The sequence below is a fragment of the Trifolium pratense genome, linkage group LG4, assembly GCF_020283565.1.
Source record: "Trifolium pratense cultivar HEN17-A07 linkage group LG4, ARS_RC_1.1, whole genome shotgun sequence".
NCBI lineage: Eukaryota > Viridiplantae > Streptophyta > Magnoliopsida > Fabales > Fabaceae > Trifolium > Trifolium pratense.
The window spans coordinates 34,136,130-34,279,894 of record NC_060062.1 but is presented as its reverse complement, the minus strand read 5'-3'; the positions used below and the strand labels follow the sequence as shown (position 1 = coordinate 34,279,894).

The 143,765-nt window shown below is 34.1% G+C and overlaps 13 protein-coding genes, 1 long non-coding RNA gene and 1 pseudogene across 24 annotated transcripts; 10 read left to right on the top strand and 5 right to left on the bottom strand.

Moving 5' to 3' along the window:
- Window positions 1-787: 787 nt before the first annotated feature.
- Window positions 788-3,979, bottom strand: LOC123881991. Of its 4 annotated transcripts, none has more exons than XR_006799658.1 (6): window positions 3,680-3,978; window positions 3,189-3,265; window positions 2,950-3,053; window positions 2,722-2,792; window positions 1,744-1,945; window positions 788-1,039 (listed from the first exon to the last, which is right to left on the bottom strand). It is a non-coding gene; the product is annotated as an uncharacterized LOC123881991 (long non-coding RNA). The 4 variants fall into 4 exon arrangements; XR_006799660.1 differs by having other exon boundaries at window positions 1,744-1,888; XR_006799657.1 differs by having other exon boundaries at window positions 2,722-3,053; window positions 3,680-3,979.
- Window positions 3,980-26,789: 22,810 nt separating this feature from the next.
- On the top strand, window positions 26,790-30,592 carry LOC123924336 (KH domain-containing protein At3g08620-like). 4 transcript variants are annotated; one of them, XM_045977197.1, is made up of 8 exons: window positions 26,790-26,917; window positions 27,151-27,221; window positions 27,558-27,646; window positions 28,301-28,452; window positions 28,748-28,888; window positions 29,249-29,365; window positions 29,682-29,825; window positions 30,264-30,592. In XM_045977197.1, exons 2-8 carry the CDS (start codon window positions 27,196-27,198, stop codon window positions 30,411-30,413), a joined length of 819 nt encoding a protein of 272 aa, XP_045833153.1. In that variant the 5' UTR covers window positions 26,790-26,917; window positions 27,151-27,195; the 3' UTR covers window positions 30,414-30,592. The 4 variants fall into 4 exon arrangements, with proteins under 4 accessions (XP_045833153.1, XP_045833154.1, XP_045833150.1 ...); XM_045977198.1 differs by having other exon boundaries at window positions 26,792-26,917; window positions 28,772-28,888; XM_045977194.1 differs by having other exon boundaries at window positions 26,822-27,221.
- Window positions 30,593-34,311: 3,719 nt separating this feature from the next.
- Window positions 34,312-36,317, top strand: LOC123882336 (cytochrome b-c1 complex subunit 8-2, mitochondrial-like). Its single transcript, XM_045931183.1, has 2 exons — window positions 34,312-34,590; window positions 36,024-36,317. Exons 1-2 carry the CDS (start codon window positions 34,421-34,423, stop codon window positions 36,070-36,072), a joined length of 219 nt encoding a protein of 72 aa, XP_045787139.1. The 5' UTR covers window positions 34,312-34,420; the 3' UTR covers window positions 36,073-36,317.
- A 1,498-nt stretch (window positions 36,318-37,815) lies between these two features.
- Window positions 37,816-41,889, top strand: LOC123923287 (metal tolerance protein 4-like). The gene is made up of 7 exons (XM_045975976.1): window positions 37,816-38,030; window positions 38,381-38,550; window positions 38,822-39,020; window positions 39,216-39,394; window positions 39,748-39,898; window positions 40,180-40,310; window positions 40,767-41,889. The coding sequence occupies exons 1-7, from the start codon at window positions 37,844-37,846 to the stop codon at window positions 40,944-40,946; spliced, it is 1,197 nt and encodes a 398-aa protein (XP_045831932.1). The 5' UTR covers window positions 37,816-37,843; the 3' UTR covers window positions 40,947-41,889.
- Window positions 41,890-43,264: 1,375 nt separating this feature from the next.
- LOC123924775 (probable LRR receptor-like serine/threonine-protein kinase At1g06840) lies at window positions 43,265-52,842 on the top strand. 2 transcript variants are annotated; one of them, XM_045977746.1, is made up of 21 exons: window positions 43,265-43,445; window positions 44,031-44,192; window positions 44,813-44,954; window positions 45,395-45,466; window positions 45,568-45,639; window positions 45,954-46,097; window positions 46,247-46,318; window positions 46,631-46,702; window positions 47,535-47,609; window positions 47,887-47,955; window positions 48,191-48,259; window positions 48,358-48,429; window positions 48,633-48,719; window positions 49,089-49,160; window positions 49,252-49,736; window positions 49,910-50,074; window positions 50,197-50,480; window positions 50,975-51,026; window positions 51,162-51,412; window positions 51,627-51,761; window positions 52,256-52,799. In XM_045977746.1, the coding sequence occupies exons 2-21, from the start codon at window positions 44,105-44,107 to the stop codon at window positions 52,601-52,603; spliced, it is 2,826 nt and encodes a 941-aa protein (XP_045833702.1). In that variant the 5' UTR covers window positions 43,265-43,445; window positions 44,031-44,104; the 3' UTR covers window positions 52,604-52,799. The 2 variants fall into 2 exon arrangements, with proteins under 2 accessions (XP_045833702.1, XP_045833703.1); XM_045977747.1 differs by having other exon boundaries at window positions 43,405-43,505; window positions 52,256-52,842.
- A 7,920-nt stretch (window positions 52,843-60,762) lies between these two features.
- On the top strand, window positions 60,763-67,565 carry LOC123920348 (root phototropism protein 2-like). Its single transcript, XM_045972620.1, has 5 exons — window positions 60,763-61,062; window positions 61,169-61,238; window positions 61,513-62,282; window positions 66,242-66,614; window positions 66,719-67,565. The coding sequence occupies exons 1-5, from the start codon at window positions 61,007-61,009 to the stop codon at window positions 67,199-67,201; spliced, it is 1,752 nt and encodes a 583-aa protein (XP_045828576.1). The 5' UTR covers window positions 60,763-61,006; the 3' UTR covers window positions 67,202-67,565.
- Window positions 67,566-76,299: 8,734 nt separating this feature from the next.
- Window positions 76,300-80,421, top strand: LOC123881724 (probable inactive receptor kinase At5g58300). The gene is made up of 3 exons (XM_045930454.1): window positions 76,300-76,816; window positions 78,000-79,347; window positions 79,546-80,421. The coding sequence occupies exons 2-3, from the start codon at window positions 78,012-78,014 to the stop codon at window positions 80,172-80,174; spliced, it is 1,965 nt and encodes a 654-aa protein (XP_045786410.1). The 5' UTR covers window positions 76,300-76,816; window positions 78,000-78,011; the 3' UTR covers window positions 80,175-80,421.
- A 1,340-nt stretch (window positions 80,422-81,761) lies between these two features.
- On the bottom strand, window positions 81,762-82,289 carry LOC123922540. Its single transcript, XM_045975248.1, has one exon. The coding sequence runs from the start codon at window positions 82,287-82,289 to the stop codon at window positions 81,762-81,764; it is 528 nt and encodes a 175-aa protein (XP_045831204.1).
- A 4,124-nt stretch (window positions 82,290-86,413) lies between these two features.
- LOC123922539 lies at window positions 86,414-88,762 on the bottom strand (annotated as a pseudogene).
- A 2,315-nt stretch (window positions 88,763-91,077) lies between these two features.
- Window positions 91,078-94,031, top strand: LOC123881723 (protein FAR1-RELATED SEQUENCE 5-like). The gene is made up of 2 exons (XM_045930453.1): window positions 91,078-91,983; window positions 92,430-94,031. Exons 1-2 carry the CDS (start codon window positions 91,098-91,100, stop codon window positions 94,001-94,003), a joined length of 2,460 nt encoding a protein of 819 aa, XP_045786409.1. The 5' UTR covers window positions 91,078-91,097; the 3' UTR covers window positions 94,004-94,031.
- Window positions 94,032-94,939: 908 nt separating this feature from the next.
- Window positions 94,940-102,133, bottom strand: LOC123881722. Its single transcript, XM_045930452.1, has 11 exons — window positions 101,738-102,133; window positions 99,451-100,425; window positions 98,840-99,067; window positions 98,201-98,430; window positions 97,805-98,098; window positions 97,562-97,666; window positions 97,258-97,383; window positions 96,940-97,176; window positions 96,438-96,618; window positions 96,237-96,356; window positions 94,940-95,718 (listed from the first exon to the last, which is right to left on the bottom strand). The coding sequence occupies exons 1-11, from the start codon at window positions 101,753-101,755 to the stop codon at window positions 95,230-95,232; spliced, it is 3,003 nt and encodes a 1,000-aa protein (XP_045786408.1). The 5' UTR covers window positions 101,756-102,133; the 3' UTR covers window positions 94,940-95,229.
- A 5,018-nt stretch (window positions 102,134-107,151) lies between these two features.
- On the top strand, window positions 107,152-107,850 carry LOC123922537 (uncharacterized mitochondrial protein AtMg00810-like). The gene has a single exon (XM_045975247.1). It carries the CDS (start codon window positions 107,152-107,154, stop codon window positions 107,848-107,850), a length of 699 nt encoding a protein of 232 aa, XP_045831203.1.
- A 5,477-nt stretch (window positions 107,851-113,327) lies between these two features.
- LOC123881727 lies at window positions 113,328-115,223 on the top strand. The gene is made up of 4 exons (XM_045930456.1): window positions 113,328-113,519; window positions 113,659-113,834; window positions 114,714-114,909; window positions 115,012-115,223. The coding sequence occupies exons 1-4, from the start codon at window positions 113,459-113,461 to the stop codon at window positions 115,221-115,223; spliced, it is 645 nt and encodes a 214-aa protein (XP_045786412.1). The 5' UTR covers window positions 113,328-113,458.
- A 6-nt stretch (window positions 115,224-115,229) lies between these two features.
- LOC123881728 lies at window positions 115,230-118,460 on the bottom strand. 4 transcript variants are annotated; one of them, XR_006799574.1, is made up of 6 exons: window positions 118,058-118,458; window positions 117,318-117,396; window positions 117,137-117,224; window positions 116,439-116,552; window positions 115,585-115,874; window positions 115,230-115,436 (listed from the first exon to the last, which is right to left on the bottom strand). XR_006799574.1 is itself a non-coding variant. In XM_045930457.1 (5 exons), the coding sequence occupies exons 1-4, from the start codon at window positions 118,310-118,312 to the stop codon at window positions 116,462-116,464; spliced, it is 513 nt and encodes a 170-aa protein (XP_045786413.1). In that variant the 5' UTR covers window positions 118,313-118,458; the 3' UTR covers window positions 115,449-115,874; window positions 116,439-116,461. The 4 variants fall into 4 exon arrangements, 2 of the variants coding, with proteins under 2 accessions (XP_045786413.1, XP_045786415.1); XR_006799575.1 differs by having other exon boundaries at window positions 115,326-115,443; XM_045930457.1 differs by lacking the exon at window positions 115,230-115,436 and having other exon boundaries at window positions 115,449-115,874.
- A 6,159-nt stretch (window positions 118,461-124,619) lies between these two features.
- On the top strand, window positions 124,620-131,310 carry LOC123881729 (ubiquitin-conjugating enzyme E2-17 kDa). Its single transcript, XM_045930460.1, has 5 exons — window positions 124,620-124,790; window positions 124,888-124,968; window positions 126,277-126,404; window positions 130,636-130,740; window positions 130,947-131,310. The coding sequence occupies exons 2-5, from the start codon at window positions 124,899-124,901 to the stop codon at window positions 131,088-131,090; spliced, it is 447 nt and encodes a 148-aa protein (XP_045786416.1). The 5' UTR covers window positions 124,620-124,790; window positions 124,888-124,898; the 3' UTR covers window positions 131,091-131,310.
- The last annotated feature ends 12,455 nt before the right edge of the window (window positions 131,311-143,765 follow it).

Genomic DNA, 143,765 nt, shown 5'->3' with positions numbered 1-143,765 from the left:
TTGGTCGTCTTGACTGAGAAGCAGGCAGGGAAGCGTCCCCAATCCGAGCAGGGCAAATCAGCAGAGACCGACTTGTCCGCTGCTTTAGTTACCAATGCTGAACTAGCAACACTCATAGCTGCCCTGAAACAAACCACCGAAGCTCTCCAAAGCCAGAATCGCCGAATGGACGAGCAGAATCTGAGACTCGATCGCTTGGAAAGGAATCAGCGACTCTCAAGGAACAACTCTCCCCCGAGGAGAACTCCTACTTCTCAATCCCCTCCTCGTCAAGAAACTGTCAGTCAACGACGACCTGCCCTTGAGAGGATTGAGCAACCTGGCAAGAAAAGAGACCATGTCTCCCCTCCCCGCGAGGGTATATCTTCTCCAAATGTGAAAAAAGGAAAAATTGTGGACCGAACACCTCCTCGCACTACAAGAAAATAAGTACTTTGCGACGGTCAAAATTGCAGTTTGCGACGGTTGAAACCGTTGCAATTGTACATCTGCGACGGTTTTCAAACCGTTGATGATTTGTGTGTCGCAACAACACTTTGCAACGGTTCTTAAAACCGTCGTTACAACTGTCGCAGTTGATGTTGCAACGGTTTCAAACCGTCTCTATATGTTTTATCAAGCACAAAGCTGGAATTAGTAGTAGCAGATGTTGCGACAGTTTCAAAACCGTTGCAAACATGTTTTTTTTTTAAAAAAAAAATATATTAATTTAAAACATTTTGATGCTTTATTAAATAACAATTAAAAAAATTATATAAGTGTAAAAAAATTAAAATACACAAATATATAAATATAAATGACTTATTCTCATTCATATAATTTATTCAATAGTAACATCCATACATCAAAACTTAACTAAAACAATAATTAAAGTAATACAAAATTACATTAGTAAAGTGACTAAACATACAAAACAATTACATCAAAATTAGAAGTTCACAAAAATATCTAAATATTTCCTAGTCATGTTGCTTCATGATCCTCAGTGCTTGCTTGACTCAAAACACCTACTATTTAGTGACTCTTCTAATGCAGATACCTAAAAAATACAAGTATAGATTACAATACTTTAAAAAAATAAGAACAATTATCTAGCCATAAACAAGTGAAGTTCTGACAATCATTCATAAAGAAGACAGTTTGTCTTTTGCATCTCTTTTCTATAAGCACTACAAATAAATTGCAAGTTACAAGAGCTAAACACAATGGCATCTCAAAAAGCATATTAAAACAATCTTTATTGGTATGAACAATTAACTAGAAAAGTAATGCAATATATGATCTCTTTCGATGCTCATCTAATTTTTGTGTTATTGAATCCAGCCATTGGAATTTACTTCCGAAACAATGGGTGCTGGAAAATTATTGCAACCCATGAAGTAGAACTAGCACTAAGATTTAGTTTGGTCCTACATATATATAGAGTATATACAGTTCAGTTATGTCATTGTAAAATTGGTTTACTCCAGAAATAGAGAACCTAGTGCACTGAGCTGAATAACAGTTTGGTTAAGTTTCTTCTTTCCCAACCAATAAGTAGCAGCCCCTGGTTGGGCTTGTTTTGTGATTACATTGAATAAATACTAAAAAAAAAATAAGGCAATCCTAAACACCATGCTAAAAAGTGCCTATAATGCATTTAATACCTAATTAAAATTTTATCTACTGATCTTACTATCATACACACACTCACATTTAACACAAGTCAATATTTTTAGTCAAAAACAATCACAAACAATTTACCTGATTTTCGCTAGAGTTTTGCATTTGCAATAAAAATGCAACTTGCTCCTTCAATATATCAACTTATGAAGTGTTGTCCTTGAGCGAATTGATTTCAGCTTGCATTTTCTTCATCTTCTCATTAGCCTTGGAGGAAGATGTCAAACTTGCAGAGTGAGAAATAGTTGTGAGTTAAGATGGTATTTTCAGCTTGCAATTTATCCTGCACATGTAAACAGTCCTGCATATGTAAATAAATTTTATTTCTAAGTTTGTTCCTAAGTGGACCAAACTCATAATAGTTCAGTGAACCGGTTCATTTTTTCGGACCCGAACTAAACCAAAACTGGAAAACTGGACATCAACATTAACATATAATTGCATACCAGCATCCAAACACTACCAGCACTAATTACACCATACTAGAAAGTCCCTATAACACAACTCAATATTTATCTACTAGTCTTATTATCGTACACATTTCACATTTAACACAACTCAATATTTTTCAGTCAACAACAGTAGAGAAGTTCCTATAAAGTCATTTGATATCCCTTATGGAACATCATTGATAGTATTATGCCACAAAAGTAGTAATTATAGTTAATAATAATAATCAAGTGACCCCTTAAATCTAGGAGTAATAATGGGAAGCACAAAAGAGAAATGAAAGTCCAACATTGTCCATTTAAAAGTTCAACATTGGACACATTGCTACATTAAAGAGTACAATATTCAAATAAAGAAACAAAATGATATAGTCTATGACATAAAGAGTGTCAAGGTTCCACCTATAAACCAGCTGCAGTGTACATTATGAGCTGCAAAATCAGCAGTAGATACTTACAATCTTCCTCAAAAAGCCGTTAAGAAGATACAATCACAGTGGGGTTTTTTTTGTCAATACTAAAATGTCTCGACATCAAAATATGGTCAATCTGGAAGAGATCTTAAGCTAGCAGCATGAGAAAGACTTTCTAAAAACGATAAGTTACTCACATGCTCTTATTTCCACTTAGATGGGGAGAGTGGATCCTGCCAAATGTTCACCCTTGGAGGTCCATGATGATCTGCAGCATCTCAACATTGTCAAGTTAATAATAGGCAATTAATTCTTCATGAAAGTAGGGGAAATATTTCACTTTATGAATCACTCCATTAGCTTCACCACTAGTTCAATATTCAATTTTAACAAAAATGATAAGTTTGTAAGTATGAGATATATACTACTATTATCCTTATCTCAGTTGTAATTTGCATTAACAAGTTGTAGAGTGAGATAAAGAGTGTCAATGTTCCACCTATAAACCAGCTGCAGTGTACATTATGAGCTGCAAAATCAGATGGTGACAATCTAAAATCAGCAGTGTACATTATGAGCTGCAACATACTTTCAAACTTAATAAACACTGATACATGTTAAGAATAGTGAAAATTGGGAGAACAAGAGTTACATGATGTGATACCTGAACCTTAGCTCCACAATATGTGCTCAAACTTGGGATTCATCATTCATGCTAAGTAAGTAACCTCAAGAAGCAACCTACAAATGAAAAAAGTGCTAGAGTTAAATTCATACTTCATAGCTCTCACTTTGTCTCCAGAAGAATTAGTTAACCACAACACCTAATACCACACTAATAATCAAAATCACAACAAAATATTATAAAAGCACTACTAATAATCAAAATCTAGCACCAAATGCACAGATTGAGGAGAGGAACAACAACTAACGATGATTTTGAAGAGAATCATTGCAACAAACAATGATAAAATCTCCAATTTTAAGAAGTATCACAAAATCCCCAATTTTGTACATAAAAAAAACCCTAACTATGATTTCATAACACAAATATATTTCTTACAGTCACTACAACACAAACGCAGCACCAATACAAATACATCAACGATAACATCACAACACGGTAGACAGAGAAGGAGGAAGGGGAAAACAAACATGAACGTGTAACGAGTTAGGTGACGACAACTATTTCTCGAAGGCAGCGTCGATTCGAAGTTGATGAAATTGAAGAGAATGGTAACGATTGGAGAGAACGACAAAGTGATTAGAGAGAATGATTTAGGGATTGAAGGAATTGGAGAGATGGGATTGACGGCCACATTCAAGAGTTAGGGTTCTTGCGTGAGTTTTTCCATTTCAGCGAGTAAGGTTTTTTTTTGGAATAAAGTGAGTGAGTATTTCTTTTATTTGAGTGACTGAATATTAGAGCCAAATATTTCATCAGCGGTAAGGGAAATGGTGCTAGCGCCATTTACAATTAAAACATTGCGACGGTTGGAAAAACTGTCGCATAAACCGTTGCAGTTATCATAAAAAATGCACATTGTGACGGTTATTTTCAAATGTCACAATGTAAGTGTCGCAAAGTGACAATTTTCTTGTAGTGTCGTCATCATTCTCCCCAGGGACTCAGCTTGATGACCAAACAAGGGCAGCCAGTAAGCCGCAGCCATCACACTGACCAATTCTCCAGGAGCCCTACTCCTAATCGTGAGGGCTCACCTCCCCTAAACTCACAAGAGAGCGACGAGGAGGATCCCCGCTGCCCTTTATCTCACGACATCCTTCAAGCACCCGTTCCAAAGGGATGTGAGCGACCACCTCCTCTCCCAGCTTATGATGGACTTACCGACCCAGATGAACACATCGCATCAGTCAATGCTACCCTGAACTTCTTAAGGGTCAGCGGAGCAATTAGATGCAGAATCTTCCCAACTACACTAAGAAAGGGAGCTATGGCCTGGTACCACAGCCTAGCTCCTCGCTCCGTTATCTCATGGATGGATCTGACCGACCAATTCTGCAGGCACTTCACTGCTTCCCGCAAGCAACCAAAGACTGAGGCAGTCCTGGACGCCATCTTCCAAGCTGATAATGAATCTCTCCGCAGTTTCATAGAGAGGTTCAACAAAGAAGCCGTCCAGGTAGAAACAACTGATGACATGAAGAAGTACCTGCTACAAAGGGGCCTTAGGCCAAACAGTGACTTTGCAAGAGCCGTGGGAATTGAAAAACCGCGCACCTTTAGCGACCTCCTCCTTAAATCTCAAGCCTACATCCAATATGAGGAACAACAAGCTGCAGATGCTGCCCGTTATGGGCGAGCAGGAAACAACCAGCCTACTCCTCATTCAAATGCTGAACAGTCCAGCCGAGGAGGAGGAAGACGAAGAGGCGAAAGGCCTAGAGAGCCCCGTGGACCTCCCAGCACTTTCAGCAACTATACTCCCCTTAGTAAAACTCGGGAAGAAATTTGGAAAGAGTGCAACTCAGCTGAGTTCACTAAAGCAGGAATTAAATTTCCAAGACAACAACCCACAAAGCCTGGCCAAGACAAGAGCAAATACTGCAAGTACCACAAAGGCTACGGCCATCTGACTGACGACTGCATCCAATTGAAGGACGCTATTGAAATATTGATTAGAAATGGGCAAATCAAACAATACGTGAAGAGGGGCAACGCTCCCCGGGCAGAAGCTGCTGAGACCAGCAACACTGAAGAAGCTGCACCAGAAAGATCCGGGCACAAGCCAGTTGCCCTTGCCATCTCCAGACCTGAAGACTTCTTTGTCCCTGACTACTTGGACAACACCTATGTTGCTCCCACACTGAACAAATGGGACGCACTTGCCCAAGCTATGGTTATCTCTGGTGGAGGTTTTGACAAACAAACTGTGGGATCCATCAAGAGAAAATTTGAAGAATTGATAGAAGGCTCCTCCAACCTGAATGCAACTTTGGATAAACCGAAAGGGCAATCAAAACCCTTAGCCTTCTATATGGAAGAGCTGCCCGGTGGAACTGCAAACTCCCAGATACCCCTGCTCATCAGAGTGGACATGGCAAATATGGACGTCCGCAGGGTACTGGTCGACCAAGGAAGCTCCTGTGATATCATGTATTCCCAACTTTTCAAGACTCTGCAACTAGATGAGACCTACCTCACTCCTTACTTTGGATCTGATCTCTCCGAATTTAATGGAGCAACAACTAAGCCATGGGGCTATGTAGACCTGCTAGTCACCGTTGGCTCTGAAGAAACTTCAAAAACCATCAAAGTGAAATTCCTGGTAGTAGACTGCCCTTCTCTCTACCAGTGCATCCTGGGCCGGACAGCTATTGCTGACTTAATGGCTGTCCCTTCAACTGCCCACCTCAAGATGAAGTATTATACTCATAAAGGCCAAGTTGCGACACTGCATGGAGACATTGAAGCTGCAAGGAGAGTCTTCAATGCGTCCTCCAAAGGAAATGAATATATCGGGCAGCTCCTCGAGTCCAAGAAGTCCAAGGCAACAACTTCCCTGCCCTTGCCAGAAATCAGCTCCATCGACCTCGACAGCCGCTTTTCCAAACAGGAAAACAAGGATGAGAAGAAGCTCCGCAAAGAGAAGAAGGAAGACGACGAGGCAAGCCAAGAGCACCGTCGTCCAGTTCCAGATGAGGAGTTCGAGCTGATGCCCTTCGGAGAAGACCCGAGCAGGGCAGTGAAGATTGGGACTGGGCTCCCCGAACTTGCTAGGAAGCAGCTTAAAGCCTGCTTGAAGGAAAATGCTGATCTGTTCGCCTGGCACGCTTCCGAGATGCCCGGCTTGGACCCCAACGTAGCATGTCACCAGCTGACTATTGATCCTACTGCACTTCCCATTGTACAACGTAGGCGTAGGCAGTCTTCTGAGAAATCGGAGGCTGCAGAAAAATGTGTAAAAGACCTCTTAGAGGCAAATTTCATTTCGGAGGCCAGGTATACAACCTGGCTGTCCAACGTTGTACTCGTCAAAAAATCTAATGGAAAGTGGAGGATGTGTTGCGACTATACCGATCTTAACAGGGCTTGCCCTAAAGACTCTTATCCCTTACCTTGCATTGATAGACTTGTTGATAATTCTTCTGGCTTTAAATTATTGTCTTTTATGGATGCTTATTCAGGTTATAACCAAATTCCAATGGCAGTGGCAGATAGAGAAAAAACAGCTTTCATGACTGAGTCGGGCAACTATTACTACAACGTAATGCCCTTCGGTCTCAAAAATGCAGGAGCCACATACCAGCGAATGATGAACAAAGTCTTCCGAGGACAAATAGGAGACATGCTCGAGGTATACATGGACGACATGATCGTAAAATCCCCCGAGGAACTCGACCATGTCGTGCACCTTCGAAAGGTGTTCGAGCAGGCCAGGAAATACAACATGAGATTCAATCCAGAGAAGTGCACCTTCGGGGTCCGAGCAGGAAAATTCCTGGGGTTTTACCTAACCGAGCGAGGAATTGAAGCCAACCCTGACAAGTGCAGAGCTTTTGCCGAGCTCCCCACTCCGAGCGATAAGAAGTCCATACAAACTCTTAATGGAATGCTGACATCGCTTTCCAGATTTGTATCCAAATCAGCACAACATGCACTTCCCTTTTTCAAATTACTAAAGAAAGAAGCAGTCTTCGAATGGACAGACGAGTGCGAGCAAGCTCTCCAACATTTGAAAAAGGCCTTATCAGAGCCACCTGTCCTCTCACGACCAAATGACGAGGAGGTTTTATACCTGTACCTTTCCGTCGCCTCAGAGGCTGTAAGTGCAGCTCTTATTCGTGAGACAAACGAAGGGCAGAAACCAGTATACTTTACGAGCAAAGCCTTGCAAGGTCCTGAACTAAGATACCAACAAATTGAAAAAATAGCCCTTGCACTAGTTTATGCTGCGAGGAGACTAAGACATTATTTCTTGGCTCATACAATTGTGGTCCGAACAGACCAACCAATCAAATCTTTGCTTGGCCGACCAGATATGGCGGGCAGGATGCTCAAATGGTCCCTCGAACTCTCAGAATTCGACATTCGTTACGAAAGCAGAAAAGCTCTAAAAGCCCAAGTCCTAGCTGACTTCGTCGCAGAGATGACGAGCTCCTCCCCTACAGTGGACGGAGCAGATAAATGGACAATCTTTGTGGATGGAGCATCAAGCGCCACAGGAGCAGGTGCAGGTATCATTCTTGAAAATGAGAATGGCTTACTAATCGAGGTGTCCCTAGCACTATCCTTCCCAACTTCAAACAACCAAGCAGAATATGAAGCATTCCTCGCTGGACTACGTTTGGCCGAGGACCTGCAGGCCAAGGAGATAAAAATCTACACAGATTCGCAACTGGTCGGCTCACAGGTGCTAGGAGAGTATCAGACCAAGAATGATAACCTCTCTGAATACCTAGTGCTAGTAAAGGAAAAGATCACCAAGTTCAACTCTGTTGAAATATTACATGTTCCCCGCGAGCATAACAAAAGGGCAGATATCCTGTCCAAGCTGGCAAGCACAAAAAGGAAGGGCGGAAACAAATCTGTCATCCAAGAGATACTCCCTCGTCCAAGCATAGAAAAACCAAGCAAGGTTGTGGACATAAACGTCATTGGCGACAAAGACTGTTGGATGACTCCAGTATACAACTTCCTCGAGCACGGAACTCTCCCTGACGACCAGAAACAAGCAGCTATAGTCAGACGAAGAGCCTGCACCTATGTCATCCTCGATGGAAAATTATACAGGAGAGGATTTTCCATTCCTCTCCTAAAATGTGTGGACGAGGACACAGCAGATTACATCCTGCGCGAAGTCCACGAGGGCATTAACGCCCAACACCTAGGAGGAAGGTCACTTGCCAGGAAAGCTCTACGAGCAGGGTACTATTGGCCTACTATGCAATAGGACGCCAAAGACCACGTAAAAAAATGTGACAAATGCCAAAGGCATGGGGATATGCACTTAGCTCCCCCTCGAGAACTAAAATCTTTGTCTTCCCCCTGGCCCTTCGCCTGGTGGGGCATGGACTTACTTGGTCCTTTTACCAAAGGACTTTATCAAAATCGCTACCTAATAGTAGCAGTGGACTACTTCACAAAGTGGGTGGAAGCCGAACCCCTCTCCGACATCACATCACTCAGAATCCTGCGCTTCTTCAAAAGAAATGTGCTAGCTAGATTCGGAATACCACAGGTGGTAGTCACAGACAACGGAACACAGTTTACAGACAAAGATTTTCAAGCATTCCTTGTTGCCCTGGGCACCAAGCAGCACTTCACATCGGTCGAGCACCCCCAAACCAACGGGCAAGCTGAAGCAGCCAACAGAGTAATCCTGAGAGGGTTACGAAGAAGACTCGACCAAAACAAAAAGAAATGGGTCGAAGAGCTTGACAATGTACTCTGGGCCTATCGAACAACCCCACACTCCACAACCGGAGAGACCCCCTTCCGAATGGTATACGGAACGGAGGCAGTTATTCCCGTAGAGATTGGGGAACCATCTCGTCGGACTGAGCAACCTCTAGACGAGGAGCAAAATGACGAAGCACTTCGAGAGAAGCTTGACCTCGTCGAAGAAATTCGAACGGGAGCTTCCTTAAAAGAGGCCACCCTGAAGCAGAAAATAGCTGCCCGTCATGACACCAAAGTCATCAAAAGAGAATTCGAGGTGGGCAGCCTCGTCCTAAGACGCAATGCAGACTCCCAGGATGGCAAACTTGCACCCAATTGGGAAGGACCATACCGCGTCATTGACAAAACAGAAAATGGTGCATACTATCTCGAGGACCTTCGAGGAAAGAAACTTCCACGACCTTGGAACGCCCAGAAATTGAAACAATATTACAGCTAAGTTATTGCCACACCAAAAAAAAAAAAGGCTGCTCGCACTTCAGAACACAACGAATCGAGCACCTTAAACAACGGAGGGCACCATGGCACACGTGCTCATCTAAAACCATAGCAGGGGAACTAATTCACCATAAGGGAAATAGAACTCCTGCTAGACGAGGATAACTCTCGAAACGAGCCCATCGTCCCCGTGCCACGACCTAGCACCCAGCTCGCGATGGGAGGTTCAGGTTGCGAAGAAAGGTACACTAGCGTGCTCGTATTCGCGTAACTTAGAAACAACTCTAAGTGCTTATACAGTTCCCTAAACTGTTTAAGTCAAAACAGAGGAGACTACCCTCAATAAAACATGCTCAGTATCAAGCAGGGGAAACCTCCCCGGCAAAATAACAACGAGCGCAGCATCCATACATGCAAAAATATGATAAGTATACAAAACAGGCATAAAAATAAACAGGCAAAACTTAGCACACCAACTTGCTCGAATAAGCATACCAGCATGCCCAGACGAGCACCTCAATAACGGGGAGGTAAACTCCCCGGCACGAAAGTTTTAACAGCAAAATTTCGTTAAGTTTAAAATAGGGACAAGCTCCCCGGCTCAGATTTTGAGCAAGAAATTAGCATAAAATTTGGCTAAGTTAAAAGTAGGGACCAGACCTCCCCGGTTGAAGTTTTAAACAACAAAATTTCATCAAAAATTTTCTAAGTTATTAGACGGGGAGGCTCCCCGGTTGAAATTTTAAAACAACAAAATTTCGTAAAATTTTCTAAGTTAAAAAATGAGGAAACATACACGCGAGCAGAAAATGTAAACATACATGCGAGCAGGTATAGACGAGCAGTTATAAACAAGCATAGATAAATAAAACGGGCACCTGCCCGGAATTGTCATAAAAATCAAACGGGGACAAAAGCCCACTTGTTCCAGAGTTACAAATCATGGCTCAAAGGCCCCAGAAATTCAAAGAGACAAAATAAATTACAATAAGAAGGATGGGGACATCTACTCCTCGTTTCTATCTTCCTGCTCGTGCCCGTCACCCTGTTCGTCTTCATGACCCTCCTCGAACACCACCTCAGCATCTTCCTCCTCTTCATCAGAGTCGGCCAGGCCAGCCGGGATAACAATCTGGCCATCCTTGACCTGCCCGTTCACATGCATTCCCCGGGTCACCAACTCCACGTCAGGATTAAGGCACTTGATTTGCTGCACGGCATTCTCAAAGGCGTACTCAGTGCCCTCTACAAAGTCATGGGACAGCTGAGCAATTACCTTGACCAAGTCTGCTCGGGTGGTCAACCCCTCGGCAGCCTTGTGCTCGTTCTCGCCCGGCGCCATAGCAGCAGTGAGCCTTTCAATCTCAGCCCGAGCAGCTTCCAACTCCTCTCTCCTTTTACGGTGCTCATCCAGCTGGTCACCCCAGCGTTTTTGCTTCTCCTTAAGGTCATCCACATCAATTTTGAGCTGGTTGATCCGACTTTTGGCCCGCTCGTGCCTGGCCTGGGCATTGTTCAGCTGCCCGAGTAATGATTCCCGCTCGTCACCAAGGACAAGGGAGCTCGAGACCATTCGCACCATAGCAGCCATGTCACGAGCATGCTGCTGCCTACGGACCTCTGGTTCCTGGTCAAGAATTGCTGACCGCTCGGCATCAAAGACTTCAGGAGGATATTTTTCAAAAAATCTGTCCACGGTAAAGCACCGAGGAACAGGAAACTTGCTGCATGCACCCATGCCCGCCTCCTCAACCAGGGGATCTTCTTCTCTTGTCCTCTTCGCTGGAGGAGGCCGGGGAGCTGAGGTAGGGGTGCCCGAACCACCAATCGAGGTCCCAATAACCTGCACGGAAGGGGTCCCCGGCCTCACTTCCTGGGAAGCTCTGGCAACAATCTTCTTTTTTCCTCGGCCAGACCTGCTCGCCTTCTCATCCTGCTTGGCCTTCAACATGCGCTCGGCAATAGTTTCCATTTCGTCTGCAAATAAATGACGAGCACGTTAGTAAAGGACGAGGAATACATACAACAATAACAGAAATTTTTCTAAGTTAAAAAGAAAGGAAGCAATACCCAAGCACAGTTTAACCTCCCCGGCATTTTTGCACTTGAGGAGGGTCCTAGTATTAATAAAACGAGGAGAGGCCTTAGCCTCCCCGTGTTCATCTCTTATTGTAACTCCCTTACGAGTCGTCCAGACCCCGGGAGTAAAACCGGCCACAAAGGCCTTCAAACTCTCGAAGGCAGCCATGTCCTCGGGAGACAAATCTACGTCCTCGGTTGTATATTCCTTAGGCTCCTTCTGGAAGTGGGCGTACGACCAGCTTAACGGGAACTTAGGAACTGCCCGAACCATAACTTGCCCGCTGGCATCCTTACGAGCAACACCTTGCTCGTCCCTATCTTCCGCCAGCTCCATTAAACTCTCCCGGGCAGATGGAGACTCTGGCCGGACGACATAGTACCTCTCCTTGAAATCCTTAACGGAATCCACAAACATCTTAAAGAGTTTAACATCCTCGTGATGCTTCAACGAAACCCAATTTTGACGAGGTGCTCGTCCTACTTCCTTCGTCGGCTTGCGCTGAATTTTAAAGATCCTAAAGAAGAGGGGAAGGCTGGGACGAACACCTTTGTACACGCAGAGACGCTCGAACCCCATGATAAATGACCAGGAGTTAGGGTGCAGCTGCGACGGAGCCACCTGCAAGGCTTTGAGTACACTGGCCGCAAAAGGGCTGAACGGCAGTCTAAGCCCCATCTCCTTAAAAACGAACTCGTACATAGCAAAATCGTGGCCGTCAAAAGACGAACACACCCGTTCATCCTCCCTGGGTAGACGAGTCGACCACTGTTGGGGCTCGTTTGCCCTCCGCTGCTCGACAGTGGTATATAACCTAGGATCCTTGGGAGTAAGCGCCGAAGCTATTCCCCGGGGTTCTGGAGCAACCCAATCCAGTGCAGGATCGGTTATACAGTCGACCAACATATACTTCTCTGCACCCTGCGCTTCCACAACCTCCTCGGATTCTGACATTTTAAAACCTGAAATGCAGTAAAAACAAAGTGAATTCGATGACCAAATCCACCCTTTCACCGCAATTCAAGTGAAAGGGCGCAAGATAGGACGAGGACGCTGTCCTCGACCAAAGCCCTTTTCAAATGGCAATCAAAATCAAACCGAGGAGGGTAAGCCAGGCAAAAACGGGGAGGTAGGCTCCCCGGCACTAAGGCTGTATAACAAAATTTCCTCAAAACTTCTAAGTTAAAGACGGGGAGGTAAGCTCCCCGGCATGAAATTTAAACAACAAATTTCATGAGAATTCTTAAATTAAGGACGGGGAGGTAAGCTCCCCGGCATGAAATTTAAGCAATAAATTTTCATCAAAAAATGTTCTAAGTTAAAAAAGGGGAGACAAGCTCTCCGGCATATTCAAACTATCTAAAGTTTGAAACAGGGAGATAGGCTCCCCGTCACTTAAATAAACTATCTAAAGTTTGAAACAGGGAGATAGGCTCCCCGTCACTAGTTATCTAACCTAGAGTTTCAAAGGGGAGGAAAGCTCCCCGGTACCAAGTTCAGAAGGTGCCCGGCATATTCATCCTAATGTTCATAAATTCATACATTCTTCATGTAAAAACACCCAAAGCTGGGCAGGAACAACAAAAAATAGATCTAAATAACGAAATTTAGAAGAATTACCTTGAATATGAAGAAAATCTGAAGAACGATTTGACTAGTAAGTTGAAACTTCAGAGAGATTCACAATTGAAGAGAGAAAGTGAAAAGTAAAAATGAAATTCACTCTCCTCTATTATATAGATCAAGCCAGGAAAGTGAAGAGACGCTTTGATCCAATGGTCCTTACACTCCCTCGTAAAAATCAAAGCAGTAAATGCGCCCTTTCGCATTCCCAGCAATAAAGCCTCCTCGTTACTAACCTCCTCGTCACAGTAACGAGCAATAAAACCCCCTCGTTGCTAACTTCCTCGTCATAGCAACGAGCAATATACCAACAAGTAAAGATTATTTCTTGAAAATCATCTCCTCGTCATCGATGCGTGCAACAGTACATCTCGTTATGATAACAACGAGCAACTATTCCATCTTGTGCAATATCTCCTCGCAGGAGATACGAGCAACACATACTTCCTCGTAACACATACTTACGAGCAAGATATTAAACATCCTCGAAAAATCGATTCGAGCAAAACATTGCAGATGCTTGCTACGAGCAAGGCTTTGACGAGCAACTTCCTCGTCCACTTTTGTTCAAGAGAGGTTGCAAGGAGATTTCCTTCTGCACTTGGGCACACATCTAAAGTCATCACTCCTATGCCTAGGAGCAACGACTTGGGGGGCTCCTGTTCTGGACTAGACTAATGCTAGTCCACCTAGACCCTCACAAAGTCCACATGGCTTGCCCAACCACCTCCATGTCAGCATGGCACAACCTCTCCACCAAGATAAGGTAAAATTACTACTCTACCCACTATCTAAGGGTAATATCTTGGCAGTCCCTCTTAATGGGCCTTGGCTAGTCCAGCCCACTAAGAGGACCTTTGGCCCAGAGCTGGGGGTTATAAATACTCTCCCTCTTGGGAGAGCAAGGTAGACACTATTCATTATTGCAATTACTCTCTCTCTCTCTCTAACTTCTCTCTAGTATCTCTTTTGCTCTCTACCCTTACTGACTTAGGCATCGGAGCACCTGCAGGTACAACCCCCCCCTCCGTGGATCATCTGCTCGGACCTGCTGCCTACCACCTGCTCAACGGACTTCCAGCTGGCCTTCTACCTGTTCTGATCAACAGTTAAGATCATGTTTTGTTATTGTTTTGTAACATTTTCTTATGGTGAGTATGATTCAATGTGGATAAGGAAGCTGACCCTTACAACCAACATTTTAGGTACCGAAGAAAGTTGAATGATGCTTGCTTGATGCGCTACGTGCGGGGGAAAAATTGGGTTTTGCAAATTTAGCATTTTACGAAACAAATAAGCCGTTGCGGCAATACTATTTCTATTTCAGTTCGTTTTGACATTTAAATTTGTTTAGAAATGCGGATATGGATTTTCTTCCGCTAGGATTTTTAAACTGTTGTCCATTTTTAATTAAATTTTATTTCCAAGAATTCTATTTGGAATATTTTTTTTATAAATATTTTAATCGAACAAAAAAAATATAGCCGCACATTTTCTAACTAAGTAAATTTTTAAGAATGTCTTGGATAAAAATCCGGGACGTTACAATACTTTACTCAATATTATTTGTATATAATTAATAAATGTCGATGATATAAAATATTTATATATCCCTCGTTTTATAAAAGTCTCATTGTGTATAGAGACTCATTCATATAAAATATTTATTGATCCCTATTTTTATAGAATATAATTCTCATCATGTATAGATAATCACTTATATATATATATATATACACCCATTTGCTAATTTATACAAAAACAATTATAAATATATACAACCATAATAAACACAAGACAACTTAAGAAATCAAAAAAAGACAACCTGAGAAAACATATACAATACAAATTCATCTTTTATTCAAGTTCAAAAAAAAAAAAACCTGAATATTCAAGTTGATGGATTAATTAAAGTCATTGATTTATGTGAAGTACACTTAATTTATTTTTTCATGCTCCAGATTTTTTTTTAATTCACGTAAAGTGACTAGATTTTCAATATATATGATCCAGATTTTCACTATAACATGAATTCCATTTTTTCACTATACATGCTTCAGCTCCGTAAAAAAATGCTCCATTTTTTTTTTAATTCACCAAATGCTGCGTCGATGCTTTTTTTATACTATAATTAAACAAGTTTGACTATTATAAAAAAAATAGTTTGACTATTGGTAAAAAACAAAAATGTTTTGTTTGTCATTTTTTATGTCTAAATGAATTGTGTTTGGATTGTTTGATTTCCTAGGTTGTTTACTTAGGTTGCTTATATTTATAATTGTTTGGGTGTAAATTAGCAAATGGGTGTACAACATTTAATAAAAGTTATCTAACTAACCCTCAATTTTCTAGTGTAAAATAACTAAATGTCAATGGTTTTTTGTCCAAAGTGAAAATGTGCGCATTGCTAATTTACACCAACATGTTTTTAGTTGGTTGTAAATTAACAACCCCTTATATATTATATATATATATATATATATGGGGAGGGATCAAATTACACCAGTGTAACATTTGAGTAATGTTACACCGTTCAATAACGCTTCAACGAATACAAATTTTACAAAATCCACCGTTGAATTGAAAGTTTATATCATATAGATCATTCATGTTAAATTTTATAAAAATCTAAAATCGTTTGATATGTTATTGAGATTGGTCAAGCTTAACGGTATTCAATAAACACATAAAGCGTTAATCTTGATCGGTCTCAATAACATATCAAACGATTTTTGATTTTTGTAAAATTGGATATGGATGATCTATATGATATAAACTTTCAATCCAACGGTGGATTTTGTAAAATTTGTATTCGTTGAAGCGTTATTGAGCGGTGTAACATTACTCAAATGTTACACCGATGTAATTTGATCCATCCTATATATATATATATATATATATATATATATATATATAGGGGTTTGCTAACTTAGACCCACCTAAAAACATGAAGGTCTAAGTTAGCAAGGTGCACCTTTTCACTTTGGACAAAAAAACCTTGACATTTAGTTATTTTACACTAGAAAATTGAGGGTTAGTTAGGTAAATTTTATTAAATGTTGGTGCACTCATTTGCTAATTTACACCCACTTAATTATAAATATATGCAATCTAAATAAACAACATAGGAAATCAAAAAATGACAACTTAAGAAAACATGTTACCCAACTTTGAAAATGTGCACCTTGCTAACTTAGACCTTCATGTTAAAACATCAAATCAGTTTTATTAAACTACCCTTGACTTGAAACTATATTAAAATGGTAAAAAAGAGTATTTTAGTCTAAAGTGAAAATGTGCACCTTGCTAACTGAGCTTCATGTTTTTAAGTTGGTCTAAGTTAGCAAACTTCATACATATATATATATATATATATATATATATATATATATATTAAGGAAAAGAAAGGTTAAAAAAATAAAACAAATTCAAATTAAAGTTATATTAATTTCTACATAAGTTGTGTTCTTCTTCTTTCCGATGAATCACTTTCTTGGTCTTATTCTTGAGAGGAGGAGCTTTGTTTTCATCCATTGATTTGCCGTTGTTATTTGTTTTTTCGTTCATATGTTATGAATTCACGGTTTATATCTAATGTTTTCGTTTTTTAATGTACTTTATTTATATTTATAGACCACACCGGCCCCATCCATTATATTTGCATTCTATTATTATCTAGTTATCATTTTTTAATTAGGAAAATTCCATGGTGCAGCCCTTTATTTGAACTGTTTTGGTGCAGTCTTAATTTGATCAATGAGGATGAAATATTGACTAACTTTAAATTATATGGTACAAACCACTTATATGGTACCTACCATGTATCTTTATATCAAATAATATTTCAACTAAGTCCCTATCATATTAAAAGTTATAAAACTACCCCAATATTTAAATTGTTTTTTATTTTAATTGTGATTGTAAAAAAAAAAAAAAAGTTAGTTTCTTCTTTTGAAGTTTCATGGCTTTCAACATTACTATCTCCGGTACTTTGGTTTGTCTCTAAATCCAGATTTTTCTTGATTTCTTCCTCCTTAGTCTCACTGAAACTCTCGTCTTGCTGTGTGACTTCACTGACACTATCTTATGTCCCTAATTTGCTATCATCTAAGCTCTTGTCAGATTACTTTCATCTAAAGTTTTTGTCGATCCTCTAAGTTGATTATCATCAATTTGACCATTCGGTGCTTCGGCTCCTACAGATTCTGAATGACTCTTGCTAATTGAAACTTTTCTACGATATCAAAAAAAAGGAAAAGAAATTGAAACTTCTCTGTTCATCATCATCTGCTTTCATCTCTAAGTCTCAAAATCACTGATATTGAAACTTCTCTGTTCATCACCTGCGTTCATCATCTGCGCTCATCATCACTAAAATTGAAACTTCTTTGTTAAAATAGAATACCCGAATACTATGACGTGCATCAAAATCACCAAACCTTGATATGTCATATAGACCAAATAGAATTCATGATTCAAGAGTAAAAATTGCAAACACTATAACAGTATACACGAAACTTGTACCCAAAATAATTTGTGCAAGTCTAAAATTAACATGATTTAATGATCGATCAAACTGAAGAGCAACCATCGTATAGATATAATCATATGCTTGACCGTGAGTTTTAGTTTTAATAAAAACGGGTTGATGTTGTTGTGATATATTTGATGATGCTTAAGCCTGATAATTTGTGATCAGTAATAATGGGCTTGAACACTAATTTTGATTTGTGTAGAAACAAAATGCAGGCCCAACTAACCTCTAGTGTACATGATGGGTGATATGACTAGGGTTGTGTTATCCCATATTTTAGCTTGAGCTAAAATATGTTTTCATCTCTAATTCCAAAGACATTCATTACTAAAAAGCTTGTTAAATGGCTTTAATAGTGCCAGGTTTTAAATGTCTTCAAAAACAAGAGAGTTTAACTCTCTTATCTTATCATTTAATGAAGGTGAAGGGTAATGTCTTTAAGAATAAGAGAGTTCTGATGGAAAGTATTCCTTAAATAGCTTCATATGAGTCTGCAAGTTATGAAGAGATGCTGCTTTTCGAGTAGAAGGTGAATTCGATTGAGATTAATAAATCGAAACACTCAAGATTGTGGACTTAGAGTATTTTCCATCCTTCCAATATGATTCGACTTCGACAGTTACAACGGTTCAAGGCCTTGGTTCATTTCAAATGCAAGGGGACGCGTGGCCGAAGTTTAGTAGTTTAACGTTAAGGTAGACGTTATGTAGTTTTCTATAAATAGGAGTCTGTATAGTCGAAGTAGGGGTCACAATTCATTTACACAAATTCTCAAACACTCAAAGTACCCATGTTAAAGCGAGAAACGAGTTACTCGAGAAAGATGTATGAATCAGTGAACCATTCTATTTACTTTGTAACTTTTACATTCTAAATGCAAATTTACTTTTCATAAGTCTTTATTTTCTAAGCATTTACAAATTCTGCATTTAATTGGTTCTCTCGTTCGAGTGAACTTACTTTTGTTCGCATCTAATTTATGTTTCAGAAACCAAACATATTGTTCTTTTGCAAAATAAGGATGTCTTTAATGATGAACATTCGAACTTCTTTTTCCATGCATGAACAATTGTCCCGAGATTTACTAGTTGATCTCTCAAGTAATTAATTTAAACTAGCGGTTGTTTACCAAAAATCAGTGTAAACAGGTTGTTATATGATAAATAGATAGGCTAGGTCCCCTCTGACGTCACGTGAACAATAAGTCGCTCCTTTGTGGTTTGCCCCATTGATAACCTCAAATCCCGGAGTATGTGATTAGGTAAAGGAAGACCTTGTCTAACATATCGGTGGTTCCGATATCGATCATTCCGGTAATCATGGTTGTTGATTCACACCGGTACACTTTCTTTGAATAGGGTAGAAAATGAATTTTTTTTTTTTTTTTTACAGTTTTACATTATATATGAGGGTATATTTGTCATTTCAATTTCAATTGTTGGGTAGAGTGATAATTGTCGGGTAGAAAGAAAAAAAATTCTATGTGGCCTTATGAAATGAAGATTCTGATGATATACCCACAATATACATAACTAACATATATGATGATATGCCCACACATTTCATTATTTATCTTTTCCATTTCTATTTTTTTTAAGAGTTTAAAAGTGAAACTCACACACAAGTAACTATTGCGTGAGATTTTAACTTTTTCTATTTCATCTAATATTCGTCGTGGTGCACAAATTTTTTAATATTCACAATGTTCATGATTTAGAGTCTTCTCTTTTCAAGACTTCATCACAAAAGCATTCACCATGAAATTTTTAATTAAAGTAATTTGTTCAAAAAATTTATAAAACTGTATATATACTAATATAGCTATATATGCTAGCTAATATTTTTTGGACTATAAGCTACAAAGTATTTAAAATATCAGAATTGTGTAGAATATTTGATGATTCTCATAATTGTGACCTATCCTATGGCTTTTATTTGCTTCAGATGTTGGCCCAACGTGCACATATTGTCATTCATTTTTCTGCAGGTAGGACACTTCATATATTTAGCCTTAGTGCTAGGAATCCTATGCCTCCTTCTGTCTTCTAATTGATATTTAAACATGACATATGCATGTTCGTAAATTGCTAACATTTCTCCTTATTTTGTCGGGGATCTGGATCAGCCATTTCATAAGTTTTTTTAGCCTATGCTGATTTCAACTGTTCATTATCAATTAATATAATTTTATGCATTTAGTTAGAGCTGTCAAAAAGCGGTCAGGTTGATGGACGATCCATTAGCCCACGATCTTGGAAGGGCCGTGCCTCAAAAACATAGCCCAAAATGCAATTAGACTTTTTTGGGTCAAGCCCACTTAGCCCATATAGACATAGTATGGGCTGGGCTAGCATATCGGACTTGAAAATTTCTCATCCCACCTACCACTTTCTCACCCACCCCCTGGAAATTTCATTTTTGCCCTTGGTCAAAAAATTCGGAACGCGTTTTCCGAATTTTTTTTACCTTTAAAAACAACTTCGGAATGTGTTTTCCGAATTTTTTCCAAATTTGAACTAAAAAAATTCGGAAAACGCGTTCCGAATTTTTTGACCAAGGGCAAAAATGGAATTTCCAGAGGGTGGGTGAGAAAATGGGTAGGTGGGATGAGAAATTTTCTCGGACTTTGGGGTGGTCCATTATCCCATCATTTAATTGATAAAAACACATTTATGTCATTTTTGTAAAAATAATATCAATAAAAAAATCATCATTTAATTGATAAATTATTATAAAAAATATATTTAAATGTGTAAGCTTAATAAAAGGGGGTATATTTACTTAAAATTAGAGTTTAATTGATATTTAGTGTTGATGTAAAAATTATTTACACTTGCATCAAATAATATCTCTATAAAATTGATAATTATGAAGAACTAATACATAAAATTATATAAAATAATGAATTAAAAAAAATGAAATGGGTCGAGCTGACCCAATAGCCCACAAGGGTCAGACCGAACTTGATAATTGCTAGCCCAATAATATTCGGGTGGGGTCAGTCTAGCCCAATTATTTTGTCTGGCCCACCGGGGTGGGACCAGGCTGGGTTGGGCCAACCCATTGACAGCTCTACATGTAGTAGAATAAAAGGAGTGGTTGAGATTGTTGCAACACCATTCTATTACCGGAAACTCACACATGTAAACAACCATGAAATTTCAAGTTTAAATCAACCGAAAGTGTTCAGCCTAACAATCCTAACAATATAGGAATTCAAAATTGATGAAAGTTTTTGTTAGGAGTCTCACATCGAGTATTTCGAAATGTTCAATGTGGTATTTAAATCATGAGACTCTCCCACCTATTAGACTAGTTTTTTGAGTTGGGCTCTCTTCATGTGCTTAAATCCTAACAATTTGTGCTCTCATTGAGAGCTGGGCCACAGAAAGGGCTATCTATAGGCTGGATTAAGGTGCACCACCGAATACTGATAGGTGTGTGAAGCTGCCGAAAAGGAAAGGGCTACCATCGGGTCAATGCCGATAGAGTGAAAGTCGTTTTGGACGTCAGCTCTTAAAGGACGTGACAATGTTAGGAGTCACACATCGAGTATTTCAAAGTGCTCAATGTGGTATTTAAATCATGAGGCTCTTCCACCTATTAAACAACTTTTTGGGTTGAGCTCTCTTTATGTACTTAAATCCTAACGGTGTTCAAGCTAACAATATAGAAATTCAAAATTGATGAAAGAGTTCAGCCTTAAAAAAAATATAAAATGAAAATAAATGGCTTAAAAAATGATATAAAAAGAAAAGAGTTTCTCTACAAATTGCTTTTTCGGTATTAATTTTAAGTCATTACGGATTACAACAAATTTAGGAATAATGCTTAGGATTTAACATGAGTTGCTCACACAGACACATCCACATAGATGGCTTCGTTTAAGATATATCTCTCTTTACATTTATGTGTAAAAAAAAAAGAGAATTTCTCTTTATATTTATTGGAGAATGTTAACTTGTGCCCTTAAGACATATGTTAAGGAAACAAAAATAAAAATTATTAAATGTTAATTTGTGCATTTTGACTTTTGAAACATTAAATTTCTTGTATCATTAAATGTTGAATTTCTATTTTGGTATATCTTAACATGTGCCCTTAGGGCACATGTTAACAAGACCCATATTTATTTATCACCAACATTCAACAATGCTTCTAAAAGTTGAAGCCATCCAGGAAAACACAAAATGATTTTCCATAAACTAACTCTAACGTGTGTCTAAGGGGAAATTACCCTTCACCAAAAAAATAAAACCTATATTCTTTTATATTTATATATATAAAAAAACTACATACATATCACTTTATTTTATTTTTTTTGGTAAAAAAAAAAAACTAAATATTTTTTTTGGTCACATATGACTTAAGGGTTAATTGTGAGCTATTTGCTTCCGTAATCAGTATTTTCACATGGTCAGTTATACGTTATTGTGTCAAGAGTCACATCAAAAAATGATTTGAAGATTTTAGTCGTTGATGATGATGATAACCTTATAAATACTACTTCAAATGTAGTTTATAAATAAATTTTCCGAAATTTGTAGGATTGTTTGTACTTTCATGTTTACATAAGTTGGTGGAAATACATTAGACAATACCAATAATATAATTGACTAAGTATTTTGGTTTCTATGCGTATAAATTACTTTATTTATTAGTCTACTGAAATACAATATAATCGATGTATAATTATTGATCGTGCGATCGCACGGACATGGTGACTAGTTTTTGTCCAGTTTTCTTAACAAATTTTTGCACGAGACAATTATGCAGGTCATCAACATAGCAAATTACACCCTCCATGCTTGGAATCATGCCAATACAAAAATGATCAATTGTTGTATAAAAACATGATGTCATTGCAAAAGTGATCAATTGTTGCTCATTAAAACATTGCAATATATTAGTGAAAAATACTTTGAAGCTATCAGCCTCTAGCATTTGTTGCTCTATATGCTGCCACTTATTTTGTTCCTTCCAACAAGAAATACTCTCATTGCAGTATATAGGTTTGACAAACCACACAATTCTCTTGGCACTCAACACCAAAATCAAACAATTGTAAAAATCAATGGGCCAAAATTGCATTTAGCCTATTTAAATCCTAGGAGAATTACTTTTGTTGCCCGACCATTTCCTCGTGTACTCTACGCGTTTTCTGTTTTACCATTCTGTTATTTAGTTAGCGGACTTTATAAAAATGAGAATTTTTGAAAAATGTCGCCTGCTACTTAAGTAGCGGACGTTATAAAGGTATGGTGTTTTTGGGTTGTCCGCTACCTAAGTAGTGGTAGCAAGCGGAGATATTTTGATAAATTCGTAGGACGCGCCATAAAATGGGTATGGTAACAAAAGTAAATCTCAAATCCTAAAGTATTCTATGAGGCCCCAATCTCTATCTACACTCTGCAACAAAATGGATGTGACGAAATAAAAATAAAAACAAAATGTTCATGTGAGTTTAGTTCAGTTGATAGAGACATTGCATTATATATGCAGAGGTCGGAGTTCAAACCCAGGATATCCCACTTATTTACTTTAATGGTGAAATTTCTAATAGATAAACTATTTGACAAAAAAAATAAAAAATAAAAACAAATGATCTCTCTCCCAAGGATTTTCTTTTTTTACACAACTCTCTCCCAAGTTATGTGTGTGTTTTTATATATGATAGTATGATACTGATAATCATAATCATAATAATTATTATTTTCTGATGTATCAAAAAATAATCATAATTATTATAATTACTTGGTTAAAAACAAATTATAATTATAGGCAAATGCTAAATAGTGTCTCCGGGGCACTCTTTAAGCCCTTAAATAGTAAGTTTTTATAGAATTTTTATGAAATGCGTAAAGTCAACGCATTGGAAATTAGAATGTTTAATTTTTTGAATAAAAAATTTCTTTTAATGGAATGCTTAAAGAGTGCCCCGGGGGCACTCGTTAGCAAGACCCATAATTATAATAATTTATGGTGATACTCTCTCAAAAAAAAAAATTATGGTGATACTAGTAAGATAAATTGTTTTGGTGGGTCAGTGGTAGGGTTGTTCGAGCAAGACAAGAATGGGGGAGTGACAGGTTGTTTTGTAAACAAATGGGATGCCATTAATTAACAGCCATGACATTTCAAACTAATTTTAGCAAGTTGGTTTCAATAATCAATAATAGCGCCCACTAAGCTGTCAAAGATAAATGCTAGAATTTTGTTACATACAAAAAAGTTGATTAATTACTAATAAGTGATAACTTCATTTTCATTACCTCTATTTGATTTTATTTTTTTGGCTTAAATGCAGTTTTGCCCTCCTGTTTTGATTAAATCGGAATTTTACCCCTATTGTTTTATAATTTTTTGGATTTTGCCCCCCCTAAAATTCTGCTTTCAAGTCACAACTTCAAAGCTTCGCACACAACTCAATTTGAATCAATAATTCACCAAACAGATATCGAAATGACCGTAATCGAGTTATCTTTCCACAGAATCAAACCCCACTAAATTTGGAGTTACAAAGAGAGATTAATTATCGTTTTAGTGAAGGTATGTCCCCCAAATATTTTGCACAAAATCTGCTTTCGAGTCACAAATTCAAAACTTCGCACAGAATTCCATTTGGATCCATAATTCACCAAACTGATACCGAAATGACCGAAATCGAGTTAGTTTTCCACATAATCAAACTCCACAAAATTTGGAGTTACAGAGAGAGATTAATTATCATTTTAGTGAAGGTATGTCCAAATCAATTAATGTATGGAACTACTACTGGTATTTTTGTCATGTCTCTCACCCTGTATACGTAGCTCATTTTTCAATAGTATTTACATTTACGGAAAGCTAACGAAATTACCCTTGTTATCATTTAAATTTCGTCAAATTTGGAGTTACGAAGTGTTTGGTAGACGATGTTGAATTTAAAGGTCATAAGTAGATTTCTGCAAAATTAGTAATTGGACAGACCTTCACTAAAACTGTAATTAATCTCTCTTTGTAACCCCAAATTTAGTGGGGTTTAATCCTGTAGAAATCTAACTCGATTATGGTCATTTCGGTATCCATTTGGTGAATTATTGATCCAAATTGAGTTGTGTGCGAAGCTTTGAAGTTCTGACTCGAAAGCAGATTTTGTGCAGAATTTTGGGGGACATACCTTCACTAAAACGGTAATTAATCTCTCATTGTAACTCCAAATTTAGTGGGGTTTGATTCTGTGGAAATATAACTCGATTACGGTCATTTCGATATCCGTTTGGTGAATTATTGATCCAAATTGGGTTGTGTGCGAAGCTTTGAAGTTGTGACTTGAAAGCAGAATTTTAGGGGGGGCAAAATCCAAAAAATTATAAAACAGGGGGATAAAAGTCCGCGTTTTAAAACAGGAGGGTAAAATTCCGATTTAATCAAAATAGGGGGGACAAAACTGCATTTAAGCCTTATTTTTTTTACCCATGTATCCAATAGTACATTGACACATCCTATATGTTTATAATATGTTGTATCATATTCATTAAATGATATATCAACATATTATTGAATTTATGTGTAAAATAATTTTTTTTTTTGGTTACAATGTGTAAAATAATTTTACACCAACAATATGTAGAAATAATTTTACACCAACAATATGTAGAAATTAAATTCATACTTAAAACGTATCGAATATTAAATATAAATATAGATATTTCTTTTTTTTTATAAGATATTTCTTCTTTCGATCATCATAATTCAAACTTTATTAAATGATAAAATACCTCTATAAGTTTATAGACATATGTAAGAAAGAAAAAAAGAATTCAAGCTTTACTCTCTTATATTTTTGCTTTGTTAAACACTTAAGTTTAATATTTGTTTTCTTTGTTAAAAAAGAGAGAGACGAGGTCCAACAAAAAACTATTTATAATCATAGTGTAAATTAATTCTGATAAATAAATCAATGTAAAATAGTTTTATATTGGTATAATTTGATCCCTATTTATATAAATTACAATTAAATTTTATGTAATATTTATTAAAAAAATGGTCAGCTCCCCGTTTGGTTAGTTTCTGGATCCGTCCCTGATCATGAGGATGTTTGGTTTCAAATGATAGGATTTGAATTCTCTGTTGTTACAGGACGTTATAATAGATCGAAACCGTCCAATTTTAAATTGACGGCTGAAAATATTTTACTTAATTTTTTTGCATACAATTTAAACCGTTCGATTTTAGATCAAATCTGTTACTGTGACAAATTGTGTATTGGTGCTATTGCAGGCAACTCAGATCCCAAATAATGTATGTGATCATGATATGGAGAGTGGAGACAGTGAGTAAGTGACCCACATTGATCCTTAGGGGTGGCCTCTATGCTTGTTCTTTGTAAGTTACATCATAAATCCAAATCCATCTACACACACCCTTATTGGAACGTGCATGATCAATTGCTTTATCATTTCAATTACCATCATTTCAATTGAGGCTTCTTTGCCTTTTACTCTCTACTCTTTAATTGAATTTTGAAGGAGATTTGAAGAGCTTTCTTTTCTATATTTGATTTGTTTAGACTATAGATATATTAATTTCTTTGAGTTTATCTAATGATATAAGTATTTGTTACATTGTTTGAAAGAGTTTATAAAAACAATTTATCATATTTTCATAAGCTAGTTTATTTCAATAAAATCTTCATAATAGCTTATATGAAAACAACATAAAGTTATTTTAATTATAAAAATACCTTATATATAAATGTGTAGTTTTTAAAAAAGGTTTGTTACCACAAAAACGGCCACGACAAAACCTGTATAGGAAGTCTCTTTTATCGTTTTTTACCATTTTTATAGAGTGAAAAAAAAAATCCCACCAAAATACCGATACTGTCGCAACGAAATGCTACTACAATAGACAGAGCCTTCCGTTTTTTTTTTGTTTTGACGGCAACAGAGCATTAAGTTATTTTCGATTGAAATGGTTAAAAATCGTAAAAATATTAACATACAATTTTAGCACTCAAAAGTTAATTTTCATAAACATACATAGGAGTAAGTGCTTAATTAAGTACTAGTTAAGTAAATAATTTCTTGAAGAAAGAAACTACTCATAGAGGCATCAATTTGCTAAGCTGTAAAACAGAAAACATACATACAATGAGTGATATATACAATACTGCACACACACACATGCAACAGAAGTCAACAAAACAACAATTAAAACAAATCTTGAGAGAGATAGATAAACAAATAGAGAGAGAGAGAGAGATATATACTTTAAGGCTTTCTTTTACTACTAATCAATCTACTACATAAGGTGGCCCTCTATCTATATTTCTAGTTTTGTGACCTTTCTTTTCATCCACTACCTTCTCTTTTTATTTTCTCTATCAAACTCAAACACAGTTGTGTTTGTTTGATGATGTTGTTCTTTCTTTCTTAACAGGATTTTCAGGCCACACATACCCTCTTTTCTTCTTTCTTACTACCTTTGAATTTCTTATATACTCTTTCAGTTGTGTTGAATTGATGTCTGGTTTGTATAATCAGATTTCCTCACCAGGAATATCAGGGGCCAATTCACCAAATATAAACATGAGAAGCAATTTTGATGTTGATAGGTATATTATGTACATGTAGGAACTCATTATAATTCTTCTTAATTATGATATTTATTATTGAAATTTTGTTACTTATATATATGTATGTTACATATTGGTTGAGTTTATATGGTTAATGAGTTTCGGTTAAGGTTGAATCGGTCAGGAGCATCCGAGTTTAATTCTTGACTGAGACAATTTTTTGTCAGACTTTATTTATCTCTGAACAAATTCTAGCATACTAGGGCCGTTTTCCTGAAAACTAAAGGGTTAATACAAAAAATACCTATATGTATATGATGCGAGGAGTTTAATTAACTTTTGAGTGCTTATTATTTTTATGTATGTTTTGTATAGCCAATACTTAACTGAGTTGGTAGCAGAATACCAGAAGCTTGGACCTTTCATGCAAGTCTTACCCTTATGTACTAGACTCTTAAACCAAGGTTGGTTATCCTAAATCTATATATTGAAGTTTTTTATTTTGGAGAATTTCTAATTTTGTTGTTATGTAAACTATGAAGCACGGACATCCTTCGGATTAGATGTGTCTGATACCGACACGACACCGACACTTATGATTACATTAAATTATGTCATTTTCTCAAATTATTATCATTGTCGACGTGTTAGTGTTTGTGTCTTGTCCCAGTGTCCGACACTGACACGACACCGACACTTATAATTACATTGAGTCATGTCATTTTCTCAAATTATTATTAGTGACGACGTGTTAGTGTCTGTGTCGTGTCCGGTGTCCGTGTTTGTGTCCGTGCTTCGTAGGTTATGTTTGTTTTAACTCATTTCACTTGAATCAGACTTAATTGCTCATAAGCTCAACTTTCTGGTTAATTACTTGGATTAGTATCTCATTTCTCTTTTGTCTTGAGGATTATTATCTCCTTTAAAATGCAGTAAATTGTAGTTGTCACTATGAAAATTATTAGTCTCTTATATATTTTTCTTATGCCTATTGATAAATTCATGTGCTTGTTAGTACTTACTACCTAGTACCATTCAATTCATATTTAACAACTTTTAGTTGAAAAATCTCTTACTTTATTTATATTCTTATATTCAATATTACCTTTTTTTATCAGAGATTTTAAGGGCTTCTGGAAAGAATGGATTGATGCAGAACCAAGGGCTTAGTGACTATGACAGAGTTCAATTTGGAAGTGTCAAGACTAGTTTCATGCCTTCTTTGGATACAACACAAAATTTCACTGGCTGGAACAGTTTGTCACATGAAGTAAGTTTTTTAATTCTGTTCTACACTTCTATGCAATGATGACCATTGTTCTTCATTGCTCTTCAATCTGACACAAACACCGGACTTAACACTGACAAATAGATTCATACATATACCACATTGATAATAATTTTGAGAAAATATGCTAAAAGTGTTCTGCTAAATAAAAAAAGTGTCTAGATAGAACACTTTCAATAAAAAGTTCTACTCTTTTTTTCTTGAAACGGAGAAGCTATAACATGTCTTCTTTCTATGATGTACTAATATTTCCATTCCATTTCTTTTATATTCTAAGAGGTTAAGTCCAATCTTACATCAGGGGTTATCTGGAGTACAAGGACTAAATGTGGATTGGCAAAGAGCACCAGCAGTCTCAAATTCTCACATTGTGAAGAAAATGCTGCGTTTGGATATTCCTCATGATAGCCATCCAAATGTAAGATATGTAAAACATTATTTTAATGCACTTTCAATATGATTGTTAAGAGTCCCAAATCGGTTGCGAGATGGTCTGGTGAGGGAAATCCTCACCTTACAATTTTGTAGGGTTGAGTTAGGCCCAACTAGCCAATTCCCAATTCTAAGAATGATCGTATCAATTTTGCTGTGTTAGAAATTGTGAGATCATATTCATTTGTCTTAAGTGTGAGAGTAGAAGAAGAATGCTAAGAACTGCACATAGTTTCCATGAAAATTCTTGGTTTCGTTCTTCAACTCTCACACTTAATTTATAATCATTTGGGAATTCTCATGTGACATTTTTATGATGAGCTATTAATGCTAGCTTAAATTTCAGTTCAACTTTGTTGGGAGGCTTCTTGGCCCAAGGGGTAATTCGCTTAAGCGAGTGGAGGCTACTACAGGTTGCCGCGTATTTATCAGAGGGAAAGGTTCAATAAAAGACTTTGATAAGGTAACTTCTCTTCCTTAAAAGATTGTTTTGCATCTCCACAAAACCTAATTTGCGATCACACTATTAGGCTTTTATATTGAGTTGCTCAACAATATTGAACTCGGTGCATAGATAATATGATGAATGACCTGAATTGATAGGCTCTGATATCATATTAACTTTTTTTATTTGACATAACTCATTCTTACAAAACGAATTTGTAAGGTGAAAGTGCCACTCTTTATAAGCTGTTTTCAATTTTCGTATCTTATCTTTTTTCTTCTTCTACAAACAATATATTATTTGTAACTGTGACTTTACTTTTGTTAATATAAAGGAAGAGTTGTTGAGGGGAAGGCCAGGATTTGAGCACTTGAATGAACCATTGCACATTTTGATTGAAGCTGAACTACCTGTCAATGTTGTTGAATTAAGGTTGAGGCAAGCACAGGAAATCATAGAAGAGCTACTCAAACCTGTGGTATCTTTTTCATTCAACTCTCTTGCTAAATTTTGCATTAAGGGATAGTGTGTACTCACACAGTCAAATGATCTCGCTTATTGGATGAAGATCGGATTAGCAATAATTTTATCTTTATCTGATAGTCGAGATCTGCAACTACATGATCATGTGTCCATTTGAAAATCCAATTTTAAAAAATGGAAGGGTATGAAGTCCAATTACTTCAAAAATGGAAGGTTACACGTATTCAATATTAGACCATATCACATTGACCTGGCATCGGCCAAGTCAATGTGTTATGGTCTAATATCCAATACCAATACGTGTCTGATATTTCTGAATGCATAACTCAAAAAGTATCTAATGATAAATAAAATTGTTTATGAAATTACTTTCACTGATACCGCTTAGATACATTTTCGACACTTAATCTTCAACATTTCTTACCATGTGCAGGATGAGTCACAGGACATCTACAAGAGACAACAACTTAGAGAACTTGCAATGCTGAATTCAAGTTTTAGGGAAGAGAGTCCTCAACTGAGTGGTAGTCTCTCTCCATTCACTTCTAATGAAATGATAAAAAGAGCCAAAACTGACCAATAGTCTTTTCTACATTGTGAAATTGTTGCATTTGAAATTACTTCATGTATGTAAATGTTGTGTAGCTGCAATGAGAAAACCTTGATGAAATGATCATGCAAATTTGGAGAACAAAATGATGAGAAGAAAAGAGAAGGGGTTGATAATTGATTGATATTAATATACATATATCTATTGTTACATTTGTTGCATTCAACTTCATTATTAGTAGACTTGTAAAATTAACACAATTATTATTTTTATTATATCTTGACATGTTGATGCTGTATATTTCTTAATGTGTATAAATATAAATACTGATCTTATCGATCAGAAAAGTGTGGCCGGTGTCGAGCACGTCACCTTCTATACAACATGCTGCAAACACTCCATATTAGTGTTAGACACCTTTTTCAAAAGAATTTCCAAGTCTTCATACACGTTGGCCAACTCATGTTGCTTCAGCTGCCGTTCCATCACGAGCATCTACATCTGCTCTGGTTTTTCGTGTTGTTTGCTTCGTGCTTGTATCATTCAACCTATGTAAACCACTGACACTCCGACTTTACTTTGATATTGGACTTGCAAAAGATAATGTTTTACCTTAATTTAAAATATAAGATTCGTTCTTTATCTTTTTATTTTTTTTATTGGTCATTAAGTATTAAGACATTTTAATACTTAAATGATCATCTTAAAAGAAAATAAAATAAAATAAAAGACGAATAAAAAACGTCAATTTTATTTTCTTTAGTAGAAAATCATCGTAGTTAGTCTTTCACGTCCTTCTGAGTCTCTAGAATATCTTCACACATTTCAATCTTTTAAATCAACTACATAACTAATATAATATTTTCTCTGCAAAGTTGTGATCCTCAAACTTTAAATTAAGATTATGGTACACTTCAATAATGTTGCATATAAAAAGACTGTTTATTTTTCATGATTGATGAAATGAATAGTTTAGAAAAGAAATGTTTGATATGAGATGTGTACTTTACTGAGCAAAATCACACCATGGTTTATTATTTGACCATATAATAAGGGTAGTGTCTAATGGTAGGGTCTTTGAGATTAATGTGTATACGTGGAAGTTGTTGTCCGTGACTATTACCGATCCAAACTAATTATCTTTTTGGCTTTGACTTATTAATGATTGTCTTTGTAAAGTGATGCTATTGTAGATCTCTTTTCTTCATTGTAGGGTCATTATGTCCCCAGTTTCTCCATTCTTCTGCCTAACCCCATTTACTAATTACACCATAAAGATGAGATTAAAGTCTTTTTCATCATACTTCTTAGTGTTACTCATATCAGCAAAAGTAATACTTATATTTTATCTACATGCTGATTAGTAGGGTTGGGAATAGGCCAGACGGTTTACGGGCGCCTTCGACTTGGCCTGTTTAAGTCTGATCTGGCCTGTTTATTAAAAATGTTAAGCCCAGGCTTTGAAAAAAGCCTATTTACATAAATAGGTTAGGCTCAGACTTTTAAAAAAGCCTACAAAGCCTGATAGGCCGACTTGTTTATATTTAATAATTATTATTTATATAATAATTTTATTATGGCATACTTAACTTTGTCGTAATCGTATTTTTTATTTTATTAGCTTTTAATTCTTGTGCTAATCATTTTATAGTTTTTTCTTAATGTTGTAGAAATTATAAAAATTTAAATGTGAAATAGGCTTTAATGCATGTTTAACCTATTTAAAAAGACTATATAGAGTGATTAAAAAAAACCATATAGAGATATTTATGTAACACGGGCTTTTAAACATGATACAAGGTCAGGCCAGACTTTAAAAATACTCAGGCCAGGTAAAAAAAATTGCATTTGATAGGCCGTAGGCCATGCTTAGGCCTGAAGAAAAATCGTAGGTCAGACTCAGACCTGTCAAAGCCTGGCCTGACCTGACCTATTCCCAACCCTACTGATAAGCTTAATTATTTGGTTTAAGGTTTAATTGCTGACTAATACATATAAATAGGATTAATCCAACATATTTTTGAGACTCGGGACAAATTAAAAAGTGATGTATTTGAAACTAAAAAAGTTAGTAACATTAATATATCTTTTTATTTAAGTTAAAAATATTTATATTTATTTGTGTACTCAATAGTGAAGTGACTAAAAACAATAGCTTGAATAATTAAAATATCAGATAATGAAGTAAAATTTTACTTAAAAGTTATTTGGTTTCTCTGTCATTTTCACAATTAATTAATACTAAAACATTCTCGAGCGGACCCTCTATTTTTGAGGGCTAGAGCCACTCAGGACGGACCCTGCATATATTTAGTTACTTCGAGAGATAGAGCATCCTTCACTATAGGAATCTATGCTTCGGGCTGAAATGAATAAAGCTTACCTACAACACTTTGCTTTCTTTGACGCAATCAATACTCTAAAGGCCAACAATTTGAATATCAAGAATTTCATCTACTTGTTCCTTTCTCTGTATCATGTCAACTTAGTTGACAATATATATAATTTAAAAATAAGTCAATCCAAACGGATCATTATTCTAATTTACTAAAAAAACACAAATTTCTTGAGGGGCACAAAAGCCCTAAAAAACAACCAAAAGCCCTCAAGAAAGTGATAACTTGTTGGCAACCAGTTGACGGCCAAAATCCGTCAAGAAAGGCCGCCAACAAATGAGAACTAGAATTGACTTCAACATCTTAGAGGCTAAAGCTGCTAACAACTTGCTCACACAATTTTGAACTTGGTGTAAAAAGCCGCCAACAAATGCACGTGAAAGTTCCTGGCGGATGAAACCACCAACAAATGCGACGGGTTTGAGAACTTCTTGGCGGCTCAGTCAACAAGTCATTCAATTATTTATTATTTAAAAATTAGATTTTATTTTTGATTTAATCATTTAAAAATCAATTAATAAATTATTTATTATTTAAATATAATTAAAACAGAATTTTTAAAAAATGAATTTAAATATAAGTTATTCATTTCAAAAAAAATTAATTAAAATGCAAACACTTACAAGTTTATAGATATGATACATGAAATCAAAATGGAGAAATGAAATTTTTTTTAGAGAAGTATGAGAAAAGTTTTAAGAGATTTAGAGAGTTTGAGAAAATTTTGAGAGAAAATTATTGTGTAGAAATGAATTGAAGGTGATGAATATATAGAAGGAGGAGAAATGCACGCACTAAATGTAAAGAAGTACTGTGGGTATAATCTGCGCTCTAGAGTAATAAATGTCCTCATATTAAATTTGTAAAATGGATATAAGTCGGTTTTATGTGACAAACTTACTATATAATTTTTTGCGAAACAAAATAATAATTTCAGAAAAACAATAGACTACATCAATGCACTTTTATAAAAATAAAATTATTTCGAAATACAAAATAATACACTTTAACTTATAATATTTCTTTACTAAAATCAAACTATTTATTTATTCAAATTAATAAGTTACATTGAAAATAAAAAAAATTCCGTATCGCTATAATTGAAAAGATGATACACCAAAAATATAAATCTTTTAAAAGTTTTTTGATAAATAAATTGTTTGAAATTTAGAAAACAAACTAAAATAAAAAAATAAAATAAAGAAATTGAAATGAAACATGAACAACTAGAAATTTTCTCATCTCACCCACTCACTTTTTCCCCTACGCCCCTAGCAATTTGAAAAACGTTTTTTGAATTTTTTATAGTGTAAATTTTACACTAAAAAAATAGTTCGGAACGTATTTTCCAAATTTTTTTGCGAACTGAAAAAGTAGATGAAAAGTGAGTGGGTGGAATGAGAAAATTTCGTAGAACTAACTCCTAGCCCATGCGCCGTCGTATTGGACTGGACTCACTCAGAATAGCGTAGAAGAAAAAAAAAACCAAACCCGGTCCAATAAAAAATCGAAAATAAATTAACAAACAAAAAGTTAGGGTATTGTTTCCATTCCATTCCATTTCGCATTCTCATTCTCTTTCTCGTTCATTCATTCATTCGTTAGCGTCGTTTGTTGAATCCAATCCAATCGAAGAAGAAGAAAATGGGGAAAAACATTGTTCCAGTGAAATCTGTTGTGTATGCTCTTTCTCCTTTCCAGCAGAAAATCATGTCCGGTTTATGGAAGGATTTACCTACCAAAATTCATCACAAGGTTTCTGAAAATTGGATCAGCGCTCTTCTTTTGATTACTCCCGTCGTCGGAACCTACTCGTAATTTTCTTCACCTTTTTCTCTTTTTGATTTATTGCATCGATCAAATTATTGTTATTATTGTTGTTGCAAATTAGATTTGATTTTGCGGTTAGGATGATTTGGATCTTAATTATCTCCTAGGGATGTAGCCAGATCCTGATTTATTTTTATTTTTATTTTTATTATTGTTAGTTTTTGTGGATTGAATATGCTTGAATTTATTTTTGGATCTTAGGATTGAATTGTTAGGAGAAAGGGAAAAATAAATTTGCATGAATACTGAATATGAATAGATAGTGACCTGATTTGCTTTTTGTTATTCTATTTGGTGTATGTTGTGATGAACGTTTGTTGATTTCAAATGAAATTTATTTTGTAAGATTGATTTGGTTAAAATTGAGTTTGAATCTATGTAGCACTGACACTTTAGATTGAAGTCGTGTGTTTGGTGTCTGGCACATGCAGGCGTATGTATGACATCTATTTGACACTGACACATGTGGTTAGATTCGGTCACTTCCGTTTTCTTCAACTGTGTGTCTACGTGTTAGGGTTGTGTCCTAGGTCTGTGTTGGTGATTCATGGGGTTTAAATTAAGTTGTTCATAACTTTTTTTTTTTAAAGCAAGTTTGTGGTAAAACTTGGATTAGGAAGCAAAGTCAATTATGGTACATAGTAATCGAACCTACAGAAATCACGATTGCCTGGTACTTGTAATCAATTATGGTAAAACTTGGATCACTTCAGAGTTTCCACCGTGCATCCAGACATGAACACTTAGTTTTGTTTGTTTTTCAATGGAGCGGTACCCTCTTTAGGTTTTAGCTGCAATTTTAATTTCCATCTGTTTTAGTATCAAAAACTGATATGATTAAAATATCCTTCATCTTGAAGCTGTGAAGTAGGAAGTAGACTTCTGATAATATTCTTAATAATAGACTTCATAATAACTATTTGAGCATGTCATCCATGTCTCTCTGTGTTTGTGTATTGTGTCTCTAAGAATACGGTAGGACTTTTTTCTGAATGTCCCTATGGTTTGCAGATACTTGGTTTTTGTTTTTTTACTCCCTTTTTTGGTTGTGTCATTTTTTTTCTTTCACAAAACATGATTGAAGACGATAACAATTGTGTGGAGTCAACGCTTATTTTGTATCAGACTAAATGATGCCCTTTGTGGCATCTTGAAGTTGATTGAATGAAATGTTAATCTATCTATGTACAGGGGAAATCTATGTATTTATGCTTTTTTATTCTGCTTATGTGTATTTATTTTGTGAACATTATGTGTGCGACATGTATCTTCAGTGACTTATTTTTAACAAAATTCATGTTTCCCTATTAGCACTGTATTATGTATCTAGGCCTCGTAGCCGAATATATCAATCTCTTGAAGTTGGTGGTTAACTAGTATGTCTTTGTATGTTTAATGTATCTCACTATGAATGCAGGTATGCTATGCACTATGTGGAACAGGAGAAGCTGCACCACAGGTACTGAGCTCATACGAGGATCGATTGGATAATCTACAAGTTTCCTGTCCTTAATTTTGTTCAGCTAGTCAATAATGTGACATTGGTCAAACTAGCTCTTGCTCTTTGGTTGAGATATGAGTCTTAGCTGTTTCTATACTATGATGGTTTGAATTGGTAGTTTTCTTCATTTTATATGTTATAAAAGATAATATTTGTCCTGTCAATAATGTTGTGATGAGTGTCAAAATGAAAATGAATTGTTATGTTTAACTCTGGAGTGGTCTGTGATTTTATTTAATGCAACAATCACTTTCAAATTACAAAACTAAATTTTACAAGCGAATACAAATAAACACTTCCCCAATTGGAAATGCCATCGACCTGTTGCAAGTCTGTATATCGGAAAAGTAAAGAAATTTGAGTTGCATGTTAATGCTTCACCATCATCTCATCATGGTCACATTCCCCCTGTCTATGCCTGTGAGGATCAGATCACCCAGCCTTTTACAAGAATGGTTTCTTTTATATAGCTTTTAGTGCTACGATTTATTTGTTTGTTCGACAGTCTTTTCTGGCGTGCGAATTTTCTGAAGCTCCACCGCAACTTCATATGTCTGCATTATAAAGCAGAGGCTTAATATGTTCAAAGCTATACACAGACTAAAGTTGAGTTTTTAATGATCACTTGTTCAACAACGTATAAATTATTATGCTAGTTCAAGCCATATTTCAAAAAGATTAGTTCTCTAAACAGTCATAAAAAGAGTTCGATATCAGTTAGATTATAGGTTCAATCAGTCCGAACAATCTAGTTTTCAAATGATTGTTCGATTGTTAATTAATAGTAAAATAAGATTGCATGTCTTTAAAAAATTTGATAGCTTGCTACCACGGCTTTTTTTTAGAGTGATGCTATATCCAGCGAATGGATAGCTCACGAAATTCCACGAAGCATGTGTTGGGGTTGTAGGCAAAACAATTTTGTTGACACTTTAATTCCGTATTTAATGGAATACATGTAGGTAGTGGTACTATATAGGCAAATTGCACTTGTCGTGATGTATTCGTGGAAAATCTTTCGCTATACATAGCAATTTCCTTTTTTTTAATACTGATTTTCAGTGCTGCAATGCGGCAATTAGCATGCTTGTTCCTTTTTTAGAATCAATATCTTAAAATTTCTGTGTGTCACGTTAATTATCAAATTCTATATTATAAAATAGGTTAATGATTACAGTAATTTATATGGAAGAAAGTATAAATATTTGATTGTGTTTATCCTTTGCCTATTAAAAAATCTAATTTTCTTGATTAACGTTTAACTTCCTCTATCCGTACATAATTTCAAATATTTTTCATCTAAAAATATTCTGAAAAGCTCATATCTATCTTCTATAAACTTGCGATTTTTGTGTAAATAAATAACCAAACACTTCTATTTTTTTTAATTAAAAAACCAAATACTTAATTTTTTTTTAATTAAAAAACCATTTCTAAATTAAAAGGTAATTCAAAGGAACTTGTCTACTTCAGTTGGATAATCTATGATCATATTATATTTCATTCTTGTCTCCGGTTGCGGCATGATTCTGTGCGTATTGCCTAATGAGTAATGACATACTGTTTGACCAAACTTCCTCCTTCAGAATAAATTATAGGCAGAAATGACTTTGAGAAATATAAAAATGTTTAATGTATAGTTATTTATTATTATTGGGTTGCAACCACAGATATACATATATGTGGTGACCAGGCATCAGAGTATACTATACTATACTATACCATAACAGTGATCAATGGAGGGAAATTCAAGTTCCAAGCCATTATTGGGGAATCAGAACCATGATATGAACTCTTTTAACTCACTTACAACAGCTTTCTTGTCCAAGTTGCCTGATAAAGTCCATTCTTTGATCCTCCACACTGACTCTTCCTTTGACTTTGATCCTCATCATGTCTCAAAATCCACTAACTTAAGCCAAGGTTTCATTCTTTCTTTCTTTTAATCATGTACTAAACACACCTTTTATTAGATTCAATGTTGTATTACTCTCTAGACATACTTAGATTTTTATCTCTTGTTCATAAAGTTTCCTTGAATATAAATTTGATCTATTAAGTTTAAATTCGTAGTCGCGATCCCTATATTGCGGCCGGAGTTGCAGTACCAGAGACATTCAAAACCTTGATATATATATGTTGTGGCCTATATCGCAGTTGCAAATTTTATTCAATTAAGCCCCTCATCTTAGTTGCAAAAGAAATCATATAATATGACTCCCAAGTCTCTATAACTTAAAAATTTTATACTATCGGTTTTTCCTATTTTATAGGAGAGAAAGAATACTATGACAGACAATTTGCTACTCTAAAATCATTTGAGGAAGTTGACTCCATAGTAACATCGGACTCCATTGATGTAGAAGACATAGAAAAACAGGCTCAACATGAACGGGCGATGAAGATTTCTAACTACGCAAATGCAGTTTTATTGGCATTGAAGGTGATATTCCATTAGATGTTTATGTTAAATTCGAAATTAAGTTAAAAATAATAAAATATCAGGAATGCATTTGATAACAGGTCCAGATAGAGGGACAAACCTGATTAACATTTTTCAATTCTATTAGTCATTTTAGAATATCAATAATATGGAGGATTAAATTAATATTGTCCTGAAAGTTCAGCATAAGGTTCCATAATTTTTATTGAGATATGCAACATAATTGCTTATCTTGCAAGAGAAAAATAACATTATGCATATACATGTCTAGATATATGTGACAATTAGGACTGGATCTATGGCTATTGCTGCTTCAACATTGGATTCTTTGCTTGACTTCATGGCTGGTGGCATACTTTGGTTCACTCACCTTTCAATGAAGAACATAAATAAGTACAAATACCCTATTGGAAAGTTGAGAATGCAGCCGGTGGGAATAATCATCTTTGCAGCTGTCATGGCAACACTTGGTGTGTCCAAACTACTTTATCTATATTATTAGTCGCAATCAAACTATTCGTTTAATCATAACCGTCATATCATTAAAAACGTGTAACTTCAATCTTAACTTACTTCTAAAGTCACAGATATGATTGGTTGTGATTTGTTGACAGTGTAACACTTATTTTTTTACATTGTCGTTATATCTAAACCATTTGCTATAGGCTTTCAGGTATTGGTGACTGCTGTAGAACAACTGATAGAAAACAATCCTTCTGAAAAAATGTCTTATGAACAACTAGTATGGTTGTACTGTATTATGATATTTGCAACCGTGGTGAAGCTTGCGCTTTGGTTTTACTGTAGAAGCTCAGGAAACAAGATTGTGCTTGCCTATGCAGATGTATGGTAGCTTTCTCTTTTCATGAATTGCTTTATAAATTGAGTCTTGTTTGATTGGCTTATTTAAGGTTATCTACCGTTATTTTGAGACTGTTAGGGAGAGCGCATGAAAACATAGTGTAAGCTGTTTTCAGCTTATTTCCATAAGTTCTGCAGGATAGCTAGTGAAAATAGGTCATAGCTTATATAAAAAGAATTTGACTTTATTTTATTCTCTGTTATAGAAATAGGCATAGCTTATACATAAGCACTTATATGATAAGTATCTATACTTTAAGTGCTTAATTAAGCTGTTTATTCAAAACAAGGCTAAAATAAGTTGTGCTGACATATCTCACAAATACTAACTTGCAGGATCATCACTTTGATGTTGTAACAAATGTGGTTGGATTAGTTGCAGCTGTTCTTGGTGATAAATTTTACTGGTGGATTGACCCTATTGGTGCTATTTTACTTGCAATTTACACTATTTCAAATTGGTCTGGTACTGTTATGGAAAATGCAGGTAAAATTCATTTAATACTATCCTTAACAAAATCCAAACCAAATGGTTGGACTCGAGTAGTTATGAGCTTCAAAATTAGAGAGTTAAGACCGAATAAATCAGAGAGTTAAGACCAAATAAATCTTATCAAAATTCCTAATAGTGAAATTATGAAAGAAGGGTGTCTTTGAAAAACAAAAAAACTTTGTTGTATTGATCAAAGATATGAAAGAAAATTATAACTTTGATATATGTAAACAACGTAGTGTATAAATATTGATGCTACATACTTTCTCTTGAAGTTTCACTTGTGGGACAATCTGCACCTCCTGAAGTTCTGCAGAAGCTGACATATCTTGTCATAATGCATTCACAAATTAAGCGAATTGATACTGTTCGCGCTTACTCGTTTGGAGTTCTATACTTTGTAGAGGTATGTATCCAAAATTAATTTAAATTCTAGTATTTCTAATTATAAAATTGTAAGTTTATAACCTTAATTTATGTATATTATAACTTCGCTCAATCACATAACAGTCTTGCTCATTTTCATGCCATGCCTCAGATGGTTTTTATTTTTATTTTCTTTTTGAACTTATAGGACTAATGTTAAGGCATAGATATTATATAATGTTTAGTAACCAAATGCACTAAATAAACATTTCCTTTTAATCAATTAATTCAATCTTGGCGATTGACTAATGAAATCTGTGCTATGGTGAAATTAATAAACACGCTGCACTTAGGAAGCAGTGCTAGAGCTTCACAATTCGAGTTTGAGTTACAACATGACATCCTATCCTAATTGAATTCAATTCCGTATTTCTATGGCATGCCATGGCAAAGATAACATGTTTTACCGCATAATTTTGGTTCGATTGACAAACAGGTTGACATTGAACTGCCAGAGGATTTGCCCTTAAAAGAAGCACATATCATTGGCGAGAGTTTGCAGATAAAGCTTGAGAAACTTCCAGAAGTTGAGCGAGCATTTGTTCATCTAGATTTCGAATGCGAGCACAAACCAGAACACCCAGTTCTTAGTAAACTACCAGACAGTCAGCCTTAAGTGCATTATTTGATTCGAGTTTGAAGTCTATGTATGACGAGTGTGAATTTCTATACCTTAACCTTAATTTATGATTTTTTTCCATAAAAAAAAGATCAGTTTGAAGTATTAAAGTTGTATTCATATACTGAAATGTCAGTCTATTTATATCTATACGTGAAATTCACATAAGATCAAATACATATCTATATCTCAAACTCACACATGATCCTTAAATTATGTTACTGAAATTTAACAAGTTGGCGTCATTTAAGAAACAAAACTATCGATATACTAGACAAGAAAACGAAAACTTTTTCTATTGAAGAGACATAATTTGTATCCCTCTTTTGTTGTGTCTGTTAAGGATTTGGATTATGTGCAGTCACTAACTGCATGCATTCACGGCTTCCTGGCCGTGATCAAGATTCCAGATCAGACTGAAACGTCACGTTGTAAGGACTTCGTCACAAGTTGTGGTGATTGGGATGTGGTTAATCTAAGACAGCAGCTGTCTCAACCAGTGATTGATATTTGATACTATCCTTTCAATTTCTCCTTCTCGCAGTCCTGATGAGCAAAGACTTAATCGCTTGACGCTTGGAAAGGTGAAAATGATGGAAATTTTTCTACTGCTTAAGCCTATAGGTCTCCATTACCAGTGACTAGTTTGACATCTAATTAAGTTATCATTCTGACTTAGCGTTGAAGGAACCCGAAAGGATCAAGTTACTGTTGTGTAAGATTGGGCGTGGAATTCTAATGATGAATGTTAACAGAAATGTCGAGCAACAACTGATAATGACTAATCACTTATGCCCTGTCCGCAATTTGGAACCCGAGACTATGTTTCATGCTTTTAGAGATTGCGAACGGAATATGCATGTTTGGAGTTTCTAATCACTGACTGTAATCTAATAATCTTATAATACAATTCCAGTATCTTGTGGAAGACATCAAAGGGTGATACAAAGCTGGATTGGGGGCTATGTAATGCATTGTTCTTCTCTTATATATGAGGGTTAATAATAATATATATTCCTAGGCTCTCCCTCTTACTATTCACAATCACAAAAAAGGAAAACAATAATAAAAGTAGAATTATTATTTTATTTTTTTTAGCTTCTATTTATGCTTAGTAAAAACCATAATTTTTATTTTTTGGTAGATAGACGAAATGACAAGTTATTGAAAACTGACACGCACACATAGTGGAGGGACCGGGGGTCGAACCTCAGTCATGACGTCCAACACTAGCAATTGCTGGTTATGAATATTGAGAAAGTTATTTAACCGTTTACTAGTTATGAATGAGAAGGTTAGAAAAGTAATGAGAAAAGTTGTGTTTTCTTATTGTTCAATCTCTAAGTACACAACACCTTTATATAGGCTTATACAATGATTAACTAACTTGTAACAATCAAGCATAACTAACTTGCTAGCATATATAATGAGCGCAAATTTGCGCCTAAATAACTAATACAGCCATATTAATCATACACTAAACAAGTTTATAATACCACAACATTAAACCTATAACAGCGTGCATGGGATACTTATATCGTTGGTGTATATAGAGAAGTCAATCATGCACCGATTTTCTGGCGAACAAGAGTCATGCTTCATCTTTTGAGAGGACCTCTCAATTGATTTAGCATGACTTTTACTTCAATTTATTTTGTATGATGGTGCTTTTCTTTGTCTCGTTTGATTAGTTAATTTTATTTCCTTTTTATTTTACTTATCCCATTTTTCACATAAAAAAGAAAAAATCTCCGGATACACCTCGAGTAGAAAAAGACATACAAGTTTAACAAATACTCACCTACTTTGAAACTTGATTTTTGTTCCTTTGAATTGACCAATTATTTTTAACGAAAAAACGTAAATAGACCATCTTTCAAACTTAACTATTAATTGATTAATTAATTTTTTTTGAAAAAGATTAATTAATTGATATGTCTTGATAGGGTGAGACAATTTCATCAATAAAATAAAAGTAATTTATAAAATTCAAAATCATTAATCATATATTCATATTCATATTAGACACTTGAATAGTTTATATACTGTATTATTTTATTTTTTTCTTCCAATGGACCAGTCTAATTAACTTTCTTTTTATTTAATTTCAGATTTCAATTATAGAGATTAAATTGATACTAATTCACACATTGACTAATTAAATGAAGCTCTTGTCTTGTTAATTACCTGATTCCAGAAAGTCAAAATGACAAAAAACATTATTAAATAATATATGCTTCTTCTGTCAATGTTTAATTTGCTATGTGACTATGCCACATTTTTCAATATCATACTGAGTGACACATGCACATAGCACATTTCATGAACCAAACGTAAGTGATAGAACCATTCTCCCGCTACATTGGAGACCAAGTCAGAACTCATAACTTGTCATTAGCTAAGAACTTTTCAATGCTAATCTAGTAATCTTTTCTACTATCAATAAATATTAGTGTCATCTTTTATATTTTTCCTTTTGTTGTAGTCTTCAACCAGGTGAGGTTCTTTTCAAAACAGTGTTATGTTTTTTTACCCTTCAAGAGTTTATACACTAAGGTATATGCATACATACATAACATATTCTGATTTTTACAAAAGAGTGTTCTTTTTTTTTTTTTTTTAATACAGTAAGGTTTTAAATTGCGGTTGAAGTAACTGTTGTGATCTTTGATATCATGTATGTCTGAAATCACAGTGAATTTGATGAAATCACAGATAGTGACACCGCGAATTTGATTTTGTGAAGCTTTAGTGTAGTTTTTGCTTCATCATCTGAATTTGATCATGATTTCCGCATGTTTGTATTGACGGTAAATTTGGTAGAATTATCAAATTTACCGTTTGTCTATCAAATTTACAGTCAATACAAACATGTATAGTATGGGAAATCATGGTCAAATACAGATGATGAACTTTTATTGCAGCCGCATTTCCGTGGCCGACATAAAATATATATAACTATGATTTCGCAACCGAAATCATGGTCATGTGTCTATTTTAAGAAGCATGTACCAAACAGCTGTTTTTAATAGCATATAGCTATATATATGAATGTTTTCTAACTATTTTTGTTGTTATTAGGAGAAGAAATTAAAGTACCTTGCTATTGAAGTTTAGATATTTAACAGGTGTGGTGATTTCTGCTTTTCTGTGGGATGAAGTATTTTTCAAAGGGTTTTCTTTGCTTTCTGTTCTGCTGCTGTTTTCTATTGGCTTCTAGTCAGAGAACTGATCCTACTGAAGGTATTTTTTTCTTCTTTTTTCTCATTTTAATTTCATTGATATATTATGTTTTGAACTATTTTTATGATTATTGATAAGTTTTATGGTGAAATTGTGTCTGTTAGATCTCTCATCACATATATATTTCTAAATAAATGGATTTTAATTGTTTCCTTTGAGGAGAGGATATCAATGAGAAGTGCTAACAAAAGATTAATCAATATAACATATGTTAAATAATTTTATTGATTCATTGAAAATATTCATTTCATAAAAAAAGGTACTGCTATATAAGTTATCATCAACTATTTTGTGCATATGTCTGTACTGCTTGGTAGGTCCGAATCTGCGTAGAATAGGTTTTTGCATTACTTTTTCACACACAAAATTCAATGAACATGCGAAAAATCACTTAATAGAGTCGATTTTGAGACCTGCAATATACAAAACACAACCAGCCATTAGGCTATTAATCAATTTTGGGGGAGTCACCAGCCATGAGTCCGATGACTCCCCCCAGTCACCTAGAAGCTCCGCCACTTCTTATAGGATTGAATGTATGATGTATCATATATTCCATTGTTTTCTTCGACGCTGTATTCTATTGTTGATATGATGATTTCATTTTCACTGACTTGCAGTTGACACATTGAGAATCATATGGAACCATTTGGTAGATATTAATGGAAATTTGAGCAACTGGAATCGCGGAGACCCTTGTAGTTCCAAGTGGACAGGGGTTATGTGCTCTACAGTTGATGGCTATCTACATGTTCAACGATTGTACAATACACTTCTTTTTCTTCTATTGAAATAGTCCTAATTGCCTAATTAGATGTAGTTTTTTATGCTTTTCGTTCGTTTCTCTCTTATCACATTTCAAATTTTTCCGTTGTAACTGGATTGAAGTATCTCTTGTACTCTGATAGTAACATGATTCCAGTTTCTTTGTCCATAATTTTTTATGTTTTACTACATCACAATAGTTTTTGTGAGTCCAAAATTTCTTAATCAAAAGTTATTAGAGAATTGAGTTCATTGGACTAATAACAGTCATAAGTGTATAATTTTGTGTGATGAATATTTTAAGTTCATTTTAATGATTTCAATCTTTTGTTTTGACAAATCATTAATCTTATTTATGAATTATATTCTACTTTTAGAATCAATAATTATGCATAACATAACATAATAATCCATTTGTTTTTGCTATATATATTTAGGCATCTAATGAATATGAGCTTGGCTGGAAGCTTGGTACCTGAGATTGGAAACTTATCTCATCTGGAAATATTGTAAGCTATGAATGCATTCATAGATTTGAATATTTGAATTATGTAGCAGATTTCAATTACTTTCTTCCTCTAATATGTGTTTTTATTTGTATTTTTCAAAGGGACTTTATGTGGAACAACATAAGTGGACCTATTCCAAAAGAAATTGGCAATATCAAAACTTTGAGACTCTTGTAAGTTGAGATCCTCCTTTGTGATTTTCAGTCATAAAAAATATCGAATTGTCGATGGAAATTACAGACGTAAAATTTTGTCGCTAAACATTAGAATCGCTCAAATAGGAAATGAATTTCATTTTTTTCCGTCTCTAATTTTTAGTAGATTTACTGATATTTAGTACATAATAAATTCGTCACCGTAACAAATCATACAATATTTCGTAGTTTCTGTAGTTCAACTGGTTGCTTAAACAATTTACTAGCGTTTTTTAAATGACGAGTCACGCCATTTTTTCTACTATTATCCTTATTAAATGAACTTTTTGTAGGCTCTTGAATGGAAATCAATTAACAGGTCATTTGCCAGAAGAGCTTGGATATCTCCCAGTCTTGAAAAGAATACAAATTGATCAAAACAATATTACAGGACCAATACCTTTATCCTTTGCAAACCTGACAAATGCAAAACACTTGTAATGTTCTTTACATTGATTCATACTGTTTTAACAATTTCTACTCTTGTTACTTTATTTATTTTTATTTTTTTTCTTTATAGCTTTTTCATTTTTCTTTAAAGAATGATGAAAATAATGCTTTAATTTTTTCTCTTAATGGAGAGCAGTCACATGAACAACAATTCACTTAGTGGACAAATTCCATCACAGCTTTCTGGCTTAAGAAACCTTCTTCACCTGTAAGTGATATCAATGTCAAGCCATTAAAATGTTTCCTTTTTGTTTTCTTAGGGTTAAATATGTTTTCGGTCTTTATAAAATTTTTGTTTTGCATTTTTAGTCCTTATAAAATTTTCATATTTTGTTTCTAGTTCCTATAAAAGAAAAGAATGTAGTTTTGCAATTTGTAGGATGGAAAAGTGGATATAGGGACTAAAAACATAACTCGAGATAATTATAAGGACTAAAAAATATATATATTTAACTTTTTTTTCGAATACTTGATTGTCATGTCAATATCTTGTTGACAAAATGTATCTTTGGACCTGCAGTCTTCTTGACAACAACAATTTATCAGGACACCTCCCAGATGAACTTGCTGAGATGCCAAGCCTAAATATACTGTATGTTTATTAATGTTATGCATGTGTGTATGTGTGCTTGTAATCTCATTTGGTTTTTATTTTGTTATAGATTAGTATAACATTATATTCTTTATGAAATCATTGACATTTCACTTCTAGGTTTTAATACTCCCTCCGGTCCTGAGACAGTTCACCTTTCAAGATTCATTGAATAAATTATATATGTATTTGGTCTGTAATATACACTATTTATTAAATGAATCTGGAAAGGTGAAATGTCACTTATAAAAAGGACCGGAGGGAGTATGTAAATTGGCAGTTCATTCTCTTTGCATAGTATGTATGATTTAACATATCATGTGAATTTTCATATGTCTGAAGCAATGTTTTAAAACAGTTGAACCAGGAACTAGTCGGTTCACCATTTGGTTTGATTCCAATTATCATGCAATTTGGTTTGAACCAGTTTTGAACTTGTTTGAACCGCGGTTTAACCATGGTTCGTTAAACAGGTTCATATGTTTTGCATTTATTTATTTGTCATTCACTTCGATTGTGGTTGAACTGATTGAACCAATACATCATTATGCCCCGAAGACCTCACTGTTTTGGTCTCCGTTCCAACTTTTAAAACATTAGTCCGAAGAGATAGACAAAACGACATGTGGCTGTTGAGTATCAAACTAAGAGACTCTAGTACAATTGGACTTGAGAGAGTGTGTAGGAGTATGAGAATAAGAGGTCTCACATTGAACCACATAATACTAGATAGAACTGTTTGTTGTTTTTTACATTATTAACTGATTTCATAAATATATTTTGTTTGCAAATAGATTTTTGAAGTATTTCTTGTATTTTCTTGTTCTATCAGTCAACTTGATAACAATAACTTTGGTGGAAATAGCATTCCAGATTCTTATAGCAACATGTCAAAGTTGTTGAAATTGTAAGTACATTCTACGATCATAATTAATGTAGGGAGCATAAACATTATGATAATTTTTTTGTGTAAAACAAAAACAATATTAAATATTGTGTCCTCGAGATGATATTTGACAGTTGATCACTCATTAGAACACAATAAACTGAATTTTTTTGCCATATAGTTATTTGACTCAATTAGTGTAACAAGGTCTTATCATATTTCTTTCATCAAAAGAATATATTCAAAGAGATGTAAGGTTTAACATTGATATGTTGTTGTCGGTTACTTGGTTAATCAGGAGCCTTAGGAACTGCAACTTGACAGGACCGATTCCTGATTTAAGCAGGATACCGCACCTTGGTTATCTGTAAGTCCGGTTATCTCATCTCAATTCAACTCAATTTATCTAGTTATGTTTGTACTTTACTTTTTGGACGAATCGAAGTGACAAGAGATGAATCTCATTGCATCATAGCAACAAGGAAAAACTCAGTTTATGTAGCGATTTATAGGATTCTGAATATTTAGATTTATATGTTGGAGAAACAATCTAAGACTGATTGTAAATGTTTCTGTTTGACAATTGCTTGCTCTCATTGCAGTGATCTCAGTTTCAATCAATTGAGTGAATCTATACCTAGTAATAAGCTATCTGAAAATATCACAACCATGTAAGAACTTCTATTACTTTAATAGTATGTTAATCTTTTCAGAATATGATAACATGAACTTTTATGATCTTATTTTCTAACCTTTGAAATGTATGCAGTGATTTATCAAATAATAGGCTTAATGGAACTATTCCTTCTAGCTTTTCTGATCTTCCTCGTCTTCAGAAATTGTAAGTTATCTTTTGTCTCATCCTTTTGTTCTTCTGCACGAAATGTTTTCCTGTACTATAGACCAAATAACATTAACTAGAGATCATCTTATCTTACTTATAAACCATTTTCTGTTGAATTTCTTAGTCACTTAATTTAAAGTTTTACTAATCATACTATAAACTAAATGACTTTTTAAGACATATATCTTGCCGTATGACAGGTCAATTTCAAACAATGAACTGAGCGGCGATGTTCCCTCTTCCATTTGGCAGAACAAGACTTTAAATGGAACAAAAAAGCTTTTCTTGTAAGATGTTGAATGATAATTGCAAAATTTTTCACTTATAAATTTGTACCTATGAAGCATTGTTTGACACAGACACCAAACATGACACTAACACGTAGAATACCAGTAATAATTTGAGAAAGTGAAAGTGATTGAATATAACCACATGTGTCAGTATCTTGTCGAACACTAACACGTGTTTAAGGGTACATTAGCCGATAGTAGTTTCAACATAAAGATGCTGCATGTACTTGTACATTCTCTTAGTCTTGGGAATCTTGTATTCTTATTCTGTTAATCTGTTTTGTTTCTCTTTTGTAGTTTTTTCTATATTGATGCTACTTAATTTTATTGTATTGATTTACTCATCATGAAATTGTGATCCTGCAGGGACATGAAAAATAACCGACTTACGAGCATATCAGGCAGCATATCAAATCTTCCTTCAAATATCACAATCCAGTATGTGTTACCTAAAATTAATATCATAATAATTCCATTTTTTTATCGATAACATGTCGCATTATGCTTTGAAAAATTACCATTTTTTCAGGCTTGAGGGGAATCCTATATGCTCAAATAACAACAATACCGTAGTTCAATTCTGTGGAACTGAAACTGAAAATGATATGAATGGTAACTCCATTATTATCTGTCCAACTCAACCATGCCCTCCTCCATATGAATACTCTTTGGAGTGTGTCTGTGTAGTGCCGTTGCTCGTTAATTATCGGTTAAAAAGTCCCGGATTTTCAGATTTCAATGCATATGTAGAAGACTTTGAAAGCTTCTTAACAAGTGTTCTTAACATAGATAGTAATCAGCTATTCATTAATAGTTTTGTGTGGGAAGACGGTCGATTGAGAATGTACTTGAAGCTTTTTCCAGTTTCCGTTGATAATACAACCCGTCATACTTTCAATCAAAGCGAGGTTATTCGGTTAAGAGACATGTTCAGAGAATGGGATATTCATGAGAGTGATTTGTTTGGACCTTATGAACTTCTTGACTTTGTTCTCCTCGATCCTTATAAAGACAGTAAGTCGCAGAAACTTCCCATAATATCGTTAAAAAAGATAAAGAAACTTATAATGTTTTAGGAAGAATTTGAACATTACTAACATCAAATTCAATTTTCTTTCGGTTAAACAATATTGTTTTGTCGAGTACTACTAAGCCGTTGTTTCTCATACTACTTATTATTTCTGCAGTAACTGTCTCCTCTTCAAGTTCAGGAATAAGCAAAGGTGCATTGGTTGGAATTGTCTTAGGTGCAATTGCATGTTCAGTTACATTATCTGTAATTGTTGCTATTCTTATATTTAGAATACGTTTGAATGATTACCGTACACTTTCCACACGGCGTAAAAGTAAAAGTGAGTAAATTTCAATGACTATGAATTTTTTTATGCTAACCATATAATATCTTATGGTATGAAATATGAATTATGAATTGCTGATTGAAATGTATCTTAAAACAAACTTGTATTTTTCACAGCTTCTAAGAGCTCAATAAAAATTGATGGTGTAAGAACATTCAATTATGAAGAAATGGCTTTGGCTACGAACAATTTTAGCCAATCTGCTCAGGTTGGACAAGGCGGGTATGGGAAGGTTTATAAAGGAAATCTACCTGATGGAACTGTTGTTGCCATTAAACGTGCGCAAGAAGGATCACTACAAGGTGAGAAGGAGTTTCTTACAGAAATACAACTGTTATCGAGGTTACATCATCGCAACCTTGTGTCTCTGATTGGTTATTGTGATGAAGATGGTGAACAGGTATCTCTCGTTTTAAAAACTCATTAAGTTTTTGTTTTTAGTAAAATTTAAGTTATTTTTCATTCTTGATTTTTGTTGGACCTTTGGATTTCCACTTGTTTCATGTTGTCATTGAAAAGAGGATGTGAATGCATAGAACAAGTTGGCCTGAATTATAGTTCTAAATTGCAGTCTGCTGCAATTGCGGTCGCAATATTAAGGTTTTAGAGATTTCCGAAACGACATTGCAATTGCGGCCTCATTTGTCTGCATTTTGCCACAATTTCAAAATTTGCAGTGTAACCACAACTACAATTTAGAACTATGGCCTGAATGACTCTATACTTTATACAAAGAAATAATTTATAATTCCATAATAAGATATACTAGAACTTAGGGTATGCAACTATAAATTCATTTTGTTCTTATCCCTTCAAAACATTTTATGTTCTAATTCACAATGAAATCTATTCTTCTATAATTTTTCCATCTGGTTTATTGCGTTATGGTTGCAGATGCTGGTTTATGAATATATGCCAAATGGAACACTAAGGGATCACCTTTCTGGTACATTTATTGCTCTTATCATTTATTGCGCGCGAACGTCTCTTAACAGACATTCAGAGGCTTCTTAGAAATTTACTATAGGAAATCTTGAATTTCTATGTTATATCTAACTTTGTAGATAATGTTTTATGACAGCTCATTCTAAAGAACCTCTTAGTTTTCCCATGAGATTGAAGATTGCTCTAGGATCAGCCAAAGGTCTTGTATACCTACACACAGAGGCTGATCCTCCAATATTCCACAGAGATGTCAAAGCTAGCAACATATTATTAGACTCGAAATTCATAGCAAAAGTTGCTGATTTTGGACTTTCAAGACTAGCTCCAGTTCCAGATATTGAAGGCAATTTGCCTAATCATATATCTACAGTTGTAAAGGGGACCCCGGTAAGGTTTCTATCAACATATTTGCTTTTGATAAAATTGAGCATGAGGTCTTTAACGATAAGTCCTAGCTCAACTGGCAAAAACAATGCCGAAATTGTTAGGTCAGACGTCATGACTAGGGTTCGAACCCCGGCTCTCTCACTTGTGTGTGAGTTTATGATGGATCAGTCTTATCGATGACTTATTTTCTTTGTTCACTGTTTTAAACGTGCAGGGTTACCTTGATCCGGAGTACTTTTTAACTCGCAAGTTGACCGATAAGAGTGATGTTTATAGTCTTGGTGTTGTATTTCTGGAAATTGTGACCGGAAAGCCACCAATCTTCCATGGTGAAAATATTATTAGACAGGTATGTCTTGGTTTCTTTTCATGATAATTGTGATTGGATCAAGATGGAGTATAGTAAAAATTTCACTCTAGTTGAAAGCTTTTTTTTTGTGCTTTCTTTTGTATATTTATTAGAATTAGAAGCTACTCTTATTATAACTTAATCAATAGATGACATGTAGCCTAATCACCAGTTAATTAACCTAACATATAGTTAAGTATATACTCTAAGATAAATCATGATAGTTATTATTCTAACGTCAATGATGACCATACCGATATCACTCATCCTATTAATGTAATCCACTAAAGTCGGACTAATTCTTTTTTATTGAAAAAAAAAGAACTAGCTCAATTTTAATGGTGCGAGATTTGGATAGTTTACACGAAACCATAGATTCAAAACCTTATTTTGTCTGCATTATACATTTGTGCGCATCTTATTGATGTTATATTCTCATTACCGTCGCTTAGATATTAAGATTTATAATATAGTGCTTAACAATTTTTTTACAGGTTAAACTGGCATTTGGATCAGGTGGAGTGTTTTCGATCATTGATAACCGAATGGGATTTTACACTTCTGAGATTGTGGAAAAGTTTTTAGCATTGGGTTTAAAGTGTTGCAAAGATGAACCAGATGAAAGGCCTAAAATGACAGAAGTAGCTAGAGAACTTGAGAACATATTGGCTATGATGCCTGAGTACCATGCCAAAAAGGGAAGTGAATACGATACAAGTGATTCTGGAACAACATTTAGTTCACAACCTTCATCATCTACTATAAAGAATCCTTTTATTTCAGAAGATATTTTGGGTAGTGACCTTGTTAGTGGAGATGTACCTACCATTAGACCAAGATAGATGTTGAAAAGAATATTGTTTGTGTAAATATGGTTTTGATGATATGAGAATCACATTGGCTTGTAAATTGAATAGTGCAAATCTTTTAATACTTCCCTATTGTAAGAAAAATTGACAAAGAAAAATGGCTTGTAAGTTGTAACTCAATAAATAAATAAATAATCAAACAAATAAATGCGAAAAGTGAAATGTTTTTTTTTACACAAATATGAACACGGATACCATATACTATTTATACAGTTTTCGAGTTTTTGAATTATATTTTTTTCTCTCATCAATTGCTTGTTTTATCTCTCCTCTGAATTGATGTCAACACTCAATAATATACGGTGTTAGAAAATTGTGTGTCCAAATAATAATAGTATTGTGTCAAAAAGATATAAAATAATAAAAGTATTGTAATAATTGATTTTGTAGTCCCACTTTTTTTATGTACATCAATGACTCTTATTGCTTTCTTTTTCTCTCTTTAGTTTTGTATACGAAGTGGCAAACGTCACTTAAAACTCGCTCACATAATTGAAAGGACATAGATTAAAAGTTGAATGTACTTGTTCAACCCAATAATATCGGTATTAGCAGATGAGTTAGATTTTACGGTCTATCATTTCAAGTTTGTATAAGAAGTTATATATAATATAATATAATATAAACTAGTTTAAAGACTCGTGCAAATGCATGGGTCAACTGATTTTTATTCGATATTTGAGTTTGTCACTATATTAATGTAGAAAATTTATTTTAAATAAAATATTTAAAAATTTGTTATATAATATTGGTAAAATACAAGTGAATTGTTGTGTTAATCATTTCTCGTAAACTTATTTATTCAATTTTTATCTTTTAGTGATAAATAATGGTCCCGTGTATATTTTTAATCAAAAATTAAAAAATTTATTACAAATATTTAGGATAATTTAGTAAGTTTGATACTAATTAACTTTATTACATTATTATTAAGGCTTAAATGCAATTTTGATCCCCCTATTTTCAAAAAAAATGAAGTTTTGGTCCCCCTATTTTAAAAACCAACTTTTTAGTCCCCCAATTTTAATTTTTTTTTGAGTTTTGATCCCCCATTCCATTTTAAGGCTAATTTTGTTGATGTGACATTGTCACTAATGCATATCAGCGTCCACGTGGACAAATTTAATATCCATGTCATTATTTGTTTTTAATTCAATAAAACTTATTTTATAAAATAATTTAATTAAACCTAAGAAAGTTCATTAAAATAAAAAATCCAAAAATTCACAACCTCTAATTTATTAAACCTAAGAAAAAACAAACAATCACAACATGGACATGATCCTCTTTGATTCATATCAAACAATTGCATATTGAAAGCAAGTTTTGTGTTTCAAGAACCTTCAACTTTCATCATCATCCAACTTTATATAAAACCAATCTAGAATTAAACTTCAAACTTAAAACAATTTTTGGGTTTTCATTCAAACTCATCCAAAGTCATAGATAGTTTAAAGAGTATGAGTAATTTCTATTGAAACAAAAAATCATCTCTAATTTCTCTTCGTTTTTAAAAATCCAAAAATTGTTGAGTTTGAACGGAAACCATAGGATTAGTGAAATCCATAATGAAGGATTCTCTCCGACGGTGAATAAAATTCTAGTAGTTGAATGTTTGATAATTAGGGTTTCATATTTTATATAAGATTTAACAATTATTATTTCAGTTGAATATATAATTCTAACAATTAAAATATTTTATAAATAAAGTTTTATTGAATTTAAAAATATATAATAATGACATGGATATTAAATTTGTCCACATGAATGTTGCCACATCATTAGTTACAAGGCCACATCAACAAAATTAACCCCAAAATAGGATGGGGGATCAAAACTCAAAAAAAATGAAAATTGGGGGACTAAAAAGTTGGTTTTTAAAATAAGGGACCAAAACTTCATTTTTTTGAAAATAGGGGGACCAAAAGTGTATTTAATCCTATTATTAATTATTGTTTTTTTCCCTATTTTGTTCCTATTTTTAAGAATATCATCTTTCTATGATTTTTTAATATTTATTTTAGTGAAATTACAATGAAGGGTACAAAACTTGCAACGTGGTTAAAAGTAATAAGGATAAATTAGAAACTTTAATGATAATCGATTTTAATATATTAGTAATAGATTTATTTTAGTGAAATTACAATGAAGGATATAAAACTTGCAACGTGGTTAAAAGTAATTAGGATAAATTAGGAACTTTGATGGTAATCGATTTTAATATATTAGTAATAGATACTTCACTTTTATTGGTAATAAATTATAAGGTTTTTTTTTGTCCCTGTTAACTTAGTTCAGTTGGTAGAGACATCGCACTATATGTGTAGGAGTCCGAGTTCGAACCCGGAACACTTCACTTATTCATCTTTTAAGGTGAATTTTCTAGCCACTAGAATACTTAAAAAAAAATTATAAGGTTTTTTCAACACCCAAAAAAAATCATGTAATGGCTTTAATCGACCTCTTCCCCTATTTATGGATAGGTAGAAAAAAAATTTATAGTGATTATATTAAAGTGATGGAGGTAGACTGCTCTGCTCCATAAAAAGATATGGAATTAGAATGTTTTATCGATAAGTCCAATTTTCTCCAAGTTGGATATCCTTCTTCACATGTATTTATCAATCTCTATCCAACTTGTCATAGAAAAATTATAAAAATCACCCATTCTTGTTATTTTACGAAATTTATAAAATTATGATTATGATGATTAGTATTTCTTGAGTATGGAATATCTCGTCTTGTCATTTTCCAACAAGCGCTCAATGGATAGGGTTGAGATCAGGATATCTAAAATTGCTATTTAAATATGTTTAACAAATTAAAAAAATTGTGTAAAAAAAATAAAACATAACTTCAAAGTCATACAATGCGTTTACAAAAGTTATTGGAAGTTATATGTGTCATTAAACTAAAGATGATACTGAAGAACGTTTAAATGAAACGACTTGAGTCTTTTTTAACTTAACTAAGATTCTTAATTCAATCTCTAGTTTGGGCAATCAGCACAATCTCTAGTTTGGGCAATCAGCAACCTTAAAGTCATACAATGTTTACGAAAAATTATTGGAAGCTACATGTGCCATTAAAGTAAAGATGATACAGAAGAACGTTTAAATGAGATTACACGAGTTTTCTTTTAACTTAACCAAGGTTCTGAGTTCAATCTCTAGTTTTTAGGAAGAGTTGTTTGACATCCATTTAATTTTATTGTTGAAAGGATGAGTATAAAGTAATTTGGATACACTCCCAAATACAAGAGTAGATCCTCTAAAAGGACCTTAGTAGATTCTCAGAATTAGCTACGGATAATCATGGCTAACTGTTCAAATGAATACATCCAAACTATACATGCACACAATATTCTTTTTGTATAACGTTGAGAAGTATACTTCAGTCAATTGAATATTTTCATTATGAAAGGAAATTAAGATAAAGATCTTTCTAGGAGGGGTCAAAAGTAGCACCAAATAATTTTGATCCAACCCAGCAGTTTTGCTAAAACATCGTTGCCCCTATTATCACCACACACAAAAAAAAATATTGTTGCTTCAACATAGACTAGTCGAAATGAGATGGGTCAATCAAGTTATGCAAATATCATTTAAATGTTGGCTATGAAAGCATGCAAGTTGATATTTTAAGCCAGATTTTTCTTTGAACTTAAAATATCCTCGAAGATTTTTGTAAGTTGTTGTCATCATGATGTGATCCATTGAAGAAATAATTATCTAATGGATAATTTTGAAAGAAAATAAAATTGTAATACTAATGGACGTTGAAATTTTAGTACATGAAAATACTGTCCATGTTAAGAGAAATAGTAAATGTTTGAAACTGCAAAGTCAGAGTGTAATGTATTTCCTTTCTTTTGCTGCATCTGTTTTTTTAAAACTGTAATCAACGTTTCATTTTTTAATTTTTAAATTGTAATAAACTAGTAATATGAATATTATATGAGTAATGCTTAATGTTACAAACGGTGATTTGACTAAAAACTCACGGGAGAAATGTGATCGTTGATTTTAATATATATCCTGATTTTTGTCAAACACTTTCTTGAGTTTAAGGGTTAACAGTATTTTTGTCTCCGATTATTTGGACAAGTTTTGATTTACCTTCTGTAATATATTTTTGCAATTTCATCGTTGTAATTTAAGGCTCTTTGTCTACGAGTCATTTGGTACAAAATGAAATTAGAGGAGATTGAAAATAAAAAACAAAAAATAAATTGTTAGTTGTTGAAAAGATAAATGGTTTATAAAATTTGATTTGTCAGGAATGCCTTTATTCATATATGCGCATTGCATGAAGTTCATCAATTTCAACTTGTTCTTATTGGATAAAGAAGTAGTTGACGGTTCTACTGTTTCTTAAATTTTGAATATGATTGTCAACGTTGAGATACACTTGCTTAGGTACAATTATTTGGACACAAACTTTAGACGCGCACACACAAATCACAAAATTAAAAATAAAATAAAATTATCGCATCAATTTATACTGCTTAAACCATTTTCTCTTTATTTATTTATTTTTTCATATGAGTGTGCCTAACAAATATTATTTACGTTTGTGCTTACAGAAAACTTTCTCTTCAAGATTATGTATTGTTTCTATAAATATATAATGATGAGTTGCAAGCAAAGTACCTCTATTTGGTAGAAATTATCTATTTCTTAAAAGAAAATTGTATATGTTGTGCGATTTAAAATTATATTTTCTTAGTTTTGTCAAAAAAAAATATTATATTTGCTTAGTCAAGTTTTTTTTTCTTATATATAAAAAAGTTTTTTCTAATTAACCCTCACATAAATGGAGGGTAAATGCCCTATGCTGACATGACACCAATTAAATTCAGCCATATGTGTAAGTCAAACACAAATAATTTTTTACCAAAAATAATTTTGACTACTTTAATTTTCAAATAATTATATTTTAGGTAATTACTTTTTACTAATTATATTTTAGCTTACACATATTCTTATCATTTACTAAAAAAATATTTTTCGAAAATATTATTCGTCTTTTCTTACGGATTCATCTTTTCTTTTTTCGTAAGATCAAATTTTTTCGTCGGCGCTTCGCTTGTCGCCGTTTCTTCACTTGTTGTCGTCGCTGCTTCACTTGTGATACTTGAAGATCGCCGCTTCCTTAGGCTCCGGAATCACTTCTCCATCATCGGTCTCTTCACAATTGTTTTTCAGAATTTTGTTTCGGCTACGTTTGTTCCAGAATCGGTTCATCTAGATAATATTGATTTTATTTTTTATTCTCTTGTATGTTTTAATCACTATTTGTCAATTTAACAATTCAAATAGCAATTACAAATCCCTCAAGGAATTAAATCGAAGCGACGACGACAAGTGAAACGGCGGCGACAAGCGAAGCGCCGACGAAAAAATTTGATCTTAAGAAAAGATGAATACGTAAGAAAAGATGAATAGGATTTGTGAAAAGTGTTTTTTAGTAAATGATAAGAATATGTGTAACTTAAAATATAATTAATGAAAAGTAGTAACCTAAAATATAATTATTTGAAAATTAAAGTAGTCAAAATTATATTTTGGTAAAAAATTATTTATGTTTGACTCGGACACATATATGGCTGAATTTGATTGGTCATGTCAGCATAGGGCATATACCCTCACTTTATGTGAGGGTAGAGAAGTAGTCACCATATAAAAATGGGATTTATCACATGAGAAATTTCCGGCTTATGAATCCACTCCCAGATAATAATTAATATAAAGTGAGTATAAAGCGTGTACCTTTGTTAGCGTAATTGCCTTATTTGGTAGCCAAGAAAGAAACATGGCATTATCAATCCATGTTGGCATGAAATTGTTTGTATCCAGTTAAATGACGTGGCAGATTAATATCCTAGTATGCATAGCCGTCGCTGTTGGAACCACTCGTTTCTTTGAGTGGCTGAGACACAACACAGAAAGAGGAAGAGCCCCACTTCCATGAACAACTGACCATGCATCTTGCTTTTCCAATTTTACCACTCTCATGCACTTTAAATCACATCTCATCCCCATCCTCCATACAATGCATGTACTCTAGGTCAACGACAACTTCATCGACTTTCATTGTCTATACTTCTATTACAGCTGCCACATTTCTCAGCCACAAAAATCATGTTAACTAATTATAGACTATCATTAATTTAATTACTTACAAAAAAAATATAAAGACAATTGAAAATGAATTTGTAAATCATTTGTAAAAATGAAAATAAATTATATTCAAATAGTTACAAGTCAGAATGGAAGAATTAGATGACTTTGATAGTGAGGTTCAAAATGGTTCCAGTGAATGCTATGCTTCTGGTATGGTGGTTTGCGGTGGAAAACGATATTTGAAAAATATGTTAATACTTCGATACTCAAATTAGTATATGATCAAAGAGTGATATGAAACGTGATTGTTTATGGTACATATTTCCAATCACATCCCCCTACGGATTAGTTTTTTGCATTGGTTGGTGTACATCTATAATCGAAAGATTCAACCTCAAATCTAAAAGAAAAATGTTATTTGAACACCAATTTTTTTTAAAAAAATACTACAATCTAAAAACTAAAATTGATGTGCATCATTTTCTTTTTTATCAATTTTGATATAGATCATCATATTTGCTGGGGGGGGATAAAACTTTTTGGGTGACAAGGATACCATAAAGGGCCATTATAGCTATGATTCTATGAAAACAAACCCTCACAACATTCCACAACAAAAAGGGGAAAAGAACGATCAGGTAGGCAAGCTAAAGAGAGAGCAAGATTTAAATTCAATTATTTGTCACACTATTATTCTAAATTCAAATTTTTTGTCTAAAGAATTGTTAAATTCATGTGGTGGATATTTCTACAGAGACGTGCATGAGCATGAGCCCGTGAACATGACAGCACAAAGGTTAAAGTGAGCTTATGTATTTGGTTGTTATTGGTCTCCCTCGATGTTTCTCTTTTTCCTAATTATTGGGTTGGGTAAAACAATAAAGCCAAAACCATATTATTAGTTACTACTATATTATAGTACATGAAACAAAATGATAATTAATAATCGTTTTTCTTATCCAGATAATTAATAATCGTTAAGCATAAGACCATCTCAAATGGTGTACTACCTATTAGGTACTCATGGTACTTATTAGGTATTACTATTGGAGCACAACACATTTTAGTACCTAATAGGTACTACTTCTAATATAAGAACTCTCTTTCTCTTCTTTTTATGGGACCCACTTTATTTAATATATTCAAAAAAATTTAATTTGGCAATATTATTTTAAATTAAATTTCAAATTTTAATGATGTTGAGTTATTAATGGGACCCATTTTAGAACTTTTTAAGAAATGCTCCATTGGAGAGGTTGAGTACCTATTAGGTACTATTATTAAAAAAATAATAAATTGATGATGTGTCTATGTGGGACCATTTAAGTACTAAAAAATAGAATGCTCCATTGTGGATGCTCTAACAAACTACGTACCAACTAACAATGGATATGGCAAATAATAAAAACGAAAATGGATAATGATGTGAGAATCACTTCTGAAAATATCGTATATGTTCAAAGTTTTTAAACTTTTTTGACTGAAGTATAAACTGTTACTCAATACAAGTTAGTCAAACCATCATAGAAATATATCTACGACTCCAACAGGATTAAACGAATTAAAATTCAACAATCAATGGTACTTTTATTTGTGAAATTCAACTAGGCATATACATATTTGAACAAAGTGGGCCTTTTCTAAACTATAGAAATCATTGTTAGATAAAAAATAATAATTTTGACATGTTGGTGAATAAAATCTTGACAACTTTGATTACTTTTTTCACTTAAAACATTTAAACCAATTCTGTAAAGTTAAAAACATAAAATGAAGATTGATGTAAACATAAAGGGCAAGATAAACCTTAGTAGACCCCAAAGGAGCCAATTTGTCACAATGTTGAATTGAAACTTCTTCCCTAAACGTGTGGAAGAAGTTAGACCTAGTAGATTAGAGCAGGGGAATTAATGATATAAAGTGTATTATTATTAGCTTAAACTCTAAAAAGTAATGATATAAAGTGTATTATTATTAGCTTAAACTCTAAAAAGTAATCACTTTATACAAGCAAGATAACATCAATTATTAACAGAAAAGGAAATATATCAACTTTGTGTCTTGAACCACAGTGACAAACTTACATGTCATGAAGACAAAAGTCATAAATACATAACAATGAAGTTAATCTACTGGGGTTCTAAATCTCCTATTATAACAACCCACCATCACATGTAAACTAGTAGTACTCATTTCCTCAAACCCCAAAACAAATTCTGACCAAAAGAAAACCAACCAACTACATAGGCTCATGGAGAATCCTAGTCCTAGCAGACTCTCCCTTGCCATGGAGAGAACAGGGCAATGGTAAACAACAATACTCTCATCTTATTCTCTTCAATTTCAAACCCTCAATTGCTTTTAATTCAGTGTACAATTCTATATTCTCAATTTATTGCTTGCATTATTTCAGGATTTTCTCTCAAGAAATCCCAAGTGATGTTATAGTTACAGTTGGAGAAGCAAGTTATTCTCTCCACAAGGTACCAAAAAATACATCTTTCATGTCAATTGTTGATGTTAATTGTTACTCCCACCGATTTTGAATATAAGCAGAAAACAACTTTCTTGGTTCATTGAACATACCATATATCTAGACCATAAAATGATCCAGATACATGTTTTTCTCGATGAACTTGGGAAATTGTTTTCTGCTTATATTCAAAACCGGAGTGTAGTAGTAGTACCTCTGGTTTTTTGCTTGTGAAATTGAAAACAGTTCAATTCTTATCTAACGAAATTTTCATAATTTAACAGTTCATGCTGGTGGCAAAAAGCAACTATATCAGAAAGCTTATACTAGAATCAAATGAAAGTGAACTCACCAGATTAGACCTTTCTGACATACCCGGCGGCCAAGAAGCTTTTGAGAAAGCAGCCAAGTTCTGTTATGGTGTCAACTTCGAGATAACGGTCAACAACGTGGCGTCGTTACACTGTGCCGCCGTGTTCCTCCAGATGACTGATGAGTATTGTGATGGAAACCTGGCCGGAAGAACGGAAGGTTTTCTCTCTCAGGTCGCCCTCACAACTCTTCCCGGCGCCGTAGTTGTTTTAAAGTCCTGCCATCAGCTTCTCCCCGTTGCCGATGAATTAAACATCGTCAAACGCTGTATTGACACCGTCAGTTTAAAGGTGTGTAATGAAGCTAACTTCCCCAGCCGTTCACCACCGAATTGGTGGACGGAAGAGCTCCCTGTTCTCGATGTTGATTCATTCGGGAAAGTGATCGCCGCCATGAAACAACGTGGTGCCAAATGCCTAACTCTTGCCGGAGCATTAATCACATATACAGAACGCACTCTCCGTGAACTCGTACGTGATCAAACCGGCGGAGCCGGAGGAAGAATCCGTTCATCATATCCAACAGATTCCGATTCAGAAACAAAAACAGAACAACGCGAGATTCTACAATCCATCGTCCCACTCTTCCCTTCAGAGAAAGCTGCTTTTCCAATCAACTTCCTCTGCTGCCTTCTCCGTTGCGCGATCTACCTCCGCGCATCAAGCTCACTACAACATTTATTGTCTCTGGCAACACTTTTTTACGCAACACGTTAAAATTGTTGCCTAAAAGTGGTTTCTGGCAACGCTTTATACTTGTTGTCAATTACGTTTTTGCAACTCGTCATAATCGTTCCCTAAAATCTATATGGGACGGTTATAAAGTGTACATATGGTATATTGTTTTGGCGATATTTGTTAAGCGTCCCCATAGACACTTTAGGGTACGATTTTGAATTGATGCACTATTTCTGATAAAAGGCTACGCTTGTCATATGTTGTCTAAAACACAGAATTAAAGACACAGCTTGCAAATTACGCAATTATCCTTGCATTATTTTGAAAACACGAATTTGCCCTCCTCTAGGTTTCTTTCCTTACACCATCTCCTACATCTTCTCACTCTGATTTCACGAGTCACGACGACGACCCTCATCTTACGCCTTTTCTCTTCAAACAACAGAAAAATCTGAAATCAACAATTTCATCTACTTCGATTGTGACTCACGTTGCTTAGTTTCACTGCTTATATAGTGATTCACGATCCACAATTTCATCTCGCTTCAACTCGTGAGTCAGAGTCACGATCCACAATGTCGTCTTCTTCGTGAGTCACGATTCTCAGTTTCCCCTAAGAACATGTTTCCTCCTCTTTCTGCATGCTTCACATCTTTTAATCGTCGAACCCTAATCCCAAATCTCGAATCTGGCATTAAAGTTACAATCGAAACAGAACGTGACCTAGATGAACCCTAATTTGGTTTTTCAGCTTCCAATCGAAGGTTCGTGTTCTTCTTTCAACTCCAACTTTCTTATTCAGTTGATTTGTTTCTACCAAATTGATATATTTTACCTTATTAGCTTATTTAGTTGATTTATTTCTTTATTTCCCTTTTCCATCTCTCTCACCTAATGTGATTCAATTTTGTATATAGCTAATAGGATAAAAAAAGTGTTACAAAAAGGATGAAGAATGTTGCAGCAAAAGGAATTGCTTGATTAATGAAGCTGCAGAGATCTATAAATTGAAGTATGAATTTAAGGAGGAGGCAAAGAAGATTGAATATTGAAGCAGCAATGATAACCAAGACAAATGAGGTAACATGCTGATATTGTGGTGATGTTCCTTTATTTTAAGCCTTTTACAACCGTAAATGTAAGAAATGACCAAGCCCCTATTTGTGAAATCACTAGAGTTGAGCTTTTGATTTTGGTGATTGGTCATATATGTTTATTAGGCATGGAATGGTATTGTGGATGTAATTGATGATTGAGTTCATATTTGTAACAGTGTTGGTATTGGTTTGCAGACATATTATAAATTGTTTGAATTATGAATGATAAAGAATGCTAATTTGCATGATAATTATGAAGGATTTGACAGTGTTGGTATTATTACCCTTATTGGCAAGACCAGGACAATCTGGTGCTTCAAATAGAATTTCCTAATGACTGTTTTTGGTTATAGTATGATATCATTGAAAAATTAAATTGGGGATCAAGAAAGTGTAAGGTTGTTCTAAGTGTAATGCAGCCTAATTTGGTGTTATCTTAGGGTAATGTGAAAAGTTTTTATCATGAGCATTTCAGTTAGATTTGTGTGGTGTAGAGAGGTTAAATGCAAATGTCGATATAGACAATTAACCAAAGTTGATTATGCAGGTTCGGCTTATGTGCTGTGTAGAGGCTTATTATATGATGTGAATTATTTTGATTCAAGGAGAATTTACATATGGTGTGTGATGCTGCAAGATGTTTTATGCAGGTTCAAGGGTGAAAATGGTCTTCAGTGGCACAACCTGAATCACCGTTGAGATTGAGAGGTAATCACAGTTAAATAAGTTTATCGTTGTTGGATTGTTTTCTAGATGACTTTGATGTTTTTTACACTTACCATTTTAATATTCAATTACTTTAATATGCTTGACTTGGGTTATCCAAGAGGTACTATTCGTGTCCTGCTCACTGTAAATATGCATGTACAAGAAATTAAGAAATTTGTTTTATCCATGAGGTACTAATTGTATTATGCTCACTATTCGTTCCAATCTCTTTTTACTTCTAAGCATTTTACTTTTTTAATGGGCGAGTCCTCTTTTAGGAATGTTTTTGTTTTGTGTAGGCCATAGCCATTTGATGTCATCATGTTGTAGTTATGACCCTGAGATGCAATGTGGGTAACTTTTAAGTTCATCCTGTAATGAAAAAGAAGTAAAACATGTATAGTGTTTACTTCAAAAATTATCAATTAGTGTTTTCATAAAATTATTACATGGTTTGTAGATTTTAAATGAAGCTATCATAAATTTGACTACACTATAGTTAATTCATACACATATTATGCTATTTCCTAACATTTGATTTTGAAATTATTTCAGAGAGTTGCATAAACTTTAGTAGAGCCAGAGGAATAGCTAAGAGTTGCTTCACTATATGATGAGGAGAGGGGTCAACATAAACGTTGGTAGAACTGGAAGAATATACAAAAGCTGATACTACTTAATGAAAGAGGGAGGATCAACCCCTTTGCGGCACTTTCATTTTAAAAGAACTGGTAACAATTTTCAGCTGTTGTCAGGGGCAATAAATGTTGTAGTGATAATTGGATGTCTATGACAGTATTCTTGGATGCTCTGCAATTTTGTGTTTGAGTTCAAGTTCCCCTTGGTTTAATTTGGTTTTATGCTATTTTGTATTTTGTGTGGATGCCATTAGCTTCTGTTTCTCTCTGGTGTGCGCCCTTTGTGGCCTTGTGTGGGTGTTGGTTGGTATAATTGGATTGGTTTTAGCGATGTGCTCCCTTCCCCCTTACAATGCTATAAAACCTTGGTTTTAGCGATCAATAAAATTTATAGTTTAAAGAAAAAATGGTAGATTGGCAATTATATTTTAACATATACTAGTTTATTGTTCTTGTGAATATGATCGTTTGTTGTTCTTGTATAGTTAAGAATAAGAGCAAATGCATCAATTATTCGAGAACTCAATTCAATTGGGTTTGAAACGTTCAAAAATAGTTTATAAGTAGGTTTGTGGTAGTATGCTATCTTTGATTGATGTAGTTTTGGGTCCTCATTATGTTTTTGTTCAGCTATTGATTAATTAAGTTGGTGTAGCAGGTTTTGCATTGGAGAAATACGATGAAAAGGAATTACGATCAAAGAGAGGTTGGAATTGATAATGATCATTTAAAGAAAGTAACATAAGGCATGTTGTAGGTGATTCTTCATATGATTAAGTAGCCAAGATTGTGGGGGTATTGAAAGGAAATTTACTATTTTACAGTTTGCTCAATTTTAGTTGTATTTATAGTTTTGAGAAAATATTGTTTTAGTTTGTATTAAAAAGTCATGGGAGCATTAACCATGACTTTAGGTGTTTTATAGTTTTTTATTTGAATAAGTCTTCAGGTGTTTTACAGTAGCAGTACATGTTTGCTACTTTTTAGTACTCATACCATAGAGTGGAGGTACTCCTTGCATATGTAATATACTATACAAATATTTGAATAAAGGAGTTCATGTATTTTTGCCTCATTTTTATTTCAAATGTATAATTTGAATATTAAATTTAGTCAAAATATTTTTAAAAGTATTGTCTATATTAATGCATATTTAAAAATATGTTGCCTTTGTACCCAAAAAAAATAAAAAATAAAAAAAATATGTTGCCTATATGTAACAGGAACACTTGAAAATTGTTCCCTTTGCTTAATCTTTTGGTAACAGTTGTGAACTGTAAATAAAATCGGCAACGGGTAAACATTGTTGCCTAAAGTTTGCTGAACAACTGTTCCCTATTTCCGATACCTTTGGCGACGGTTTCAAAAAGTGTGCCCAAAACGCGAAAAAACTGTAACAATAGATAATAGGTAACGCTCGCTTATAAAACGGGTGGAAACTGTTCCCTATACATTTAGGCAACAATTTTCATGGTTTAGGCTACAATTTTGAACTGTTGTCTAAAAGCGTAAATGTTGTAGTGGCTCCTGCAAACGCGAACTCGAGAAACGAATCTCCGACATTCTCGAACACGTAACAGTGAACGATCTGTTAGTCATCTCATTCACCTACGACGGCGAGAGACTCCTCGATCTCGACAGCATTCGAAGAATCATCTCCACCTTCGTCGAAAAAGAAAAAAGCACTACAGTTTTCAACTCCGGTAGCACCTTCGGAGAAAACTGCTCCGCCGCGATGCAGCGCGTTGCCAAAACCGTCGACGGATATCTCGCCGAAATCGCTTCTTACAGCGAACTAGCAATTTCAAAATTCAACGGAATTGCCATTCTCATTCCGAAAGGCGCGCGGAAACTCGACGATGATCTTTACCGCGCCGTGGATATCTACCTAAAGGTACGAAAATAACCGTCACAAAACGACACTGTACGAAACTGAACGAATATGATTATTATAACGGTAAGATTTAAAACTAACGAGTAGCGCGTGTGATTTTGCAGGTGCATCCAAACCTTGATGAACTAGAGAAGGAGAAAGTATGCAGTGTAATGGACGCGCTGAAACTGTCTTACGAAGCGCGTGTGCATGCTTCTCAGAATAAACGGTTACCGGTGCAGATTGTTCTTCACGCGCTTTACTACGATCAGTTAAAAATAAGAAGTGGTGGTGCGGCAGATCGTGACGCCGCGGTGGCGGAACGGAATCAGTTACAAACCGACGTAACGTTGGTTAGAGAGAACGAGGAGTTACGAACGGAATTGATTAGAATGAAAATGTACGTTTCGGATTTGCAAAAGAATGGTGCAACGACGTCGTCTTCTGCTGGAAATGGAAAAGAAGTCAAAAAGTCAACGTTTTTTTCTTCTGTGTCTAAGAAATTGGGTAAGTTGAACCCGTTTAAGAATGGGTCGAAAGATACGTCTCATATTGAAGATGGGCCTGATTTGACAAAGCCCAGAAGAAGAAGGTTCTCTATTTCATAGATTTGTTTTGTTTTTTGTGTAAAATTTAAGTGATTAATTAATTACTTAATTAGTGTTTACTAGACAAAGTTTAGTACTAGTGTTGTTTAATTTGATTGTATTTGTGTGTGAAGTATATTCTATAAAATGCAATTTGTTTGGGCCTTTGGGGTTTGGGTTAGTAACATCTAAGTTTGGACTCTACAATCTACATAGTATTGGCAAGGTTTCTCTATTTCATGCTACTTATGTGCCAAGAAAAAAGGGTGTGTATATATATACACGTTTGGAGGAATCATGAGTCCTGCCAAATATGAATCAGAATTATATAATGTTTTAATTGTTAAGAATAATTTAATCTAGTTTGTATAAGTGTTTGGTATCATGTATTTGGGTCTTGTGAATTCATAAGATAGATATGTAACCCATTAACAAATATTGTACTATACTATATAGTGCAATTAGGAATTTGAGTCGGACATGACTCATAAATAATTACATTAGTACCCAGCTTGCATCCTTCATGTGCGAGCAAATTCGCGCACAAATTTCATTCACGATATGTATGTCAAATTCGAACTTCCCAATCTAACACTAGTAATCTCCAAAAAAAAAATTGCAAAGGCTTCATCCTCCTGAATGCATTGCTATATCTCTTTTAATAAGAATTTTGATCACACCTTGTGCATCTAGGCGTAATTCTACTAAACGGTGGCCTAAATTACATCCATATATCTTCCTTGTACAAATCCACTGATCCACTAACCCCGACAATCGTGAATAATTCCTTTACAACCAACTTGCTCCATAATTCTGTCAACAGTAGTCGCTAAACAACTTACCTTGCAAGCAAACATAAAATCCTTCACTCTATTGTCAAATAGCTTCAGTTTAGTCGGTCGAAAAAAGCTCTCCTCATGGTCATGGTGTTTCTTATTAAGCCAGGTCCAAAGATCATGCAAAGGCCCAATAACTTTGCCAATTATCCATCCAATCCCTTCAATGTCACCATTAACAATCAATTGTATCTACTACTGCAAGTTTGAAGTAAATAACTTCTCCCTTACTCTAAACATTCATACACTTTGGGCAATCACGTAAAACATACAACTCGGTCTCAATGATATCACCAAAGTCCCTCTCTGCCTTGTTGTAACTCCTAGCCTAACTTCATGATGCAGACTCTGTTCATAACATCCATCTTCATGATGAAGAACTTCTTTAGTCTCTCTAGTCACATATAGTGTTATCAAAGCTTACTTTTTGTCAAGAAAGATGACAAAACTCAATCAAAAAGCTCATAACACAATTCATATTCTCCAAATAATAGCAAGTCATCAGGAAACATAAGATGGTAGATATTCGGGCCTGAACGCCCAACTCTAATTCCTTTCCACTTTCCCTTGTTTACTACTATGTTACATGGCTTATGGCCTTCTAAATTTTGGGATTTCTTCATGGGGGGCTTGAAGCTATTTTTTTCTCAATAACCTATTCTTAATTTTGAACGACGATCATTTAAAGTTTTTATTTTTTTTTCTTCTTTACTTCTGATCATTTTTTTCTTACTAAAAACAAAAGCCCAATATTTTTAAAAGAAATGTGGTCTAAAACCCTCGCAATTACGATCGGGAGAGGCTGAAACCACTTAATGTCAGAAGTGGCCCCGAACCAAATTAGATGGTTCAATGGGTCACATATTGGTTGTGAAAACCAAAATTGTGGTCCAAACGATAAAGACTAGAATAAAAGTGAATCCAAGATAACAAAAGAACTTCTTCCGCTCTTAGACGAAAATGGCTCCAAAATTTTAAATTAGATTCTTGACTTAAATGATTTTGAATTTTTTTTCTTCACCTAACACTCTTTTATTCTCTAAAATTATATTTTTGTCCATACTAATAAAGTTCATAATGTATTTTCCAAAAAAAATCTAATTTAAATACATTCCGAATTTTATTCGAATGAGGAAAAAAAATGTAATTTTAGGGAAGGGGAGGGGGAAGAGAAACCTTCAATGATTTTTCACAATAAATGGGCTAGAAAATGTGTTCCGAAGACCCAAATAAATAAAAGAGAGTAAGAGTCTTTTTTTTCTATTTTTTTTACCAAGATGCTTTTTTATTTTTTATCAAATACATAATTACCAATATGATATACTGATATGGTTCGAAATTTGAAATGGTTAAAATTGTGCTGTAGAAAAGAAAATTTAAAACATAAGTAAAAAAAGAAATTGACATCCGATGTTAACCGGGAAAAATAGAGCTCCAAGGGACATATAGACTATTAGAATTTGAGAGGCTTATACTCAACCACAAAAGTTAGCTTGAAAGTTGAGATTTGCACTACACTTATAAAGGCTATCTTTACCATATCTCTAGCCAATGTGGGACTTCTAACACACCCCCTCACGTCCAGAATTGAACAAGCTGGAACGTGAAATCAACAACAACGGGTGGCCCAAATATGGGAGGTCTCCACAACAAACAACAAATGGATCTAGGATAAGCTTTGATACCATATTAGAATTTGAGAGGCCTATACTCAACCACAAAAGCTAGCTTAAAAGTTGAGGTTTGCACTACATTTATAAAGGCTATCTTTACCATATCTCTAGCCAATGTGGGACTTCTAACATAGACATTGTTGATTTATGAATCCCTTCTTAATATGTGATAATATTTCCATGAAAATGGAGGATGGACATTCCATGATTTATGAATTCCTTTTTTATGTGTATTCATATAATATAGCTCAAAATAATTTGTGTTATTCTTTTACTCTCTTCTTGTAATTTTATTTCCGCTTGGTGTCAATTTCAAATTTACAGGTGAAGAAAATTACCACGTCCTCGTGTTCCCAAAAATCTCGTGTCTTTCTTGATTGGTAAATCCAACTAGTGCGACACTTTAAGTTTATTTATTTTGTTAAGTCTCGACTTCTCCACAATGATTCTTGCTTGTAACTCGTTTTACTCGCAGCTTCTTCTAGGTCTTTATTCGATTTCGGTATACTATACTTATTCACCTGTGTTGGTTTTTTATACGGTCAGTTTATCGGGAGGATCCCCTCCCAATTCGAAGTTTTTTATTGGTTTGTCTTGTACAATTTCATGTTTTTTTAGTCTCCATGCATTTGCGTAATATTTTATATATTTCTTTAGTTATTATTAGTTTGAAAAGTTTGTATTCATGTGATCAAACAAAATAATACTATATGAAGATCTAGATCCGCAATTAAACGGGTAGAAATAATTGGGAAATAAAATAAAATTAGAGTCGTTAGATTGTCTTACCCAGTAGCACCATTCTCATAGAGGCCAATAAACAATGCAATGTCTTCTTTTGTTCTCTCTTCTTTTCTTTTTTTTACAATAAAATACGGTCTCTCTCTTTTATTTTATTTTTTGAAAGAAAGAACAATAAATAATACGGTCTCTTGTTAATGATAGAGTTATGTAATAATTTCTGCATATTATTATATATACACAATTATTTGAATGTAGGAATGTGAATTTGTATATTTAATTAGAGATTTTTTACTTGAATATGGATGTTAATTTTATCTATAACTGGGGACTCTTTTGAAGATGGATAATTTTTTTTCGAATAAATGGATGTTCGATCGCCAACTAGCTAGTTTCTCCCCTACCAAGTCCCATATGAATTATTTCCTGATCACCTGCATATATAAAGGAATTCAAAGCTTTTACCACTCTTGGATTAATATATTGTTGATTCGTTTTCAAATATTTTATTAAATTAAATTAAATTAATATGTGTATATTCATGTACATTTAGTTCCAATTAATACTTTATATATTATATACTTTTATATTTTTACACAATATGAATATAAATTTTGTTTATATGTGAGTTTATTGTTATGACAAAATTCACAATAATGTCTTAATTTTTTATGTGTTTTATGATTAAACTTTTTTTACAACGAATTTGATTGAAAATAATATAAATTTATATCTATATATAATGTTGATGGGTCCCCGCGAAAACTATGAGGATATACGGTGATCGATGGAGATGAAAAAAGAATACTATCCAAAACGGAGAATGAAAATTTGAATGGAGATCGTTTCGGACAATGGAGAAGAGAGTAGGAAAGTATTCCCCACTCAATCTTTGTCTCGTTGACATATCTTCTTAAATAACCTAGTTTTTATTTTTTAAACTAAAATATCTTTGAGAACAATTGTGAATACTAATTATTTAAGATAACCGAATTCTATTTAAAACATGTTTCCTAGGTAAGGTATTGGTACCCGATACATGTACCGGTACGGGGTACAACATTTTTTATAAAATTAATGTATGTGTATGAGCATAAATTAAGATATGATATCTACTCGATACTAGTACGGATACGTACCGTACATCATATAGAGTTCTTTCAATAGAGTATGCTGATTTCATACACACTCTTGATGAACTCTAGATTGAATTGAATAGACATAGTTGAAGGGTTCAAATATCTATCATGTTAGTTGAATGGCCTGATTTTTTTTTTTTTTTGCTAACTGATGATTATGTTAAAATTAAATTAAACCGGGTTTATTTTGGTTCTTAGAATCCCAAGCTTATTGGATTCAAAGCTTTAATTTGGTTTAAGTCAATAATGCAACATAGTAAAAGAGAAGATTGATTAATGTGGTGACCAATCCATCCATGCGGTTAGGTACCAACAAATTTGTAGGACTCTGATAAAGGCATCCACATGGCTTCAACATATCATCTAAAAGTAGATATAATTAAATTAAGGAGCATACTAAATAGTACACATGGGACACTAATTAATGAAGCAAAAATAATAATTTGACATTGAAAATTGTGCAGTCAACTGGTCAAACATTTAAAAAAATATTATTTTCTATTCAAAATTTTCTTTTTTTGGTTTTCTTAACCGGTGTCCGGAACACTGATTAGTCTGACCCTTAAATTAAAGCACAAGATTGAGAGCTATGATCCTCTCATTTTTTTCTTATGGAGAGAAAAAAAATGGAGAGTTAAAATCAAGAGATCTAATATTTAAAGGAAAATGTTGAAGAAGACATAAGAAGCAATTTTTTTTTTTTGACAATAAAATAAAAAGCAAAGTTGATCACTTCTTTTAATTTTAAATTTGGCCTTTTCCCATATACCCACAAAAAATAAAGTAATTGGTGAGAGAATTTCAAATCTAAATTTTTGGGTACGCAACTCAAATCCAAAGGGGCCAAATTAAATGTCTTTCTTGTACCAAAAAAAAAAAAAAAGTCTTTCTCGTTGCAGGAAAAAAATTAAAGTGACCTCTTAATTTGGCTAGATTGAGGAATTGAGAAAGAGACGGTTAGAATTAGAACACGTGCTGAAAAGATAAAATTAGTATATGAAAATGAAATTTTATTTATTTTGTATAAGGAAAAAACATTTTACATATTAATCTGAGTTCAATGTATGAGCTCGTTAACTACTTAACCCTATTTTTTTTACCATTAATATTTGGTCTACTTTATAAATATATATTTACGTCATCTCGCAACTAATGTGAGACTTCATAACACTAGAACATCGACCCCTGCGGTGCACGGGTCTAATTAACTGTAAGGTATGTAATTATAAATTAGATATAATAATTGCAATAATATAAGGTATATGAAATTTTTTGAGTAACATTAAACGATAGTTCAACAATAATTTTGGGTAAATATTCATACAAAGGAAGGTATATTATAGAAGACTTCCTTATAGACCACATTCGAAGTCTTAGTCGTATCTTCGCGTCATTGTCGATGATCAATATTTTTAATTCTTCTCTAGAAGTAACTCTTGAAATCGCAACATACAGCTGACCATTTGAAAATACTGGCGACAGAAGATATATCCTTACATGCTTTAAAGATTGTCCCTGGCTCTTATTAATAGTAATCGCAAAAGAAATCATTAAAGGAAATTGTCTCCGTTGAAATTTAAAAGGAATTCTTACGTCAGATAGTGTCAGGAAAAAATCTAGGTATGAAAACCTGATCACCAATATTACTTTCTGAAATAATTTTCCCTTCAAGAGCACGTTTTCCCAATCTTGTAATAAGAAGTCTTGTTCCGTTGCATAATCCTAATATTTGATTCAAATTCCTTAATAGCATAACAGGAACTCCAACTTTAAGTCTCAACTCGTGATTTCGGAGTCTCGACGTAGAAATCATTTATTGTGTCGACTATTGAATTTTTAGGAGCTAATATAGCTCTATTTTGGAAACACGTTATATCGTTCATGTTTTGTAAAAGTTGGGGATATGTGCTTTCAACGATAGAAGCAAAAGGATCACCTGAATTTGGAATCAAAAAATCTGATGGAATGTCAAGTTCTAAATGATCGTTGTTGTCATCTTCAATTTTTCCATCGCCAACACCCAAAACACATTCAGAAAACAACCTTCTTTGATCCGGAAAGGTTAAGATACATTGTTAGCAAAAGAAACAAATGCGAATCAGTGATTTTTTTCGTAATTAATAATATAGTCACGTTGATATATACCTGAAGTCAACTACTATTTGCATAAATATCACCTTGATATATATATATATTTGCAGTAATACGATCAACCATACTCCTCAACATGAACAAACTTTTAAGTTCAGAAAGACATAAAAAGAAATATTTTTCTTAGCATGTTTAGTTAAAAAAAAGTAACTTTTAAGTCCAATGATTTTTTCCTTTCTGTAAAAAGAAACACTAAGAAAATGGTTAACATGGTTAGTTAATTAGTAAAAAATATTGAATTAGGATAAAAAAAATGTAAATTTTTTCAAAAAATAAAACACTAAGAAAATGTATGATTTGATCATTTGCTAGATTTCTAATTATCGATTTTTAATTGTTTAAACTGTGCAATGTAATTTGATGGTGTTTAATTGTTGTATGAAATTTTTCCTATGAAAATCGATGCTGCTTATTAATTATTGCACATAATTTTAATCACATTTGGTATACTTGCCATAATGGTTGAAAATATTGTCTTAATTGTATTAGTTTTTAATAAAAATTGCAAGATAAAAGTGGAGGAAAAGTGTTTAACTACTTTATAAATATATATTTACGTCATCTCGCAACTAATGTGAGACTTCATAACATTAAACTCCAATTGATTAATGAGATCCATCATCCTTAATTTTATTCTTTAGTTCTTATGTTATTTTATTTCATTTAGAAGAAATAAATCAAACTCAACTAAAATTAACAAAATTTATAAATGATTTTTGAAATGAACAATTTTCACAAAGTACTTCGGAAAGTTTTAGGAAATAAATTTGATCAAATAGATGGGGGGTTGTATTTTTGTATTCCGGAAGTTGATGGGATATGTTTTTGTACGGAGAAATTATGTGTTATAGAGAGAATTCTCTATATTCTTATTCTTTTTTCATATTCTCATCGTCTTTCCTCATTCATATTTATATGACTCTATATATAGAGTTATAAAGTAATATAAAATATTCATAAATCATATATATATATATATATATATATATATATATATATATTTCAAATAAAAACAAATCTAAATATTCTAAACATAAATATAAATCATCAATCTTAATAATATCTATTTTAAATATGAATTTAAAATATAATTAAATTTAAAATCTTCAAAAGATATTTAGGTATTATTTTCAACAGTCTTCATTGACTAGATATCTTTTTTCTGCATCTAATCTGAGATTCGAGTTAATTTTTGTTGTTATTGTTGTTGTTTATGCACGTCCTTCATGAATGAGTATGGTTTTTGTAATAGTAAATTCTCAGCCATGAATATTGTTATTAACATGTCCTTCTGAACTATGAAGGCTGCATTGATGCCACTGATATTTGGTGGGATATATATTTTTATACGGATAAACTCTCTTGAGATATAGTATTATATTATATATAATATGTGGCATTCTCTATATTCTTTTTTTTTTCATACTCATTGTTAAATATTCTTAAATATTCTAAACATAAATATAAATCATAAATCCTAATGATATGTCTATATTTAAATACAAAATCTTAAAAAAAAAATAGAAATTATTCTCAACAAATTTATCTTCTTAAAATCAAATACTCCCTCTGTACTAAAATAAATGACCTACTTTTACGTTGTATAGTATTCATATGATCTTCTTTAACTGTATTTTTCTACTAATACGTACTCCTAATAATATTAGCATATGAGATGTTATTTGATTTGTCTCGATGAATATTTTTAAAATATATCATTTTTATAATTTTTAATAATAGTTAATTTAGGTTTTGTCTAACATGCACCACTTGATTAAGTGGTGCACAAGTCTTAGATATTTTTATAATGAATACGAATTTTACAAAATTCACCGTTGGATGGAAACTTTATATCGTTTAGATCATCCATAAATTTTTAAAATTTTTTTGAAAATCATTTGATATGTTATTGAGATCCATCAAAATTAACGGTATTGAATAAAAATCCATAAACCGTTAATTTTGACGGGTCTCAATAACATATTGAATGGTTTTCAATTTTTTTAAAAAAATTATGGATGATCTATACGATATAAACTTTCTATTCAACGGTAGATTTTATAAAATTCTTATTTGTTACTCCCTCCGTCCCAAAAAGAATGACCCATTTTGAATATATGCACTATTCATATATATTGTTTTGACCATATTTTTCTACTAATAAATAAAAATAAATATTAACATATAAGATGTTGTTAGATTCGTCTCGATGAGTATTTTCAAAATATCAATTTTTTATAATTTTTACTATTATACAATTAAAGATATTAGTCGCCAAAGTTATGCATTGGCATGCGTGTTTCGGTCAACTGGGTCATTCTTTTTGGGATGGAGGGAGTATAATTTTTTTGATGACTTGTGCATGGACTTTGCCGTTAATTTAAGATATTAATGATTAAAGTTGTTCATTAACAAACATAAATGTAATCAATTAAATTATTTATTTCGGGAAAGAGATAGTAATTTAGACCTGTATTTGACTTATTTTTAAGAAGAATCAAATTTACAAAATGCCAAACACTATTAGGTGGAATCACTTTTTATCTTGGCTTTAAACAGGGTTATTATCAAAGAGTATCATTGTCTTATTACGTGTGCATTGTCCTCTGACTTTTTGACCTCTCTCTCTCTCTCTCCCTCTCTCTTTGAGTCTCTCTCTATACTTACTGATCATTGCTTTGCTGGCCACTCTAGTATTCTTTATTCTCTTTTGCTAACTAAACTTTTTGTTTTCTCTTTAATAATAGTAATTTTTAAACTAAAAAGAGGAAAAAAATACCTCACTTTCCTGAATCTTGAGCCTTTTATTATTATTTTTATATTATTTTAAAAAATAATTTGAACTCACTATCTTTACTTCTTGTAGTTGTTATTTATTATTGGAATCTCAAACTTCAAATGCTCATTAATTTCAGTTCATGCAAAAACCAACACAGATTCAGAATATTCATACTATGATAGAATTAAGTGCTTTGGAATAAAAAGCACTTAAACAAAGGAGCAACTTTCATACCTTCTTAAGTGAATAAGCACTTTGGATATGCTGTTTTTAAGCTCCCTTATGAATCTTTGTTCCTCCTTTTTGCTTCCTTTCAGGTAATTGATAAACTCACTTAAAAATCTTGTCTTTCCTTTGTTCTTGCATACCAACTTCAACTTTTGCTAAAAAAATTATCTTGTAGATCTGGTTTTTGTTTTTGTTTATGTTATCAGTGATTTTCATGAATGCTAAATTCTTTGTTTCTATCTCTAAAATGGGTCCCACATTGTGTGTTTTTTGGTTTTTAATTTTCAAAATTGTGCTTCAAAATGATTTTTTTGGTTTCTGGTTTTTTAAGGATCTGGAGGTGTGGAGAATTTTTGTTTTGTTTTTAGTTGTTCTTTTTGATAAAAAAATAATAATTAACTGTTGAATGATTATAAGTGTTATTAGTATTTATTATTTAAGTGTCCTTCTTAGTCTATTAATTGTGATTGTGTTTGAAGAAAATTTGTGTTACTTCATTCATTCTATTTTTGATGTTGAAATTCTAGTAGTTCCTCTTTTGCCTTAAATCTTAATGAAGGGTTAGGAAGAAAGCTATAAAAGCTAAAAGCTTGAATTGATTAGTGGTTGGTTTGAAAACTATGTGTGATTGAGAATTAATTGCAGAAATGTTAATTCAAGTCATTAAACCTAGTCAACTACTATGAATGTTATAGCTTATACACAAGCTAAAATTGCCTATTCCTATGACTTAATTTTGCATTGATATTTATTTCCTTGAGTTTTTTTTCTTTACTACTAAGCCAAATCTTGGAATTTTTTTACCTTTTATAGAAGAGCTTCATTAGCATATACTTAATTTGTGTTATGCAAAATTTTATCAAGTACTTTCAGCCCGTTTGGATTGTCTTATTTGAAATTATCTACTGGTATAAATAAGCTCTTATGAGATTGTTTTGGAAGAGCTTACCGAAACAATTTACAACTTATACGAAAATAATTTAGCTTCATTTTGTCTTTTGTTGTAGAAAGAACTTATTCATAAGAACTTACTATATCATAAGCACTTGCCCTATAAACGCTTAATTAAGTTGTTTATCCAAATTTGTTACAACTGCCTATATGTCTCTTGACTGATGTGGATGCTCCTTTAGAATAACTGAATTATTCTAAATATTTTCTGAAACATTGTCGTTGTAATTCCACATTCTAAGTTCTAACTTTGTGATATATTGTTCATTTCTTCATGATACTAAATCCTCACATTGATTTGTGTTTATGGTGCTAATGCAGGAAATATGAAAGATGACCGAAGTTACATTGAATTCAATTGTCAATAACTTATTCTTATACCTTACAGTTAAAAAAGTCTCCATGAAGTTCTACATACCTCCGTTGCAATCTTTCTTTTTTATCATTGTTATTCTTTTTCCTCTAGTTACTTCTGACCTGAATTCCGATAAGCAAGCCCTTCTTGATTTTGTTTCTTCCGTCCCTCATCGTCGCAACCTTAAATGGGACCTAGCTACCTCAATATGTACATCTTGGATAGGCATAACTTGTAATCCAAACCAAACTCGTGTTGTTTCTGTCCGGCTCCCTGGAGTCGGATTAGTAGGCACCATTCCAGCCAATACACTCGGCAAAATTGACTCGCTCAAAACTATAAGCCTTCGCTCGAACCTACTTAGTGGAAGTCTACCTCCTGATATTACTTCTCTTCCGTCTCTACAATATCTCTTCCTTCAACATAATAATCTTTCTGGTGAATTGCCAACCTCATTGTCGTCGCAACTCAATGCACTTGTTTTGTCATACAATTCATTCAAAGGTAGAATTCCAAAGACATTGCTAAATTTAACACAATTAACTCGATTGAGCCTCGAGAACAACTCATTATCTGGACCGATACCGGATTTCCATGTCAACCTCAAATATTTGAATTTAAGCTACAACCATTTGAATGGCTCTATCCCTTCATCTCTTCATAACTTCTCAAGTTCATCCTTTGAAGGAAACTCCCTTTTATGTGGATTGCCTCTAAAGCCGTGTTCCGGAGTCCCTCCTTCACCGGCTCCTCCTGCATTGGCTCCTGTAAAACACAGCTCAAAAAATAAACTGAGTAAAGGAGCTATCATTGCAATTGCTGTTGGTGGAGCTGTTCTGTTGTTTTTCGTAGCACTTGTCATTGTTCTTTGTTGTTTAAAGAAAAAAGATAATGGAACCTCGAGAGAAGTTAAAGCGAAGGGTCCTATTGGTGGTGGTGGAAGGAATGAAAAGCCGAAAGAAGAGTTTGGAAGTGGAGTTCAAGAATCTGAGAAAAACAAATTGGTTTTCTTTGAGGGCTGCTCTTATAATTTTGATCTCGAGGATTTGTTGAGGGCTTCAGCTGAGGTTCTCGGAAAGGGTAGTTATGGTACTGCTTATAAGGCTATTTTAGAAGAGTTAACGACAGTTGTAGTGAAAAGGTTGAAAGAAGTTGTGGTTGGCAAGAGGGAATTTGAACAGCAGATGGAGATTATAGGAAGCATTGGAAGTCACCCGAATGTCGTTCCGCTTCGCGCTTATTATTATTCGAAGGATGAGAAGCTTTTGGTTTGTGACTATTACCCAAATGGAAATCTATCTATACTCTTGCATGGTATGCATTTTCTCTTTCTCCTTGTTTCAGTTTTTTAGGCTTATGAAATTGAACTCTTTCTCTTCTACTCTATGTTTAAGCTTATATATACTTAGATTAAGTTAAATTAATTTCACCTTTTATTCATTGCATTGTAACCCTCCATTTGAATATTAAATTTTAGAGATGAAATTTGTTATCATCTGAATTTGATGACAGGTACTAGGACAGGTGGAAGAACAACTTTAGATTGGAACACGCGAGTAAAAATCACTCTCGGAATTGCCCGAGGAATTGCTCATTTACATTCAGTAGGTGGTCCAAAATTTGCACATGGAAATGTGAAATCCTCCAATGTCCTCCTAAACCAAGATAACAATGGCTGCATTTCCGATTTCGGCCTGACTCCGCTCATGAACGTGCCGGCAACCCCTTCTAGAGCCGCAGGCTACCGTGCTCCTGAAGTAATTGAAACTCGGAAGCACACTCATAAATCAGATGTATACAGTTTTGGCGTCCTCCTTTTGGAAATGCTTACAGGTAAAGCGCCACAACAGTCTCCGGTACGCGATGACATGGTTGATCTCCCTAGATGGGTTCAGTCCGTTGTTCGGGAGGAGTGGACCGCTGAGGTTTTCGACGTGGAGCTAATGAGGTACCAAAATATTGAAGAAGAAATGGTGCAAATGTTGCAAATTGGCATGGCTTGTGTCGCAAAGGTTCCAGATATGAGGCCTAACATGGAGGAAGTAGTGAGAATGATTGAAGAAGTTCGGCAATCTGACTCGGATAACCGACCGTCTTCTGACGATAATAAATCCAAGGATTTAACTGTTCAAACTCCCTGATTAAATCTGCTGCTGCCCTTTTTTCTTGTGTTCCAAACAAATTGATTTATTGAACTTGTTTGTCTAGGAAGTAACATTTAAAGGAATATGAAAGAGCTTGAGACACTCTCAGATTGAATTATTAATTAATTTGAGTTATTTTGTTCAGTAGGAAGGTTTATTTTTCTTGGAATTGTGCTGTATTAAAGTTGTGATTCAATTGATGATTTTCATTCGAGAACAATTTGATCTTCTTGAATTGCTGTTACACTGTTTGTGCCACCAATAGATGTGTACTAAATCAACTTTCGGATGAATTTTATGAGTTTTACCAAATAGAGTGATATATGGCAGATCCTAGGGTGGACCAGTTTAACAAGTGGTCTATCATGGACCAACGCTTAAAATCAAGAGTTATGTTTATTTGGCTAATGTTACGGTGGATTAGTTTCACAAATGGTCCAACATAGACAAATGTTTAAAATTATTAAAAATCCTAACGACCAGAGATGGAGCCCGGAATTAAACTTAGGGGAGCTGGATTTAAAAATATAATTTAGTAAAGAAAAACTAAGTTTTCAAAACATAACATATCGAAGCAATTGTAATATAAATCTAAAGTTAATAATATTGTGATTCTGTATTTTATGGGACACTTTTATTAAGTTGGATTTTTTTTGTCATTATTTTCATATTTATTGTAATTTTGATTTTAATTCATGCGTTTTATCATAAAAATTGCAAGTTTTTGTATAATAATGTGAATTTTAGTCTTTAAAAAGATATTTCGCCATTAAATTCAATATTGGAGCAATATAAATCACCTTTTTCGTACAAAAAAAAAAAACCATTTTTAGGAGGAAAATATTTATTGAGATAAAATTTACAAAGTATAAATAAAGCTTAAAAATTGAATTATAGAATAGGAGAACATTTTCATGAGTTTAATAAAATTGAAGGATAAAAAATGAAATTAAACTAATAATATAATGACATACTGATTATAAATAATAATAATAATAATAATATAATGACATACTAATATTTAAAAAAAGTTAGGGGTCGTGGCCTCTGTCGGTCCCATACTAGCTTCATCCCTGCTAAGACTGTCGACAATACTCTTTAAAAGTAAAACAATCGCGACTCTCTTTGTTTTTACGACTAAAAAAATGACATTATTAAGGTCAATTATATACGCGTTATATCTTTATTATCTATTGTTTTAATCAAATCGATATCAATTAAATCATTATTTTAATCATAAAAGTAAAGATCACCATTAACATATATTTTTAAACAACAACGTATGTCATCATTAATATTTTAAATATTTTTTTAAGTATTAGTGCACGATAGAACACTTAAATAAGTGGTCATATTATAATTTGATATATTTATTTTATTCATTCACCATCATGAAATAACATATCTTAGTCATGAAGAGATGCAACTTAAACTAAAATACAAGAGAGTCCCCAAATAATAGAACTATTTAGCAAACCACAAAAAACCACTAAAAAGTAAATATAATATATTTAATAAATACTACCAACAGCAGCAGTAATCTCAAATACATGATTTATTTATTTCTTTTTTACAAATTAAAACTCATATCATTTCATTAAAAATAATAGAGGAAATACATAATGGAACATGATGATAAACTTGAGGACAAACCATATCTAAAGCCACACTTGCTAATACCCTAGCTGCTTTGTTTGCTTTCTTCTCAATAAACACAATTTTTGAGTTTGGTAAACTTTGAGCAACTAAATTACGACATTGGTCAATAATTAAACCAAAGTTAGACATATCAACTTTGAAATTATTAAAAGCATCAACTACAATTTTAGCATCCAGCTCAAAAACAATGTTAACCAAACCCAACTCAATAACCCAATTTATAGCATGTAAGAGGCCTTGAGCCTTACCTTCTGGGACCTCTAAAAAAGGTGTAAATTGGATAGTTTTCGCCTTGACAAAATGACCACGGTGATCGCGGATTATAATACCAATTCCCAGTAAGTCGTGATTGATGGAAAAAGATGCGTCAATATTACATTTCATAAAATTGGCTATGGGTTTGATCCAAACTTCATGAATCGGTTCGACATTTCGAATCTCATGTGCTGCCATATCTTTCAATGATAGTGTTATTAATGTGATAAACTTAGTGGTGTTAACCAAATCTATATAAGATAATTAATATTATTTTGGATTAATAAATTTATTATTTAAGTTATATACCAGTCAAAAAGAATGAACTTTATTTATGATTTTTTTGACTGATTGATTTATTTATGATTTTTTTTTCCTTTAAGTTATTTACCAGCAGTCAAAAAGAATTAACTTTATTTATGATTATTTTGACTGATTGATTTTATTTATGATATGGCCGGGGTCATACGGATGATGGAGAGTGCTCTGGTGCTCGGTGATGAGCGGGACAGACTGGAGGGGGAGAGAGATGCATTTCAGGCTAAGATTGGGAAGCTTAAGTCCCGCATCGTCCATCTGGAAAATGATCAAGCGGATTACGAGGAGAAGAAAAAGATCTTCGGGGATCAGACGGTCGAGCTTCGCATGAGGACCGAGGAGTTAGATGCTGCCCGGGCAGAAGTGGAGCGACTGACTGCAGCTATGACATCGTGCGAGGGTGAGCACCCAGCTGCAGTAGGTTTGACTACCCGAGCAGAGCTTGTTCAAGCTATTGCTCAGCTATCTGCTGATTGTGTCGATGGTGCTGTCTATGCTTTTGACAATGCTGATTGTTACCGGAACACTTTGGAAAAAGTGTTCAGGTATATGAAATTTTTCTAATTTTTTTTTTACCTTAACACTTTGAAAAAAGTGTGCAACTATGTAAAATTTTTCTAATTTTTTTTTGTTACCTGAACACTTTGAAAAAAAGTGTTTAGGTATCTAAAAAAATTCTAAGGTAATAACAAGGGCATCTAACGTGACATTTACCAATTACTCCTTCATATCAGGGTTTTTTTTCGGCACACTAAAGTTACTAAGAAGAACATTGTTTTGAGTGGTAACAACAAAATTTGCAGCACTAAGATTAAAGAAGTGTTTGCAAGAATCTCTTCTTGTGTTGAAAGGAAATTCAAAGATTAATAATGAAGGTACCGGATATGGTTTCTCCACTATGGTTATATTATTTTTGAGTAAATTCAAAGATTTGAGTAATTCTAAGGTATCAATATGATATGATGATATCATTGAATCTTTACTTTACATTTACCATGACATCTTTATGGTTCTTCAAATTTTGAATTAACATTGATTCTTCAAGTAGAAAAGTGATGAACATATTCAACTACACACATTGCAATACCTTCAAACAGTTTAACATATGGATAGTGCAGAATAGAGTTCATGGTTTTGGAAAATTTTTGTAACTGAGTATTCAGAGAGCATTAATATGTCTTTACAGTGAGTACTTTTGTAATGGAAGCACAATACACTATTGTTGAAGTTAGGAAGATGATACCTTTAAAGCTAACATTTGGCCTTACATTTACAAGCGTCTAACTAAAATTTCAATTTACATATTGGATCTTTGTATTTCTTTTTCCAGGTGCTGCATAAGCAATGCTTCATATTGTCATTATTGCAATGCTCATAGTGAAGAAGAATCATAACAACAATTCAAATTCTGTCAGTGGATCATCTAGAAGCAACAGTGGATGATTGAACTATTTAGATTATACCATTTCATTGTTATAAATTAGTTGGTTTATAGGGGCTATAGTTTTTAAAATATTAACAATTATATGATTATATTATATGATATTGATGAATAAAATTTATTAGAGGGAGGGCAAGATAAGGTACTAGCTACAAAGGCTAAAGAATAATATGCTTCTATAAAGCCATAAAGGGTTATTAAAACCAAGGCACTTTATCCCAAAGAAGTGGACGCAAAAAAAATAAAAAAACAAACATATGCATTTGTCAAACTTTTATTTGACAATATTAGACTACTTAATAAGAGAAATTCTTTAATAGGCACAATTATAAATATGATTTGTTGGCACACACCCAAAAAACATAAATATAAAAAAAAAAATTAAAGTAATATAATTTGATGTGACAATTTTATTTTCTTTAAATTTTTTGATTTATGTGTGTATTTTGTGCCCAAACAAGTGTTGCTCATTTAATAAATAGTAAAACTGGGTTTAGGCCCTCTGTTATAAAAATAAAAAAATAAAAAAAGAAAGTAAAACTACCTGTTTCTCCCCTATGTTTTTTTCATTATTATAAGATTAATTTTTCTTCAATGACGTCACGTCCCTTCATATAATGAGATTAGTTTTCCACAATTTAACTTATGGCTTCAAACATTAGGAACAGTGTACTACATATACACTTTAGAAATCTAACATTAATTAATGTTGTCAAGTAATTTAATCTTTTGAACAATACCTATTATTATGAATTAGCTAGGTTTTTAGAATGACAAATATATACATGAAATATGTAGTAGGTTTGAAGATGTGCATTTTGGATGAAGATGGAAAGACTAAAACTTCAATTATTAATGTTGTTTTTTTGGAAGTATTTGATAACCTTTAGGAAGCATAAGGAGATTGGTAGAACATCTTCAAGCCAATAGATATTGCATTGAACTAAATGTTGTGTTTCGAACAGAAAGTGACATCCTAATAAAGTCACAAGTAGGAAAATCAACTGCAGCAGAAAGAACATTCAAGAGAAGATAATGCTTTCTTCTGGAGTTATATACTGCATAATCACATCCTTAATTTGATCAGGTGTGTTCTCAGGTTAAAGAATGTGAAGCAAAAAATGTACTCATTTATGCAAATGTCAAACCGTGTAACTAACTTTATTGTATATATTACCAGTAGGCATCCAACCATTTCTCCTACGGCAACTATTGCAGCTGCAAATTTTTCGGCAACAAGGGCAAGTCCACTTGGGATTGTAATCGGCTTCTCTCACATTTTCTCCATATCTATAATACAGTTGTACACAATGTCTGTTATTTAAATTGGCAGTGACAGTTGCTAATAAAAGGCTATACTTGTTAAGTTTTATATGAGTTAACACCCTAAGGAAATATAATAACAGATCGGCATTGCATTTTCTCCAAATATCAAACTGAAACAATGCTACCTTGTGTAAAAGCACCCTTAGGGTAATTTGCATTTGTTGTAACTAGTATCAGCTGACTAATAGTTATACGCCTACAAGAAAACAAATGATTATATTCAAACTTCTCTATGGTCAGAAAATGTAATACATGGTAGAGTTTATGTGCCAAATTTATGCATTAACGACAGAAAGGATACAAATATGAGTCCTTCAATCAAAACACACGCATAAAACTGATAAATACGAGAGAATAACAGTTAAATTCCAGGTTACAAGTTATTGAGAAAAAATCAACATACCATGATGTTCTACATCAAAGTCGGTCATCTCTATACTAAAAAAGATCTACATCTAAAATTACCTATGTTAAGTTAAATAGAATATGTTTACGGTCCTTTCTTCTGATCAAGTAGTAAATAAGACTGCATGCCTACGCCCGTCAATTGATCTCGTATCTATAATTAAGCCTACCTACGCCCGTCAATTCCTTTCAAGCTTTATCCCGCCCTTAGACTCGTTACACTTAACGCCCACTTACTTAAAGACTCATTGGCTCTGCGTCCACCGAAAGTCGTCGGAACCCGGTTTGAGAACCTTGTCTCATAGATTCCTTTCACCAAGTCATTGCCAGCAATCAGCTCTTATCCCTTGGTGTGGTGTCAAAGGGCGAGTTCCTTTCTTGGGACAATAGTTACTAAATTAAATATTGTTAGAAGCTTGGGACAAATTGTTCATATATGTGTCCTTATAAAAAGCATAAAATCCTAGTTCCCGTAACAGTTTAGCTTCTGCTTAATTTGCGCTACTTGGTTTACAATTCATAATAAAAACTAGAATTAAATACATTCAAGCATCATGGTAGAATGCTTTCACATATGAAATTAAGAAACACCTACATGAATTATAGCTTATAAAACAATCAGCAGATTCCCAAATTCACACTAAAGTTAATGAAGTGGAAAAAACAAACCTTGATGTACATAAAAAAAACCTAGAGTAATGGAAATCACTTTTCAGAATTTGTGACTGATCAGTTCTATTTACAAATTCGATGAACCCTGCCACAATAATCTTTACCATTTTACCTCAGTAAGTTGTCACAGGATGAACCGAAAGTATTAACGTTACAACAATTAGGCTAATTCTGAAACTTCGTCTTTGCTAAACATCCACTGTCCAGTTAATGTTATTTGTATTGCATTCTTGTGATTTTCGTAAGTGTGCAACTTTGGCGTGGTATGCACTGTAGCCACAGCGGTCTTACTCTCCACCCTCTGACCTTGTGGAAGGCTGGAAGCTCGGAGGCTTCACTACTAGAAGCAAACCAAAGCTCCGATGGAGGAATGAAACAGTCTATGGAAAGGCCGGGAACGTTGAATGACAGCTCCTCAATTGTCCATGTTTCTTCCATCCTGGTCTTAGTGTGGCTCATTGCTGTTTCCCCAAAACCTGAAAAGTGTCACTACAGATTGACCCGAGTGAGCAATCATAATCCCTTCAACAGGTTTATAGTCGTCGAGAAATGAATTTATGGTGGTCACCCAATAAACTACATCGCCTTCTGAATGCTAGTCAAATGGGGATCTTCAGTGAACAAGAAGTCTTGTTTTCTGACTAAAGTATCCGAACAGGCATGCCTTTATGGAAGAGTTCAAATCAACCTGAAGTGCGCGCCGAAGAGGCCTCACAAGCCCTTTAGCAGCATGTGCACCAAGCCAAGGTGTGTGCCGCCACACGAGCTTCTCATTGCAACCAGTATCTTACGGCCAAATATATTCGTAGGTCCAAATATATCCTGTGTAATACCATCTAAAACTCCATTCCTGCTTTCTACAAGTTCTCAAATCACTAATTTTTGGGGTTACAGTTTTAAAGACATGCAAGAACAGTATATGAAAATTAGGATAATAGTTCCGATTCTTCAAATATTTGGTGGATACATCCGATGGACAACACAACAGTCAACAGACCATGCGAGAAAATGAATCAAGCTTTTAACTTTCTAATGAATATATTTAGCCAAGTACAGATTCATTTCTTCTTATTATTCGGCGCTATATTTTTCATAAAGGAAGAAAATAGAGCAATGGAAGTTGCTGGACTCGTCAGTATGGTCTGTTACTCAAGAAGTGTAATAGTAGTTTCTTTCTTTCACAATGTAATGTGATGACATTTGCAAATCAATTTGGCTTCAATAAGAAAATTTGATGCGGTGGCAAAGCATAAGGAACCATACACTTTAATTGGTTCAAGATTGAGTAATTTCTTTTATGTAAGACATGGAATTTGCATTAACATTTGTTTTAAATGCCTTATATACATATATACTAATAGAAGAAAATAAAAAGGAGACACAAAAATAAAACCCAGAGATAATAAAAAGAAATGATTTTATTAAAAACATTGAAAGAGAGATTACATCAACTAAGAGTTAAGAGTTGACTAATAGTAGTCAACAAGGATAAATGAAAAATATCACTAAAGTGACCAAATGTACCAAATGTACTTACAGTTGACAGTAAACTAGAATCCTAGTCAAAACAGTCACCAAATGTACCAAATTCTTCGAATGGATACCATGCTTGTTCATATAATGATGATGAATCATCTAGCATCATGTTGGTTTTGTTACTCAAAATATTGGAAACTTCAAAATCATCAAACACCATCGGAATCGGATGTTGTTGCTGTGCATGAAGAAAATTGCTATCAAATTTTTTATCTTGTTCTGGCATTGACTCAACAACTTGAATGCTTTCATGAGGAACATTTGAATTGGCCCTTCCACTTTTTGGCTTTGTCTTTTTACTTGAACAATTGAAATGACGAATTCTGAATTTCTGCAAATGGCTAGCAACATGCGAGGTTTCCAAACCCCGAACATCCATCAATTCAGTAATTTGTTTTGGCGTTGCCTTTTCAATGCCAAGTTGATTCACAGCTCTTAAAAATTTGTCTTGAAGCTTCGGTGATGACACCCATGATACCCGATTCTTCTTTGTTTCACTTTCTTCATCTCTTTTCTTTCGTTTTTGTCCTGTTTTGACCACCTCCGAGACTCTTTCAATTTGATCATGTTGAATTGTTGCAACATGTTGCGACATGTTTTTGATATAATTCGGATTCAAAGGTTTTAGCCAATAATCACAAGCCCCATTCATCCTTTCACTTGTTGTGTCATCAACACCCATCATAATGACCGGAATTTTGATTTCTTGTGTAACATGTTGCAAAAAGTCGTACGAATCCATATCCGGCATTTGATCATCAATTAATATCAAATCAAAAAAAGGACCCTTTGTTTGTCTCAAAAGATTTAGGGCAAAAGAAGCCAAAGTGGATGTGATAACTTGATAGTTGCATTCAATACACATATTTGCAATGGCATGAAGTTGAGTGGTGTCATGATCAATGACAAAGACTCTTAAACTCTCTAGTAAGTGGTAGGGAATTAGGTCATCAAACTCAGTGGAAAGATCCATCGCACCAAGAAACCTTTCAATTCTGAGGGGCAAGAAGAGAACACAGAAACAAACAGAGTATCTCTTCTTTCTGTGGGGAATTAGTGGAGAACTCGCAAGAAATCAAGAATGAATGAGGGAGGGAGGAATTATTGTACCGTAGGTGAATTATCACAAACAGAGCCGTTTGCGAAGGATGACGGAGGAACGGCGGCAACCTTGGCGATGAAGAATAGGAGATAAATTCTGAGGGAGGGGCAAGAAGAGAACACAGAAACAAGAGATAATTTTGAGGGGAATTAGAACAGAAACAAGAGATAAATTCTGGGCAACCTTGATTTAAGGCGAGAGAACCAACAGAGAGAGTATCCCTTCGTTCGTCAAACAGAGTAACCCTTGTTGCAACCTTGATCCTGAGGGGAATTAGTGGAGAACAGAACTTGCAAGAAATCAAGAATTGTATCGTAAGAGCGATGAAGAATTTAGAAAGAATGACTGAGAGTGAAGAATTTAGAAAGATTGAGTGAGAGTGAAGAATTTAGTGAGAACAGAAACAATGAGTACTGTGTAATATATATAGGGGGGTTTAGTAATAACGGTAATACTTTGTCAACACGTCTTGCCAGCTCATTTTATTATTTTTCTGCATTTATTCTTTTTATTTTATTTTATCTTACTAACTATCTATCCTTATTATTAGTATTATTTTTTGTGGGCTTTCCATTTTTTTTGAGGGAAAAAGATGGGTATCCAAATCTTATATTCTTTTATTACTTTATTAGTCACTATAAATATTTTAAATTTTATTCTTAGTCTTTATAATTTTTTTTCGTGGTATCGTATATCCATTATCATAATGTCTCTTGCAAAAAATTATTTATTTTTAACAATGGATTAATTAGATGTGAATTTTTAAGTTTTTTTGGCTAAAAAATTCATAAATATTTCATCTTAATTATTTTAAAAAGTTCTAAATTTTTATGGAAGATGTTCTTATAATATTAAAAACATGAATACAAAAAGTTATTAAAAAATTTGAAAGTACTCAAGAGTTGATCGAAAAGTAGGACCAAAAATTGTGACAAAATATTTGAGAGACCAAAACTTGCTAAAATAATTTATACGGACAAAAACCGAAATTATTATACATAAACCTGATACTTATGCACGGTGCATAAGTAAAGGACAACCACCAGATGTCATTTTTACACGTGTTACAATCTCAGCCTGTCAAAGGAATTGAACCTCAGCCTTCAGATTACGTGACACGTGTAATAATCACACTCTTTCACAGGAGCTAACGGATTCCGTCACCAAAATTAACAGAATTCTTCAAACGATTTCACACGAGCTTATCAAACCTTCTCAGACGATTTCTGCCGCCGGAATCATCATCTCTGTCACCGATTGCATCATTCGCCGGAATCATCATCATCCAAATCATCATCACGGTCACCTATTCCATGATTCGCTGAAATCATCATCACCGAAATCGATTTCATCATTAATCGACATCGCCGGCAACATTACTTCAAACACAGTTCAAATCACAGTGATCACATTTGATTTGGAGGTTGTTTCATGAGCTTTTTTTCTACTGATTTTGATTATTATGTGTTTTTCAGTATTTGTTAAATCTGTGAATGGTTGTGGTTATTTATTGATTTGCATGAAGAGGTACAAGAATCACTAGTTTGGGTGTTTAAGAAATTGCTAGTCTGCTGATTTTATCAGAGGGAGGGTGTTTTTTTCTGATGGATTTATGTTTTTAACAATTTTTGCATGGAGGCCATTGATAAGCCATTTTTGCACTAGTAATGGTTTCAGGAGACAACACATTGAAACCATTTAAATAAATGAATTCAGTATAACTAGAGTATGGTAACTGAATTATTAATCATGTAATTAGTCTATTTTTTAGCATAAACTGCTGCTTAATCATGTAACTAGAGTATGGTATCACATTCTCTATGTTTGCAAGCTTCTATACAGGGCAATGAACTGCTGCTTTAGTCATTGGTGATGCATATTACTATTATTCAATTAATTGTAATGTTGATGAATTTTTGGGTTGTATGTCTTCATATTAGTGGATTAATTCTAATGTATCATTATCAGCATCATCATCATTATTGTCATCTGATTTAAATTAAATGCAACCATTATTATTGTTAAATGGTTTCCAGATGTGCAACAGTACAACCATTAAGACTGTTCAATGGTTTAAAGAACAACGCTTGTGTATGTAAATGGTATTTTAAGTATACTATTGCATGCATGTTACTTTGCTTGGTGTTTTCAGTGGTTAATTTAATGTTAAATGATTGTCGTTTATAGGGTATTGTTTCTGTTTTCAATGGATTTGACATCAACTTCATCTGGAATTGCCCAAATGCCTGTTGTTGATAGTTCAGACACACTTGCTGATAGTTTGCAATGCTACTCTCCTACTAAAAAAGAAACTTGGGAGTATCTTGCTTTTAAATCGGTTGAAGAGGTTGAAAAATTTTATGGTGATTATGCACTTAAAAGTGGGTTTTCAATTCGGATTTTGTTGAAATCAAGAAACAATTCACAGAATCAGCGAACTGATAAAATACACTATCTACGATATGGATGTAACAAACAAGGTTACAAGAAAGGAAGTTTGCTTGATCCGAAGAACAAGCCAAAATCAGAGAGTCCGGTTGTGGTTGAATTTGAGAAAGTAAAAGAAAAACCTGAGGAAAGGGTTGGTTGTACAGCTGCCATATCTTTGAAGTTGGATGAAACTCTGAATGTCTTTAAGATATACAAATGGGATGTGCCCCATTGTCATCCGTTACATAAACCGGAACATGGATGTTACTTGAGATCATTCAGACAAGTCAATGAAGTGCAAGGACAGCTTGCTGTAATAAATTCGAAAGCCGGGATGTCGATGAGAACTTCTTATGAAGTCATGGGTCAGGGAGTTGGAGGAACAGATAACTTGCCTTTTCGATTTTCAGATTTAAAGAATTATCTGATGACAAATCGGCAAAAAGAGATGCTAGTTGGTGAGGCAACCGTGATTCAAGATTTTTTTAGAAATGAAGCTTTGTCGAAACCATCCTTTTATTATGATATTCAAGTTGATGCTGCGGAAGATATAGCTAGTATTTTTTGGGCAGATGGGATTATGCAGCTTGATTATGCCTTATTTGGTGATGTTATAAGCTTTGATACAACTTACCGAACCAATAATCAGTATCGCCCTTTAGGTTAGTTTTTTGAACTTCTATCAGGTTTTGAAATTACTGGTTTGATATCATTATGTTATGCACTGTGTTGCCATGAATAGTATAGGTAATTTGAACTTATTGAAACCATTTAGCCACAGTTATGGTTTCATTGTATAACATGTTTAAACCATTTGACCACTCTAATGGTTTCTAGCAGAATAACATATGAATAGTAGTTCCATCATTGTTTTCATCTAACCAAATTTGTACTTTATGAGATTTGTAGTCTTGTGATGTTATCAGAGGTGTTTTTCTTATATATTTCTTATAATTTCTAATGTAGGTCATTGGTAAACCATTTAGCCACAGTTATGGTTTCATTGTATAACATGTTTAAACCATTTGACCACTCTAATGGTTTTGCTATACTGTAACTTTGATATATGCTTTTTTTTTTTCTGATTTGGTTCATTTTTACATTTCAGCTGCATTCATGGGCTTTGACAATCATCGTACAAGTGTGTTATTTGGCGCTGCCCTGTTGTATGACGAGACTGCAGCAACTTTTGACTGGTTGTTTACAACATTTTTGAAATGTATGTCCAATAAAAAACCACAATCGATATACACGGATCAGGCGACTGCATTGTTGAAGTCAGTTCCAAATATTTTTGAAGGTGTTTTTCATGGACTTTGCTCATGGCATATGGCAGAGAATGCAAAGAAGAATCTCGGGTCTCGTGCAAATAGTGCTTTTTTTGATGAGTTGAATATTTTGATTTCACATGTTGAGACTGAATCAGATTTTGATTACAATTGGGATCAGATGATGAAAACCTGTTTTGATGGAAGGCCAACTGCAGACTTTAAGTGGCTTGTTCAAACTTACAGGAATCGTATGCATTGGTCTTCAGCTTGGGTCAAAAATCATTTTACTGCTGGTTTGAAAACAACTCAATTAAGTGAGTCCTTCAATGCCTTTCTCCGTCATTTTCTGCAGCCTGATCATTCACTTGTTATATTCTTCAATCATTTTAATATTATGGTCCAGAGAATGAGGGATAATCATACTGAGTTAGACTTTAAGGCTGCAAACACTAGAGCAAAAAACAATTATCCCAACAGTCAACTGATGCGGTCAGTTGTAAACAAATACACCCCAACTTGCTTTGCATTCATTCATAGGCAGTATGATTTTTCTTTCAAATACTTTTATGAAGAGGTCACACCCCAAGTTTCTGCAATTGATAAGGTTTTCAAAGTTTTTACAATTGTACATGTTGATGAACCTGAGGAAGTAGATGGTGTTAATTATGATGATGCTTGTAATGATGGGCCTTCAAACCGTGATGTTTTGGATGAAGAAGTTGCTGAAAACCTTTCCCCAAACTTTGAAAAGCATGATCGACTTGATGAACGGCTTGTGACAATTGATATTAGGGCCAAACGTATTAGCTGCACATGCCGTATGTTTGAGAACAGGGGTTTCTTGTGTCGACATATTTTCAAAATATTGGAGTTTTTAGGTGGTTCTGTGCAATATCATGGTTTGAAGACAATACCTGCAGAATATGTGTTAAAGCGTTGGTGTAGAGATGTGCGTCAGTCTGTTAAATCTACTATCAATGTTGCCACTGAAGGCGCGACTCAAGCACAACGATATCAACAAATTTGTGCTGTTACAGTTAACCTTTGTACACGTGTTTGTGCAGATCCTGAGGCTTCTCAAATTTTTCTTAATGGTGTTATTGAAGCTGGGAGAAAGGCAGAAGAGTTGCTTAATTCGAAAGGTATTCATACAGTTCAATCTTCCGTGACGCCACCTAAGTCATCTTCCGTTACGCCATCTAAGTCTTGCAATACAACAGCTGTCAGTGAAGCATCTGATGCTCAAAAGTCGACTGGTCCAAAGTTCAAAAAAAGACCAAATCCAATTAGATCAAAGAAACGACTTAAAAGTGATTATGAATTGGCTAGAGAACACCAGAAATTGCTTATACACCGGAAGAGAAAACAGAGAGGGGCTGAGGATTTAAAGGGGAAAGAGTCTGCTGATTGATATTTTTACATGTTATAATTTTGTATTAGACTTTGTTACAGAAGCATTAGACTTGTATTAAACGTACTTGGTCATTTCATGTTTTTTTGTTGGTATTATAATAACCATCGTCTATATTTTAACTACACTGAAACCATTAAGTACATCAAATGGTTCCCCAATATTATACAGCGAAACCATTGTTATTGCTAAATGGTTTCAATAACCATCGACTATATTTTATTGGAAACCATACTATAAGTTTATTGCTAAGAGATATTTGATTATTATGTTACTTTTAAATTTTATTGTTCAATGACATACTGTAAGTTACATCACAGCTTCCTAATATAATGGTTATATTGCTAATAGTTGTCTGCAACCATTAAGTACATCAAATGGTTTCGTAGGCCAACTGTCTGGAACCATTCATTGGGCAGAATGGTTTCGTAGGCCAAAGAAGATTAAATAAATTAAGACAGAAGACACACCCAAGGAGGAAGAATACAGTCTGATACACTAGTACATATATAATCGAGCTAACTCGTGAATCAAACTAATTGAACTATATATAATTTAAGTTTAGCTCAAATTTGACTTATTTGATTCATAAATCAAATTCAATGAATCAATGAGTCTATTCAACACACTTGTTTAAACTAATCTTAAAAAAACTTGACGTTCCACTAATTAACTTTTACCCATTAATCTTAGCTTGTTTCATATTGCTCAATGACATACTCTAAATTACATCACAGCTTCCAAATAATTGTCTGCAACCATTAAGTACATCAAATGGTTTTGTAGGATAACTGTATGGAACCATTCATTGGGCAGAATGGTTTACAAACTACACTGTCATTTGTGTATATTATATGGTACGAATAACGCAGAGATTGATTAGTTGAATGCTGGAATCATTACGTTTTAAATAAGAAGTGTATCTACTTCGTCGACAACGCTCCGGATACCATAAAGTTTAAATAAGAAGTTAATCATAGCATCAACATAAACAACTACATTTTACCATACAAAGTAAAATCCATTAAAACTAAAATGTTATGTAAACAAATATTAAAATGTTTAAAACATCCTAAACCCTGTTGCCAAATGGTTTCTTTGTCCAACAGCTTGAAACCATTTAATACCACTAATGGTTTCTAACCATTTTACAGAGAAGCATCAAACCATTTTACAAATTGTAGTGCTTAACCATCAAGTTGCTTCTTTGTCAAAAAAAAAAACCATCAAGTTGCATCCTTCAGGACTTGTTCTTTTCTGGAATTGCTAGAGTTGGTTAATATAGCTGAACATAGATCAATGCGGAGATCCATAATTTTTGCAATCTTTCCATTGTCCCCATGTTTCCTAAGTTTGGACCAACCTTTGAAAGATTGCATTTCACCACCCCATTCATCAAGAAACTTCATGCAAAACACTCCACAATTGTCTGAATCAACTTGAGTAGGCACCTTTGGTGTATCCCAATTGAATGTGGTGAATTGGAAAGGCATTTTGATTTTCCATAACTTATATAATTCTGTCACAAATGCTTCCACCTCATTCAGCCAAACATCAAACATCTGTTTGTATAAGCTAGGTTCACCATTTGGTAACTGCAATTTCTCTCCTCCCCCCGTCAAGCTGTTTAGGAATTCAAATTTGTGGCTTTTAAAATTGACGACAAAGCAGACATAATGGCTTCCTGGATTGCCAGCTATTGCTGGTGTCATGATCTGTTCCATCATGTCAAACATATTATTAAAATTAAAATAAAACGATGTCTAAAATCATATTACTAAACTAAATTTATCATACTTAAATCATCATATCAAACATATTACAAATTAATGAAACCATTTTACAAGAGTAATGGTTTCAGTGTACAAATCCAGAAACAATGATAGATTATGTAGATTACTGATTTTCAACAATGTGAAAGTCAGATTCTTTCTTCATACACCAACTCACATGTTAGAGACTCAACAATGTATACATAAAAAAGTCAAATTGTTATTAGCCTATGATGGATTTTTACACTGAAACCATTATTCTTGATAAATGGTTTCATTAATTTGCACACTGAAACCATTACTCTTGATAAATGGTTTCAGTTATATATATACACTTGTATTGAAATAGCATTAGTTGAAACCTACTAAAGGATGGTCTCCCAACATGCAGATTACTGATTATGCATTTATACTTAATGTATTAACAAATTAACCAAACAGTACAAAATTGATTTACTTACGTATTCTAGCTTTGTAGGGTCAATGGCCTTCCAATCCATGTACTTAAAATTTTTCAGTCTGTCAACGAATCTCCAGTGCGCAATTGATTTAGTTACAGGAGGCATTCTTTCCATGTCAAACTGGTTATATAAAATGAGTAAAATCAATAAGATTATGTAAAAGTATTGAAATTGTTAATATTAAAGGGATATAATACATACATAATTAACCAATGGTGTCACTAGTCTTGTCATGTTGTCCTGCTGATTCCAATTTAAACAATTAACCCAACTGTTTATGACAAAGCATGATACCCATTCATCTTTTTGAAGGGTCCAGAAGTCAGCCCTTTGTAGAGAATACAAATGAGCCTTGTTGTCTGAGCAGTACATAATGTGATCCCTATACAATAATTAAGTATAAGTATTTAGGATAAGCAAACAAACTACTAGAACAATCTTAAGCAAAGATCTTGAAACCATTTACCAATTACCAATGGTTTCAGTGTATAACATCTTGAAACCATTTAATATTAGTAATGGTTTCACCCATTTAAGAATACTAATAATTGAGAAATATCATGTTCAACTTTTTACTACTGTAGGGAAACTTCTTGGAAACCATTCATTGCGAAAAATGGTTTTGAATTCACAAACAGCCAAGATAATAATTTTGTTCAAAACAACAGCTTAAAAACCAAATAAAACAACCATTTTCACTTACTCATCAAGCTCCGGGTTCCAAGCATATGTTGATAATTTTTTCTGCAACTCCGTTGCAGCAGACTTGTGGACAGCGTCATCATATGGGCTTGCAAGGTATTTCGATTTCTTCACCGCCCGTCGACGCTCAGGATATGTATTATCAGAATAAAGCATATTATGCTTTTTTCTTTTCTTTGGAGTGACATTGTCCAAGTCAATTATTTCATCTGGCTGTATTGACTTTAATGGAATTGCACTGTGAAATAATATTACATAATAGTGTTAATTTTTGCAAAATTCAAATAATATTACAATTATCACACTGTTTGATTCTTACTTTATGACTACATTCGAGTCAGATTTTGTAGGGTTCTCCTGATGCATCGCATGTGGTACCAACACTAGCTCAGAATCTGTTTCCTGTGGCACTGAATCTTTTTTCACTAAATCATCGTTATTCAACCTGAAACCATTAAAAATGATTTTAGTTTTCAAACATCGCATATCAAAACCATTGATAAACGCTTTTAAAGTTATGGTTTAAGATGTTAGATTAATATATTGCCTTTAAATATCTTCAAAGTTATTATAAGAATCACAAATAAAAACCATTAAAAGACATCATATATATTCATTTTTACTCTGCATATGAAGCTTCAGCCCCATCAAACAATTCTGGAAACTTGGAGATAGTTTCCTGTGTAACTGAATCTGTTCCTTGTGACACTGAATGATTTTTATCGAACCTGAAACCATTAAACATCATTTTGTTTGTCAGAAATCACATATCAAAACTATTGGCAAACACTTTTAAAGTTATTGTTTAAGATGTTAAACTAATATGTTTCCTTTAAATAGAGACATCATACATATTCATTGCTTACCCTGCGTTTGAAGCTTCAGCCCCATCAAAAAACTCCGGAAACTTGATGATAGTTTCCTGTGTTAATGTGAGTCCAACATTGTTTGTTTCCGGTGTCATTGTCAGCTTCACTGAATCATCAATGATTTTGGTTGCTGCCTTAACTGAATCATCAATCATCTTGGTAATGATCTCATCTTCATCATTGTCATCCTCATCAATTATCACGGCATTGATCTCATCCTTTTCATCATTGTCATCTTCATCAATGCTTTTGGCATTGATCTCATCTTCTGCATCATTGTCATTATTCAACCTGAAACCATTGATGTGATTTGTTTTAGCACTTGACATAAAAAAGTTAAACTAATGCTTCAACATTGATTTTTGACAAAGCGATATTGACTAAATGCAGTACCCTTCATCATTGTGCTTGTCTGCATCATTGTCTTTATTGGAACTGTTATTCTTTTCAGTTTCAGCCTGGGCTTCCATTGGATTGTCCTTGTCAGTTTTTGTTTCTTCTGGGACTGCATCTTTTTTCCCAGAAGTTCCGACAGTTGCCTCAGCTATTCGTCGTTCCAATGTTGTTGCGGATCTAGTATAGATATTTATACAAGACCTACAGTGATTAAGATACATTTCTGCCTGCAAGGACAATCACTTATGGTTTCAGTTATAATTTTTATGTTAAATTTAATATGAATATTTTGTTGGCAACCATAAGAGGGCTATTTTGGTTTCAGACACAACACAAGTGAAACCATTAAGACACACTTTATGTTGCAGTTATAATATTTTATGTTAAATTTAATATGAATATTTTGTTGGAAACCATAAGAGGGCTATTGTGGTTTCAGACACAACACAAGTGAAACCATTAAGACACACTTCTGGTCTCAGTTATAATAAGTTTATGTTAAATTAGGATTCGAAAAGAAAAGACGGTACATGAGTATCGATAATTCACGATTTCCACCATTAAATAGGATTTGGTATACAAATATCGATAAAAACTTAAACTAAATAATCCAAACATAAGAGCAATAACATTTACCTTAGACAGTGGGCATGTGTCTGCATCAAAACACAGTACAAGCGGACCTTCTGCGGGTCTGTACAGACTTGTTACCCCGGCTGTCAATCCATTTTCAAGCCCCATGATATCATGGATCTTGGCAAGTTCCTGGTTTGCCGCCTTGACATCCCAATCACGAAGGGATGGCCGCTTGTATTTGCCCGTCAAAAATGGGCTTCGTTTCCCCATTTTATCCATGTAGTTAATCTGCAACAATTAGTTAATATTGCCTCAAATTGGGAAACATGACACATTCAATTCAAAAGGAATATACATATAGGAATGAAGGCAAGTATGTGTTGATTGTATAAATATTGCTCAAATGAAAGACATGCTCAAAAGTAAATGAATAAATATGCATGTGACAAGTATGTGTTGATTGTATTAAGAATAAAAGACATAAATGAGATATGAAATATGAATATTTATTGGAAACCATAAGAGGACTATTTTGGTTACAGATATAAAACTAGAGAAACCATTAAACCACACTCATGGTTTCAGTTATAAGATTGTGTTGGATAAAATATGAATAAGTATGTGTTTGTAAAATTGACTTTTAATTCAAATCATTGAGTGGACATCATTACCATTAGGAAGTGGAAATCTGCTAATGGATTTAAAACTCCTGGAGATTGCAGGCCTTTTTTCATATAGTCTAGAACATGTGAGCACCAGTTATATGAAGATACACCGGCTGGATCTTCTAAAATATCTGCATACTGCAGTGACACATTGCCTTTATTAGTCGGGCACAAAATGTTATGAATGATGAAACAAATTATACCCTTCACCCATGTTTTAGGTTTTTCTGTAGTCTTCAGTATCCTTTCTAATTCAGCAACCTTCACAACTGGAGAATAATCTCCAGTCAATCCCAATTCCTTCCTTAGCCTTCTAATTGCTCCATCAGAGCAAAGATTAGTGTCTATCTTCTTTCCAGCCATTGGAAGTTCATAGACTCTATGCACATCATCCTCTTTCAACTCTAGGACCTCCGTATCGCTCAATCTTATCCACATATGTTCCTTTTCAAATCTTCTGACAACCCAATCGATAAAAAAGGTGTGGATCCTTGTCCAGTTACAGATATGTAGCATCCCTCCAAAGCCACAGTTGTTTAGTTGGTCAATTATTTCGTCTCTCCTTTTTTTGACATGTACTGAATGCATAAGGTCATAGACCTTAGGTACACTCATCTTATGTCTCAGTCTTGCATCTGCATCAGAATCTTTCTTTACCATATCTTGTTTCACATTTTCAACAGCACAAGAAACTTTCTTACCATTCCTTTCATTTTCATCATCCGAACTTGTCTCATCGGAATCTTGTGCCTCTATTTGTGGTTTCTTATTACGACCACGAGAAGCAATGCTTTCATCACCCTTTTTATGTTCCTTCTTTTTTTTATTCTTCTTTTCATTACCTTTTGCAGCTCCTGTTTTTCGCTTAATTTTTTGACCACCACTGGATGATGAATCGGTGTCATTCCTTTTATCCTCATCTGACGGTGTCAGCCCGATACTGAAGGATGGCAATTCCTGTACGTTCTTTGATTTTTTCACCTGGATCAAAGGAAACTAGTAAGTATGGTTTCACATGGCAGATAATAAGTTAAATTCTCTACTTTTTTCATATCACTACATAAACTAGTAAAAATTCTCTCATGGAAACCACAAGAGGGCTACTTTGGTTTCAGATACACTAAAAGTGTACAATTATACTTTTTCAAAGCAACCAATTATCACAAAGAGACACTGATCAATTCTTCTTCAAAACAACCAAACTAAACAAAACCATCTCTACTTTTTTCATATCACTACATAAACTAGTAAAAATTCTCTCATGGAAACCACAAGAGGGCTACTTTGGTTTCAGATACACTAAAAGTGTACAATTATACTTTTTCAAAGCAACCAATTATCACAAAGAGACACTGATCAATTCTTCTTCAAAACAACCAAACTAAACAAAACCATCTCTACTTTTTTCATATCACTACATAAACTAGTAAGAATTCTTTCATGGAAACCACAAGAGGGCTACTTTGGTTTCAGATACACTAAAAGTGTACAATTATACTTTTTCAAAGCAACCAATTATCACAAAGAGACACTGATCAATTCTTTTTCAAAACAACCAAACTAAACAAAACCATCTCTATTTTTTCATATCACTACATAAACTAGTAAGAATTCTTTCATGTAAACCATAAGAGGGCTACTTTGGTTTCAGATACACTAAAAGTGTACAATTATACTTTTTCAAAGCAACCAATTATCACAAAGAGACACTGATCAATTCTTTTTCAAAACAACCAAACTAAACAAAACCATCTCTATTTTTTCATATCACTACATAAACTAGTAAGAATTCTTTCATGTAAACCATGAGAGGGCTACTTTGGTTTCAGATACACTAAAAGTGTACAATTATACCTTATCAAAGCAACCAATTATCACAAAGAGACACTGATCAATTCTTTTTCAAAACAACCAAACTAAACAAAACCATCTCTACTTTTCTCATATCACTACATAAACTAGTAAGAATTCTTTCATGGAAACCACAAGAGGGCTACTTTGGTTTCAGATACACTAAAAGTGTACAATTATACTTTTTCAAAGCAACCAATTATCACAAAGAGACACTGATCAATTCTTGTTCAAAACAACCAAACTAAACAAAATCATCTCTACTTTTAGTTTCATCAATTCTTTTTCAAAACAACCAAACTAAACAAAACCATAACCATTTCAGATTATGATTTTCCCCAAATTGGAATCTAGGTTACACCAATGCAATTTCTTTCCAAACAAAACAAAAGCATTTTCCAACTAACAGTTACACTTGCAAAAGCATTAGGGAAGTTCAAACCTGTGTCGTTTTCTTCATTTTGCTTTTTGGAAGTGAATCGTTGATGATGATCCTTTACTTGCGTGTAAGAAATCAACAGTATTTGGGTTTGAAGATTGATTTCGGTGACAGTGATGATGAAGGAGTGAACTCTGATGGAAATGATTGTAGATTTCAGTGACGGTGATGATGAATGTAGCTTCCGGTGATGATGTTGATTCCGGCGATGGTGATGATGAACGATTGTTGTTGGTTTTGGACAGAAAAATGTTAGTTGCGAGATAACCGTTACTTTTGGAGTTAACGTCGTTAGTGGGAAGCCGTTGTAGGAAGGAATGGGTTGGGCTAGGCGTGTTGGGCTCGGCTAGTGGGCTGGACTTATGCAGCGTGCATAAGTATTTGTTTATGTATAATAACCGGACCCATTTATAAGGACTAAAAACTCATTTAACTCTTTTTTATATAGTTTTCTCTTCTTTTATTTTTATTTTTAGAGTACAGAAATTTACGGTATATATTGTGGGTGTCGGTTTGGTAACTTCTTTTTTTTCTTTTCAGAGAGTAATTATATTTAAATTTTGAAGGACTGTTTTATTCGGAAGAACTTAAGAATGTAATGTTTTGAAAGAAGTTTGAATACTTTAAAGTTAAACTACTAAATACATTCCTTATAATTTAATAATGTGATTGATGAAATGTGAACATTTTCGAAAATCAAATTTTAATCTCCAATTTTATTGGAAGGTTATTGTAAGTATTGTGAAAATAATTTATGATGATTTTTAATCTCATGAAATATTAGCACTCAAAAATAAAAACACCACAGTGAAGCAATCACCCATCTTCTATGAAAGGTTGCAGAGGACTCGTCCAATCATGTGCTCGAAAGTTGGATATATCGCAAATAACACAAAAATCTGCATAAAGTAGATACATATGCTAAAGAACCTACCGTACACACTCAAAAATGAAACACCAGAGTGAAGCTCTTGGTTTGAGCACCACTTAGCTACCTACCATACACATCATAGGCTCCCTCACCCAATCCAAAACAGAGTTTGGCATTTAAAATAAATTGCATTCTGATAAGCAATCTTCCCTTCAAACACACATTTGTTACTATCTATCCATAAGGACCAAATTACAGATAATCACACAAGGTGCATAAAATGATCAACCGCCATTGCAGCGAATGCGCCTTCAAAGCCCAGCCACCAACGCGAACGCCCAACGAACAGGAGAATAGTACATAATTGCAACTCTCAATATTAGACACACAAAACACGCATAAAATGCTATATCCGTTAATAAGTCTTTTTGCATACAAATGTTCCTTCGTCGCGGTTCTATTGAGAAGAACTCTCCATCCATGAATAACAAATTCGATGGGGCTGAACACTTCTGAAGCTTCTTATAAGCATTACAGTGTCTTTCATCACCTTGGTCCTGAACCAGCAACTCTTGTAGCAAATAATATGCTGATTTAACAGAAAAACCAGCAGCTGTATCGTACTTCTAGACCCATTTATCAACTGATCTGTGGCTCGCAGACACGCCAGCTAGCATCTCTTCTAACTCCATCAGTTGAGCCTCCTCCCAGGCATATAATCTTCTCTGCTAACAATGATTCCATCATTCACCCTCGCGACATAAAAAATCTGACACTAAAGCATTTTTATTAACAGTACGTAACAGAAAACAACCTGTTATCTCTCTTTCAAAGTACAACTACCAAGCCATCTATGCGACCAAAACAACGTACTTTCACCATTACAAATCCTTCTATGCACGGCGTCTTCAAACCACCGAAAACATAAGGGGTTTCCTCTATCAACCTTTACAATATCTCCCCACCATATTGAGTCATGTCTACCACACACCGCTAATGATTCTAAATCCAAGTAACCATTTTCGCCGCCATATCGGAACTGCAGCAAAGGTAACCATAGACCAGATTGATCAGATAAGCACCTCTACGTCCACTTCGCGCAAAGTGCTAAATTGAACAACTCCAAATTCTTCCCTCCTATACCACCTTCCTTCTTGGATTTACAGACCAGATCCCATTTGATCCAGACCGTCTGACTTGCATCTATCCCACTCCACAGGAAATTCCTTTGGACGCTTGTCAAAGCTTTAATGACCTTTCTAGGGGCCTTATAAAACAAGAAAAAATAAAGGGGAAAACTAGCCAATACATAATTAATAAGAACCCCTCTTTCACCTAATGAATAAGATTTATTCTTCCTATTAAATGTTATATATGACATTCTAAAAGATCCATACATTGCACAGGTTGGCGTCTTGTTTCGCAGGATATCTATGATAAAACTTCACCAAAGATAATAGAAATACAAGATATAAAGAATTCAATTTGGGAAATGATTTGGAGAATTTTTTATACCTTAAAGAGTCCTTCAAAATCCTCTCAATTTAATTTCGAACAGGGATTGGTCTTTCTTGTTGTCTGATTCTCTCCGCTTTTTCACTCTGTTTGTATCAAACAAGTTGCTTTATATAAGCAGCCCTTGAAATAAATCCAACATAAATCACATTTCTTAATGAAAATAAGAAATAAGATCAAGAAATCTAATACAATAATTTTTTTTTTCTTTACACAACCCATAATGCTCAGTAAAACTGCTCAAGAGTTGAGAGCTATGACACAAGAATGTTCTCAAAACTCAGGGCATGGCTGCAAATTGTTTACGTTAAATGGCCTGAGCTTGTATGCATATCTAACAAAAATAAGAAAACTAAGAACTTGTCTAAATATCCAAAACAAAGTATCATCATTTTCATGTAGATGTAAAAGTCATTAAGCTATGTTTCTATTCATTGATATCCTTTGCATTCATTTGATCACCTTTATGCCTTTAACTTCTCAGAGCCCTTCTCGTCCGAATTGGTCCCATAATCAATAGTGTTATTCAATTGAGGAAGCAAGAATAGTAATACCTGGAAGAACGTCTTTCAGCTGTGATGAAGCTGAAACCACGACGACAGCGCCGTCGCCATCTTCAGTATCTTCTTCTTTGCTTCTCATTCTAGGACAATTTCTTTGATTTCCCATTCTTTTTCTTCTTCTTCTCACTCTGTCGTTATGATATGATGAGACTGTTGGGTTTTAAAAGGGAAAGTGAAAATGGCGGGATTTTCAGATCTGTAACAAAATAGTGAGCGCTGAGTAATTTTTCTCACTAAAATATTTACCGCTCAAAACACAAAATTTCAATTTACCCATGTTTACCTTAAAAAGTATAGTTATATATTAAAATAAAAAAAAATAATCTCTAGAAAAAAAAAAATCAAGTATAATTTTTCTAGGCATAAATTTTTTAACAAAGTGATTGGATACTTTTTCGAGTTCTTATGAATCCTTTATTTGAAATTCAGTTTTTATCACACGAGAAAAAGTAAAAGAAACATAGGAGAAAGAATAAATAAATTGTGCAATCTATTGCTCATTTAAGTAATTTTAATTCGATTTCAACAAGAAGTCCTCTTAAAAGATTATTTTTTTTTGTTTACAATGAGTTGAGAATCGAACCCAAAACCTATAGTACTACTCAAACCCTTTACCACTAGACCAAACCTAATGACTTTAAAATAAAATCTTACTATGATCTTATAATAACTACGATTTTTCTAAATAATAGTAGTTTTTTACATAAGTTAAAATGCGCTTTTACGACTTGAACTTTCAAAAGCCTCTTTGAAAAACTTGTTAACAAACATATCATGTCAGTATCTAAAAAGATAATGAACTATAAATGTTTTCATTTGAATAAAATTTCTCAAATCACAAAATTCATACATACAATGATACAAATGACGATAAATGATATCAAATATTTAGAATTTAGATACATATTTACATAAACCAAGGTTAATATATAAAGCTTGATCCATTCTGATGAATCGCAACTTAAACCTAAACTTGTCTAGCCATCCACTTTCTTTTTGTCAAGTTTGTATCACCAGCCATTTTAGTAGAACCCACTAAGCACATTTATCTTATATCACCTCAAGCACCTTTAGACTATTCTCATGTCTCAACGTGCTTGTTCAACCTTATAGTTCCGACATCAATTAAAATGTTTAGTGTTTGAACATTAACATGTGACTCAAATGCCAAGTAATGCCTCTTGACCTCGTCGTTGTTGAAGCATCTTCCTCTATTTCCCCATAGATATACATGATAGTTTGAAGTCATCACCTCCAAAAAAATAAAATGATGAAGAGGACTAACATATCCACTACGACAATTTTCTACATCACGAGTGCATGTTTTGGATATGCTGCATTTGGTTCAAACGCTCCTTGATGAGACTAGAGAAAAATCCTATTACATGCTAAAAGCAAAACAAATACCGAAAGAATTTTGGGAGTAGCAGTTGCTACTGTAGTATATATTTTGAATAGGTGTCCAACAAAAAGTGTTCGAGAAAAGACTCACGAAGGAGCATAGAGTGGAAGAAGACCTTCGATCCAGCACCTGACCTTCGATCCAGCACCTCAGAGTTTTTGGATGTATTGCATATGCTCACGTACCAGATCAACTCATAAAAAAGTTAGATGACAAAGGTGAAAGATGTGTCTTTTTTGGCTATAGTCCAAACTCAAAAGCCTACAAACTTTACAACCCAGAGACAAAGAAGGTGATTATCAGTCGAGAAGTGACTTTTGATGAAGGAGGAATGTGGAATTGGTCCTCAAAGTCACAAAAAGAGTCGGTAGTAACATCAAATGATTACGAAGAGAAGAATGAACAAGAGACTGAACATGCAGATCCAGCACCCGATGAGCCAGAAACATCTGATAGACAAGGCAGAAGAGATTACCATCCAGATTGCAAGATTGTGTTTTGGGGAACGATAATGACCCATCTGATGAAGAAATTATCAACTTTGCTTTATTTGCAAATTGTGAGCCATTGAATTTTGAAGAAGCCTCGGGTGATGAAAATTGGATAAAAGTGATGGATGAAGAAATCAATGCAATTGAGAAGAATAAAACATGAGAGCTGATAAAATTACCAGCAGACAAAAAACCTATAGGTGTGAAGTGGGTGTACAAGACGAAGTACAAACCTAGTGGTGAGATTGATCGCTTCAAAGCGAGGTTGGTGGCTAAAGGCTACAAACAAAAATCAGGTATTGATTATTTTGAGGTATTTGCTCCTGTTGCAAGGTTAGATACAATTCGCATGCTTATTTCACTCACAGCTCAAAATAATTGGAAAATACATCAAATGGATGTTAAGTCTGCATTTCTTAATGGTACTTTGGAAGAAGAAGTGTGTGTTGAGCAGCCTACAGGTTATATAGTTCGAGGAAAAGAGGATAAAGTCTATAGATTGAAGAAAGCATTGTATGGCTTGAAGCAGGCACCGAGAGCGTGGTACAAGAAGATTGATTCTTATTTTCTGCAAAATGGGGTTCAGAGATGTCCGTTTGAGCACACACACACTCTATATCAAATTCTTTGATCCTGGAGATGTTCTTATTGTGTGCCTTTATGTTGATGATTTAATCTTCACCGGAAATAATTCAAAGATTATTGCTGAATTCGGGGAGGCTATGATTAGACGCTTTGAAATGACAGACTTGGGCCTAATGTCCTATTTCCTTGGCATTGAGGCCGTTCAACAAAATGATGGGATATTTATTTCTCAGAAAAAGTATGCAAGTGATATTTTGAAGAAATTCAAGATGGAGCATTCAAAGCCTATTTCCACGCCAGTTGAAGAAAAGCTGAAGCTGACAAGAGAGAGTGATGGAAAAAGAGTAGATTCAACTCATTATAAAAGTTTGATTGGAAGTTTGAGATATTTGACAGCAACAAGGCCAGATAAAGTGTATGGAGTTGGTTTGCTCAGCAGATACATGGAGGAGCAGCGTGTTAGTCACTTACAAGGAGCTAAGTGGATTCTTCATTACATCAAAGGTACTCTGACCGAGGGAATATTTTATGGTAGTAATAGTGATGTGAAGCTTGTTGGATATATAGACAGTGATTGGGTACTGGAGCAATTTCATGGTCTTCAAAGAAACAACCAGTTGTCGCGCTTTCTACGGCAGAGGCAGAATATATTGCAGCAACCAATTGTGCTACTCAAACAATATGGCTGAGAAGAATTTTAGAAGTGATGCACCATAAGCATGATAGTCCTACAGAGATATTGTGTGACAACAAGTCGGCGATAGCACTGAGTAAAAATCCAGTCTTTCATGGAAGGTCGAAGCATATTGATATTCGGTTTCATAAGATACGAGAATTAGTTGATGAAAAAGAAGTGGTGATCGAATATTGTCCCACCTAAGAACATGTTGCAGATATTTTTACAAAGCCTTTGAAGATTGAGTTATTTTACAAGTTGAAGAAGATGCTTGGAATGACAAGTTTAAAAGCTTGATTTAAGGGAGGCAATGTTAGCTAAATAAATCAAGAGACTAGTAGAAATCTTGAGAAGCAAGTAGAACTATACTTGGCCATTAAGGAAATGTTTTTCATTGGACCTCATGAGAAACCGCCCACCTTGCCTCCACCGTTTGTTTTGATTAGCTTAATCCATAAGTATTTGTTTGCTTAATTATTAAGTATCTAAGGCTATAAATAGCCATGTATCATCATTGTTGTAACATATCAAGTTAGTAATCAAATATAGTAGCAAGTTCAAACACTCTTCCTCTGTTATTTCTTGTTTCAAACTTTAGTTTTATGTCCCATTGATATCATTCTAGAACTCTATAGCAGAACATTTATGAAAATTCAGAAAATGTGATAGTCTTAGGCAGGGACGGATGGAAGGGGGGGGGGGGGCAAGCAGAGGCTCCAACCCCCCCTAACATGCAAGGTTTCATACTATAATATTTATACATGTTTATTATAAGTTGGTATATGCATTGTTTTAGTTGTTTTGTCTTCTTCTATATATGCTAGTCTCCCATTTAAGAGATGGGACATTAATGATCATAGATTGGTGTTATTATATTCTTGTGTACTAGTGGCTAAATAGTCCGAAATGACTACGGATACCTTCTAATTTACTCAATTTAGTTCTTTCTATTTAATGTATAATATATAATATTGAGCTATGCTATATATAGCGAACCAATATTTCACGAAATTTCACGAATGCTCTTATTACATGTTTTTAACTCTTTGTTATTTTCATTTCACTTATTGTTTTTGACAAATCATTCATAATCGTTATTCTCCACTTATTTAATATAGTATTCCTTCCCACTAAATCTAAAGAACTACTTCCCCTACCCAAAACTTGCTATCCAACCCACAAGCAAACGCAACTCTATAAAAAGCAAAACACAACTCTCGTAATAAAATGCAGATAATTGAAGGGAACCAACAAAATGAACAAACAAAAAAAATTAGAGGTATGGAAGAGAATCAAGAGACAAAGTGAAGAAGAGAAGACATGAAAAGGGAGAGAAAAATGGTGTTTGCTGAACATAAATATTAATCACTGTGTTTTTGCAGAATATACATGAGAGATGGAGACATGTCTCATTTAGAGAGAGAAAGAGTAACTATTAAAATGTATATGTGTTGTTGTATGCACTGAAAAGGTAAAAAAATTGCTTTGACACATAATTCGTGAAACCTTCGTGAAAATTTCTTCGCGATAAATATCTTTTTCCTATAATATTAGCTTCGTATAAACAAATGTTAATGCAGTTTTACCCCCCCTATTTTGAAAAATACGGAATTTTACCCCCCCCCCCCCTATTTTATAATTTGTTGGATTTTGTCCCCCACCAAAATTTTGCACAAAATCTGCTTCTGAGCCTCAAGTTTAAAGCTTCGCACAGAACTCAATTTGGATCAATAATTCACCAAACTAGTACCGAAACGACCGCAATCGAGTTAGTTTTCGACAGAATCAAACTCCACTAAATTTGGAGTTACAGAGAGAGATTAAATACCATTTTAGTGAAGGTCTGTTCAAATTAATTATCGTATGAAACTACTACTGGTATTTTCGTCATTCCTCTCACCCTGTAGCTCATTTTTTAATACTATTTACATGTATGGAAATCTAACGAAATTACCCTTGTTGGAATTTCAATTTCGTCGAATTTGGAGTTACGATGTGTTCGGTAGACGATGTTGAATTTGAAGATCACAAGTAGATTTCGGCAGAATTAGTAATTGGACAGACCTTCACTAAACCGGTAATTAATCTCTCTCTGTAACTCCAAATTTAGTGGGGTTTGATTCTGTGGAAAGCTAACTCTCTTACTGTCATTTCGGTAGCCGTTTGGTGAATTATGGACCCAAATTGAGTTGTATGCGAAGCTTTGAAGTTGTGACTCGAAAGCAGATTTTTTGCAGAATTTTGGGGGACATACCTTCACTAAAACGGTAATTAATCTCTCTTTGTAACTCCAAAATCAGTGGGGTTTGATTATGTGGAAAGATAACTCGATTACGGTCATTTCGGTATCCTTTTGGTGAATTATTGATCAAAATTGAGTTGTGTGCGAAGCTTTAAAGTTGTGACTCGAAAGCAGAATTTTAGGGGGGGCAAAATCAAAAAAATTATAAAACAGGGGGGTAAAAGTCCGCGTTTTAAAACAGGGGGGTAAAATTCTGATTTAATCAAAACAGTGGGGCAAAACAGTGGGGCAAAACTGCATTTAAGCTAATTATTTTATTTGTGTGTTATTAAAAAAAAATCTAGCCCCCCGTTCTGAATCCGTTCCTGGTCTTAGCTGGTCTTAGGGAAACATAATTTGAAATTCATTAGAGTAATTGAAGTTTTCTATTAATGTGCTAGTCTGAACAACAATAAAGCTTTCTCCGCCATTAAACCACCGCTAAATTCAGCCACAAATGCTCTGTTTGCAATAAAGCCTTTTCATTTTACCAAACACTTGGTTTGGCGGACATAAAGCCAGCCACAGGAAACATGTCATTATGTCCCCTGCAGAAGATCATACCACTACCATCTCAGCTGCCGTGACTACCAGCTCTGCATCTAACGGCGGTAGTAACATCAAGATCCACGAGTGTTCGATCTTTCACAAATCGTTTCCTGCGAGACAGGCTTTGGGAAGACACAAATGTTGTCACTATGAAGGGGTGCCGGTGCCGGAAACAGCGTCATAAAGCTTTATGAAGGAGTTGAATTCTCACAACTTATTTTATATTTTTTGGATTTATTTTTTCTATTCTGAAGTTTTTAACAATTTAAGTACTTAAAGTATTTATAATTTAATTGAGTTTTTTTTAATTAACCCTTTCATGATTTAGGGTTAGTTGCACATGAACAAAAGTAGACGGACAACGAAATTTGAATAAATATATTTTCAATTAAATTTGAATAAATATAAAAAATTTAGGTTTAAATAAACTTTTGATCCCCCTATTTTCAAAAAATTGAAGTTTTGGTCCCTATTTAAAAAACTAGTTTTTTAGTCTCCTATTTTCATTTTTTTTTTAGTTTTGATCCCCCGTCCCATTTTGGGATTAATTTTGTTGATGTGACCTTGTAACTAATGATGTGACAACATTCATGTGGACAAATTTAATAACCATGTCATTATTATATATTTTAAAATTCAATAAAACTTTATTTATAAAATATTTTAATTATTAGAATTATATATTCAACTGAAATAATAATTGTTAAATCTTATAAAATATGAAATTTAAAACCCTAATTATCAAACCTTTAACTACTAGAATTTTTTTCACCGTCAAAGAGAATCCTTCGTTATGGATTTCACCAATCTTATGGTTTCCGTTCAAACTCAACAATTTCTGGATTTTTAAAAACGAAAAGAAATTAGAGATGATTTTGTGTTTCAATAGAAATTACTCATACTCTTTAAACTATCTATAACTTTGGATGAGTTTGAATGAAAACCCAGAAATTGTTTTAAGTTTGAAGTTGAATTCTAGATTGGTTTTATATAAAGTTGGATGATGATGAAAGTTGGAGGTTCTTGAAACACAAAACTTGCTTTCAATATGCAATTGTTTGATTTGAATCAGAGAGGACCATGTTCATGTTGTGATTGTTTGTTTTTTCTTAAGTTTAATAAATTAGAGGTTGTGAATTTTGGGATTTTTTATTTTAATGAGTTTACGATGATGATATGATGATGAAACATGATTATTTTGTTTTCTGGGTTGCTAAAAAGAGTAAGGATAACTGGATAAGTGGATGATAATAATGAGGGTTATTGATTGTTTGGTGTGATTTTTGATGTTTTTGAATTATTTTTTTATTGATTTCTTTTTAAAAAATACTATAATTTTAATAATTAAAATATTTTATAAAATAAGTTTTATTGAATAAAAAATAAATAATGACATGGATATTAAATTTGTTCACATGGACGTTAATATGCATTAGTGGCAATGCCACATCAATAAAATTAGCCTTAAAATGGGATGAGGATCAAAACTCAAAAAAAATTAAAATTGGGGGACTAAAAAGTTGGTTTTTAAAATAGGTGGACTAAAACTTCATTTTTTTTGAAAATATGGGGATCAAAAGTGCATTTAAGTCAAAAATTTATTATATCCATAACCAATTTTATAACTCGATTTATATTTTTACAATCAGTTTAAAATATCCAAAACTAACTTTGGACATAAAAAATCAATTTTTATAACTATTTAGATCAATTCATAGTTGGTATCGCAACTACGAGTCTAATATTGCATTATACCTTATAAAAAAGAAGATGCATATTTGGAACTAATAGAAAGAAAGACAAAAAGTATTTCTAGCCACTATGCTACCTGACAAAAAAAATAACAATAACACTCCACTAAAAACCAATGAAAAAACAAGAAAAACCGTTAAACTAGTGGGACAAAAAACTTAAACAACTAAAAAAAACTAGATGTTGTCTAAGTAATTCTTTTTTAAACCTTCTATCATAAAATTCTTTATGCAAAGAATCAAACTCAAGTTTTCCAAATAATCCATCTTTTAGCAAAATTAATTAAGTATTTGAATTCGATTTCTTTTACTGCAACAAAAACAAACAAACAAACTCAACTAATAGCATAAAGAAGTTAGTTGAACTAAGGGTAGTTGGAGGTTCAGAGTTCAAGTCCTGACAAAAAGAAAAACTAACCTAATATTATAATATACACAACTAACAATTTGCCATTAAAAAAATAGCATAAAGAAATCATGAAAATTGACTACAATAGGGACACAATAGCATAAAGAAATCATAAAAATTGACCACAAAGCCAATGATTGAATGAACAACCGTATGCACTATGGAGGACTAAGTCGTTAAGATAGTTTATGATAATGAAGTCAATGGAAGTGCTCGGCGCCAAAATGATGTGGGGGATTATTAAAAAAAAAAAGGTAAACCAAATATACTTGCAACGGCAGAGACTAATCCCTGATATTCATTTAGTGATTAATCTCTCCCAACAAATATTTCTTCATACGTATTGGTCAGGAATCAAACTCAAGACCAAACAATTAAGGGTTCAAATATCTACCACTTGTGTACCGCAATATGTTGGTGGCAGATTATTGAATTTAGACTCAGCACAAAATGACGTCCGCACTAACCAATCGCACAGCTAGTCAGCCACCGCAATCAGGTCAAGTCTCCCAAGAAATTACACAAAAACGAATTCATCAACTGCCATTTCCTTTATTTAACTTCTTATCCTTCATCTCCTCATTTTCAATCTCTCTCTCTCTCTCTCTCTCTCTCTCTCTCTCTCTCTACAATGTCTGCGTCCAATTCTAGAATCTCGCTAGCACTTTTCCTATTCTTAGGCTATTTCCCGGGTAATTAACTAACTGATTCTATAATTTATTTATTTATAATTTGTCGATTTAACAAAACAAAAAAAAGTATTTAAGCTTAATTATAAGTTATAATCAAAACTGTAATAGTGTGAATGATGATTGTATTTGGAAAATACAGGGTTTATGTTATGTGCAGTTGTGTCGCTGAGTTCAATTGAGATCTTCAATAAGCATGAATGGCTAAAAACAACTTCAACTGTGTATTTTCTTTGCGAAGGGGAGAACAAAAGTTTGTTTGAAGATGTCAAGAGAACTCATTTCGTTTATGCTTTCAATGGTCAACAATCTTGGCAGGTTGGTTCAAAATTCTGTTTTTTTATTTTTCACCGTCAGTATCAGGTCCATTGGACCGGCTAATTTGGTTCTAGGGTAAGTTCTGTCATGAAGTGGTTTCATTCCCCTCTCGATCGCAGTGGCAGGAGATTGAACTGTGGTTCTCTCTACCAAATCTAGTGTCAATCACCACTAAACCAACTAATGATTGATCTGTTTTTATTTCATTATTATTTATGTCCTCACTAATGTAAAATATTTTCTAAATATGAAAACTGTTCATGCAAATATGAAGAGTTTTGATTGCTATTCTTACAAAAAAAAAATATATAACATTTTGTTTTTGGTCATTTATGTTTTGCTTTAGCTCTTGCAAATTATGTTCATGTTTAAATTAGTCTTTGTAATATCACAAAGACCAATTCTAATATTAATCAATTTTGTAATTAGGACTAAAATAAAACCATAAAGAGAGCGAAAGCAAAATGGTATATATTTGCAAAGACTAAAATGAAAGAAATATTCTTACAAGGAATAAAATAAAAACTCTATATTTGCATGGAACATTTTAATATTTAAGCCAAAATTGATTTTATGTCCAAGGTAGTTCATTATAAGGGCTCTATAAATTGATTTATTTGAGTTTATCTATTAACATAGACTCTTGTAAGATAGAGTTGGAAAGTTTTATGGAAACAACTTATTATGACATATATATAAGTGCTTATTTAAAAGTTTTTCATGATAACTTATGAAAATATCTTATAATTTATCTAAAAAACAGTTTGACCGTATTATTTATATTTTGTTATAGAAATAGCTTATAGATATAAGCACTTATTGTTTGGATTGGATATTGCATGTTTTACTGTTTGAAGCAATTTACTGACGTGCTTCCAGGTTTTAAGTAACTTTTCAAGTAAAAAATGCAAGCCGTGTGGACTCTATGAAGAAAACAGTATTACTCCTTCAGACGATGCTTTTGACGAGTGGGAGTTATGTCCTTCTGATTTTACTTCACCCCATGGTGAATATATTAAGTTCAAGGAAAAACAATTCAATGCTACTTTTTTGTGCCCAGATTGCTTATCTCTTGGTGAGGCATCTCCCAACTTTTAAGTTATTTTCATATCATGTTTGCTTGATAATCTTTATATTTTATTATATTAACAAAACTAATTGTATTCCTGCTTTCCAGTATCTAGCACTTCTGGTAAACGCGGAAAGCGCATAGCTATTCTGGTTTTTCTTGGTGCTTTGGCCCCAATAGCACTGATTCTTGGAGTATTTGGTGCATATAAGTACTGGCTGAAGAAAAAAAAGGAAGAAGACCAAGCTCAGCTTTGGAAATTATTTGAAGATAGCGACGAAATTGAAGATGAACTAGGCCTTGGTGGTTCGATAATATAAATCTGTATATACAAAATAGGGTTTTGCTGTACTTTTAAGGTTTTTGCTCAACAGTCTAATAGAAACAAATAAGCAAGATATAAAAAAGAAAAGGTCCCGGATGACATCAATTTTACTGGCATCATGATTTAGAGCACACTAACCTAGTCGGTGCCCATGTTTCCTGAAAATTGTTTTTAGACCCTGGTCGAAGTTGCTACTCAAAAGAAACCACTGCAAACTGTATCACACTAACGTAAATACGTAATCACAATCATAATAATAACAGAGATGTTAACATGAATTTTTCATTAGAATGCATGACATATAACTTAATAATCTTTTCTTTGACAGTAGTAGGATGAGGATTTGAATTGTGAACCTGCATCTTCTTTTTTCTGATTGTGACAGAGGAGAAGCAAAAACTCCGGCATGCCACACCACAACTGGGCTAACTAAAAGGAAGAACTGCAATATATAAATTTTGAATGGAAGTTGTTGTTTATCGATCTAAGAATACCACCAACAATACATTTGTGCTTCAATAACAGTTGTAGAGATTATACGGCACGGTGCTTGAAAGGCTTCAACGCGTGCATTGTGTTGATAATCCGTTCGATTAAGTATGGGACAACATAAACCACGTCCCATATTCAGTCAAGATATTGGTATCTGAAAGAATTTCAAGGAATAACTTCTATTAGAAGTTAACAAGTTATGTAGAAAGTTATCTCCATGTATCAAAGATTTTTTAAAGTGTAGACTGGAGAGAGTTCACTTTGAAGAGTAAGGTTAATCACAGGGACAAAACGAGATTAATTTGTTTCAACCACTCACATAATTTCTCATTAGTGTTCAACTACTTCACTTAATTATCTAAGTACTTTCAAGGAACCAAACCCGTGTGATCTACATGCCTTGATATATTGACAACGATTTCTTATTAGATGAACTCCAATCATTATTAAATGGTTTTTTTCGACGTTTTGCTAATAAGAATCCTTCGCGTAGCTCAAGATAAGAAAGGAAAATAAACTAGTTATATTTTCAAAGATCAATAAATCCCGAAAGAAGACACATGAAATGATATTGCTATTTTTAAAGTGGTGTTAGGTTCTACTTTCTAGATACATGCAGCAGTTAGATCAGTTCATGAAATCATACATTTTTTAAACTTATAAACAAGAAAACTCTAACCAGCATAATGATTAACAAAGGGATAGACTAGAAAACCACCTTGAGAAATTGAATCCAAAACTCTAACTAGAAGAGCTCCTGATTGACTTGTTAAAATTATAAAGCTCCTTCGAATTATAGCCATAAATTTGCTTAATTGAGTCCCTGCAGAAACTACAAGAAAAAAAAATAGAGGTTTGGATAAGAAACACAGTCTTTGAATGGATAAACCGAATAAAAGACAATATGAAAATTTGGAGGATGGTAACAAAATGCAAAACATGACTTCTGGTTTAGCGAAATTCAAAACGTGAGTATGCGCCTTGAAACTTGGCAATAGTTGGATGAGCAATTATTCTCACTTGTTGTGAGGTAAGGAGTCACGGTTGATACCTCAAAGGTTCAAACACTGAACCGAACCTACCATATATCACAGACTTATCAGCCTAACAAAGAGATACTGTACTATTACTAACATTGGCCACTAGCATTTTATTTACTAATCAAAGAGGCGCTAATGGCCATTATACAATTGTCCCCGAGGGAATTTGAACTCGGTAACTTGAGTGAGGTTACAAGGCTAAACTCTTACCACTGAACTACTATCCCAAGTGTGGCAACTAGCATATCAGTATTACATGCCACAAAACAAAGTAATTCTCTTTCATTAAAAAAATAAAATATCTCCATAACTTGATTCTCCAAAAAGAAAAATAAACCAGAATAATTAAATTGAAAAGTGAGTGAGAAAGGTGAACCTGCATGCCTCCTTGTTGAAATTCTTCTCTTTAACTCCAAACAAAGATTCAAACACCTCAGGCTCGGCACGACAAAAATATGGACGCTCTGAAGAACAAAAAATGAACAAGTTAAATTCCAAAGCTAGCCAACATTCCAACAAGGAAATTCAAAACTGAAAATGACGGTGTGGCCACTAACCAGAGTAAATGGAACATTTCCTGGTACTCTTTTCATAATGAATACACCATCCATCTGGTCCTATTAAGCTATTGTAGAGCTGAAATTCATCACCAAAACATATCCAAACATAAAAAAAAACAACAAAAATATCATCATTATAATACACACTAACGGCTCTATTTGAGAAGACAAATAAGCTAGCTTATAGCTTATAGTTTATAAGCAAAAAGCTCTATTTGGTAACAATTTTTAAAAAATAGCTTATAGCTTATTTTTCAAATGCTATTTCAAGTAGCTTATGAGCTTATAGTTTATCATTTTTTCTTCCAATTTTACCCCTATCATCTTATTTGGAAAAAATTAAATATTAATGAAACATATATTTTTTATGTCATTTCATATTTATATGCTAGTTCAACCGCTAATTTTACCAAACACTACAAATTCAATCAGCTAGCTTATTCGCTATAAGCTAGCTTATAAGCTATCTACAATAAGTTCATCCGCTATAAGCTAGCTTATCAGTCATCCGCTATTTTTTTACCAAATAGAGCCTATAAACTATTCGCTATAAGCTCATCCACTATTTTTTACCAAATAGAGTCTACATGTAATGTAATGTCCATACTCACGTTTCGACAACAAAAAAAATGCTCATACTCTATAGCTGAATATACAAAACAAACTTAAAAAACTTGGAAGTTTTTGTTTTTGGGGAGACAGTTTCAAATGAAAAACATGGTAGTAGGAAAATGGACCTGAACATCTGAAGGGTCAGTGAAAATTTCTTCAGGAGATGGATAAGAAGGACCCTTTTGAAGCTTACAGCAAGCTCCACAGCCTTCCACACATTGCCACGACAATTCCTTCTTCTCGCCGCCCAAACCAACTTTGTTTTGTCTTTGCTTTTTGTTGTCAGTTTGCACCTTAGCTGTCTGTGGACGACGCGCCGCCGAACATGTAACCTGTGATGATGGCGACACCACTAGAGTGGCAGTCGTGAGAGACATCATAATGGGAGAAAGGATGCTCTCAAGTGGGAAAAATACGACACACCCTTAATAGAAAGATTCCGTTGACACTCCAGCACGATGAAATTAGTTGGATTAGGATAAAGACTTGGAAATCAGTTTCTATATGTTTTACTGTATGAATTAATTGAAAAACTTACGGAGTAAATTATCAAATTATTCCCTTATTCCCTGTCTCTCTCTTTATAACCCGCTATGAGATACTAGGTTTTTAATTATTTTAATATTTTTTATCAGCAAAAAAAAAACATTTTTAATATTTTAAATTAGTTTTTATTGTGCTGAGACCAGATATATTGGTGTGGCTGAAAAAAATAATGTTCACAAACTTAAAAAAAAAAAAATATGTTTCACGCTCGCATATTAACCGAAAAAGTAACTTTGTTTCTAGAAAGAACAAAAACAAAATAACAAAGAACAAAGAAATCAAATTTATAGTTGTAGATTTGAGAGGAGAAAGGAAAGTACAAGAATCAAACTAGTATATGAGAGGAAAACGAGACTCGGACAAAGACCGTAGGCACGTGAGGGGATGCACGTCGATGCAAGGCTGGGTGCGGGTGCAGTGGCAGAGCTAGACTAAAAATATAAATTCAATATGGAAATTATATGACCTTTTACATTCAAACAATATTGAATCGTTTAAAACATCTAAATTCATCCAAAATAATGTTGCATTGTTCAATAATGTCTAAAACAATTTAATATGTTATTAGATGCATTAAAATTAAGGTAAAATGGGTTTTAGTCTTTGTAAAAAAAATCTTAATATAGTCCATGTACACGAATTTTGTGTGAATAATGACATTTGTCGATATGCCATGGCTTGTTTACTAAGATCATCATAGATTATTAATTCGTGTATTCCATTATCGCAAAAATATACTCTCATGGCACACCCAGAATATGGGGCCAGAAATTGCAGGGTGTAAGCGGTGGTTGATATTATAATGGAATATTCTAAAGCATTCGCTTATGAAAGAATTTGAACTAATTGTGCCACAATTGAGCGTTTCTGTCCAATCGCTACATAGACACAATACAATGTCTCACATGGTATCGATAGCAATAGCTGTTTTTCCAGTTTGTCGGTCCCCGATTATAAGTTCTCGTTGACCACAACCTATAAGAATCAGGCTATCTACCGTTTTTAACCCAGTTCGCATAGGCTTGTGCACTAATTTACGTTATATATTAATCCCATGGGCTTTCACTTCGACGCGTCTTCACTCGGGATCGCTTAGAGCCCCTCTTCCATCAATAAGTACTCTCAACCCGTCGACCACAAGCCCTAGCATAGCTTTTCCCGCATGAACATCCATAATAGATCCAGTACGTTTGACAAGGTCTCCTTCTTTAATAGAGGTATCACTACCAAAGACAACAATTCTGAAATTCTCATTCTCAATATTCAATGCTATTCATTGAAGGTGGAAAAACACAATAAGGGGGGGGGGGGTTGAATTGTGTTTTAGTATTTTAAAACTTTTTCGAGTTAGCAGCGGATAAAACTAAAGCACAATATAAAAGGTAAGAGGATAGAGAAGAACACACAAGAATTTATACTGGTTCCTCTCACAAATCGAGAGTAGTCCAGTCCTCTTGCACTTCCAAGAGAGTTTCACTAAAATAATCACCAAGATTACAACCACTTGCTCAAGTTAAACTAACAAGAAACTTCCTACTCAAATGCTCAAGTTACATAAACAAGAGACTTCGAAAACCACAAAGGTTTACAAATGAAAGTATAGAAATATACCTAAGACTTAAATAAACACAAGTATGATAAGTTACAAGTGTTTAATGAACTATCAGAGTATGACAGAACAAGAGCTTCAGAGCTTTAAGTCTTTTGTGCGGAGATTCTTTCAATTCCATTTCGCGCGTAGGATTGTTGTATGCAGCAATGCAATTCATCTTGTATTTATATGCCAATGAAATTATAGACGTTGCAGATGACCGTTGATGAAGATAAGATTGTCAGCTTGAACTTGTCTTGACATGAATTTGAATAGAATCCAAAATTGAACAAGAGTTTCAGCTACTTTGGCTTGATGCAGAGAAGACTTTTCATTCTTAGCTAAGAAGACAGACAAACCACGTTCCTTCCTTAAGACTAGAGATTATGTAAGAAAGCTATTCTGAACCACTTGTGAGGTCGCTTTCTTCATTGATAAAAGTGTTGATGCAATGATTCAAACTTCATAACACAGTCTTCACAAAGATCAAGATCAATCCAGAGGTTTATCATCTTCTGATCTATCAACTGCTGAGGCTTCCAACCTCTAAGACTTACATCTTCTGACATTGATATCCTCTGAGCTTTAAGAACTTCTGAATGGTCATCTTGTGGCATAATTTCAAAACTTACCTATAAAATAATTCTGCATACTTACAAATAAATTTTAGTATCTCCAATTGTACATTTAATACTTTGGTATCATCAAAACTTTAATAATCACACGGGGAACATATAAATCTCAATTTTGTTCCAACATTCATTTCACACCGCTGGCAAATTCAACCAATTCCCTAGTTTGAATCTCGTTCAATCCATAAAAACGTCTGAGACCACTCGACCGATCTCATCCACTTCAAAAATAGTGTAAAAGTTGGTAATTCGACTTTCTAATAGAGTTGTTAGTTTCACAACTTTTACAGAGAATTCCATGATTTTTCTTATCTTCATAAATTTTAATTTTATCGGAGTAATGCCGTAGAAATAGGTTTTCGACTCGCAATAAAGCTAGGGTCTTGATCGAGCAACTAGCAGTCCTATCTATCCACCTCTCCAGACACTATATCTTTAGTACTGTGATGGTGACCACATCTGCTGGCATATGATGTTTGGACATAGAATCGAGTTATTGTAAATGGGCAGAGCTAGGTGCTCTTATTTTACGACGGTAGGGACGATTGCTTCCATTACTAACCAGAAAGACACCAAATTCTCCTTTAGGTGCTTCAACTAATGTATAGGTAGAAGGAGCTTGTACGGAAAAACCTTATGTATAAAGTTCGAAATGGTGAATTGAGGTAGAGTGGACCGATGATCATGTAGTCATTTGGCCGGCTATTGAAAGAAAAAGCTTGCATCTGCTCTCCCTATTCGTTTATCTAAAAACAGATCGGCGTTTCGAAGGGATATTATAATCCACCGATAGGGAATGCTTTGGCGGGTTCCATAATTAAGAATTTGACTTATATGACGCGAGTAAGCATTTTCACTCAACACATGCCCATCCGGATAGAATAAGAAACCTCTAATAATATGTCATTTTCTAAAACAACTTCTCGAGAATACATGTACGCCACGAGTGCGGCCTCGACATATCTCTTGATCGAAAGCTAACTACGAACGAAGGAGTCGAGGATTTGATCTTTATGACTCATCCCCCACCAATTTAATCTCAACTGATCAACGAGCTCTTCTTACCGGCAGTTGTCATCGAGAAGCGGAGGCTTTAGTTCGGGAATCACTGGCTGCTGATTCACGCTCGCTTTGCTGGATTCGCTCGAAGATGGCATAGCCAATAACAAGACTTCTTCTTCGAAACTTCTCCAGTCCAAGGTCAATGCGCCGTCGGAGGGTTGCTCAGCTACTGGGTCGATCATGTTAGGGGTATACCCCTCGACGCCTCCTAAAAGAACCAAAAAAAGAAAAACATGGGCACAGTACGGTACCTCATAGGGCAATCATTGTACTTAGGGTCACTCTCCCATCTGTTATCTTCATTGTATCCATTCAGTTTGGTCGATCAAGAGAGCGAGTGCGAGAGAGATTGAAATAGTTATGCCCAACCTATCCATACATGCTTGTTGAATCCATTGTATTCCGATAGCGCGACAACTCGTGTTGTTTATTCCTTTATTAATTGAGCATTCAGTAGGTTGCTGAATATGGGCATGCCCAAACGCAAGCAAAAAAAAAAAGGCTATCCGAGATACTCTTTGGTTCTTTCCCAAGCAAGCCTAGAATCAAAAAGGAACACCTGACTCAAATAGTTGTGATATCGAAGTGGACTCAAGTGTCAAAAAAAATCTTAATTTTGGTTTTTGTCCTTGTAATTTGAGCGAATTTTGGTTTTCGTTCCTGTAATTTGTGCGAATTTTGGTTTTCGTCCTTGAAATTTGCCAAGTCAGCACCCTCTAAACACGTGGCAATGGTTTAGTCGGCAGATTCTGGCCATGTCAGCATTTTGTGTCACATGTGCATATTAAGGACTAAAACCAAAGTAATTTAAAATTATAAGTGCAAAATGAGAGGATCTTTTTTACAGGGACTAAAATCGAAATTCGCTAACTTTACAGAGACAAAAAACACTTTTTACTCTTAAAAATTAACAGTGTTTAATAAAAATGTATAAACCCTTAATATTGGTGAGTTTCAATAACATATCAAATGATTTTAAATTTCTGTAAAATTCTACATAAATTATCTATATGATATAAATTTTATATGCTCTTATTTGCGTATAATTACTCATATACATACTCAATATGCGAATTTTTACCTATTCATTATGGATATTTTTGCGAGTACTAAGTAAATATGAGTCCAATTGTCATTTCTTTTTTTTAGGTAAATTAAGAGCATCTTAAGACATCATAGTGACTAGTAGACATCAGAGAGATATCTAATAGCACTAATTTTATGCCTATTTGCTCATATATAATATATAAAAAAAGGAGAAACTATACAAAGTGGGGGTCAAACCTTACCCAGATAATACTACTTCTGTCTCTCATTATAAGACAATGTTTGACAAAAATATACTATTCATTTATCTTGTTTTGACCGTATTTTTTTAATAATATATAAATGTAAATATTAGCATATAAGATCTTGTTTAATTTATTTTTATGAGTATTTTCAAAATATTAAGTTTTTATAATTTTTACTAGTAGACAACTAAAAATACTAGTGATCAAAATTATGCATTGTCATACGTGCAGTGGTCAAACAAGATCTTATAATTAGGGACAAATGTATTAATTAAATAAATAAATGGAATAATCCAAATTCGAATTAGTTCCCATGCATATATAATGCAATTAAATTTTGTCCAAAAATAATAATATAATAAATTATGCTTTAATGCAGTTTTGATCCCCTATTTTGAAAAACCTGAATTTTTGATCCCCTATTTTAAAACTCAGCACTTTTGATCCCCCTATTTTAGTTTTTTGTTAGTTTTAGTCCCCCACCTCAATTTGGTCAAACTTTTGCTTATGTGTCATGCTCACTGATGACGTGGCATTGTACATGTGGACAAACAATTTCCTTAGATAGTGTCCCGAGCCCCAATCTTTTGCTTCTTTGATTGCAGTGATGTAAACACGATCATCTTTAAGGAATCCCATTGCAAAACATACATCTCTATAGGTCAAATATTGTGTGTCACCAATTTTTCTGACATCATCATAGCAAGTTGTCCACATGTACAATGTCACGTCATCAGTGAGCATGATACATTAGCAAAAGTTTGACCAAATTGAGGTGGAGGACTAAAACTAACAAAAAACTAAAATAGGGGGATCAAAAGTGCTGAGGTTTAAAATAGGGGATTAAAAATTCAGGTTTTTCAAAATAGGGGATCAAAACTGCATTTAGGGATGGCAATGGGCGCCCACGGGTGCGGGTTTGAGTGATACCAAACCCACACCCGAAATCAACACCCAAACCCAAACCCAAACCCAAATCAGTTCGGGTGGCAAAACCACACCCACGCCCACACCCATTGGGTTCGGGTTTTTTACACCCAAACCCAAACCCACAACACATTTTGTACTACTTTGCAAATTTAAGCAAAACAAGGTAAATTTAAGCAAAAACAATGGAATTTAAACATATTGTCAATCACTTAGCAAAAACATAGGTTTAAAATTACAAGGGAATTTAAAATTACAAAATAGTCTTTCAAGAAATTAAATTACAACTAAACCAAAATTAAGTTCTTCCAACTTTCAAGCAAAATTCAAACACAATTTTGGTTTGTGGTTTGTGAAAAACCTAATTTTACTTTTACACTTATATATATATGTGGGGGTATTTAGGTAATTTTAACATGTTTCGGGTGGGTGTATGGGTTTCGGGTGTGGGTTTGAATGATACCAAACCCACACCCATATTTTCGGGTGTCACCCAAACCCAAACCCAAACCCATTCAATTTGGGTTTCGCCCGTTGACTTGGGTTTGGGTTCGGGTGGGTCTTACGGGTTTGGGTTTTTCTGCCATCCCTAACTGCATTAAAGCCAATAAATTAATAATCATAAAGAAACGTCACAACGTTCTTCTTACGCTATCATTCAATTCAATACCATTTCTTATCTTTCTCAATTTTTCTACATTCTCTCATTTCCTTTCTTCTTCAACCCTTTCTCTCTCTCTCTCTCTGAATCATTCCTTCTTCTTCTTCTTCTTCTTCTTCTTCTTCTTCTTCTGCGCTTCGGACTCAGGTTTGTTTTTCTTCCTTTTTCATTTCAATTTTCTTTATTCTTTTCTACCTCTCACGATCTGTAACTTATATATATATATAATTTTATTTTCTTGAAGTTTCGATTATTATGGCATCGAAACGCATCTTGAAGGAGCTCAAGGATTTGCAGAAAGACCCTCCAACATCATGCAGTGCAGGTTATCTTTCTTGATCCATTTCCCTTTTTTTTCTTTTCCCAATTTTATGAAATTTTGTTTTAAAGGTTTAATTTTTATCCTTAAATTTTGAAGGATAATAACCCTATTTTTATATTGGTTTTGATTATTCAACATAGAATATAAAAATATCTAGGTGCTTCAATTTTTTGCTTGTTTCTGTATTTTTTTTTATGCATGGCTTTATGTAAATTCTTGAATTGTTTATCTGTTATTGTTGATGTTTTAACTATGTTATTTAGGCATGTTTGGATGGCTTATTTGAACTTATCTATTGGCATAAGTTTTGTGAGACTGTTTGGGAGAACTTATGACATTTTTAGGGTTTGTTTGGATAAACAGCTTATTTGCAGCTTATAGCATAAGCTCTTACCACGACAAGCGCTTATGTATAAACTTACATGGGCTATTTTAATATTGAAAGATAAAATAAAAATAATTTTTTATATATGATGCGAGCTGTTTTTATAAGCTATATTGGAGAACTTATGAAAATAAGCTAAAAAAATTATGAAAATTGTCATAAGTTGATTTCATAAGCTCTTCCAAATAGTCTCACAAAATTTATGCTAGTAGATAATCTTAAATAAACCAATTCAAACAGGCCCGTAGTAAGCATTTTTAGGCTTATTATTATAAGCTTTCTAAGATAGCTTATGTAAACAGCTTATAGCATATACAAAAACAATTTAATTTACTTTTATTTGATGCTATAGGAATAGCTTATCATGATAAACGCTTGTGCTATAAGCTGCAAATAAGTTGTTTATCCAAATAGGGGCTTAGTTTAGCTAGGTTCTTTCTGTTAGTAACTTTGTGTAAATGCAATTTTGTTTATCCAAATAGCTTTGTGTAAATGCAATTTTCTGTTTCATTTGTGTCACTGTGTCTGCATTGTTATTATTAATAGCAATCTCACTCTCGCTTTTCCATATTAATAACTTATTAAGATGGGAAAGTGAGGGTGAGATTGTTCATTCCAGTGACTCATTTTAGGGGGAAAATTGTAAAGCATAACCATAGCTAAGATTATGATAAAATATATGTACATCTATAAGTTTATGATAATTTATTCAATTAATTTTATAATCTTGATTTTAACTCAATACTTTCCCTTCTAAAAGGCTCCTCTCTTCTAATCAGTTCTGTTACGGATATATTTATCTTCTGCTTATGTTATTTCGTGATGTTTTAAGTTGTAACTTTCTTTGCAATTAGCTTTGGATATTCTGTTTCTTCTAAACATAATTAGTTAATAACTTTAAAAGATACTGCTGTTGTTTATATCAGGTCCTGTGGCTGAGGACATGTTCCACTGGCAAGCCACAATCATGGGACCGACTGATAGCCCATACGCAGGTGGTGTTTTCCTAGTTTCAATTCATTTTCCTCCTGACTATCCATTCAAGCCACCAAAGGTACTCTACCCTTCATTACTCCATTAGTTGCTCATATCGTTGTGTTTTGGGGATATGCTGAGTATTTCTTTTAAATAAGCTTACATACAACCTCTAATTAAACTGATTTCAAATGCATTTTATTTCCACGATGATGATGGTGAATGTAAAGTTAGTGTTCAGTCTCCTTCATTCTCCAACGTTTTTGACAGTATTTGTACACATACTTCTCTAACTGTTTACAGTGGGTGTGGTTTTCTATTAAGTATGAATATACTTGCACCTATTTTATAGTTGAAGGGGTAGAACACCTTTGGTAGGGGGTAATGTAAATTCTGGAGGGGCATGAAGGAGACTCAGACAGCTTCTTTTGAAGCTTTGAAGGTGTTGCTTCTAGTTTTTCACTTCTGTTGTGGGTTTTTGTTTTTTGTGGACTCAGTTCGTTAGGAGCATTTTGGTGCAGTGTTGGTGTTTCGTTTTCTGTTTTTCCTTCTGATGCATATACTTTGGGGTTTTATGTGGTGTCCCCCCTCCCAATCGGGTTTTGGTTTCTTTTGAGAGGATACCTTATCCACTCGTGTTTTCTCCTTCATATTTCATGGTACATTTTTTCTCCAGAACACAGTAAAACAACACGATCGTGTTTTTGTCAAGAACCCATTTTTTGTAAAGGTTTTTTAGGTATAACTATAAGCCCTTTTTGCATGGCTACCCTTGACTGGAGTGTGACTTTGCTCCATTTACTATCCTCCATTGTTTGTCCATTTATGAGAGAGATAGACACAAGATTGGTCAATGATATTAATAAGTGGATCCCATTAATGGGTCCATAAGTCTTTTATTTGTGTCTATCTCTCTCATAAATGGACAACAAATGGAGGATAGAAAATGGAGCAAAGCCAAACTCCCTTGACCGTGGGCGTGGTTTTCTATTCGGTATGAATATACTTGCATTTATTTTATAGTTGAAGGGGTATAACGTAAATTCTGAAGGAGCATGAAATATCAAGGATGCTCAAACAGCTTCTTTTGAAGCTTTGAACCGATCTGGCGATTCTCACAATTTTCGAACCGATCCGGCATGGTGGATGGGGTACAACGCATGAAATCATACAATCTCATGATTTAGAGCGCGCGCTTGACAACCTTGGTTGTCATCTATGTCATAGGCAAACAGAAGTGTTGTTAGGAGGTTGAATTTTTCTCTTGTTGGGTGTTTTGTTTTGTTGACTGAGTAGTGAGTTCCCTAGGAGCATTTTGGGGCAGTTGTGGCGTTCATTTTTGTTCCCCTTCTAACCTGTTCGCTTTGGTTTTTTCTGTGGGGTTTTGCCCCAAACAGTTTGTAGTTTCTTTTGGAGGATACCTTATCCACTCTTGTATTTTCTCCTTCATATTTCATGGTACACTGGTACTTCATTTTCTCTTGAGAACACAATAAAACAAAGTCTTTTTTCATACTATAGGTTGAGTTGGCTACATGGATCAAACATGATTGTGTTTTGTCAAGAACCAGTTCTTCATAAACGTTTTTTTAGATATAAGCCCTTTTTAATTATTTCTTTCGCTTGTATTTTTTTTGGTCTTTCAGTGTCTCTAATTATTGTGCTTCTCATCTTGTCATGTAGCCAACCATCTTTTGCTGAATAGTGTCATGTAGCCAACCATCTTTTGCTGAATAGTTGATGCACTCCAATTTCTCTCTAACACATTCATTCATGATCTTGTCTTGTATGTCCACACATCAGCCACACTATAATCTCTGCAACACTTAGATGTTTCGCTTCTGTTTACATTTTATTGTCTTGCACTCAGTACCATAAATTGATTTTTCTTTCCTTTGATCTTGGGTGGCACCTTTGTATCACAACAAATAACACATTTGAATCTTATAAACACATCTACCCAGTACACAATTTCTAGATGGCAAAATGTTTATGGAGTGAAATTGTATAACTTTGTATACGGGGAATTGGGTTTACCTACCATATGTTAGGAACCCAATAATTGGCTATCCAAAAAGATATCAATATTGATAAGAAAAAGAAAAAAGATATTCCAGAGAAGATACTCTCTGAACACTGGTTTGAAACCAGTCAAAACAATATTTTTCATAAGATACTTTCTAAGGGAATGGAAGTCTATAGTTATAGAATTCCTATACACAAGGAGAGGGCAAAGATCAATGACATCTGGCCTAAAACAGAAAACTAACCGACAGACAACTAACAAACAAACCCAACTAACTAAAATAACTAACTAATTAACTTCTATACCTACTCTTAACTACTTTAATTTCCCTTCATTCTATATCCTAACACCATATAGCTTCTCTGTCAATCTCACTGTGGGTCTTTTCTTATTGTTGTTGTGCAAGTGTGTAGAAAACATCATGAGAGGTTTTTATATAGCCTGCGGTGCAAGTAAATCAATTATAATCAACCACAAATAAAACATAGAGGACTTTCTCTGTGCTATAGAATAGAAAGATAACCTGTGCGTAAGTTTCTTTCTTTTTGTCTGACTGGTTAAAAATATTTGGATTATTCAGTCCATTTAAGGAGAAATTTTCCACTAGTAGATTCTTACCACCAATACTATGGAATTGCAATTTCTTCTCTCCATTGCTTTTTATCTTACTTTGATATGCAAACATGCAACTGTGAACTTGCTTAACTGAACTTTCATACATGCGTAATATGTATTCTAGTCTTTTTAAGCACAGGAAATAAGATCGCTTTCTCCATTAAAATCACGGAAGAATTTATCCTTATGCAGAATTATTGGTTTGATCGTCTGTGAATGACATGAGGATGTGTTTGTTTGAAGTGTTCATAGGCAACAATTTATTTATGTGCATTTTAATTTTCATCTATAAATATAGAATAGAGATAGGGCCTCTCTATGGGAGTTGCAAACATTGTATGAGATTGCATGAGTATAGTGTTCAGCTACCACTTAGTCTCATATTGAGTCACTATGATTTTGACTTTTTGGATGCAAGGAGAAAATAGGATTGTAAAAAAATGAAGAAAAGAGAAAATAGAGAAAACATCAAATCTTCTCTCTGCTGTTTTGGTTGGGATGAAAAATGGGAAGAGGAAGAAGATATGTTGTTTTGATATGCCTTTTACAAATTAGATGGGAGAGAAACAGATATATAAAATGACAGTGAAATTGTCTTCAAATTCGTGTTTTATTTTTTCTTTGGAGAAATTTTGTGTTCCACATCGATCTTTCCATTTTCTCTACTTTCTCTCCATAAACAGGCAATAGAAACTTGTATATTCCCATCTTTCTCTCCCCATCCAACATCCCTCCTTCACATTTTTTATCCAAATTCCAAACAGTGTACGTGGATCGAACAACACATCACTGCTCATTATTGGAGATCAATTTTTAGTTGTGAAAATCCATTTGCGTGAAGGTCTCTAATGTTTTCTTTTGCTGAATACATTGCATTCAAAAGAAGAAGAAAATGTTACTAATTATTATGACTTATTCCACATTGCACAATTGTATTTGCACCAAAGGGTAGTAGAGTCTGGATTGAAAAGCTTTTCTTTTATAATTATACACTTTTCATTGCCTGATGTGTTTTGAGAATCTCTGTAGGAAACAAAATACTATAGAAAAGAATGTAGAACAAGAGTTTTGGGAAGATTTAAAAAATTATGATGTATCTATCACCGCATAATGGATGGATGAAGAGAATGGTCCTTCCCAATTTCTTAAAGTAGTTTTGGAGACCGTGTTCTTTTAGCAATTTCCTCTCTGCCGCTTCTTGAGCACCACCTTAACTGTGTACATCAATCCCATCCCACAACAAGCAACCTCGTCTGATTACTTTTATCAACCTACGTTTTTGTTTAACCAAAATGCTCCTTTCGAAGTCCTATCCTTTTTACATTGAGGGGGTATGTGTCTGGACTGTTGCTTCCCACATTTTTGTTTCGGGATTCGCCTCTTTTTGTCACCCCAGTGTGTTCTTGCATGCGCCTGTGCTTGGCTACATAGCTTGTGGTTAGTTAAAAAGAGGTTTGAATGAAAGTTTAATTAGTGTATGGAAAACTGGGTCGTGGAACTGGAAGTTAATGGAAGAACTTTGCTAATCCAATCTTACAGTAGGATTTTCTAGTTTAATTTTCTTTTTAAACTACTACTGTTTTACTTTGCAGTAGTAAATTAGTGAACATTTATTACTTTTTAAGACTAAGTGTAGAACTAATAAAACTAATGTGATTAACAACTGCAGGTTGCTTTTAGGACCAAGGTCTTCCACCCAAACATCAATAGTAATGGCAGTATATGTCTCGACATTCTCAAGGAACAGTGGAGCCCAGCACTAACCATATCCAAGGTTTGATATTATCTTGCTTGTTTCTCTTGCCACTTACTCAACATAGATAATGTAATTTCTGAGCTACTGTTTATATATCATGCCTGTCATGAGACAGTTGCCGAGCATTAGCGTTGAAATTTTACATATTAAGGAATGTAGTCTGTAAATTTTGTTTCTATAGATTGCTGTTTAGACCCTCCGAGAAACTAATCCATATATTTTAGGTCCTTTTATCAATTTGCTCATTGCTGACGGACCCCAACCCTGATGATCCACTTGTGCCTGAAATTGCACACATGTACAAGACCGACAGGTCCAAGTACGAAGCCACAGCTCGCAGCTGGACACAGAAGTATGCCATGGGATGATCATGTTTGTCCTAGCTGTTCAATAAAAGCAGTAGTGTCATAATTTATGTAAAAGAGCTACAGATATTTTGAATGAATTTGAAATGCTTTCTTTATTGTTTAGTGGAACTCAAAGCTGGTAAGGGACCCCAGTTATCATTTGTGGATATTTCATTGTAAGACACTTTGTGATTGTGGAAACTGTAATGTTATGCAAATTTTCTTCTGCTTGTTGACCTGATATTCCAATTTCATGACAAAGATACAAAAGTTACATACTGGGTAATTGCTTCTACTTGGTGAACAGATTTGGATTCTGTTGTAGATCTTGGTCGTTAGATGAAATATCAGATGGCGTATTTTGATATATATGTTAAAGTTGACTTTACAAAGTTAGACAAAGTCGTCTGATCTTTGATCCACAATCAAGATCTGACTGTGCGACTTTGATTTCCATAACTGTCGAGAATCTGGGTTCATAGTATTTTTTGAAAAGAAACCTTGCACATTATGTGTGTGACTAAGTTAGGAGTATAGATTATTGTGTAATTATATTTCATGCCTAAACTTTGGTTCTATGGCATGGACACAGACCGACACGTCGACACGGTAATTATTTAAGAAAATGACATAATTCATTGTAATTATAAGTGTCGGTATGATGTCGGTCATGTGTCCGACGCCGTGACACGTCTAATCCGAAGAGTGTTTGTGCTTGATGGGTTAGTATAAGTTTATAACGACAGTGAGTTCGGTAGGTCACAGCGATTGTGACCTATAGTAACCTTTCTTAATGATAACTTTACTTCATGTTCTATATTATATTTTTGTGCTTGAATCTGTAGTTTTTTCTTTCCTGGTATTGCTTGACATGTAGTTATTTCGGAGTATAGAGTAATTATGCTTAATGCTTCTGTTGTATGTTGCAAGTTTTGAGGTAGGTATTGATCTCCAATACAATTTGTCTTTTCAAACATTATTTTATGATTGAGACATTGCAACTACAAGGAAGCATATCATATTAGGAGGAACTGGTTTTTTGTCCTTTGAGTATGTGAATGTGGGGACAGTAAGCAATGGTTCTTGTGTCCTCTATATAGAAAATGAAGGCAATGTTATAGGTATTTTCAATTATGACTAGTTTCATATTTCAACTTTCTTTTTCCCCAAGGAAAGAAAGTGGTATATCATGTTTGTGTGCTAGAGATTTTTACAAGAGAAAAATTTATATTATTCATACTTTTTTGATTACATCAATGCTATTTTTCTCGAGGACTTCTGATCAAGAATGCCTTACGAATCGTAGTGGACCAATAAAATCTCATTATGGCCAGAAAATGAGAGGTAGTGGATATAAATTTGGTCAAACTTTCACTTGTGGAGTGCTTTAACTTGTTTGTGATCTTGTAATGTGTTTTGTTGCTATATTAAGCATTTTTCCTTTTGGTTGTGGTTGTATTATTTATATCCTTAACCTAGGTTTAGCGGCGCAGCTTGTTGCACGTAGACCTTTCGTTCATGTGTAATTATCTAAAGTATAATGCTAGATACAGCGAAATCACTTTCGTGAACAGGTGGCGAATGACTTGGCAATTTATTGTCCCTTAGATTTCATTTTTTTTCCCTGACCACTTCATCAAAAAAATTATAATAACAAGCACCCTATGTTTTCCGCCCAAGAGCTATTCGCAACCACTTCGTGAAAGATTCTTTCGGCTTACATAGCATTGCTCTTATCTTAATAAGGAAAAAGAAATTCAACATACGTAACTTTTCTCATTTTCATGTTTAATAACAAGGAAAAAAATGGTTTTTAAGGTGTTCATCTTCTAATGGATGTATATGATGTTACCTTTGAAATGTAAAGGTTGAAAAGAGATTGATATCACAAAGATATTTTTGTCATTGATAAAATTTGTTCATAAGTAATTTGCAACTAACATTTTTTTTTCATAAGGTCTATCTTGACTCATGAGTCTCCGAATTTAATTCAACTAAACTTTTAATGGAAAAGTCGCCGCTATGCCACATCAATCCGTTATGGCTCGACCCTCTTCCTTAGTAGCTACGGATTCTCGTACAGCCATATTAGTTAGGAATTACATCAGTACATTAGTTTGACATGATTGTAAGAATAAATCTTCACCCTTGTTTACATCCATTACCCCCATGATTTCCACTAAAGAAGGATATTAAAATGACATCATTTTTTAATTTTTTTGTCAAATAGTTTAATGGCTAGAAAATCCACCTTAAAATGAAAATGTGGAGTGTCCGATGTTCGAACTCCGACTCTTGTACATATAGTGTGATGTCACTGTCAACTGAGCTAAGCTCATAAGAACAAGTGACATCATTTTTTAAGATACTACAAAGTTTGATTCTTGTATTTCTTCTCTTAAATCATTCCTAACAAATAGCATTTTTCAAAGCCACTAGGTTTGGTCTAATGATGAGGGATTTGTGTAGTATGTTATAGGTCCTGAGTTCGATTCTCAGCTGATTGTAAACAAAAAAAATAGCATCTTTCAACTTTTAATTAACCAAAAAAAAAAACAACTTTAAAAGACTTGATATTTGAAGAGATATGTACAAATATAATTTGCCGTGTATTAGGGCCGAATCATGCATGAATTAGAAGAATCTTTTACAATTGGAAGGTTGAGTTGACCTATGAATTTATTTAATTTTAATATGCTACTAGTATAATGCTATGTTATCCATTAGTTAGGGATGCTTGAGAGCACTAATAATGCAACAGGAGTGGGACGTGTTTTTGCTGAGGTCATAGCAAGTTGCTAGAATTTAAGTGAGTGGTTTATTACAAAAGAGATGTGGAACTTGGAGGCCAAGGTAGTAATTAAAATTAAAAATAAAAGTGTAAATAAAAGGTCAGTGTCGCTTGGTGGACAAGCAAAAATAAGCAAAGATTTCGGTCACTCTTGTGCAACGTTTTACTCCTCCCAAAGCACCACATATCATAACACGTGGTTGTTGACCTGCATGCTTATTTTGCCTTTGCTTGCTCCCCAAGGCAAAATCTAATCTAACTGTAATTTACAAATAGGAGAGTACATTCATTGCACGATGTAACATTTTTTTTCGTATGACATTAAGAATTATTAAATAAATATTTCCTCCGGTCCTTAATATAAGAAAACTTCTACTTTTTAAATACATTGAAATATTGATGTATCTAAACCAAATCATAATTTAGATACATCAATATTTTAATGTATCTAAAGAGTGAAAATTTTCTTGTATTAAAGACCGGAGGAAATAAATAATATAAGGATATTTTGAGAAAAGTAACCTTAAACATAGTAGAGTTAATCGAATTTTGTTATATTTTAGACATAAGACATGATTATTTTTGTTGTTTATATTTGATGTGTAGTAGTATACATAGGTCATGCTAACTAGTATTTTTGAAGAACTAAAAACGAAAAAAATTATTTTGAGAAAAACATTTTCTATATTTCAAAAAAATAGATTACACAAATGATCTCTTAAAAAAAACACACAAAAATCCAAATGAATTAATTGCATGTGGTTGCACAATCATGTTGTTGACTATATAAATGACAATTCAAACTTTAGACTAAAAAAGTTAGAATATGTGTCATGATGTAAAATGTCTCAGGGTTTTGGACTAATTGACTAAATTTCCAAAGTTAGGAAACCATTTAAGTTGCAACTTGCAAGGTTATGCTGTATTCTCTCCGTGTCCGTGTTATAATAGATGTTTTATTTTTCAAAATCTTTTTACATTTTATAAAAAATTAATTGTGTTAATTTCAATAATAAAGTTAGTTTGTTTATTAATACTTTTTCCGGACACAAATATAAGAAAAAATAATCGTTTATGCGGTGTTTAAGAAATTTAGTTAAGTATAGTTAATTTTCTTAATTTAATGCAAAGTATGAGTTAAGTTTACTATATTACCCTTTAAAAATTGATTTATGTCTTGGAAATTACATAAACTTTTGAAAAGTTAAATGATTAAACAAGGGTATATTAGGAATAATAGTATTAATTAGTTTAAAAGTAGTCGATTTTTACTTATATTTGTGTCCAAATTTTTTTTCTTATATTTGTGTCTAGAGGAAATATGTTCTTATTAGTTATAGTTAGTGAAGTAATTTGATGGGTTAAAATACAATAAATAAGAGTAAAAAAAATATTTAATGATAATTTTCATGTTTAACTAATGACTTGGTAATAGCGAATGAAAGAAGCTAGAGTTTAACATTATAGTGAACTGGGAGTAATATTTGAATCTCGGGAAATATTCATGTTTAATGTTCAATAAGATAAATAGGCTTTGGCTAAAATGAAAGAGTGAGACAAGTGATGCACCATGCACCACTTGTCAATATCTCGATAACGAAAGCAAATTTTATAAAATTTACCGTTTAATTGAAAGTTTATATCATATAGATCATTCATATAAATTTTTAGAAAAATTGAACATCATTTGATATGTTATTGAGACTCATCAAGATTAACGGTTTATGAATTTTTACTGAATACCGTTAATTTTGATGGGTCTCAATAACACATCAAATGATGTTCAATTTTTCTAAAAATATATATGAATGATCTATATGATATAAAGTTTCAATCCAACGATGGATTTTATAAAATTTATTTCCGTTATCGAGATATTGACAAGTGGTGCACCGTGCACCACTTGTCTCACTCTTTCATGTTAGAAGTTGCCAGATAAATAAATCATCGGAAAACTAAATTTAGTGTATTGTGTATAGTGACATTTTTAAGAGTCGGATTGTTGTCTTCTCTAGTGGTATGGAAACTAGTGAGTATCTTTTTAAGAATGAAATTAAAAATGAATCTCCATTAGGTAATGTATCTTTTGATATTTTTATTGGCGTTCCGCTTATATACAATGTCTTTGTTTTTATAGCCCTTTTTTACGGGTCTCTTTTCGTCTTGTGAAAAACTGATTATTAATAATAATATTTGTCATTAAAAAAAAAAGGGACAAAATATAGATGAAAACTAACTTTTTCATATCATATTTAATGATAATTTTCAAAAAAAATAAAAATACACTTGATGTAAGTAAAAAATAAAAAACTCTATTTTTTCAACATATCAAATATCAATATCAAATTCCGGTAATTTTAAATAGGGTCTTGTTAACATGTGCCCTACCCTTAAGGCACATGTTAAGATATACCAAAATAGAAATTCAACATTTAATGATACAAGAAATTTAATGCTTCAAAAGCCAAAATGCACAAATTAACATTTAATAATTTCTATTTTTACTTTCTTAACATGTGTCTTAAGGACACAAATTAACCTTCTCCTTTTAAATATTTCATTTATTTATCTTAAAAGTAAAATTTTAATAGTTAAATTAGTATAAAAAATATTGATTTTATTAGTGTGAGAAATCAATTTTGAAAGTGTAATTGATACTCTTCTTCCGATAATTTTTGTTACTGAAAAGAGAGGTATATGCAGGCAAGCAGTGTCTGAAGATGCAGAGAGTGGTTACAGCAATATAAGCAGTGTCATACTATTGATTTGGACTATTCAATTGTATAGTGTCGTTGTTGGTTATACTTATACTAGTTACTCCTGCTCTTTCCTTTCGTTTTGTACTGGTACAATATTTTTGTTTTTATTTTCTTTCTCTATTGCATATTGGACCACAAACAATAACAATGGAGTACAGTGAAAATACTCGAAGGCCACGCCAAAAATTGCTCATTTTCAACGCTGTGTTCCTGGGGATTCTTGAGATTAGCAACGCTTTTTTCCACTTTAACAATTTGTTGAGGTCCTTATTTCTACGTGGCTTTAGCTTGACCACCGTGTAAAGTTACTATGCTCTCCTTTATCAATGGAGTATTGAAGGAAATCATCAACTCCAAATACTTCCTCTCCGACCTCGTGTGTATTGTTGTGAATTCGATAAAATCACACCAATAATAATCTTGATGTGTGGAGCAAATACGATTAAGCAATCAAAATAAGCGAATAGCAATAATAATCACGAACAAAAGATAAGTAATAAAACTGTAAAGAACACGAAGCAATTGTTTACCCAGTTCAGTCAAAACCGACCTACTCTGGGGGAGAGAGCCACCCTCCGTTCCACTATCAATGAAAAGCTTGATTACAACGAGATTCAATACAAAAGAGTTGCAAGAATTAGACTTCAACCCTAATTCTACCCTTTTCCCAAATCTCTTCCCGTGACCAAGAGATTTCAATGATAAGTGATTACAAGATGAAAGAATCAACACCCAAAACCTAGAGATGAACCAAGAGTAACCCTCTTAACCCTAGCCGCCGTTTTGGTGAAAGAAACCCTCTAAACTTCCTCAGAAAAAACAGAAAACGTGACCCTTTAAATACCCTGCAGTGATTTCCGCCCGAGGCGCAGCTTTTTCCGCCTGGGGCGGAAATTTCCGCCTGAAACACCAAGATTTCCGCCTGGGGCGGCAAAACAGAGAGCCCCCCTTATTCTGCTTCAAATTTCCGCCCGAAACACAGGTTTTCCGCCCGGGGCGGAAAACAGCAGACTAGTGTTGTTTTTCTTCACGTTTTCAAGGCAATTTGCAACAATCTCCACCTTGCCTTTAAAACGATGGTGATGCCAACTTCCCATCAACCACCGTGCTGCTCTGTCCACTTGTTTACACCATACCCTCTTCGGCCCCCGGAGTCTACCTCTCCGTACTCCCGAAAAATGCTTGCCTCCAATTGCCCTTGGATTTTTAGGACAATACACAAGCTAAACCATACCCTCTTCAAACCCCGGATTGTAGCTTTCCGTACTCTTGAAGATATGCTTGCCTCCAACCAACCTTGGAATTTTTAGGTGGTTTCTCAAGCTGCAACCTCAAACTCTCCTTGTGTCCAACTACCTCCAGCAGTCTAGCAAGTTACCAAGCTTGATCACCGTTGCTTCCACACAAGGTCTTCATAGCCATACCACTTTGGTGTACCTCCACCTCAAACCGAGATTCCTCCACCAAAGTCTTAAACCGGTATATCCACCATGTCTTCCACCTTGTAACGTAAAACTTTTCAACTACTCCGAAACACACATCAAGTCATTGTTAGTCTCCAACACTTCCCGGTTTAGTTCCACCACCTAGTAAACTTCATTTCACTAGTACAACTAAAACCAACCAATGTCACTAACAACCAACCGAAGTTTCACAACTTATCCACACCATGAGAATCACAACTAGTAACAAAGCTCAAGAACAATACCTCGCATTGTGTGAAAGAAATTCAACCATACCTTGAACCTTATAAGCTTTCCCGTCGCCAAGATGAACAAACTCCACCTTCAACTAGCTCTAGGGCTTCAAAGTACTCCTTCCTCAAAGCACATGTGATCGGAGCATCCAAAGTCCATGACTTCAACTCCATTGATTCCCAACTTCACCACACTAGCACATCCGCATTCTCACAGTAATGAAGTTGTTGTTTCGAACGTAATCCTGAGTATTATTACCACCGCCTCTCCAGGCTGATGTTGAGTATTATTACACCGCCTCTCCAGGCCGATGTTGAGTATTATTACCACCGCCTCTCCAGGCTGATGTTGAGTATTATTACCACCGCCTCTCCAGGCTGATGTTGAGTATTATTACCACCGCCTCTCCAGGCTGATGAGCAAGCTATGAGTGTCAACTGGTGACTATGAGTGCTCCCGCACTCTCATAGCCTTCCTCCTCATCAACGGCAACATGAGCTGACGAACTACCGCTGCCCCTTCTCTGAGGACAGTCCTTCTTGAAGTGACCCGGATCCTGACAATAGAAGCATCTGAACCTGCCACCATTATCACCTTTTGGCCTAGACTTTGACCCATATTTCTTCCCCTTTCCTCTACCGTCGTTCTCACTTCTATCCCTCATCATATTTAACCCTTCCGCACTATCATCAACCCTCAAGTCTCTCAACTTTGTCAACTCCTTGGTCCTCAAAGCCGATTGAACTTCATCCAATGTGATAGTACCTTCTTTGCCATAAAGCAACGCATCCTTGAGATTTTCAAGTGATTTGGGTAAAGCACACAACAAATGAAAGGCCTTGTCCTCGTCTTCCAAATTCACGTCAATGTTTGCCAAGTCGTCAATGATCTTGTTGAACTCCGAAAGTTGCTCCACCACAGGCTTGTTCTCCATCATTCGAAAGAAAAACAACCGTTCTTTCAAACACTGCTTATGTGCCAAAGACTTCGTCATATACAACGCATCCAGCTTGGTCCACATAGCCGCCGCAGTTTTTTCTTTAGCTACTTCCCTCAACACATTATCCGCGAGGCACAAGATAATGACACTCAAAGCCTTATCATTCATCTCGCTCTTTTCTGCGTTCGAGAGAGTATTTGGCATATTCGATATGCCCAACAATGCTTCAACACACTTTTGTTGTGTTAATATTGCCCGTACCTTCACCTTCCATAAACCGAAGTCATTTTTACCGGTGAACTTCTCAATCTCCCACTTAGAACCCATGATACTTAATTCGTTTGATCCTTTGCCCCACGGTGGGCGCCAATTGTTGTGAATTCGATAAAATCACACCAATAATAATCTTGATGTGTGGAGCAAATACGATTAAGCAATCAAAATAAGCGAATAGCAATAATAATCACGAACAAAAGATAAGTAATAAAACTGTAAAGAACACGAAGCAATTGTTTACCCAGTTCAGTCAAAACCGACCTACTCTGGGGGAGAGAGCCAGCCTCCGTTCCACTATCAATGAAAAGCTTGATTACAACGAGATTCAATACAAAAGAGTTGCAAGAATTAGACTTCAACCCTAATTCTACCCTTTTCCCAAATCTCTTCCCGTGACCAAGAGATTTCAATGATAAGTGATTACAAGATGAAAGAATCAACACCCAAAACCTAGAGATGAACCAAGAGTAACCCTCTTAACCCTAGCCGCCGTTTTGGTGAAAGAAACCCTCTAAACTTCCTCAGAAAAAACAGAAAACGTGACCCTTTAAATACCCTGCAGTGATTTCCGCCCGAGGCGCAGCTTTTTCCGCCTGGGGCGGAAATTTCCGCCTGAAACACCAAGATTTCCGCCTGGGGCGGCAAAACAGAGAGCCCCCCTTATTCTGCTTCAAATTTCCGCCCGAAACACAGGTTTTCCGCCCGGGGCGGAAAACAGCAGACTAGTGTTGTTTTTCTTCACGTTTTCAAGGCAATTTGCAACAATCTCCACCTTGCCTTTAAAACGATGGTGATGCCAACTTCCCATCAACCACCGTGCTGCTCTGTCCACTTGTTTACACCATACCCTCTTCGGCCCCCGGAGTCTACCTCTCCGTACTCCCGAAAAATGCTTGCCTCCAATTGCCCTTGGATTTTTAGGACAATACACAAGCTAAACCATACCCTCTTCAAACCCCGGATTGTAGCTTTCCGTACTCTTGAAGATATGCTTGCCTCCAACCAACCTTGGAATTTTTAGGTGGTTTCTCAAGCTGCAACCTCAAACTCTCCTTGTGTCCAACTACCTCCAGCAGTCTAGCAAGTTACCAAGCTTGATCACCGTTGCTTCCACACAAGGTCTTCATAGCCATACCACTTTGGTGTACCTCCACCTCAAACCGAGATTCCTCCACCAAAGTCTTAAACCGGTATATCCACCATGTCTTCCACCTTGTAACGTAAAACTTTTCAACTACTCCGAAACACACATCAAGTCATTGTTAGTCTCCAACACTTCCCGGTTTAGTTCCACCACCTAGTAAACTTCATTTCACTAGTACAACTAAAACCAACCAATGTCACTAACAACCAACCGAAGTTTCACAACTTATCCACACCATGAGAATCACAACTAGTAACAAAGCTCAAGAACAATACCTCGCATTGTGTGAAAGAAATTCAACCATACCTTGAACCTTATAAGCTTTCCCGTCGCCAAGATGAACAAACTCCACCTTCAACTAGCTCTAGGGCTTCAAAGTACTCCTTCCTCAAAGCACATGTGATCGGAGCATCCAAAGTCCATGACTTCAACTCCATTGATTCCCAACTTCACCACACTAGCACATCCGCATTCTCACAGTAATGAAGTTGTTGTTTCGAACGTAATCCTGAGTATTATTACCACCGCCTCTCCAGGCTGATGTTGAGTATTATTACACCGCCTCTCCAGGCCGATGTTGAGTATTATTACCACCGCCTCTCCAGGCTGATGTTGAGTATTATTACCACCGCCTCTCCAGGCTGATGTTGAGTATTATTACCACCGCCTCTCCAGGCTGATGAGCAAGCTATGAGTGTCAACTGGTGACTATGAGTGCTCCCGCACTCTCATAGCCTTCCTCCTCATCAACGGCAACATGAGCTGACGAACTACCGCTGCCCCTTCTCTGAGGACAGTCCTTCTTGAAGTGACCCGGATCCTGACAATAGAAGCATCTGAACCTGCCACCATTATCACCTTTTGGCCTAGACTTTGACCCATATTTCTTCCCCTTTCCTCTACCGTCGTTCTCACTTCTATCCCTCATCATATTTAACCCTTCCGCACTATCATCAACCCTCAAGTCTCTCAACTTTGTCAACTCCTTGGTCCTCAAAGCCGATTGAACTTCATCCAATGTGATAGTACCTTCTTTGCCATAAAGCAACGCATCCTTGAGATTTTCAAGTGATTTGGGTAAAGCACACAACAAATGAAAGGCCTTGTCCTCGTCTTCCAAATTCACGTCAATGTTTGCCAAGTCGTCAATGATCTTGTTGAACTCCGAAAGTTGCTCCACCACAGGCTTGTTCTCCATCATTCGAAAGAAAAACAACCGTTCTTTCAAACACTGCTTATGTGCCAAAGACTTCGTCATATACAACGCATCCAGCTTGGTCCACATAGCCGCCGCAGTTTTTTCTTTAGCTACTTCCCTCAACACATTATCCGCGAGGCACAAGATAATGACACTCAAAGCCTTATCATTCATCTCGCTCTTTTCTGCGTTCGAGAGAGTATTTGGCATATTCGATATGCCCAACAATGCTTCAACACACTTTTGTTGTGTTAATATTGCCCGTACCTTCACCTTCCATAAACCGAAGTCATTTTTACCGGTGAACTTCTCAATCTCCCACTTAGAACCCATGATACTTAATTCGTTTGATCCTTTGCCCCACGGTGGGCGCCAATTGTTGTGAATTCGATAAAATCACACCAATAATAATCTTGATGTGTGGAGCAAATACGATTAAGCAATCAAAATAAGCGAATAGCAATAATAATCACGAACAAAAGATAAGTAATAAAACTGTAAAGAACACGAAGCAATTGTTTACCCAGTTCAGTCAAAACCGACCTACTCTGGGGGAGAGAGCCACCCTCCGTTCCACTATCAATGAAAAGCTTGATTACAACGAGATTCAATACAAAAGAGTTGCAAGAATTAGACTTCAACCCTAATTCTACCCTTTTCCCAAATCTCTTCCCGTGACCAAGAGATTTCAATGATAAGTGATTACAAGATGAAAGAATCAACACCCAAAACCTAGAGATGAACCAAGAGTAACCCTCTTAACCCTAGCCGCCGTTTTGGTGAAAGAAACCCTCTAAACTTCCTCAGAAAAAACAGAAAACGTGACCCTTTAAATACCCTGCAGTGATTTCCGCCCGAGGCGCAGCTTTTTCCGCCTGAAACACCAAGATTTCCGCCTGGGGCGGCAAAACAGAGAGCCCCCCTTATTTTGCTTCAAATTTCCGCCCGAAACACAGGTTTTCCGCCCGGGGCGGAAAACAGCAGACTAGTGTTGTTTTTCTTCACGTTTTCAAGGCAATTTGCAACATGTGTATATATATATATATATATATATATATATATATATATATATATATATATATATATATATAGTCGAAATTACAAAAGTCATTTTTTTTAATGAATCTAAAAAGGTAATTTTTGTTTATATATGAGGTTGGAGGGAGTTCTCGTTTCTCTTAATCAACATTTTGTCACTTGAAATAGGGTTTTCTTGGTTTGGTATTGTATTTATAGATGGTTAGGGAGAGAGTTTGTTCTCCTCAGAAAACTTAGCGGTTATTTGAATTCTTCCTTGGTATGAGTATCGGGCGCCGAATGCATCTAGAGATGATTGTTGTGTAGCATGTTGTTGTGTGGTCTATCTAAACCTCTCAGAATGAGTGTATTTGTGATTCAACCGTAATTATTGATCTTATTCTTAAGGGTTGTCCTAACAATCACTCTTGTATTTTTATTGTTTTCCTCATCAATCGCCTTAAGATGCATGAATGAGAGATATATATACTTCTAACATATTTATAAGCTGGAAAATCATGTTGTCAACTGGCTTGCGAGTCTTTAGATTTACCTACACGTATTCATGTTATTAACAATACTCCGCCAGGATGCTTTAACCTTTTTGGCAGGCTAGTGTTGGAATTTATTTTAATCGTATAGTTCGGATTTAATTTGGCCTAATAGTCGTGTATAAAAAAACATAAATAATTTAAAACATGTATTCTTGTCTTTATTTTAAATAAGTTTAGTGGAATATATAAAATTAATCTTTATTGGTTTTTTTTTACAAAGAAAACATGATTGAAAATAAATTAACTGTTTTTTGCATTTATTTTTATAGTAATTAGTAAAACAATTTTTAAAAAAGATAAAAATAATTTTTTTTACTTAT

Excerpts from the sequence above, each read along its gene's own strand:
- LOC123881723 (XM_045930453.1), top strand. The coding sequence starts at position 91,098 with ATGGATTTGACATCAACTTCATCTGGAATTGCCCAAATGCCTGTTGTT. Across the intron at positions 91,984-92,429 it reads TAATCAGTATCGCCCTTTAG|CTGCATTCATGGGCTTTGAC; the intron begins GTTAGTTTTTTG and ends TTTACATTTCAG.
- LOC123922540 (XM_045975248.1), bottom strand. The coding sequence starts at position 82,289 with ATGGCAGCACATGAGATTCGAAATGTCGAACCGATTCATGAAGTTTGG.
- LOC123924775 (XM_045977747.1), top strand. The coding sequence starts at position 44,105 with ATGAAGTATTTTTCAAAGGGTTTTCTTTGCTTTCTGTTCTGCTGCTGT. Across the intron at positions 47,956-48,190 it reads ATACCGCACCTTGGTTATCT|TGATCTCAGTTTCAATCAAT; the intron begins GTAAGTCCGGTT and ends CTCTCATTGCAG. Across the intron at positions 51,413-51,626 it reads CAGTTGTAAAGGGGACCCCG|GGTTACCTTGATCCGGAGTA; the intron begins GTAAGGTTTCTA and ends TTAAACGTGCAG.
- LOC123881727 (XM_045930456.1), top strand. The coding sequence starts at position 113,459 with ATGTCTGCGTCCAATTCTAGAATCTCGCTAGCACTTTTCCTATTCTTA. Across the intron at positions 113,520-113,658 it reads ATTCTTAGGCTATTTCCCGG|GGTTTATGTTATGTGCAGTT; the intron begins GTAATTAACTAA and ends TGGAAAATACAG. Across the intron at positions 113,835-114,713 it reads ATGGTCAACAATCTTGGCAG|GTTTTAAGTAACTTTTCAAG; the intron begins GTTGGTTCAAAA and ends ACGTGCTTCCAG.
- LOC123882336 (XM_045931183.1), top strand. The coding sequence starts at position 34,421 with ATGGGGAAAAACATTGTTCCAGTGAAATCTGTTGTGTATGCTCTTTCT. Across the intron at positions 34,591-36,023 it reads CCCGTCGTCGGAACCTACTC|GTATGCTATGCACTATGTGG; the intron begins GTAATTTTCTTC and ends CTATGAATGCAG.
- LOC123881722 (XM_045930452.1), bottom strand. Across the intron at positions 98,099-98,200 it reads GACAAGCACAATGATGAAGG|GTTGAATAATGACAATGATG; the intron begins GTACTGCATTTA and ends CAATGGTTTCAG. Across the intron at positions 96,357-96,437 it reads TGACACCATTGGTTAATTAT|TTTGACATGGAAAGAATGCC; the intron begins GTATGTATTATA and ends TTATATAACCAG.
- LOC123922537 (XM_045975247.1), top strand. The coding sequence starts at position 107,152 with ATGGGGTTCAGAGATGTCCGTTTGAGCACACACACACTCTATATCAAA.
- LOC123923287 (XM_045975976.1), top strand. The coding sequence starts at position 37,844 with ATGGAGGGAAATTCAAGTTCCAAGCCATTATTGGGGAATCAGAACCAT. Across the intron at positions 38,551-38,821 it reads CAGTTTTATTGGCATTGAAG|ATATATGTGACAATTAGGAC; the intron begins GTGATATTCCAT and ends ATACATGTCTAG. Across the intron at positions 39,021-39,215 it reads AGCTGTCATGGCAACACTTG|GCTTTCAGGTATTGGTGACT; the intron begins GTGTGTCCAAAC and ends CATTTGCTATAG.
- LOC123881728 (XM_045930457.1), bottom strand. The coding sequence starts at position 118,312 with ATGATGTCTCTCACGACTGCCACTCTAGTGGTGTCGCCATCATCACAG. Across the intron at positions 117,225-117,317 it reads GAAATGTTCCATTTACTCTG|AGCGTCCATATTTTTGTCGT; the intron begins GTTAGTGGCCAC and ends TTTGTTCTTCAG. Across the intron at positions 116,553-117,136 it reads TTCAACAAGGAGGCATGCAG|TTTCTGCAGGGACTCAATTA; the intron begins GTTCACCTTTCT and ends TTTTTCTTGTAG.
- LOC123881724 (XM_045930454.1), top strand. The coding sequence starts at position 78,012 with ATGACCGAAGTTACATTGAATTCAATTGTCAATAACTTATTCTTATAC. Across the intron at positions 79,348-79,545 it reads TCTATCTATACTCTTGCATG|GTACTAGGACAGGTGGAAGA; the intron begins GTATGCATTTTC and ends ATTTGATGACAG.
- LOC123881729 (XM_045930460.1), top strand. The coding sequence starts at position 124,899 with ATGGCATCGAAACGCATCTTGAAGGAGCTCAAGGATTTGCAGAAAGAC. Across the intron at positions 126,405-130,635 it reads ATCCATTCAAGCCACCAAAG|GTTGCTTTTAGGACCAAGGT; the intron begins GTACTCTACCCT and ends TAACAACTGCAG. Across the intron at positions 130,741-130,946 it reads CAGCACTAACCATATCCAAG|GTCCTTTTATCAATTTGCTC; the intron begins GTTTGATATTAT and ends CATATATTTTAG.
- LOC123920348 (XM_045972620.1), top strand. The coding sequence starts at position 61,007 with ATGGAGAATCCTAGTCCTAGCAGACTCTCCCTTGCCATGGAGAGAACA. Across the intron at positions 61,063-61,168 it reads ATGGAGAGAACAGGGCAATG|GATTTTCTCTCAAGAAATCC; the intron begins GTAAACAACAAT and ends GCATTATTTCAG. Across the intron at positions 66,615-66,718 it reads CCGTGGATATCTACCTAAAG|GTGCATCCAAACCTTGATGA; the intron begins GTACGAAAATAA and ends GTGATTTTGCAG.
- LOC123924336 (XM_045977194.1), top strand. The coding sequence starts at position 27,130 with ATGTCTGGTTTGTATAATCAGATTTCCTCACCAGGAATATCAGGGGCC. Across the intron at positions 27,647-28,300 it reads TACTAGACTCTTAAACCAAG|AGATTTTAAGGGCTTCTGGA; the intron begins GTTGGTTATCCT and ends TTTTTTTATCAG. Across the intron at positions 28,889-29,248 it reads CTCATGATAGCCATCCAAAT|TTCAACTTTGTTGGGAGGCT; the intron begins GTAAGATATGTA and ends CTTAAATTTCAG.